This window comes from Danio aesculapii, chromosome 2 (genome assembly GCF_903798145.1).
Source record: "Danio aesculapii chromosome 2, fDanAes4.1, whole genome shotgun sequence".
In the NCBI taxonomy this organism is placed as follows: Eukaryota; Metazoa; Chordata; class Actinopteri; order Cypriniformes; family Danionidae; genus Danio; species Danio aesculapii.
The window spans coordinates 29,672,749-29,811,030 of record NC_079436.1 but is presented as its reverse complement, the minus strand read 5'-3'; the positions used below and the strand labels follow the sequence as shown (position 1 = coordinate 29,811,030).

Sequence of the window (138,282 nt, the reverse complement as noted above, 5' to 3'; positions counted from 1 at the left end):
GGTATAGTATAAGTATGTGAATTGGGATGCAGCAATTGTGAATGGAATGAATACAGTCTTTAAACAAGAAGCCATTTTTCCAAAGCCATTTTTTCATGTTCATAAACACAACAACTTATTAAATTTGACTGATAGATAGTTGACTAAAAAATGAAAATTTACCAACTTTAAACAGCTTTTTACTACTCTTTGTTGAACACAAAAAAGGTATTTTGAGTAATTCTGGTAACCAATCATCTGGTAACCAAACTTAGTTGTGCATGTCGGTGATGTCCATCAACTTTTTGGTTACCAATTTTCTTCAAAATATCTTTTTTTGTGTTCAGTGGTACATAGAAACTCAAATAGATAATCTTTAGGATGATCTCTTTAATATCACATCAAAAGCTTTTTGACAATAATCATTCACATGAAGATGACAGTTTATTCACAACCAATTGCAAAATCTGAATATTAACAATTTAATTACCCCACCAAGAAAAAAATGTTTGGATTGTATTTCTGAACTCCTGATGTTGCTAGTTAACACACTTAATGCATTTTTTTTCAACACATCCCATAATTTCTAAAATATCTACCTTTACCAAATGGCTGATATGTCGGTTTATGGTAAAAGTACCACAATTAATGCATATACTATAAAAAAAAATCAGAAAATATGAAGTGTAAGACCAATTTATTTTAAAAATATATTCAAAATAAAATATTTCTGAATACTAAATCACCTTTATTTTTTGAAGTATGCCATAAAATTCAGAATTATCATTTAACATTTTGTTGTTGTTGTTTTTTTTACATTAAAACCAAAATCAAGTGTAGTAGTACAACAGGATGTTTGTTTGATTTTTTTTTTTTGTAAACCAACAATGCTGTGTGTGTAAACCGTTATTTAAAACAGTCATTCTTTAAATGATTTTATCAGTCATTATTTAAAACAGTAAAAACATGGTCAACCGTTTGGTAGAGGGGCAGTCAAAGGGTTAATGCAGCTCAACCTCCCTTTTGTAATACAGTAGGCAAAGTGGTGATTTTTAGGGAAGTATGCCATAGACTCCCTAATTACCCCTGTACTCTTACCCCTCTCTGCCATTAGATCTAGATTGATCGTCCCCCAGGGTCAAAGCTGCGAGGTCAGCCTGTCCTGAGACACCTGCTCCTCGCTTGTCAGGCCTGCAACAGCCACAATCCCACTGTGAATATGCCAATTCACAAGAGCTGAGTTTCAGCACAGACTGTATATATAACACCCTCAAATACTGCATGTGTCTGCTATGTGCTGCTCACTGGAGATTTCACTTGTCTTGTGTTATACGAGTACAGTAAGTCAACTTTGAAATTGTTTTTCAAAGAAATACTTTTTTTCAGCAAGGACCAATTGAACACAAAATACAGCAAAGATTATAGATTATAAATATTTAGATTTAGATTATAAATAAAAATCTGCCCTGTTCATCATTTCATGGAAAAAAAATAAATAAAAATAAATAAATATATATATATATATATATATATATATATATATATATATATATATATATATATATATATATATATATATATATATATATATATATATATATTTATATATATTTATATATATATAACATGAATATATATAATATAAATATATATTTATATTCATTCATTTTCAGCTTAGTCTATATTTCAGAGGTTGCCACAGAGAAATGAACCAGCAACTATTGTAATGTAATGGAAATACATATGTTTCACATGGCGGATGCCCTTCCGGCTGCAACCCAGTACTGGGAAACACTTAGTACTGGGATACTCATTCACACACACATACACTACGGACAATTTAGTTTCTTCAATTTACCTATACCACATGTTTTCGGATTGGGGGGAAACATGAGCACCCAGAGGAAACCCAGGGTGAACATGCAAACTCCTCACAGCAATGCCAACTGACCCAGAAGGGACTCAAACCAGCAACCTTCTTGCTGTGGGGTGACTGTGCTAACTGCAGAGCCACCATGCCACCGTTAAAATATTATTTTCTATATATTTCTATTTGCATGCAATACTAAGGCAATGACACTGTGAATGAAGTTTTCAGGGCTCTTTTTATAACCTCCTTTAACTATTTCAGTCCAATCCTCAACCGCTCTGAATGAATAATGAAACTCAGCAGCTAAAAATGCAGAAATCCTGGAAGAACAATCATCTTTCTAATTGTCAAATTGATGAAGGGGGGCTTTGTCTTGTTTGGAGGATAATAAATATGCTTAAAAATACCAACTGGTATCAAAATGCACTACAAACTGCAACAGTGTGCAGTTTTTAAGTAATTAAGGACAGAAAACGTATTTTGTCCTACAGTCCTCCTATCTGTGGGGAAAATATGTTTTTATTAACACCATTTTTTACTTCTATGGTCATGTTGAAATGCATAGTCTCTTTCATTTCAAGGTCATCAGTGATGATTATGGCCAGGTGAATCTGGTACTCTCCCTGCAAAGTAAAGGAGCAAAATATAAAAAATTATAGCTTTTTATTATTATTATTTATGCACTTATATATTATTGAATATATGAGTTTATTCTATTCAATTACTGGAGCAGATAAAGCGTGTTAATTGCTCACCTCGGGGCCATCAATCTTCCTTACAATAAATGGAAAAGTCTCACGCAGTGTTTCTGAAGCAATGAAGCAAAATCAGCATTAGCTGCATGACCACAATTAAAGAAAACACATGAAACATATTCAAACACGTGGTACCTCCTTTGATGATGTGACATATTTTGTAATCCTCACAAAGAACATTTGGCACTTCATGTTCCAACCACATCTGACCTTTGTAGTACACAACACCATGATATCCAAAACGAGTGATTGTGAACACTGAATGGGGACACATCAAAGTTTCCAATAACAATTACTGTTAGATAAAACATGTAATCTTATAGTGACATTTGCTTTTAAAAAACTAAATTGCAACCTTTTCTACAAGCATAGAAGAATTATTTTTGGTTTCCCAAAGAACTTTTCAATGAACAGCATGTACAAGAACATTTGACCAATTTAAAGTATTTTTTTCATTGAAAAGAAGGTTTTGTGGAATGGAAAGATAGTACCGATAGTAAAGGGTTAAGGAGATTCATAAATTCCTGACTTGCTTGTTTGGTGGCATTGTATAGGAAATTGAATTAAGGATGAATTAAGTTATTTACCCTTATTGCAATCTTTTTATCTGTTGAATAATTTGCAAATTTTCTAATAGTGAATGCAACATTTTTATTCATAAATAAACATTAAGTCTACTTTATATTTTCCCATGTTTCTTGCTGAATTCGACTCTTTTGTTTCCTGTTTTAGACTTACAAACAACAAGAAAAGTGTAGATGTACATGGTAGCCAGCTGTATCCTTCCATCTATAGACTACAGGCCTACCTATATATTTCTTCTTCTCGATTTTTTGTTCTGCCTGTACACAAATAAGGCTGTTTGATCCCCTGATAGTTTATTACACAATAGATGCAATAAAAAAGGAATGTTGAAACTAAAACAATAAAATAAGTAAATGTATTATGACCAAATAATTAGGATATCAAGTTGAAGAGAAAAAATTTGACAGGGAAAACTTTCTAAAATACAATGTGTTCATTTTTGATACAGTCCAGCACAAAACTCTTCTGTTTGATTTGTAATGAGTTGTGAGGTATAAAGCCCTCTATTAAACAAAAAAGTAGGCAGCTGATGTATTACAAACAGTGGCATTTCTCATATTGGACTGCTCTGTATTTTACACCTTGTTACGTATGTATGACCTACATCTGGTTGTGCTATTTTGTTGTTGCAGACACTTAAATCAAGTCAATTATTTAAAAACTGGTTGATTTATATACTGTGTGTGCATGTTTATTATAATCAAGTTTTTTTATAATAACATTTTCTGGACCTTAGACATCGATAGCCTCTGTTATAGATTGTCAGGTGGGTAAAACAGTTTTTGTGTGTCTCTCTTTAAATGCAAATGAGCTGCTGCCTTGCAGAAGAGGGTGGAGCCTTTTCATGCTATCCTGACACCCAAAAAACAACAAAACAACTTTTACATGTAAAGGGGAATATATTTGAACATGGGGTGTGGACCTACATTCTCAAAAGCCTTATTAAAGTGAATTTTTCACTATGATCCCCTTGAAAAATGTTTTCCTTTTAAAGCAAGAAAGAGAATCATACAAGGTTGCTTTATTTGAGTGTTAGATTATGGTGATGTGATCTGTATGCATGCAAATTTATTGGATTTTATGTGTCATGTTGGCTTATGTTTTCATGCACTTATCATTGTACACTGCATGAAATGGTGCTTTCACACCCCCCCCCCCCCCCCCCCCCCCCCCCCCCCCCCCCCCCTTAAATTTTGTTGTAGAAGGATCTTATGGTCTACACTAAAGGAAACATATACTTGTTGCTTGTTGTGATTGATTGCATATTTTTTCTTTTTTCTTTCTTTCTTATTTTTTTTTTCTTTTAAACGTGTTTTAAGAGAACAGCAACTTTTTGTGCTGGCATTTTGGACTGGACTCCCTGGAAGAAAAAAATAATGTATCTATCCTGGTACAATAAAGATTAAATAAAATATTTTTTTATGGAACCATCAATAATAAATTATACATCAGCATAAATCAGCATAAAATAATTCATGGACTTACTTGGGATTAGAGTCAAATTGAGAAAATACAAAGACACTCCCAGAGAGCAGGGTAAAACAGTCATTGACAGGTAATGCAATGGCCCTGATAAAAGAGAAAATATTGGCTGTTATTTGTGAAAATAATGTGAAGACCTGTGAAATATATATATATATATATATATATATATATATATATATATATATATATATATATATATATATATATATATATATATATATATATATATATATATATATACAGTTGAAGTCAATTATTCGCCCCCCTGTTTATTTTCCCCCCAATTTCTGTTTAACGGAGAGAAGATTTTTTTCAACACATTTGTAAACATAATAGTTTTAATAACTCATTTCTAATAACTGATTTATTTTATCTTTGCCATGATGACAGTAAATAATATTTGACTAGATATTTTTCAATACACTTTTATACAGCTTAAAGTGACATTTAAAGGCTTAACTAGGTTAATTAGGTTAACTAGGCAGGTTAAGGTAATTAGGCAAGTTATTGTATAACGATGGTTTGTTCTGTAGACTATCGAAAAAATATAAAGCTTAAAGGGGCTTATAATTTTTACCTTAAAATGTTTTTTTAAAAATGAAAAAGGACATATTCTAGCCAAAATAAAACAAATAAGATTTTCTTCAGAAGATAAAAATATTATCAGACATATTGTGAAAATCTCCTTGCTCTGTTAAACATCATTTGGGAAATACTTAAAAAAAAAAAAAAAATCAAAGGGGGGCTAAGAATTCAGACTTCAACTGTATATATATATATATATATAGAATAATATCATCTTCTGTGGGTTGATTTTCCCCATTATATTTTATTTATTTAGATTTTTGTAGATTTTATGCATATTCTATCTATAGACCTAATTACAATACAGACAAACTATGCACTACCAACAACAGCAAAATAACAACACCAAAAAATACAAAAAGATTAACCAAACAGATAAATATAACAAACAAAAGGATTAAAAAAAAAACTATATTAATTACATATTTAAACCATTTCCCTCCCCAACCTGCATACATTTAATATTATAATGTTAGCACTATACTAACTCCTTATTTGTAAAACTAATATATTGTGCACATTAGTGTATTTTTATTTTAGAAAGGTAGTTTTATTTAGAAAGGATACATCAAATCAGATCATAAGTGTCATTAAATGTTGCAATTACCATACAGATTTAAAATAAATACTTTTTTTTTTACCTTTCCATTTATATAGACACAAGATAAAATAAAGTGGTACAATTGTTTCGAACATTGATAATCCTTCACTGTAAAAACCAAAAAGTTAAGGGAACTCAAACAATTTGAGGAAACCGATTCCAACAAACCATTTAAGTAAAAAAACAATCCTAATGAGTACTGTGAACTTACTCCATTTAAGATGAAGAAATGAGGTATTTATTTAACTTAAAGAGTTCAAAACTCTTTTCAAATGAGTTAACTACACTCATTTCTTTTGATAAAGTTGACTGTTGGGTTTTACAGTGTTCTTGAGAACCAAAATCAGCATATCGAAAGATTCTGGAGGATTATGTCTCACTGAATTACTTTTTACTAACTAATTTATTAACATGAACAAGCAATGGGTAATTAATTTATTACAGTATTTATTGCTCTTTGCTAATGTTAGTTCATAAAAATAAAGGTTTTCATAGTTGATGTTAACTCAGTGTATTAACTAATGTTAACAGGACACAACTTTAGATTTTAGTAATGTATTAGTAAATATAGAGCTATAAAATTTGTACAGGATTGTTCATACTTAACATAGTTTATGTTAGTACTGAACACTAAATACATTAACTAATATTAGCTACAGGACCAATATTTTATTGTGTTATTCAAATATATATGTGACCCTGGACCACTAAACCAGTCATATGTTGCACTGTTTAGGATCCAAATTATTATTATTTTTTTATGCCATAAATCAATAGAATAAAAAGCTAAGATCATGTTCAATGTAGATATTTGTTAAATTCCCCTACCGCAAATGTATCAAAACTCAATTTCTGAACAGTGTACATTGCTTAGAACTTAATTTAGTCAACTTTAAATGCAATTTTCTAAGTATTTTGATTTACTTGAAACCTCAATTTATTCAGCTTTCATATATCTCAATTTCCAAAAAAATAACACGTATGACTGGTTTTGTGCTCCAGGGTCACATAATTTGGTTTGTATGCATGTGCGTTTGTTTGTTTTAATGAAATATCTGATATTCCACTTACCATCAAAGGTGTACCAAAAATTAACATGTTCTGATGAGCATAATGATTTTCTTTCTGCAGTCCCAGATGCCATACAAGATAATGCAATAAAACAAAGAAAACCTGATGGGCACCAAAGCGCCATATCTGGTACCCGTCTTGAACAATACAGTGAAAAATAACTCTAAAAAAGTGATTTCTTTGAACAAATCCAGAGCTTTGTTGTAAATCCCATTTGGTTTAAAACTGGCCACAGACTTTTTTCCATGAGGTTATGAGAACAGAGAACTGTTTACAAAAAGGAAGTTTAGTCATGAGTTGTGTACAACTTTGTTTTCGTATGTTTTACGCATAAACATATGCTGAGATGTGATTTTCAGCTTTTATTATTAAAATAGTCCTCTGAAATGACAATTAAATATGCTTTTCTCTTGTTCACTATAATCTCTGTTTTAAAGGGGATGTATTCATTTATAGTACTGGAGAAAATACAGATTTTAATCAGATTATTTTATATATCGAAGAAGAAATCAAAAACCATCATCAATAATGATAATCTGGCAATTTATGTGGTCAGATCAAGAACAGTGTAGGACAACAAAATGAAATAAAAATAAGTAAATAAAAACATGGCTTTGCTTCTTGAGATTAAAACTCCTCCAAATGGAAACCTATTCATAACACTGGGTTTTGTCGCAGTGACTTTAAAATGAATGATTTTAACAAATCATCAACAAATGTGACATATACTGTATATGACATTTAAATAGACGTGTTTGTTTTGTGTTTTTTTTTTTCTTTTTATGTCTGATCATGACAAATGAATAAGTCAATGAATGCATGAATAACATTGATTATAATAACTAAGCAATTCATAATTCCTATGATCACTTCCATAAATACATTATATTATTTTATTGTCATTTTCAGAAACTCACGTGGGATTATTTCATATGTTCATTCATGGGGATCCAGTCATTGACAGGTTATACCCAGAGAAAACCGATTATTTTTTAATGATATATTGAATAATAAAATAGTTTCAAAGCTCACCAGAGCTGTTTTGTGATATTGGGATACATGAACACCATATGTAAAATTAAATGCAATTATTATATAAAATGAAAGGCTTGTTTAGGGCAAAATATAAGCATCACTTATCTTTTGCTTGTACCTAACATTCTAAATCAATGAATCAAACTGAATGATTAAGCAAGCAGCCAGAAAATATCTTACAATTGTTGCTGTACCAAACAGTAACACTTTCTGGGGCACATAGCAAGTGTACATGACAGTGTCATAGTATGAGAAAAACTGAAATGTATAAAAGCAGCATTTCTGTTGAGCTCTAATGAAACAAACCTGTGACAAAATCTCTTCTGTTTTGCACCGTATGTGTATCAGTCTTCCAACTGACCGCAGGAACATGAATAAATCTTAAAACAATTCACTTCACTATTGCAAAACGTCCCTATTGGAGTGAATCATGACTTTTTTATTTATTACATTTTTTATGTAAATGCTGTTATGATGGGACAGAGATTTGGGCTCTTGGACACAAGGTAAAAAAAAATCTTTAAGTAGTGCATTCAGAAGTTTTGTGCATTAAAAAGTTATTTATTTACACTTTCACAGAAGTTTGGTACTGATTATCAGTCGGCACCATTAACTCTTTAGGAAAAGGCTTTTATATCGAGTTCTGTGGAGTATAACATCAAATTGTGTGCATAAAGACTTAATAGGTTTACTCCATGTAGTTCTGAGAGCTGAGGTGTTTAGATTTTCTCAGACATATTAAGGTAAGGGCGCAAAGGTTTCTCTCACATGTCGGTAAAATGGATGTGAATGGGGCAAAAACTGTCACAAACATAATGAATGGGTAGTACATTTGAGTTAGTTTGTTTTTATTTTCAAAGCATTTTTCCAAAACATGTCAAAATAAGATCTGACTCCTCAAGAATTATTCCATTTGCTGAAACACAGTGAAAGTTGTGGCCACGTTAAGACTCAACAGCACCCCTTAGTGGATGAAAACGTCCCCAAGATAACGTAAGGCTGTGTTTTCCAACCCTCTTCCTGAAGGCACACCAACAGTACACATTTTCAACCTCTCCCTAATCAAACACACCTGAATCAACTTATCATAACATCAGAAGAGACTCCAACACCTGAAGTTAATGGGTCAGAAAAGGGAGACATCCAAAATATGTACTGTTGGTGTGCCTCCAGAAACAGGGTTGGGAAACACTGACGTAAGGGTTTATGTGATTAGCTGAATGGTTGAATTTGCATCTGTGCCAAACTGAATAATTGTCAGCTCATGCTCCTCCCAAACTTTGTTAGTAAACAACATAAAATGTAAAACAAGTTTATTAAAACAGTTCAACAGAAGGACAGAAATGCTGTTTAGATTAAGCCAGAAAATACAGTAAAAGAAAAGAAGCTGTATCTCTGTACTACAGCCCTCCAATTTGAGGAAAAAAATAGTTGTTGTTATTGCCATCACTTTTTATTTCTAATGTGATGTTGAATTTTAAAGACATTTTGTTGTCAAGGTCATCAGTGATATACATTGTAATGAAAAACTGATAATCACCCTGCAAAGAAAAGGAGCATTACTGTTAGAGCTTTTAATCTTATTTGACCCATTATCAATAATTAATTCTACATTACAAATATGATATAATACATTCAATTTCTGGTGCAGATAATGTTTATTTCTCACCACAGGGCCATCAAATTTTGTTACATAAAGTGGAAAGGTCTCATTCAGTGTTTCTAAAACAAAAAAAGCAAAGTCATCAGTAGCTGCATGACTACAATTAAAGAAAAGACATGAAATATAATCAAGCATGTAGTACCTCCTTTAATGATGTAACATATTTTGTAATCCTCACAAAGAACTTCTGGCTGGTCATGCTCCAACCACATCTGACCTTTGTAGTAGACGATACCATGATATCCAAAGTGAGTGATTGTGAACACTGAAAAAGAACACAAAGCAAATGTCACATTGAATTAGAGTTTATTATTTAGTTAAGCTATGTCAGTTTAGTTGCTATTTAAACTTACTTGGGATTAGTGTATAATTTACAGTGTACAAATCCACGCCTAGAGAGCAGGGCGAAATGCTCATTGACAAGTAATACAATGGACCTGATTAAACAGAGAAAAAATTGCTGTTAATAATAATAAAAAAGACATTTGATATTAAAACATTGTTGTGGTATATTTTTAATCACTTTATTTAAGATCATAATAATTTCAAAGCACTTGTGCACCTCTTTTTACATTGAGATTGCAATTAGGTTAAGTTTATGGCAAGAAATAGTTTTATACTGAAACACTGGTATCAAACAAATTAATATTTTTCAATTTATCTTCTTACAGAAAATATGCAGATGTAACCTTATTATCATGTTTTACATATAACTACATCTTAATAATACATTTTTCCTCAGTAACTGCTGAATTAGATTTATACTTATTTTGTAATTAAATTACAACACACCATTACAGACACTGAAAAAGAATGTCAGCAGTGGATGACAGAACTTTATAGTTAAATCTACAGCAGAAACCTTCAAACAAATTTTACTGTAAACTACCATATATTATTCATTTGTAGTGTTTGTTAATACGTAATAATAAGTACTAATACGTAATAATAAGTACTAACATCACCTAACTATACCTTTGTTACAGAGACAAAAACCATGTGATGATGAGACAGTCATATGATGAACCAGTGCTCATAACAAACAGCTTTTCCCACAAGCAGAGAAACACTAATATACAGGTGCTCAGTGTCATTCACACAACTAAACAGGGAGTTCTTAAGGCAATTTACGGTTATTTACAGTAGGATAGTTCACCTAAAAATGAAAATTGTCACTTTGATGGTGATTACAGGCGCTTGTTTGCTGCAGTTTGAGTTTGGCAATAGTCTCCAGGAGCTATACTTAATATGGTCTTGTTTGTATGTGTTTATTTCTAATCTAAAAGAAACTGTAAACCATTGACTGTCGTTAATATAATAATCACCAAGGAAAACCAATTCAGTTAAAAAAAATCTTCTTTAATATTGTACTGAAGAAAGAAGCACACCTACATATTAGATAACCTCGGGGTGAGTAAATTAACAAGAATTTATCATTTTGGGTGAAAAATCACTTTAAGGATCCAGAGTTTTACTGTAGAATTTTACATTTTTGATTACAATTAATATTAGGGCAATTTGTTTACTTCCCAACATTGATTGAGAACCAAAATGAAATGTTTCTTGAACTCCAAATCAGCATATTTGAAATTCATACATGTGCATATCTTATGTGTTAAAGGATCGTACAACACTCAAGACTTTCTAACATGTAAACTGTAATATGTCCAATATCACTTCCAGTGCAGTCCGTGAGATCATTGCACAGTTTAACTATAATCTAACACCTTAACCTACATATTAACATAATCTTAAATCTTAACCATCGTATAATTAAATGTACCTTCGAAATAGAAAACTGTTACATTATCAATTCAACTAGTGAAAAAGTAGGTGTGATTTCTGCTCCCGCTTTATATTAGGTGGCCTTTGTACTTAACTGGAAATTAATCATTTGTACAATGTAAATATTGTGCAAATACTTGCTTTTACATTGTATTAATGATTGATTAATACCTACAAGTAATTACATCTGTTACTAATTTCTGCAATTAATTTTTAATTACACTGTTAACCCACCCTTAAACCACCAAACATGTCCCTAACTTTACCCATATGCCACCTCAGGAAAGCTAAAAGTGTTCTCCAATGCATTATGAACACAGTAAGTACATTGTATGTATTTTTGTTTTGATGCAAGTACATAGTAGTTAAGGTCACCTGATATAAAGTAAGATATAAGGATTTGATATTCTACTTACCATCAAAGGTGTACCAAATACGAATATGATTTGATGAGCATAATAATCTTCTCTCTGCAATAACAAATGACATACAAGATAATGCAATAAAACAAAGAAAAGGCGATGGGCACCAAAGCGCCATATCTGTTACCCATCAACACCAAAGAAAAAATAACTCCCCTTCTGAACGGTAATGCACAAACTGGGAAGAATTAAACAGAACAAAATTCAAAGTAACCGTTCTCTAAAACAGTTCTTCCCTTTAACAATACACAGCATTGTTTTAAGACAGATTCGATTTGAGACCCACACTTTTGTCATGGTAAATGCTACCTGTGAGAACAGGAAACTGGAACAAAGGACGTTTATTTGCAATTTCATCTGCTTACATATCATTCAAACATATGCTGACATATAAATATACAGATATTTACTACATTAAAACATATAATCTCTTCTTGCTGTTCACTCCAGCGTTGGCATTGATGGGGATTTATAGATTCAAACTTCTGGAATAGAAGAAAAACACAGGGATTATTTACAAATCAAACACAAATCATTAAAAAAACTATCAACAATTAGACTAATCTGTCAGTTTATGTGGTCATTTTATAAATCAGTCTGCATGTGGATCAGGGGTACCCAAACTCTGTTGTGGAGTGTCGGTGTCCTCCAAAGTTTAGTTCCAAATTCACACAGCTAGGCTAGCTAATCAAGCTCTTACATGGTATTCTAGAAAGATCCATGTAGGTGCGTTGAGGCAAGCTGGAGCCAAAATCTGCAGGACACTGGCCCTCCAGGACCAAGTTTGGGCACCCCTGATGTAGATCAATCTTTCTACTATCAAAATGGCTAAAACAGGATTATACAGATAATATTTTTGGATGATTTTGCTTTAATGAGACTAAATCTGCTTCAAAAAGTAAAACAAACCTACTGCGTGTGTCCTGTCCTACGTCTTCCGAAGCCAATGATACCATTTTTACCACTAGTTTTTATTGCTTGCGCAGTGAAATTTAAATGAACTGTTTGGATTTTTTCAAGCTCATCAACAAATGTGCAATTCACATTTATCTGATATTCACCCTATGAACAAAACAAATAAACACAAATATAAATCCACAATCTCCAGAGAAGGAAAAAGGTTTCAGAAGGACTTTTCACACTTGAAACAGTAAACATTTAGTTAACAGCACAAAATAGGGCTACACCTCTTCTTCATAGCATTCATAGTTTGAAATTCAAGGTTAAAAATAGGGATTTGTTTACAATAAGCTTGAGCTCAGTGTGAAAAGCCCTTTTACAGTTAAAAAATGCTTTCTTTTTAAAGCATTATTTAGGACATTATTATTTAAGGATAATCTTAGTCATTCATATTGGCATCGCTGTCAATCCCTCACCTCAGGACCATAAAATTTTCGTATATTAAATAGAACCGTTTGATGAAGTGTTTCTAAAACAAGAAAGAGGTCTGGTTAGTGAGAGATAGTGGAAAAGTGCAATTAAACAGACTAATGTGTACAGTAGTACCGCCTTTGATGATGTCACATATTTTTAAATTTTTACAAGCGACGTCTGGCTGCAGGTGATCGAACCACAGCTGACCTTCATAGTAAACCATAGCATGAAATCCCATACGTCTGACTGTAAACACTAAAGGAAAAAACTTACTTTTATAAAAAACACTAGAGTATAATAATATTAACAACAACAATAATAATAATAAAAATAATATATTCTTATTATAAATGGTACTAAATACGTAAATGGCAAAGTTGAGATCCTAATTATGGACATAAACTTACTTGGAATTACTGTATACATTAAATTGTAGATGGTCAATCCCATAAAGCAGGGGGAGGCAGTCAATGACAGCTGATACAATGGCCCTGGTTGAAGGAAGAAAAAAAACTCTATTTTAAATTACATAACAATGACTTCAAACATAGTTGAATTGCAGTGCTCAGCATACATGAGTACACCCCTCACAAATCTATCGTTTAAATGTATATTTTTAATAGGAAGCTATACAATCTTATATTTGTGCATATTAGATTAGTCTGTACTGAAGCCTAATCTGGAGCTTGTCTAACAAAATAACTTATGATAACGGTCCAAAAACGAGTACACCCAAATTTATATGTTATAGAAAAGTATTAAATACAAATTTAGAAAAAGACGAAAAATCAAGAGAAGCAAAACATTGAAATAGTTGAGATTTTGTAGGTTGTAATTTTTTGGCAATATTTTGCTTGAATTTAATTGTATTATCTTTCAATTTCTAAATATGTTTGGTGACTGAAATATTATTTTTATAAATATATCTGTTTAATAAATCTGTTTTGTTGATATGCACCAAAATACATTGCTGATATTCACTGAGAAATGGATACAAATATTCATTTTCAAAATGGGGTGTTCTCAATTGCACTGTATGAGAATACCCCTTACAAATCTCTCTTTTAAATTAATTTGTCTATAGGATGCTTTACAATATTATATTTGTGCATAAACATGTAGATTAGTAAGTGCTGAAGCCAAATCTGGAACGCATTCATGGAATGTGGTGCCATTTCTACCTAATTGAAAATAAAAATGTTGTCATTTAGAGCATGCAATTTCAAGTTGTCAAAATAACAATAGATCAGAATTCATTTCTAAAGGCAACAAAATACCTTTTCCCCTGCAATATTTGGTAGAATAATTCAGATTTTTAATCACAATGAATGAAAACATTTATCTGTTTGTTTGTTTTACCAATTGTATCTTTCTGTAAAAATGCTCTAAATAAGCGAATGCTCTAATTAAGACTCTGAAAAAACTGATCAAGTTGAATAAATGAATAAAGTGTTTTAAAAATGTCTTACCATTGTAGCTGTACCAAATGCTACCACTTTCTGAGGCACAAAGCAAGTGTCTTTCTGCCGAAAATGTACAAGACAGTGCCACAATATGACAACAAAAGCTGAAATGTACAAAAGCAGCATTTCTGTTCACCTCTAATGAAACAAACGAGTGATAAAATCTTTCTGGTTTTGTAATATAAATGTATCAGTCTTCCTACTGAAAGCAGGAACATGAACAAATCTAAAACCAGTTCACTTCACTATTATTAAACTTCCCTTTTGGAGTGAACCATGTTTTTTTTTTTCATTATAGTTTTTTATGCAAATGCTGAAAGTGAACAAAACTGGAAAACGGTTTTTGCTTCAAAGTTCAGATGTGCCACGCAGTCTCAAAATTCCTAAATGGTTTCTCTACAAAAATAGTGAGCTTAGCTAACCAGAGACATGAGGTCGAGATTTTGTGAACCATCAAGGACAGATGTGACTTTAGATGTGTTTTTAGATTCCCTGATTGAAAAAAAAATGAACAAATGTGAAAGGTGTAACATTTTATATGTCCCTTTTAAAATATTTGAACAAGATTTTCTGTGTATAAAAGTTCAGTTGTGCTATATCAATAGTGTAAATTCCATTTATTTCCCTTAATACTAAAATGTGTTTTTAAGTGAAGTTTATTTATAAACTAATACCGAAAGGATGACATGCTTATAATTGACCACAGCTGGTCCCGCATTTGACAATTCATGATTCACCAAACTGATGATTCCTAAGTCACTATAAATACCCTAAGTTCCATATCACAGCCATCTTTGTTTTGAAGAATTTCCCCTTTCACCCCTACTCCTTTCCTAGATGGGTGACAGGGTGGCTCAGTGGTTAGCACTGTTGCCTCACAGCAAGAACACTCACTGGTTCTAGTCCTTACCAAGCCAGCCAATGTTTCTGTGTGGAGTTTACAGGTTCTCCCCGTGCTCACGTTGGTTTACCCCAGTTTCCTTCCACCATCCAAAAACATGCAACTTAAGTTAATTGACTATTCCAAATCAGCACCATAGACATGCTCCTAGTAAATAGTTATCTCTTAAGAGCAATCACTATCTGTTCATTAGCTACTACGGTAGGGGTGTTTCGAGATCTACCTGAGCTCAAACTCCCCTCTCGCCCTGCAATGGAAGGGAGCTCGGGGCTCTCACCCGGGACAGCATGCCAAACAAGCTTCATAATCAATCATCAGCTAAGTGTGAACTCTTGAAATACTTAAATTAGACAACTTTAATTTTCTCAGTATTTAGATTTAGTTTTTGCTCCCTCAGATTTCAGACATTCAGATTTTAAGCATATCTCAGTCAAAAATTGGCCTATCCTAATAACTTTACATCACTGGAAAGCTTATTTATTGTGCCTTTGGGTGATGTAAATTTCAATTAAAAAAAACATACACTCACGACTGGTTGTGTGGTCCAGGGTGACTTTTATTTTATTTTTTTATTTGAAGAAAAACAAAAACTTGTAACATCATAAATTCTTCAATATATCTTTGCTGAATGAAAACATTTTGCTGGATTACTGACTAAAAACTGGATGTTCTTGTCCTATAGCCCACCCAAATGTTGCAGTATTGCATTCTTACTACCACTGCTTTTTATGTCTGCAGTAGCGTTGACATGTAACGTCAGCATTCTTTCAGCATCATCAATAATGTTGATGTCCATGTAAATCTGATATTCTCCCTGTGAGGGAGGAAAAACAAAATCAATTAAATTAGTTTCATATATATATTTTCATTTGCAATTTATTTACATCCAGCAAAAATACATTTACACTGCCGGACAAAAGTCTTGTCATCAATTCCAGTTGTAAGAGCAACAAATAATAACTTCACTTCTAGTGAATCAGTTGGAAAAGTGGCGGAAAGTAGATTTTTCTGATGAATCATCTGTTGAACTGAATCCCAATCAACACAGAAGACCTATCGGAACCCACATGGACCCAAGATTCTCATAGAAATCAGTCAAGTTTGGTGACGGAAAAATAATGGTTTGGAGTTACATTTAGAAGGGGGTGTGCAAGAGATCTGCAGTTTAAATAGCAACATCAACAGCCTGAGGTAACAAGATATTTCTGCTGCCCATTACAAACCATAGAAGAGTGTAAATTCTTCAGCAGGATATCACTCCTTCTTTTACTTCAGCCTCCACATCAAAGTTCCTGAAAGCAAAGGTCAAAGTGCTCCGGGTTTGGCCAGTCCAGTCACCAGATATGAACATTATTGAGCATGTCTGGGGCAAGATGAAGGAGGAGGCAGTGAAGATATATCCAAAGAATCTTGAACTCTGGGAGTCCTGGAAGAACGCTTTCTTTGCCATTCCAGATGACTTTATTAATGAGTTATTTGAGTCATTGTAGAGATGTATGGATGCAGTCCTCCAAGCTCATGAGAGTCATACACAATATTAATTATTTTTCCATCTGCACCATGACTTTATATTCTATACTGTACATTATTTCTGTTAAGTGACGACTTTTGTCTAAGCAAAGTCAGACCTTACTTAATTAAATAATTAAAAATCAAGGCATATTTAATTTTGGTAAAATAAGCATAATCTACAGGTCTTTGCACTTCATATAAGCCACTTCTGATACCAAATTATCAACTAGAAGCCAAGTTATTATTTGTTGATCCTAAAACTTGGATAGGTGACAAGATTTTGTCAGGTAATTTACAAGCCGTAAGAGCCATGGATTTGTTATGCAACACTAATCCACAGGAACAACTTCTAAAAGCTCAATCATATTATATAATATATAGGTACAGAAAGAAAATGGCCTTGAAATCTCACCTGAATAGTAAAAAAAAATTTTTTCTTCCAATAAACTGAACAGGTTTCATGCAATGTTTCTGAAACAAAGAAGTGTACAATATCAATAGTCCTGCATCACTGCAACAAAAAAGATAAAGTGTAGTGTAGTAAATCTACTCTAAAATGTACCTCCTTTAATGATGTAACAGATTTTGACATCCTCACAAAGAACATATGGCTGTTTGTATTCCAGCAAGAGCTGATTTTTGAAGTAAACACGGGCATGAAATCCAGCGCTAGCAGCTGTGAACACTAAATGACATATTATTAATATTATTAATTATTATTATTATGATAAGTTCTATGTTAGAAAGGAAACTTTTAGGAACGAGAGCTTAAACACGATTACAACTGCAAGAAAAAATATATACACAAAGTAAATATTCAGGAGCATTCAGATATTATAAGCTTACTTGGGATTATTGTGTACGTGAGAGAAAATGTGTCTTTTCTGTAAGAGCAGGGGTAAGGTGTTACTGACAGGTAATACAGCGGCCCTGATTAATAAACAGAGAGTTTATTTTTAATGACACACAGAACATAAAAACATAAAAAGACATAAGAACACACAGTTTAAACAGAATCATGTTAAAACATTTATTATGCAAAGCAGGTGTAGCCTAAAATAACCCACATGGAAAAAAATTACTATATTAATTTATCATAAATACTTTTAATAAAAAAGAAATATATGAAAAGTTCCTCTAAGTGCCATCAGAAATTTTCTTCTAAAATGAACAATTATTCTCAGGCTCCTTTGTATCGTTTCACTTTTATGGCAAGAATGTGCTCTTGGCATTGCCTTTAGAGTGAAAAAACTAAAAACAAACATAGGATTTTGAGAAAAATTATCATTTTAGAAGAATATTTCAGACGGTACAGAGGATTTTGCATCTGAAATCCTCATATAATAAATACTATTTTTTTTTTGTTTACTGTTTATGTATTATAGTTGACACATCATTTTGTTACTGAGCGCAATACTATTATATATATGTGTGTGTGTTCATGAGTTTCCTTTGCCTGAGATGGTTCTCTGTGTGCCTGTTCCCGTTCTGTAATTGTGATTAATCCTCATGGTGTGTCAACAAAAAACAACTGTTGTCTCTTGTCCAGTGTTTCTCAATGACGATCCTGGAGGACCACCAGCTCTGCACATTTTCTACGTCTCCATAACCAAGCACACTTGATTCAGATCATTAGCAGATACTGAAAGATCTGTAATGGGTGTGACAAACAAAGGAGACATCCAAAACATGCAGTGTTGGTGGTCCTCTAGAAACGTGGTTGAGAAACACTGCTCCAGTCTATAGTGTGTACATGCCTGTACTAGACAACTTCTTGTTGTATTTAAACTAAGGCTGCACAATATATCATTTCAGCATCAATATTGCAACGTGCGAATATGCAATAGTCGCATCATAGAATATGCAATGTTGAGTTGTGATTATAATTAACCAGTAAATTAAGTTTAACCCTACAACAGTAAACAAATGTATTTTAAGAAATGTGACTGTGTAAAATTTCAAGTTAATTCGCGTGCACAAAAAATGATAGAATATGTGGCTTTAACAAAGATTAATTGTATTTTTATTACATTTGTTATTTTACATTTGATTGCATTACGTCACCTCGATACTGTTAGAATATCCAGAAAACCACAAATGACTGTCGATTTAAAAATATCTTAAATTAAAAAAAATGTAAATGTTTGCTGTTTGTTCAAACTACTAATTCATAATGAGCTGAATAAACACAATTCTAAGGTTTTGGAGGGATAACAATTGTTTTATGTTCAATCAACTTAAATTTGTAAAAACGATTAAGTTAACTTGCATAAATTTGTGTTGGGACAACATGAAGGAATTGTGTGGAACCCCACATTTTTTTACAGTGTTCATTTAGTTTATATAATAATTTTAAAACTTTACATATTAATAAACACACTCCCTACAAAATTATCAAAATGTAAAATTATGAACTTTCTTCAAATACACTTAAAACTTACTCATTGGAAGAAAACCAATAAATGCATCCAATAAATTTGTTTAGCACCAACTAAAGCAATGTTTACACAATTAAATGCAATTGACTTGGTGCGACATGATTTTATTAAATTAAAGTTAATACAGTTGTATTGTTATTTAACTTAAACTCAAAGGTCTGATAATATCATGAATGTCTTTTATGTCTCGTACATTTCAAAGTCTCTTAGTTTTATTTGAAGCTATCCTAAATTAACTAAATAAGCCATTTTAAGCATTTTTATGAGTTACCAACACAATCTCACGGCAATTCGTAACTTTTTGATTTAGTGGCTAATTAATATGAATTCGTACGATCTAATTCGTACAATTTAGTACGATTTGCTCATCCGCCAATGACGGTTGGGTTTAGGGGTGGGGTTAGGTGCCACGCCTCCTTTTTAAAATCGTACAATTTCGTACGACTGAACTCGTACGAATTAGCCACTAAACTGTCAAAACGTAAAATACTTACGTTTTCTCGTGAGATCAGGCTGGAGTTACATATACAGTTGGTTAAGACTGGTCTCAGAACTAATTTTAGAACAGTTATTGCTCACAGAGCAAGGCAATAAACTGCATTTTTGCTAATTAAGCTGCCAACACCCAAAGCATGGATGCTTTGTACATTGCCACGTTATTACAAGCACATTGTTTAAGAAAACAAAGTAGAACTCACCTTCGTAGCTGTACCAAAGACTAAAATCCTCTGAAGAACACAATAATCTTCTCTCAGAAAAGGCAGAGGACACACAAGGCACTGCTACAATATAAAAAATAAAAACTGAAGTGTACCAATACATATTAACTCTGAGGGAAAAGCTAGTATAAGATATCTGAAGAGAGTCTTAATTCTTAGTCAAAATTATAACCTGCTTCACAGTAAAAAGTCCTTTTTAAAAGAAAAGGTCTAGTGGTTTTTCAATGTATAAACAGCACTGGGTCATGGGAATAAGGAACTATCTGAAAACAGAAATTAAGCTATCAGATAAAACCATAAAAAAATCAGGAAATACACAGAGTGTGTGTGAAGATAGTACTGTAAATACGGCTTTACATTTATTTACACTTTTATACATCACAAATATGCCAGACGACAACTGATGCCTGCCAATATTCAATACATTACAATGCTGCACTGAAAGGATTTTAAAAATACTACTAGACTTGGTTGTTCACCAGTATTATACATACACAAGTTAACTTTTATCTGGTTTGCTGAAGTCATCCATGTCAAATGAAAACGGCCGGTCGTAACCCATGAGGTGGTTGTAATCATGTGGTAGAGAAAAATGCATGGGGTTGACCAGCATCGAGCGTTTCTTGGCATAAAAACTAGTGAACATTCGGCTCACGTCAGGGATCGTGACGTCACTCTGATGAAACACAGTCCGTTTCTCCATTAGGACAGCGCTGTAAGTGATGGCCGTGTACATGTCTGTCTCCTTGTTGTGGTACAGCCGTATTACATAGCCTTTGGTGATGAAGTGGAGGAGAACAGGAGTGAAAAATGTGAAGAAACCTATAACGCCACAAAAAGCCACTTGCAGTGCCAAGCTGTTTACACCCATGCCTGTTTTCATGAGGACAAATGGCATCACACAGAGACTAAACATACTGCTGGAGTAGGAGAAAAACTTCACACCTACAACAAAAGAGCACATTAGCATAATTAGGTTGGAGATTTGACAATAACCTGTCATTGGTTGTATTTGTTTGTATTTTACAAGTATAAATATCATAGGTGGTTTATTTACCGCGGACAGCTTTTCCTAGGTTGCCCGAGTAGATCAGATCTCCATCTTTAGACTGGACTGGTGAGGAAGTGTACCATCTTACAGCACAACATGACTGCAGCTATGAAAAAACAATGAGAAAAGCACTTTTAAACATTGAGATACAGAAAATTCTTCTTAGTATTGATGAACATGAACGTTTTTTATTAGTTCACTATAATAGTGCAATCTCATAATCGCTTTAGAATTACTTCTTGGTAGAGGTCAATACAAACACTGCAGTTCAAGATCTGTAAGAGTCTTTTGCAGACTTTTAAGGTTTTTGTCTGCATTTATTTGATCTATAAAACAATACAAACAGTACAGTTGTGAAATAATACTTAAATATTAATGAATGTTTTTATGTAAATGCTGTGTATTTTAAAATATCATTTATTCCTGTGATTCAAAAAAGATCCTTTTTACATTTGCAGGTTTCTCAGTAGCAGAAGGTGTCCTAGTTGGATAAACTTAGAGCGCAATGAATGAGAAAGTACAAATAATTTTTTTTGCAATCTTATTTGCTGAAATAATAAAAGAAAAACTCCATGATGGTGTTATCAAAACTTTCAGAAAAAGGAAAATAAAAGTGTGAGACTGATGACGGCAGCCAGAGGAGAGAATAATGTCACATTTACTCTCGGCACCACAGACCCTGTATTAGAAACACCTTGCATAAGCAGTAATTCGTTTTTTTGTAATTCAACACAAAGATGATATAATACATTCATAAATGCATATAAATGTTCATACTTAAAAAAAAAATCTAAATATTGAAAACTTTCAAGGATTTAAGATTATGATGACCGTTAAACGCCTTATAACAGTCCTCTGAAAAGGGTCCATTGAATTTTCAGCATCATTACTTAAGTCTTCAGTGACAAATGATCCTTCAAAAATTATTATAATATGCTGCTAATTTTTTTATCATAATCAATGTCGCAAACTGTTGTGCTACTGCATTTTTTGGGAAATGTATTAAACATTTCTTTTCTTATACATTTATACAACTTTAAATTTGACAGAACAGACATTTACAATGTTAGAAAAGATTGTATTTAAACTAAATGTTGTTATTCTTAATGTTTTATCAAAAAATCATGGAAAGTAAAAATCTACATTAAATATTTATAATAATAAAAGCAACAAATCTGCATATTGGAATAATTTATGATGCGTCACTGAAGCCTGAAGTAATGATGCAGAAAAATCAGCTTTGAACTACAGGAATAAATGACATTTTACATATATAACCAATTAAGAAACACTACAGTTAAATAATAAATGATATACTATTTCACAACATTACTGTTATTATTATATTCTTGATCAAATAAGCACAGCTTTGGTGGTAGGCATGGGACAATAACCGTTTTCTAGGTGTACTGCAGTTCGAAAAAGACAAGGTTTTAAAACCGCAAACTTTCCTATGATTATAAGTAAGATTTTTTCATGTACATTTTTCTATTTTTTTATTTATTGTTGTTGTTGTTGTTGTTTTAGGACAACAGTCTCTCCAGCAGAAAAGATTTCCAGTTTTCTCATGTCTCAAAATAAAATATATTGTGTTCAAAGGGGAAAAAAGGTTTTGTTTTTCACCCAGACAATTAAAAAGAACATATTTTAGAGCAGTAATCTCAATAACGTGAAACGGATATTTTTATCCAAGGTTACCATACATACCGTCATATTCTTAAACCGGCCCGTGCTTACTTGGTGGACAGGCGAGACTTAATAATATTTCAAATATATTAGAGATCCTAAACTTTTGAATGGCAGACCATTTTAAATATATTTATACATTATCTACAATGTGAAAATTATAGCTCTCCACATTTTAAAATGAAAATGGAAAATAAAATGATATCTGTATATTAAAAGTACTTGAAATTTCTACAAATATTTACAGAGCGAAATTTTTCCTTTCTTAGTCAACTGAAATAAAATACAGTCTGCTGACCATAAATATCTGCATAAAGGTTAAACAAACAGCATTTTTAATTTCATCTATTATGTACCTTATTTGCATGTGCTTTTAAAAATGACCTTCGGATCACATGCAGCAAATGATCCTCCTTTGTCAAAAGTACAGCCCGAGAGCTGCAAACATTCCCATTGCTGAGGGATGCTGGACGAACCCCGATCTGGACATTTCTGATGATGTGTTGCTGTATTTTTGACAAGCGCCGCATCCCATGTAAAATCCCAACCTGGTACATTTTATCATGTGGAGTTTTCCCACTTCCTTACACGGTAACACGACTAAACACACCGGAAGCGATTTGATTAGCGAACGTATACGTGTGGTTTAAATTGCGGTGTGTCACTAGATTATGTCCTCCACAGAATCTCACAGTTGTCAGAAAATATATATACAAAAATGTACATTTTATGGCAATTCAAACAAAGAATAAAATGTCGTGTTATTAATCTGTAAAGCGCAAAGAGAAGGACTCTTAGTTTTTAATATCCGCCTGACAATTGCTTCCTGTTGACGCCACTGACAACAGAAGGAGCAGCTGCCAGAAGAACAGAAGCTCACCGGAGAAAAAAAAACCCTGACAAAAATCTGCTTTGACCTGTTCAACTGTATTAAGGTGAAATATTATATCGTCTATTTAATAACGAGTATTTAATCTCAATTCCAGTGAATGCTAATGAGGTTATTTAGTGAAAAAATACAGTAATTTGTTCAGAGCGATTAGGCTAACAGCAAAGGTAACTCATTGCTTTACATTGATTTACTTTAACGTTACTACGTCCAGTTGTAATGTCTCCAAAACGATCCCCTTTTTAATAGAAATCAGCTTATGTTTTTTTTTCATGAACATACAATGTACATGTGCTGTTTTAATGTTAACACATGTTTTAGTACGTTAACTATTTCTTTGCTATTCCACAGAGAGACGAGGAAAGGCAGTATAATGGGTAAGAAATTAAAGTTCTGTGAATGTTGGCATTAAAGAGGGACATTCTAAAACGCTTAACGTGTAAAAAGTGACTTAATGTGCCTAAGTTAAACATCAATCAGAGAAATCCAAATGTTTGTCAAATTTTACTTGTAGTTAACCCTAACTTCTATATCTATTAAAAAAAAGAACGAGCCCCAATTCCACAGTTAAAGTGAAAAACGTCACGTTAGGCGTTTTCTCCCCCATTGAAATCCATTTTGAGGAAAAAGCTTAATGTACCTTAACAACAAGTGGGGAAACTCAAATTTCTATCAAATTTTACTTGTTATTAGCACTAACTACTAGCAAAAGAATGAGCTCTGTTTCCACAGCTAAAGTGAACAATATTGTGTTATGCGTTTTCCCCTATGTCATTGACATGCACAAGCGCATTCTTTTGACAGCAAGAGTTAATATGTTATAATTAAAATAAGATTTTATGAACAGCCTTTTTAACATTTGGTTTCCCTCGGTTGTTGTAAAGTTATGTTAAGCCTTTACTTATAATGGACTTTAAAGGGGGAGAAAACGCTTAAAGTGATGTTTTTACACTATATCTCTGGACTCTTTTTACAGTAGTTGGGGTTAATTACAAGAAAAGTTGGACAGAAATTTGGGTTTCACTGGTTGATTTTTAGGTACAATAAACCATATTAAGCTTTTTTCATGCTAAGCATTTTAGAATGTCCCCTTTAAATACCTTTCCTAAAATACTTCATTAACTTGATTCTCGTATATGGTCACTGTTTGACTCTGATGATACAATATACCAGTAGTTACGCCTTTAAATGTCTTTAAATTGTTGTTGCTCAAGACCCTAACAATCTAATAAGAGTAGAACGTTGTGGTATTCAAAAGGTGTGGTATTAAATGTTATATTCTTGTTTCATTATAAAAGCATCTTCAAAATAAATAAAACATCTTAAAATACATTTACTTCATGCACATCTATTACATTAAATCTTTTCTGAAGAGCTGACTTTAAGTAAATTTAAGTGAGTTTACACTCAAAATTACTTTTCTGTTTGAGACAAGATTATTTCTTTTTGGGTTCATTGGCAGATATTTCTTTTTGCTTGAATAATAAACTAAATAAATGGATCAGTTTCACAGAAAACAAGTTTACTATTATATTATTATTACACAAGACCTCACCTTGTGGAATTTTGCTTCTCATCTTGTGTAAATGTAACTGGATTTAGAAACCTCTAAACAGTATATGAGTTAAACCTTTATTTGTAAAATGCAATAAAATGTTATAATATCGGTACAAAGTTATCCACGCTCTGAATGATGCCAATACAGCACAAACTCATTGGCTGCTTAACATTTAAAGGCACAATATGTAATATTTTTCAACTCAGACATTGTTATATATTTTGTTGACTTATATACTTACAATATGCCAAGTGTTTCTTAGAATAGTGCTTCCTAACCCTGTTCCTGGAGGTACACCAACAGTTCATGTTTTGGATGTCTCTCTCCTCTGACCCATTAACTTCAGGTTTTGGAGTCTCTTCTAATGCAGAGTTTCCCAACCCTGTTCCTGAAGGCACGCCAACAGTACACATTTTCATCCTCTCCCTAATCAAACACACCTGAAACAACTATTCAGAACATTAGAAGAGACTCCAAAACCTGAAGTTAATGGGTCAGATGAGGGAGACATCCAAAACATGAACTGTTGGTGTGCCTCCAGGAACAGGGTTGGGAAACTCTGTCTTAGAGTATTCAAATCCAGAGAAGTTAATAATTATAACTAGTGATATAGATCGTGACCTGTGTAACCATGCTAATGACATCACACACCTTCAATTTCTGGTTTGATTTACAGGGAAAAACCAAAGAAGGTTTAATATGTTGTGTTTTATTAGACTGTACAGAACAGCATTATAACAGAACCTTAAAATGTGATCAGTTTGATAAAACAGTGCTGTAACTTCCTGACATCATCACAACCAGCAGAATTGTTGGCTAGGACTGCACGATATTGCAAAGATTTGACATTGTGATATTCTTTTCTCTGTGATATAAATACAATTTGACCAGAGGACTTAAATAGCTCTATTTGCAAAGTCATTACTTTAGATTGATTATGGTGATTCTCTAGGGCAGTGAAATATAAATATATCTTTATGTCGTTTATTGTATACATATAATAAACAAAGTACAGTCAAAAACACAACTGAGCAAATGTTAAAGAGAAATAAATCGTGCTTCATGGTTTTCTGGAGAGAGTGTAACAATATTCAGGTACAAAAACTAAATAATTAAATGTAAAATAACATCGCCTAGCCATCATATAAATAATTTAATAAAATAAATCTTTATTAAACTTCATGTACTACTAAAATGCTTTATTGTCTTTTAAAATGCTGACATAGTCACAGGCCTTTAAAACATATGCAGATGGTAAGCTTTTCACTCTATTATAGTTCAATTCTGCAGTGTCTCTACAAATCTCCCGTGTTTTGACCTGTGGTTTCTGCTCAATAGAGGTGCAACGGTTCGATATGTATCAGGGTTATAGGGTCACGGTTTGTGCTATGCTTAGAAAAAAATGCCTACAGAACAATTCAAAGACCAATAAACGTATTTATTGGTTAACAAACACCTGACAATACAACAGCTTCACACATATGACTGTAGATTTACATGATCTCTCATTAATTAAGTAAAAGTACGACCACTTGTATGTTCAAATAAATTGCTTAAGAAAATAAAGAGAAGGCGACGCAGTGGCGCAGTAGGTAGTGCTGTCGCCTCACAGCAAGAAGGTCACTGGTTCGAGCCCCGACTGGGTCAGTTGGCGTTTCTGTGTGGAGTTTGCATGTTCTCCCTGCGTTCGCGTGAATTTCCTCCGGGTGCCCCGGTTTCCCCCATGTAATGAAGACAACAACTCCCATGATTCCACACTCATCAAACTATGCCTCTATTGTGAATACGTGCCCTCTGGTGGCCAAAATGACATACAAAACCTATTAAGAACATATTGACTAAAATATTCATTACATAATCTTAAAGTCTTACATTTAGATTAATATAACATGCAGAAACCCTTTGATTATTGTGTATAATCACATTCATTTATTTTAGACGGAGAAGAAAAGACCTATGGTGGCTGTGAAGGGCCAGATGCCATGTATGTGAAACTGATCTCCTCTGATGGCCATGAGTTTATCGTGAAGAGAGAACATGCTCTGACATCTGGAACAATTAAAGCTATGCTTAGTGGTCCGGGTGAGTATTTGCTACGAAAGCAGTTTGAATCACTATGGAACGACAATTTAAGTGATATCTGTAGTATGATATAATAATCCAGCAGTTGTAATTCAATGTACTCTGTATTTATTTTTCATTTGTGTAGTGATTTTAGTTTCTTTGCATTTATCTTAAAGCACAAGGTGATCGTAACATTGGTTTGTCTTTGTTTTTCAGGCCAGTTTGCTGAGAATGAAACAAATGAAGTCAACTTTCGAGAGATCCCATCTCACGTTCTCTCCAAAGTGTGCATGTACTTTACTTACAAAGTCCGCTATACTAATAGTTCAACAGAAATTCCAGAATTTCCTATTGCCCCTGAGATTGCGCTGGAGCTTTTGATGGCTGCAAACTTCTTAGATTGTTAAACATAAAAAAGCACACATATATACACATCTGGCTGCAGAATAAATATGAAAAGCAAAATATTATTGTTTTTTTATTGCTTTTAAATACTATTAGGTTTGAAAACCAATTAGTTCTATTTAATCTGCATTTCTTTCCCCGTTCTTTAAAATTAGTGGATATCTTAAGTTATTTTTGTCTTTTTTTGTCTTTGTGTCTTTTTAAGCTCTGACCCAGTATTAACTTGCATAAATTTAGCTGTACGGAGTGATGTTTTCCGATTTCAATGTTTTCATGACCAGAGTCAACAGGGCAGCAATGTTATTTTATGATGTAACAGTTTCAGCCAAAATAGATTTGTCATGCCTTTTCTGCATGTGGATTGATCAGACAGAAGTCTTGTAATTGTCCACAAGAGTCATTCATCAGTTGTTTAATGAATAAAATTAGCTGTTCTTGAAAAAAGTTTGTTCATTCATTCCAGTCTGCTTTGTGCATTTGTTATGTGTAGTTAAAGCATTATCTAACATTAAGATTCCTCATGTACCTCTTACGTTAAGCAAAAATAAAAAGTCCTCCCATTTGTCATTGATGATAGGATATTTCGGAAGTTGAATAACATAAGTATATGTTTAGGTAGATTTACTATAATAAGAGGAGATCCTGCAGTTATATATTATGTATGGTCCAATTTTCAGTAAATCCTCATTTATTTATAAAATTGTAAATGCATATACAAGTACACTCCTCACAAATCTCTCAATACTGAAGCCAAATCTGGAGCTTATCTAACAAAATAACTTACGATAACAGTCCAAACACGTGTACACCCAAATGTATATGTTATAGAAACATAACCCCCCCCCCCCCCCCCCCCCCCCCCCCCCCATCAGCTCTTTTGTCATTACTTTAGAAATTAGGCTATAGAGAGTCATTCAAACATTAACCACCCACCCAAATTTTAAAAACAAATACTATGGAGGTCAATGGTTGCATTCCAGCTTTCTTCAAAATATCTTCAAAACCGGTTTGGAACAAGTAAAGGTTGAGTAATGATGACAATTTTCATGACAACTAACCATTTAAAAAAGGAAAAATATTTCAACAAATTTGTTCATTTTAAAGTGAGATGTTAATAGTCTGATGCTATTTAATGATTTATGCTTAACTAATAGTGCCCCAGCAGATGCGAAGATTAGCTGAGTATATTAAGCTGTGGTAAAACCCAACTGTTTAACTCGTATGCATATGTATATTTAAACATGTACATATGTTTAACACATGATACACTCCATACATATACACACACTACACTCTGTGCATATATACATGATACATTCCACACATATGCACACATGATACACATCTTTACATATACAAACAGGATACACTACATACATATACACACACCATACAAACATACACACATGCACTCATGATACATACACACACTATACATATACTTACATGATACACTCCATACATATACACGCATTACACTCCATACATATGCATTCTCTACATATACTCACATGGCACACGCTATACATATACTCACATGATACACTATACATATACAGCATACTCATGAAACATTCTATACATATGCAAACATGATACACTCTTTACATATACAAACAAGATACACTTCAGTCAGGGTCTGGGAAAGAACCATACATATGCACACATGATACATTCTATACATATGCACAGATGATACACTCCATACATATACACACACACGATACACTCCATACATATGCACACATTATACACTCCATACATATGCACACATGATACATTCTATACATTTGCACAGATGATACACTCCAGACATATGCAAACATGATACACTCCATACATATGCACACATTATACACTCCATACATATACACACATGACATATTCTATACATATGCACACACGATACACTCCATACATGATAAACTATACACACATGACACCCTGCATACATTTACACACATACACTCTATACATATAATACGTTCATGAATATACACACAAGATACACTCCATACATGATACCTGCTATACATATACACAGTCTACACATATACTACACACATGATTCACTCTATACATATGCACACAAGATACTTTCTATACATATAAGATAGCACTTGGGTCTCTGGCATGAGAGGTGAGTCACGTAACCACTGAGCTACTGGAAGTTGATGAATTCGAACAATGAAAGGAAATAAGAGACAAAGTCAGACAAGGCAACAAAACGAAACATTCTATACAGATACACACATGATACTCTATACATATACTTACATGGCACATTATACATATACACACGATACACTCCATTTATATGCACACAAGACACACTCTATATATATACACACACACACACACACACACGATACACTCCATACATATGCACACATGATACACTCCATACATATGCGCACATGATACACTCTATACATATGCACACATGATACACTCCATACATACGCACACACGATACACTACTCATATACAATACACCTGGGTCTCTGGCGTGAGACGTGTCACATAACCACTGAGCTACTGGAAGTTGATGAATTTGAAGAAATGAAAGGCAATAAGAGACAAAGTCAGGCAAGGCAAAAAAACTAAACCGAAACACTATACATATACACACATGATACTCTCCACATATACTCACATGGTACACTATACACATCCGTATACACTCTATGCATATACTCCATACATATACACACGATACACTCCGTATACACTTTATACATATACAAACATGATACACTCCATACATATACGCACATGATACACCCTTAACATATACACTCTATATATATATATATATACACACACATGATATACTCCATACATATGCACACATGTTACATATACACACAATACACTCCCGTCAGTGTCTGGGATAGAACCTGGGTCTCTGGTGTGAAAGGTGTATATATATATATATACACACACACACACACACACATAATACACTCCATACACATGATACACATGCACACATGATACACTACATATACAATATACTCATGATACATTCTATCCATATACTCACATGATACACTCCATACATATGCACACGATACATACAGTATACAGTATACTCATGATACATTCTACACATATACACACACATTATACTCCATAAATATGCACACGATACACTCCATACATATACACTCGCATGATACACTCTATACATATGCACACATGATACATATACATACTACACATACAATACACTTTATACATATACACACTCTATACATATACACACATGATACACTCCATGAATATGCACACACGATACACTCTATATGTATACACACATGATACATATGCACATTTAATAAACTCCATTCATATACACACACACACGACACACGATACCCTCCATACATATGCACACATGATACACTATACATTTACACACATGATACACTTTATAAATATGCACACTCTATAAATATACACACACAAACACAATACACTCCATACTTATGCACACATGATATACCCTATACATGTACACACCCCATACATATGCACATATGATACACTCCATTCATATACACACACACAATACATATACACACACGATACCCTCCATACATATGCACACATGATACACTCTATACATATACACACGATACACTTTATACATATGCACACTCTATACATATACACACAAACACGATCCACTCCATACTTATGCACACATGATACGATTGATACACATAATGCATTCCTATACATAGGGCGAAGGTGATGTCGAGGTTCTGGAGGGCCGAGGGGGAGCGGACGGCTCACCCGACCGAATCAACGACAGAGGTCCGGAAGCTTGCGGCGGAGCCAGAGAGACAGAGGACCGAGGCGTAGCTGGAGGGAAGGAGCGCAACGGAGCTGGCAGGATGGAGGGACGAGGCGCAGCTGGAGCAGCGGAGTCCAGAGGTGGAGGCAGGGTGACGATTGACCAAGGCGGAGACGGAGGGACGAGGGAGCCTGGTGGAGCTGGTGGGCTGACGGTCCACGGAGGAGATGAGGGAGGAGAAAGCCAGGGTCGGAGGGCCGGGGCGGAGGCAGTAGCTCGGAGGGTGGAGGAGATGATGTCGGGTGACAACCTCTGGTCAAGGAAGCAGGTAGGCAGGCCCTCGGTGAGACCTCCATGCCTGAAGCTGGAGAGTGAGCTGAGGGACTGGCTGACTGTCGTAGCGCTGGAATAAGCTGAATGGCTGTAGGTGATGACATCAGCGGAGGTGACGAGGGTGGGTCAGGTGGAATGCTGCTCTTGACCCTGGAGCTATCGTCTTCGGGGATCAACAGGGCTGAAAGGCTGTCTGGCAAAAGCTCCTTGGAACTCGGAATCAAACATTTGCTGTCTGGGAACTGCGGAAGGGGTATGACTTCCCTCCAGAAGTCGATGAGCAGTGGGGTTTGGTCCAGAAACTGCTCACCCTCTGCTGTGGGTGGCTGGGCGGGACTCTCGCTCAGTCCCTCGACGTCCACCAGGACTCCCGCTTTTAGCGTTGTTGCCGGCTCACATATCTGGTCAGATGGTTGGTTGAGCTCCTCCTGCTCAGTGATGTTCCGCTCTGTCGCTATCGATGGTGATGGCTCACATACCGTGGGTGGCTCTCCATCTGCGATGGGCTCTAGTGCACGCTCTCTGCAGACGGTAGTTGGGCTGGTCGCTGGTCTGGAGTGGCACTGATGAGTTCTTCTTCCGTATGGGCGGTAAATGATGGTTTGTTCCTCGCCAGTGTCCACTCCACAAAAGCAGTGAGATTGCCCCGAGGACCATCTTCGGACGACAGTGCTCTGCAAGTGGCATTCAATAGGGTATATGCCGAGCTAGTGTTTTTCCTATACTGATAATTTTCCGGTGACCTGTCATTGTGAATTTTTTTTCCATTTTATACGGTTCATTTTACAGCATTGATGTTGTAATCAGAATCGGCAGGCTAGCGCAGAAGCTCCATTGAATATAATAGGGTAAAATAAATGCTCATATTATAAAGACATGGTGGGGGAAATGTAATTTAATGCAGTGCTTCTTGTACAATCTGAGACCCACTTTATATCAGATATCACTCAGCCAGTGGAGATCGCTGATTTTTACAGAAAACTGACCTTAAATGCGCCGATTTTTGCATTGGCATACAGTTGACCGGAAGCGCTTAACCCAGGTTACTGGCAAATTCAAAGTCCTATTAGCAAGCTTCGCCATATACCCTATTTGGAGTTGTAGAACCCGCAGAGCACATCGTCTGGCGAGAGGAAGGGAAAAGAAGACACTGGGGCAAAAAGACTATAAAAATAAAATGAGGGGAAAACATGCAACAAACTTTCTCTTTGGGACCTGTATTATGTAATGCATTGACTCACTCAGGAAGGCAAAAAGATCGCAGGATTTATCAAACAGGTACATTTACTTACAAACACTCACTTGGAAGGACAAGCCACAGGGACAACATGGGTTGACCACAAAGAATTGCAAAGACTAACCTGTCACGATCACCAGCAATCTAAACACCACAGATCGCTGGAAAACATTCACATTCACACAAACTACAAATCTGCCGGTTTATGGACTACAGATCCCAGTCGTGCAACACACACACTCACCTGCTCCAAGTCACCATTCCATTGATTAGACCTCACAGCTGAAGCTGCTTTTGGACTGATTACTGGACTAAATACAGTACATTAACACACAGTTGTGGCTGAGTCTTGTTAGGTGTATAGTGACATCACAACGCGTTTCCTTTGTCTTGCTTTGCCTTGTTTTGATCCTCGCCTGGTTTATCTGTTTATCCCTGTCTACTGCCTGCCTTCTGACCATCTTCCTGTTATTTTGACTACGACTCTGGATTGCCTTTATACATCTGTTTGCTCCTGTGTTGATCATTTCTTGCCTGACCATCTCTTTAATAAAACCTGCGTTTGGATCCTCACCTCCGTTGTCAGTGTCACATCCCTGTTACAAAACCAAACTAAGGGGTATAAATACACACGGACATAATTACACTGATGATACGCAGGGTGATAAACACAGGTAGAACAGATGAACATTAACTAATGGCGGGAACAAGAACAAAGGACCACATGGGGAAAATCACATGATGAAAACACAGGATCCGACATTACTATAATAATCTATTTGCTATCATACTTTAAACGATAATGAGTTTGAATGCTCAGACTAAAAATAGTCTATGAGGTTGCTACTGTTTTGAAGCCGTTACTGTAATCTTTTAAATGAACGAAGCAGTTATTTATTTCTGCAACATTTGAAATGCTGAGTTCTTTATTTTGGTAATGTATGTTTAAAGTGATGAGGAAATAACTGGTCCACTGCTGAATCTCTTTTTCAGCCACCTGATGATGAGAAAGACTTTTTCATAGTGGGCATCTTAATGGTAAGCCAGGCCTTCCTAGAGGATGTTATGAACATGGCTGCAATACTGGTGGAGGGGACTATGATTTTTGGATCTCAAAGGTTTCCCATATTCTTTGCAACATATTTTGAACTTTATGCTTTGACCATAAACTATTCCAAAGGACTTAGATACACCTTTGATCCAGCAAATTTTTATGAAGATTTAGGTAAGCTGCAAAAATACTTTTATTGTTCAGGAGTGATGTTTCTTGTCATGTGACCTTCTTTATCGTTTCACAACAGAGCAAACCATAACTGTGTTTTGAATATTGTAATTGCATATTTAAATATTGTAATACATTAGATTGTTCAGAGAAGAAACAAAAAGTAAGCTAAATTTGAACAAACCTTTCAAATAGCAAAAAGATGTTTGGAACGTTTGGCAAAACATTGTTATAAAGTTGTAAATTTTTCTGTGAATTATTTAGAGTTTTATTTTTTTACAAAAGTTCAACTAACAATTTTTTAAAGCTGCATTCAATCAATTCAGCTTTCTTCCAAAACTTCACTGTTTTTCTTTACAAGTTTGCTAAACTTATTGGTTTAGTTTGCTGAACTTTTCTAAATACTGTAGGTAGAACAAACCCAAAAAAATAACTACAAAATTAAGTTTTATATATCAAGTTAAAAAACGTTTTTGCAATGTAGAGTTATATACTTTAGTTTCTCTTTTTTCAGCCCAGTGGTCTCTGATTGAAAGGAGGCAACTTTCATTGGTATAAAATCATACTGTACTGAAAGCAGGACTGAACTGATGTTGTTTCAGTGGTTTTTCCCATGTAAATATTGTTTAATTTTAGTTATGCTTTTACAAAATTTGCTTATTAAAATGTGCTTATTAAAATGCTTATTTTGTGACCGCTTTAATCTGTTTAGCATCATTGTAATAACATTATTTCAGGGTGCAAAACTGGCTAAAAGTCAACTTCAAAGTTCAACGTTAATTGTATGATAGTTGGTTGATGTTTTAACATTTATTCAATGTTGGTTTCAGTGAAAATAGTGATTTAATTTTGGTTGAGTAAATGCTGATTTTGTAACCACTTTGATCTGTTTATCATCACTGAATTAACATTCTTTCGGGGTGCAAATCTGGCTAAAAATCAACTTTAACGTAATTTGATAATAGTTTGGATGATGTTTAAACATTTATTCATAGATCTAATTTATGCAGCGGATGCCCTTCCAGTCGCAACCAATCTCTGGGAAACCTCATCATATATATATATATATATATATATATATATATATATATATATATATATATATATATATATATATATATATATATATATATATATCCTTCTTTTAAGTTTTTTTGCTGTTGTTGTATTGTTTTTTTAATCTTAAATTTCTTTTACATTTAGCTGAAAACTTGTTTAACGCATTGACGCATGACGCATATGGGGCGGGGCATGTTGTCATAAGATAAGTGCGTGTTCAAGAACTATTTTTTTAAAGTGCAATTATTTGAAGGTATATGTATAAGAAACAGTCCTGCAATAACAATCTCGCTTGAGTCTTCTCATTTAAATAACCAATGCCTAATATGCGTAGATTGCACAAAACAATATAATATTTTCTATTTAAAAAATTAATTCGAGATGATTTTAGAATTTTAAAACAGATTTTTAGCATATTCGTCACCTGTAATGTCCACTCTTGAATGTTGTTGCATTGCGGTTCCGTGAAAAAAAAAACTGATCATACGTCATTCGGCCAATCGCCTCACTGCAGGGGCTTTCCATCATGGCGTCTATGCAGGTGAGTAGCTATCTATATAAACAAGCAACACTTTTCAAATAGCACTATCAACAATTTTTCCCATATTGCAGTGACAGGTCCAGGCTGTGTCCTGTGTCTGTCCGTGGTGATCTGAAAACAGGAAGTCCGCATTTTGATCCGAACGCACATTTGTTTACTTTGTACGCTAACGCTCAGTCAGTCTGACAGCCTAACAAAACTCCGTTTCGTCTCTTCGGTTACTATTTATAACGCTTAAAAGCGGTACCTTAAAACTGGATTTATGTATCAGAATGTAGCAGGGTTGTAAAAGTTACATTGTTGTGATAGCATCGCCAGCACTGCAACTCGTTTGTTTGACTAGCTCGACGTTAGCAGTCAGCTTGCTAGTTGTGTTTGTCAGTACTTCTCAGACATCAGAGTTTATTTGAGGTGGAGGTTTCATATTTCGTATTTATTCGGTTTAAAATTGTATACTTTGTATTAGTTGTTTACGCCGATTTAAAGGGCGCTGTCCTGTGTTTACACTTAGCTCTGTGCATTAACCCAAGTTATTTTCACTTTCCAGAAGCGACTACAAAAGGAGTTGCTGGCATTACAAAATGATCCGCCTGCTGGAATGACTCTCAATGAGAGAAGTGTGCAGAACACAATCACTGAGTAAGTTGAGAGATGATGTGTAAAGAGACACTATCAATCAGACAGTTCACTTGAGGATATATAATGTTTCACTGAGTTTTCTAAATCAATATTATATGTCTTACTGTAAATATTTCAACTGTACAAACTTTTTATTTTCTTTTTCTTGTTGTTCTAAGTTTGCCTCATAATGCTTTATTAAAATATCATAAGATATTACTGACTTCTTTCTGATGACATTTGCTGGACCTCTCTTATTATTTTGAGTGTGATGCCCACATCTCAGAATATGTCATCCCTGTGGAACAAACTGATTATGGATGTGCATCACAATGTACAAAAAATATCAGTGCTTACTTGTTAAATAATAGTTCTCCCAGAAATGTTGCCCTTAATAGCATGCCTATGGAATCCCATAAGACATTCTGTATGTATTTCAAACACAAATTACTTAAATTTTTGATGAAAACTGAAATTTGTCTTTCAAGATTTAATGCAAACAAACATGTAACTCTTCTATAAGTCCATAAAGAGATCATAAAAGTCATCATATAAACTAATTAGTTTGCAATCTGTTAAAAAGACATGAAGGCTTTAAAAGGTGGATCGAGTTAATTCAGACACTTGTTCACATACTCAGAAGGGAACTGTCAGTCCTCCTATTGTGAAAGTAGTTCAACCACTAGTTAACTTTTTATTGTAAATGTTTAAACTACAAACTTGTCTCTAAAAATAAAAACTATTAAAAAAATATTTTACTGAAGTTTAGGTCCTCTGTGAGGGTCTATAGAGGAGTCTATATACTTATTGGTTGACGCATTTATTGAGCCAAAAATATTAAACAGCCATTCAGATGTGCTTTAATCAAAGCAATGAATGAATTATTTGAATCTCATAAATGTGTCCTTGTGTTTGTCCAGGTGGTTTATAGATATGGAAGGTGCTCAAGGGACTGTTTATGAGGGGGAGAAGTTTCAGCTGCTCTTTAAATTCAGTAGTCGATATCCTTTTGAATCACCTCAGGTAAATTCAACACATCATTCTTCTTTCATGTATTTTAAAGGGGACCTGTTCTGCAAAATTGCCTCTTATGTGGTAGTGAAGTGTGTGTAAACAACAGACTTGCCAAAAAAACTCGAGCTCTTTTTTTTTTTTATCCCCAAATATCATAAGTAGTGTCTGAAAATATGCTGTTCTAGATTTCCTTATTCCGATGATCAGTTCTGTTAGCATAAATGACTAGGAATAGCTGCATTCAAGTAAGATATTTAGTATAATTACTTTTCAGTGTTTTCTCTGTAGTTTGATTCCCAATAACAGCATTTTAACACAGATCCCTGATATTTCTATCCCACCTGTTAATGTTCATGGAAGTAACTATTATTTGAGCCTTGTGCAATTTTGGTATCTTCTGTGTATTTGACAAATTAAACCCAATAAATTGCTAAACACAACTTTCTTTACACCAATTTACACCAATTGAGCTGTCTAGAAGTGTGTTTTACTGTGTGTCAAGAAAATAGTATTTTATGACTTTAAATTGACAAAACTTTGAATCATGGAGAAATAAAGTTTTAGAAATACACAGGCATAATAGTGTAAAAAAGTGTAACAGGCATAATAAAACCAGATAGGTGTTTTTGTTGTGAGCTGAAACAAGAGACACATTGTGCAGACAAATAAGTGTTATATTTAATCTTGTAAAAACTATATAAAAAGAGAGAGGGGGACATAATAAGTCACCTTTAAAATGTATGTTCTTTAATTTTCACTTCAATTTCCCTTTATGTATTACAAATCTCCTAAAGTTTGTACATTTGTGCAATGGATTGCTTGATCTTAATTGATTGTTTCTGTAGGTTATGTTCACCGGAGAGAATATACCCGTCCATCCGCACGTCTATAGCAACGGTCACATCTGTTTATCTATTTTAACGGAGGACTGGTCTCCAGCTCTGTCTGTGCAGTCCGTTTGTTTAAGCATTATTAGCATGCTGTCAAGCTGCAAAGAAAAGGTAAAGTTCACCTTTGATTTAACCAAGCTCACAAAGCTAAAAAAAAATGTATGGTTTGTCTAATGAGCTGTCTAATGAATGTTTTCTTTTCAGAGACGTCCTCCAGATAATTCTTTTTATGTAAAGACGTGTAATAAGAATCCAAAGAAAACTAAGTGGTGGTATCATGGTGAGTGTATCCCAGTTTCTCTGTGTATGTTTAAATTGATGCAATTATTTTAATATTTAGTATCTTGTTTACTCTTGACAATAAGGTGCATTTTTGTCAATCTGATCTCAAGTGGACAATGTTAATGTAAGTGTAAACAGGTGGGAGCTTGTTCAGAGCCTTGTTGCATAAATCTGGTTTGGGTTTTTACCCAGGTAAGTTTGCGTTTAGTTTGAACAAACCTGAATTTTTCAGGCTCAAGAAGGTTGTTTGGTAATATATTTTTAAACAAAGTTAGAGAACATTTTTTTCAGAAATTATTTTAAGGGGATTGTCTAAAAAGATGACTCCTGGGAGAATTTTCAAATATCTTATATTCCGACATAAAAAAAGAAAGCTATACTATAACTTATAGTAAATTCTATAGTGTTTTAGAGCAATACTATAGAGAAGTACTTGAATTCACCTCTTATTCTATAGTTGCTATGGTAACACAGTAGCTTTAATATTTTAAACATATTTTAATATTTTATGATTTTAAACCAATACTGTAGTTTTCTAAAACGCTATGGGGTATGTTATACTACTGTGGTAAAAACTAAAGTATTCTACAGGATTTATTTGGTTTAATTATTGACAGAATGTTGTGCTACATTCATTAAAAAGTTGTAAATACTAGAATGCAGACAGTATAATTCACTTTACAAACACTATAGTATTTATTGTAAATTACTAGTGTTGTTTTTCATGTGGGTGACATTTTATCTGTATTGTTATTTGCATGTTCTCTGCATGTTTTTAATGATGTATTGATTGAATATATACATGTAGGCATGAATTATAGCCAATGCTGCTGATATAGCATTAAAACAAACAAATAAATAAATATAGAAAAAAACAGTTACTTATCTAACATAAAAAAAGTACAATCTGCTGGTTTTTAACTTCAAAAATAACATTTGAATATAGTAATGAAAACAACCAGAACATCACCCTTTTTCCCTACCTTACTACTCCCCCTACTAGGTTGGTGAGTTTTGATTGGATTTCTTAGTCTTGGTAACTAGAACTATACAGCTAAGCTGCTCTGGAGTAGATTTTAGTTAGAGATGGCAAACAAAAAACAGGGCCAGTCAGATGTGAGAAAAGTGACATATCGGATCCAATGAAGTTCCTGTTCGTCTTTTTACTCCAAATTAAAGCCTTGTATGCTAAAAGTCAAAACTGTTTTTTCCTCATATTTATATTACATTTATTTATATTTCATATTATATATTCACCAGCCACTTTATTAGGTACACCAACTGCTCGTTAATGCAAATCACATGGCAGCAACTCAATGACGATCTGCTGCAGTTCAAACGGAGCATCCGAATGGAAAAGAATGGTGATTTAAGTAGTTTTGAATGTGGCATGGTTGATGGTGCCAGATGGGCTGGTCTGAGAATTTCAGAAACTGCTGATCTACTGGGATTTTCACGCACAACCATCTCTAGGGTTTACAAAGAATCATCAGAAAATAAGAAAATATCCAGTGAGCAGCAGTTCTGTGGGTGCAAATGCCTTGTTAATGCCAGAGGTCAGAGAAGAATGGGCAGACTGGTTCCAGCTGATAGAAAATCAACAGTAACTCAAATAACCACTCGTTACAATCAAGGTATGCAGAAGAGCATCTCTGAACGCACAACATGTCGAACCTTGAGGCGGATGGGCTACAGTAGCAGAAGACCACATCGGGTGCCACTCCTGTCAGCTAAGAACAGGAAACTGAGGTTGCAATTCACACAGACTCCCCAAAATTAGACAGTAGAAGATTGGAAAAAAGTTGCCTGCTCTGATGAGTGTCGATTTCTGCTGCGACATTAGCATAGTAGTGTCAGAATTTGGCGTCAACACCTTGGATCCATCCTGCCTTGTATCAACGGTTCAGGCCGGTGGTGGTGGTGTAATGGTGTGGGGGATATTTTCTTGGTACACTTTGCGCCTATTAGTACCACTTGAGCATTGTGTCAACGCCACAGCCTACCTGAGTAGTGCTGACCATGTCCGTCCCTTTATTTTGACCACAGTGTACCCATCTTCTGATGGCTACTTCCAGTAGGATAATGCGCCATGTCATAAAGCGCGAATCATCTCAGACTGGTTTCTTACACATGAGTTCACTGTACTCAAATGGCCTCCACAGTCAGTGGATCTCAATCCAATAGAGCACCTTTGGGATGTGGTGGAACAGGAGATTCGCATAATGGATGTGCAGATGACAAATCTGCAGCAACTGCTTGATGCTATCCTGTCAATGTGGACCAAAATCTTTGAGGAATATTTCCAGTACCTTGTTAAATCTGTGCCACAAAGATTAAGACAGTTCTGAAGGCAAAAGGGGGTCCAACCAGGTACTAGTAAGGTGAACGTAATTAAGTGGCCAGTGAGTGTATTTTTATTAGAATGTGACATTTTAAAGGCTATTACACAAAATATTTATACTAAGAGCACTTTGAAGGATGTTTTTAAAAATGGATACCCAAGAAGCGTTTTGTTTATCTCAAATAAATTTTTTTAGCATCTGTTATGAAAGTGTAATTATTATGTAACATGTTTTTGAGTATGTTGACTAGATATATTGTCATGAAACGAATGCCTTTTATACTAAACGTCAAAACTTGAAGTATAAAAGTCATAAGTTGCTATGGTAATAAATGAAATATAAACTCACCGGAGTTGAAAACCTAAACTGGCTTTGTGCAACAAGACTCTGAACAAGCTCCCACCTGTTTACACCTATATTAACATAGCCATAAGTTGCTGATGTAGCAATACATAAACAAGCAAACATATACGTTTTGTGCAGCAGGCATCCAAAGTATTCAAATGCACTTTCAACCATATTGCATTTGTCATGTAAACACACGATCTTCTGATAGAAACACTCTCTCCTGAAAGAAAAAAAAACTTTGTATGCTAATTTCTCATTTACTTCTTCTGTTTTGCAGATGATACATGCTAGTATCCACAGCTTTTTGATATACAAACAGACTTTTCCAAGTGCATCAAGTACTTTATGATACAGTCTTTGGGTTAAGACTGAACCAGCAGACTCTGGGATGGTGGTTTATGTGTGGATTAGGCGTACACGTTTGCTGACTGGAAAAAGTGCATAAAAACTGCAGGAATGTAACCCACCCGGCAATCATGTTATGATGGAAGCAAGATGTGGAGGTTTTTTTTCATTTGGTTATGTTTGTTTTATAGTTCGTTTATTTTTTCATAAGCCTCTAAGGGTTTTCATTGTTTGTGCAATAATAATAATGTCAGTGTGGGTGTGGAATATAAGGAAAGTCAGAAAAGCAACTATTGTAATGGATCAGTAATCATAAGCCTTTCTATTCCTGCTTGGTTATGCACTGTGAATCTCGAACAGGGCAAATTTGTTCATGCATATTTTAGCCATTTTATGTTGAATTTCGTAGCTGGGTGTGGTGTATAATAATGTTCTGATAAATGTTGCAGATATGTACAGATTAGATAAGAGGTGCTGATCATGTTATGTGATCTTGAATTACACAACGGTTCTGGGTTAAAATTGAAGCACTGGTTTTATAGGTAGACCAACGTTTTGTGTAGTAAAAGTAAGAGATAACTTTAGGCATAATCACTTTATCTTTTATGTGAAGCTCTGTCTAGTTATATTAAATTATCAGTTTGATTTAATGGTTGTATCCTGCTGTGCTGGGAATGGTTCATTATTTTTTCCATGCCGTTAGCTTTAGGAAACATCCAGTTTGTCTTCATTGTTTTTGTTCTATCTTTATTTAATAACTTTATTTAAGAGAAAAAGTTCTTATTAAAGTAATATATTTTGAAATGCTGTCATGTATTTCAATTAGACTGCATTATAAATGTACATTGGTTGACTTCAATAATGGGTTGGTATTAGGGAAGCATGTAAATTGCACACTGCACCATTAAAGGGATAGTTCACCCAAAAGTGAAAGTTCTGTCATCATTTATTCACTCTTGACTTGTTCCAAATCAATTTGCGGGTCTGTCTCATGTTGACCACAAAAGAAGATTTATTGAATGTTGGGTGAACTCTCCCTTTAATGTTTGAGGAAATTCATATCTGTCCACTAGAGGGGAGTACGGTTACACGTTAAGCGAATATTTTCTGTTCATCTATAGCAGGCGCTGTTTCAGCAAGACGGCTACCTGCTGTTCAAGGGTTTAGGGCAGGGGTGTTCAAACTCAGTCCTTGAGGGCCAGTGTCCTGCTGTTTAGATCCAGCTTGCTTTAACACACCTGCGTGGACGTTTCTAATATATCTAGTAAAAGCTTGATTAGCTGGTTCAGGTGTGTTTGAGTAGGGTTGGAGCTAAACTCTCCAGCACACCAGCCCTCCCGGACCGAGTTTGGACACCACTGGTTTTGGGTCAGTAAAGTTTTTAATCAAAGGCCGCATTTATTTAGTTTTTTCGAACTTATTAAACAACTGTATTTGACCAAATATAAGTATTTTTATAATATTTTATCATAGTGCTGAATATGTTTTATTCATATGTTGAATTTTCAGCATCTTTACTCTAGCCTTCAGTGTTATGATCTTCCAGAAATTATTCTAAAATGCTGATTTGCTGCTACGGAAACATTTATTATCAGTTTCTAAAACAGCCGTTTATGTGTAAAGAAATACACTTTTTAAAATGATGCTTTGATAAAGTTTGACGCAAGCAGTTGATTGAATTCAATTTAGTGTGTAATTACTGAATATAAGGGTTATTCTGCGGGTATCTTGAATCTCTGAGATAAACCTTATATTGTTTTTCAAAATCAAAGTTTAATGAAAAAGTTTTGAATGACACAAATTACATCAAGTTGTCTTTAAATATGTTTGCAGATGTAGAAAAATTTTGCTTGAAAATATTAACTTAACTCCCACTATAGCTGACTGCCTACTCCTGCTGAATCGTCTTAAATTGAGCTTCATAAATCATGAAATAGTCCTAATAGATTTAATTTTCATGTGTACTCTATTAAGTTAAGCATGAAACGTCTATTTTCTGTATTGTTTGTAGTTCCAGTTATAAAAAAAAAACATTTTGGTTTAACTTGCTTTTGGATCTGGTCAACTCTTTTACATAAGTTATAATAAAATAAGCATATCAATCTGCAAAAAATAAAAATAGAATAGCATGTGGATTACTCCAAGAGACGTGACTTTCTCTGGTGGGAAACTGGTATTGTGGCATATCATTTATTCTTCTAATGTGTGAAAAATGTTTAGGATACATCATTATTAATTACTTGTCAATTTGATATTGTGAATTTTCACTGAATTTCTCACTTTATAAACAACAACGTGGTGAAAAAGCATTAAAGTCTGTTTTAGACATGCCATGTAACTGGTTTGAGTTTGCACAAACTGGTGGAAGATGTCAACTCTTAATGGTTTAAAAAGATCACCAATAATATAAACAATTAATTGGCTAACAATCAAATGTTCCTTAAATTACATTGTCATTTTACATTGATAATGGATTCAGTTTAGTGTTTACTATTATTCATTTGCTTTATGAATGATGGAAACATGTACCTGCAATTCTCGAATGGGTCATAAGTAATAATCTTATAGATGCCACAAGTCTTGATTCTGTAAAAAGAACAATTAATGTGCCAAACAACAAGCATGGCATTAAAAGAGAGCCAAATCGCGCATTACTATCCCTTAAAAACAGCTTAAACCCGCCTAAGTTGGTTTTAGAGTTTTGGCCATTTCAGGCTGGTTTCCAGCCATTTCTAGCCTGATCTTAGGTGGCCAGACAGGAAATTTCAGCCTGGTTTAAGCTGGACATAGCTGGTTTTGGCTGGTCAATATGGTTTTAGCTGGTCATCAATGGCTAAACCAGCCTGGAAATGTCTAAAACCAGGCTAGGTTGCCAACCAACTAGGCTGGTTAAAGCAGTTTTTTCAGGAGGGATGTTTGTGTGTTACATTGCGTTGAATGAGAAATAGTGGTTATTGCGATTGAAATTGAGTCTGCATGTCTGACTAAGAAGACTGCTGTTTTTTCAGAGTTATTGTCCTGTTTTTTTTTCCTGTCTTGCTGAATCAAGCTACAGTAACTAACAGTAAGCTACAAGGAATTTTGGTAGCTTTGAGATTCATGTTGATTCCTAAGTGAATCATTCAAAGAAAAATATTAGGCCACATCATTTAATAAAGTGGTCTGGAATGTTTCTGAGTCCTGGTATGTAGGTATCTTGGTCCTCTATCTGATGAATAACACACTGATCGGAATTTTCTTTGTGTCTGACGGAGTATGAGGAGCTTCCTCATGGGAAATCCTATCTGTGCGTATGAAATCTGCCTGTGTGTGTAATGGCATCATCCAAATGAGTAGGCTGGAGTGGGTGTTATTTCCCTGTAATGTGAACGTGATTATTTGTGTATCAGATCTATCATGCTGCTTTCTCTTTTAGGGAGTTAGCAGGGCAGGTCAGGCCTGTTAGTCAGAGTCTGCCCTTATCCCTTGTAAAGGGGAGTTTTCTGTCTTCCTTTGCGTCATTATAACTGAGTTACCAAACCAACATTACTGACATAATCAGTTCAGTGATGTAGCAATACAGTGTCTGCACCGGACTAAAGACACCAGAAGCATCGATTCGGTGTTTTAAAATAGGCTAATTTTAATTAAAATCAATTTCTGTTCAATTATACTTGTATTGCACATTTAAAAGCTCGATCACTGGTTCTTTGTTAACGTGATAACATTTTTCGCGAATGATTTTTATCGTCACTTGCTATCCCAATAGCAACTGACCAACTTCCAGACTTTCAAAATTATCCATCACCAAAATATTATATTAATTTCGGCTAATATTAAAGATCTTTTCTACATATTTTCACTTTGAGATTTAAAATCATAGCAATAAATAGTTGAGCTGTTTTTGAAGTCATTTCTTTGCATGGAAAACACTCTCATCAACAAAAAATTGGTCACACTTTATAAATAAGGGTCAATTAGTTAATATTAAGGTAAATGAACGACCAATACTTGTACAGCAGTTATTAATAGTATAATATTAATAATAATAATTAATAGTATATTATTAATATGCTATAACTGGACTGACACAGTTTCAATAATTGTACATTCTAATTTTAAGCTGCTTTGACACATTCTACATGGTAAAAGCACTATAGAAATAAAGATGAATTGAATAATAATAATTCACTTTTCATTTGTGGAGAAAGTTGTGGCAAATGAGGAAAAAATGATCCATAATTATATTAATATTGGTAAAAGTATTACACTGTTGTAGAAATGTGGTGCTTCTAGTTCGCTTTGTGTTTTTGGTTTCTGTAAGTTTGTCAATTTTGTTTAGACTTGTTTTTCCAGTAGTATTTTAAAATAACTACTGGAGATTTTAACCACGTCTGGGTGGGTATTCACTGTAAATAAGTCTTTTATTTTTGGGAGTATGGTCCATCCAGCGTTGAAGATTATCATTTTTGTTTAAAGTAAAGGAGTAAAGTTGAGACCAAACAACTACATCGGAAACATTAATGCAGATATGTGATGTAATTGGTGCACAGAGGAATTATTTGAGGTATTGGGGATGATTGGAATGCAGGGGGAATGAAATATAGCAGATTTACTCCATTGGATTAAATATTCAGAAATATTTGAGAATGTGTGAATGAGTTTGGTTGTTTCCTGTAATGATGATTGGCGATCTTGTAAACGCACTGAAAAAAGATGTTTGCGGTTTGTTTAAACTACTTATTTAAAAAGAGCTGAAGCAACACTATTCTTGAGTTTTTTGATGGGACAAATTAATTGTTTTATCTTCAATCAACTTCAAATTGTAAAAAATAATAAGTTAACTTCATGTTGTCTCAACACAAATTCGATTGTGTGGAATTCAGCATTTTTACAGTGTAACATCAGTGAAGAGAATTGACATATTTAGTGTTTGAACTGATTTCATTTTGATGGATGGCTGCATGCGAGAAGAGAAGAGACTGGGCAACCTTGTTTAGTTCCTTGGTTTGGTCTGGATTGATTATCAATAATGTAATTTTTGTCTATTCTATGGGCTAGCGCTTTAGCGATGATTCTAGTGTCTTCATTGATTAGGGATATTGGTCAATGGGCTTGGTTGGGATTGAGATGAGTGGGCTTTCCTGCTGAATCCTTAATGATATTGTTTTTGTTTTTTACTTATTGTGTTGTATTTGATTAGCCAAATGTTTTCCAGCATTGTTACTGTAATGGAAGTGTCCTTATCTAATGAATCAGGAATTGACTATGCTTATTGATTAATTCATTGACATTTATATTTCCTTAATGTGTCCTGTTTTTTGTTATCCTAGTTCTTTGATTTTCTGTTCTAGCGAGGAGGTTTTAGCTGGTAACACTAGCTACTAGTAACTAATCTATTAAGCATTAGCAAATGGTTAAATATTTGTTAAGCATTAAATCTACATTATCAGACATTAGTTTGTAACTAAAGCTAAAAAAAAGACTTATAAGCACATGTAAGAGGTGCTGAATTATTATATTTTCATACTTTGATTAGTAATGAATAATGAATCATTAACAAAGTATTGCATTACTTACGAACCAGTTATGTGAGAATAGTGTTTTAAGATCAGTCGGAATGCATGTGTAAGTAAATGATTAATAAACTATTTGATTAAACATTTATATATCTTATTATTCAAGTGATGACAATTTATGCTTTGTAAATCCCTTATAATGACAATTAAAGACTCAGTGTCAAATGAACAATAAATGTCTGCAATCTTATCTAAAAATGTATTACTATAAACTCTCATTTACTTTAAACTTGCTGAATAACAGGAGTGTCAAAATACAACATAAAATTGAATAAAACAACAACAATATAATAAATTACTTTAATATTATATTTCTCTTTTGACTCTAAAGCAACACAGAGCAAAACATAATGCAACAACAACTATAAAGACAGAAAAAAGGCACAAAAAAAAAAAAAAAAGACAGAGCAAAAAATATTTTAAAACCACTGATACATCAGTTCCTCCAGTTTTATACACAGGATAACAATGTTGCACATACAGTTGAAGTCAGAATTATTAAACCCCCTGAATTATTCACCCTTCTGTTTATTTTTTCCTAATTTCTGTTTAACAGTTTTTTTCAACACATTTCTAAACGTAATGGTTTTAATAACTCATTTCTAATAACTGTTTAATTTTATCTTTGCCATGATGACAGTAAATAATATTTGATTAGATATTTTTCAAAATACTTCTATACAGCTTAAAGTGACATTTAAAGGCTTAACTGGGTAAATTAGGTTAATTAGGCAGGTTAGGGTAATTAGGCAAGTTATTGTATAACCATAGTTTGTTATGTAGACTATCAAAAAAAAGCTTAAAGGGGCTAATCATTTTGACCTTAAAATGGTGTTAAAAAATATATAAACTGCTTTTATTCTAGCCAAAATAAAACAAATAAGACTTTCTCCAAAAGAAAAAATATTATCAGACATGCTGTGAAAATTTCCTTGCTCTGTTAAAAATCATTTGTGAAATATTTTTTAAAAAGAAAAAAAAAATCTAAGGGGGGCTAATAATTCTGACTTCAACAATTGGACATGGGCACAGGCAATATGGTGATCTTGCAAACAATGACAGGATCATACTTTTAAACTGTTATTCTTGACATTTGACAGATAATTAAAAAAGGGTTTCCAGGTGGCTTCGAAGCCAGCAAAGCTGTCAGAAAGATTGTGTCTAAGTCTCTCTAAATGCAAAGTGCTAGAGAATTCAGAAGACCAGGATTTAAAAAGTGGTTTTGATCTCTTTTTCTATAGAGAAAGAATATTTTGGCTACCACCATACCATATTGGACAGCTTTTTAAATTTGATAACTGAACCCACAAAGTGAACCAGACGAACCAAAAACAGCAATTGCTGCAGGACAAGGTCACAAACAATATAAGAATTTAATATATATTTAAAATATAATATGATACAACACTTCAATGTTATTTAGTGATGTTTAAACTGTAGAGTAATTTTAATTTTAGATAAGGTTGCAAAGATTTGTTTTTCACTTGCTACATTTTCATTTGTGTCTTTAAATGAATAGAAATGAATAAAGTCGTTTATTTTCTTTTTTCTGTGTATAACATTACAAATAGTAACATGAATGAATGGATGAATAAATGAATGGATGAAATTTTTGTATCTTTGTTTCATAATTGTCAGTGACATATGTTGTATTTATTTATTTATTTTTAAAATTTAGTCTAAAATAATAAATACCGTATATGTGAAATTGTGTTTCTTAATAATAAACAATCCCAACAAATCCACAATCCTGTATTAGCATCTTCTATTGTTATCTGTCTTCAGGTGATTTTGAATATGTGATGTAAATTTTACATTGGTCAGAGGTGTCATCTTGCAAGATACATAGTTACAAACATTGGCGAATTCAGTGTTTGAATTCATCATTTCTAATTGTATTAAAGGGATTGTTCATCCATAAAGGAAAATCATTTACTCACTCGTCACTTGTTTAAGCATGTTTGAGTTTCTGCTTTAACATGAATTAAGAAATGTTGAAACCAGTAGCCATTGACTTACATAGTATTTGTTTTCCTTATGAATATCAATGACTAGCGCTTTCCTACAGTCTTCAGAAAAATGAAACTTATGAAGCTTTGGAACCTCTTGTAGGTGAGTAGAGTGCATTTTTATTTTTGGGTGAACTATCCCTTTAAATAGATTGTATATCGCTGTAATAGAATGCTTCACTTGCTATATTTAGATTTTCTGTTTATGCATGAAGGTGTGAACTAAAGAAATCCTATTTTGCCTCTAGCCAAGAACAAGTGGGCGTATTTGTAATCAGATTGATGACATTTGAATGTGATTCCCTACTTCTCTCATTCATTCCATTGATAAGGACGGCTGATATTTCCGATAGTCACTGGCATTTCCGCAAATGAATGAGAAGGGAAAAAGACTCTGCATATCAGGCTTTCATCACCCTCCACTTCATTCAGAGATTTTCATTCATTGTGATGACAGGAATAATTGGGAGCAGAGGAGAATACAATTCTATACAATTCAATTATAATTGTAATTTATAATACAAATTTATTATATTTTCTGCAAATAATTTTTATGTTGCATGATATATGTGGTACCAATTCCTCATTGGACTTTCATTTTTTTTATTCAGTATTTGAAAATAAATGTATAAATAAATAAATCTGGGATGGACCATCACACAGTAGAAACGTGTACTGTGGTCAGATGACTCCCTATTTCACATATTTTTAGGGAGAAATGGATGCTGCATGCTCTGGACTAAAGAAGAAAAGGATCATCCAGACTGTTACATGCAACAAGTCCAAACGTCAGGGTCTGTCACAGTATGGGGTTGTGCCATTGGCAAAGGTAACTTGCACTTTTGTGATCCATTAATGCTAATAGAGATTTTGGAGCACAATATGCAGACATCTTTTCTTGGGATGCCCTTGCATATTTCAACAAGACAATGCAAAACCACATTCTGCACACATTACAAAGTCCTGTACGTATAGGAAAGGGATAGAGGTACTTGACTGGCCTGCCTGCAGTCCCGACCTGTCTCCAATAGAGTGTGTGACAAAATTACACCAGAAGCACTTCATCACTTGGTGTTTTCAGTCCCTCAATGTCTTTTATGTATTGTGAAAAGCAATGGCAACATGGCAAATGCTTTTTTTTTGTTCCAACTTTTTTTTTGAAATGTGTAGAACTAAGATGCAAGAACCAAAATTGAAATATTTGTTTAATTTGAAGAAATAAAAATCACGAGGAACACATTAAATGTTTGTTGTATTGTCTGCAATGAAATACAAGTCAAAGCAAATTTAGAAATCGCTTTTTTTAATTTGCGTTTTTTATACTGTCTAAACCTTTTCTGATTTTTGGGGTTGTAGATTAAGTACATGGTTACAGATATTGCAGTTTATTAACTGTTAATGTTTTAAAACATTTCCCCCAATGATGGGTAAATTATATACTAATGTATTGAATTACTAATAACATCATTTACATTGTAATTAAATTACTTTGTATGAAAAGTAACTTAATTACTTAGAATGAATTTAAATCTTTAAAAATAAATAAAAAAATTTTAGTTGCAAGACTTCAGACTAACAATCTGTACACATGGACCTAAGCTTTGCATTCCCAAAAACATTTTCTGTTAACTTTTACTGAGAAACTGATAAAATTATAAAGGAATAGCAAGTAACATCAATTAAAATTAAATTGTTAAATTATAAAAAGTATAATCTTCAATTAAGGAAAAGCTGACATCTATAAAGGAATAGCAAGTAACATCATCAATTAAACTTAAATTGTTAAATTATAAAAGTATAATCTTCAATTAAGGAAAAGCTGACATCATTTAAAGTGAACGTAATAATGCTTAGACCACTTTTCTTCAGTAAATAAGAACACAGCACATTATTCATTTGAACATTATTTATTGAACAATATGCACTTATGGCATGTTTTGTTGATCTCATGTCAATCATTGGCATCATCCAAATCATCAACATATCAAGACCACAAAAGGCAACAAGAAATACTTTCAATATTGCACTTCACTATTGGGAGGATCAAACCTCTAAAGTGACAAAGTCATGGAATGTTGAAAGGAAAGCAACAACACACAACAAATAAAAGGTGAACACATAAATAGGTGACAGGCCTTCTTATATAATCTTACAGTAACACATCATTTCATAATTAAAGCTAAATCTCTCAGTCATTATTGCATTCTCAAAAGACGACAGTAAAATGTCATCAGAAAGGACTTGTAATGTACAGCTTTCATCGTTCCAGAGGAACTACACACAATTCATCAATCAGAACCAATTAGATTCCAGTCTTTGATTCGTTGTTGTTCGTCGACTCCTTGCGTTGAGCCAGAAAAGGGTACATGCACTTATCAGCTCCGATAAATTTGTACATGCACACAATGGCATCAAACGGCAAAACACTGCAGGACAGACAACAGAACAGTTTCACAAACCAAGAATATAATAATCATTTAAAATTAAGTGACGTTCAATCAATGGAGGGATGAGCAGATTTATTTTAATACAATAGTTTTAATAACCAATTTATAATAGCTCATTTCTTTTGTCTTTACCATGACGACAGTACATAATATTTTACATTGAGCAATTTTAATTGTCAACTACGCAAATTAAAGTTAATTAGGAAAGTCACTGGACACAGGGGTCTGTTCTGTAACCAATCAACAACAATAAGTATTAACAGGACTAATAATATTGAAAATAAAATTGAAAACTGCTTTAATTCCATAAATAAATTGATTGATTAATATATATATACACATACATATATATACATACACATATACATACATACACATATACATACATATATATATATATATATATATATATATATATATATATATATATATATATATATATATATACACATACACATACACATATACATATATATATATATACATATATATATATATATACACATACACATACACATATACATATATACATATATATATATATACATATATATATATATATATATATATATATATATATATATATATATATATATATATATATATATATATATATATATATATATATATATATATATATATATATACACATATATACATATATACATATATATATATATATATATATATATATATATATATATATATATACACATACATATACATACATATATATATATATATATATATATATATATATATATATATATATATATATATATATATATATATATATATATATATATATATATATATATATATATATATATATATATATATATATATATATATATATATATATATTTATTTATTTATTTATCATCTGTTTAATGTTTAATGTTCATCATTTTTTTATTATTATTATTTTATTTTTTCAGATTATTTTGTGTTGTCACATGTCACTTTATGTACACTGGAAGCTTCTGTAGCCAAAACAAATTCCTTGTGTGTGTGAAGCACACTTGGCAATAAAACTGATTCTGATTTATTTATTTATTATTATTTTTTTTTATAAATAAATAAAATGTCCATACTCTGTTAAAACATCACTTAAGACTAATTTCTCAGAAGGGTTAAAATTCCTTTTAACTGCATTTATAATGCTTTATACTTACGTCTTCATGAAGGTGACCATGTACATGACCCGAGGGGTGCAGATCATTGGCTGGTCTGTTAGTATAGCTCTCATAGCCTGTTTTACACAGTATTCTGGCTTCAGTGGAGGGAAAAATGGAGCCATTTCTTTCCTGTTTAAAAAAAACGTATAAGAAAAAAACCCATTTAATAAATCAAATCAGAGTGTAAATTCTAAATCAAAAGTAAATTCTGGGCATGTGGTAAAAAGCACAAACCTAATTTTGCAGCCTTCGAACATGCCAGTGTCAACTAAAAAAGGACAGACGAGAGTCATCTTTATTCCATCCTTATCAGCCGCTTTCAGCTCATGGCTCAAAGACTCATGAAAGCCTATGGCTCCAAACTTGCTCGCACAATAATCCTACAATAAAGAGGAGAAAAATACATTCAAGAGAAAAGCAACTTTGGAAACATGATAGAAACATCAGTTATCAAGATCAAAAGATCCAGGATCTGCCCAATCATCTTCAATCTTTCAAGAGAGGTACAAAGAACGAACTCATGGGTAGTAGCGGATTACAGGTCATCTTGATTATGTGATCAGATTGCAAGAATTTGTCATTAAATTAGATTAAATTTTCAGTTCCTTTTACAATTCATGCAATTTAAAGTAAACTGACAAAATAAACACCTTTTACAAACAGTATATGAGGGTCAAGCAGCATTCAGGTAAACAAATACATTTTTTAGGGTTTTCATTTGACTTTGACTTCCTGTTTTATTTCACAATAAAATCTAGTATTTAATTCACTAATTTGTCAGTTATTAACACACATTTTCTCGATCTTGTATTTTAAATAACTCCTTATTGTACAAAATATCTATATGGTCAAGTTTGGTCAAAAGTAATCTGCAATGTACTGAGTAAACAAAGTAATCAAAAATGTCTAGATTACATTGCAAAATATATCTGCAACAGAAACCGTAGTCCAATACGCACTACATTTCCCAGAGCTGTGTATATTCTACCAGATACAAGATGAAGAGAGATTTCTCACCTCCACACCAGCTGTGGTAAACAAGCCCAAGGAGCTCGCTACAGTTACAATGTGTCCGTGATTCAGCTCCAGCATTTTTGGAAGGAAGGCCTTTGTAGTCTGTAAATGAGAATATTCGTATAAACAGAATCAACATCTGTGTTTAGTGAAAATACACTTTATAATGAAACTATATCAGGCTTTCATAAATCCATTTAATATGTCAAATTAAATTATGTAAATTTAAATATGATAGAGTTTTAAAAAAAAAAGAGAGAGAGAGGTTTCCCACTGGGCTAAAACCAGCACAATCTAATAAAGTAATGTCCATGTAGGGTTTTGACAAACAGAACTTCAGTGAATCTTCTTCTAGTATCCTGGAGCAGCCAATTCATCAATTTTAAAACTATTATAAAACTACCCCTGAAATTAGGACTCAAATCTCATTCAGGATCAAAAGATGAATGTCAAGCATGAAGACTGGACAAGAACGGTGCTGATTTACTGACCCAGAAGTGAGCGTGGCAGTTGACCATCATTGTCCTTTCGATAAGCTCATCTGGGCAGTCGAGAAGATGTCGTCCTGACACGACTCCAGCATTGTTGATCAACAGGTCAATGTCTCCCACCTCGCTGCGAACCTTCTCTGCCGTCAAATACACACTCTCACGCTTACTGACATCACACATATACGTGTAAACTTTCGGCTGGAGAAGAGGCAACTGTTGAACACTATCTGAAGACCCTGTAACACAAACATACAGACATAAGGCAAAAATATTTTAGGGGGGAAAAAAAAGAACTGCACACATTATACCTGGTCTTAAGCTTACTTTAAGTAAGTGTTGTGTTATTTATTTTAATGGTTTCATGAAACATTTCTACAATTAGCTAACAAACTTGCATTGCCCAATGTAGAGGATTCAAAACAAAAAATTATCTAAATCATAAAAATGTGGTTGCAAAATAATACAGAATAAGCCAATAATATAAATACTCGCTTAAAATAACTAATAAAAATTAATTAATTAACTAAGACTCAATTGAATTGTCTAAAATGTGATAAAACTGATTGAAACACTAAATTACAAAATAAGACAAATAATAAATGAAGACTAATTCAAAACAAAATAAGATAAAAAAGTAACACAAACCAAACACTACCGTACATTTAACAAACATTTAACGTTGGACCCGAGACTTTAAGGTCCGTAGCTCAAAGGTTAAGACCTCATTATCTTGTATTTTTATTGCACAAAAACATACAACAACAAAGACACGTTCAAAATACTGAACACATTGTTAGTTTACACTAAACTCACCAGTGGAGGGGTTCATTTCTCGGTAGATTTCTCGCGCCATCTCTGCGGTTTCTTCGTTACTCTGTCGGTTGATGTCCCACAGCACAAGGGTCGCTCGTCTGCGGGCAAACTCGAGCGCAAACAGCCGCCCGAGACCGCTTCCAGCTCCGGTAATAACGCACACTTGGCCCTCCACACTCTTCTCCCGTGGACGAATAAACCATTTAGCACCGGCCAGGACGAACGACCAGATTATTTTAAAAGTGACCACGAACAACTCGGTGGCGAAGTTCATAGTGTTTCAACTCGACAGACTAAACAAACTAAATCGACAAGAAATTAAACTAGATAAGAAATCAAACCGCAAACGTGCTCAAAGAAATACCCCGTGGAACCAAAATCTGCACCCCTCGACCTTTGCGAAATCTGCCCATAACAATGTGTTTTTGAGGAGCTCCAGCTCTTTAAATATGGTCCAACTCACTGGGCTTCACAACTTTCCACGCGCGAATGTCCGCCTGTTATGCAAAGTAAGCATAACTTGTGCGTCAAATGCGTGCACACCGCTACAAGGCCGACTATATATTGACAGGGTGTGTTTTAAGTATAAAATATTAACGCGTGCAGAAAATGCTTAAAAGCAAAATAACTAGAATATTAATTTTTAAAATGCAGGCATATACTTGAAGACCTCGTATTTTACCGGAAGTATGAAGGACCTGCCTTATAAGACCTTACCGCGCATGCGTAGAAGCCTCTTTTACTGTAGGGATAATGGCGGGTGAAACGTAAGTTGATAACCGTGCGGTTAAATCTTCTTCCATCCGTTTAGTTATTGCACATATTATAGTTATAAGAAACAAAATGAACGACGTATATACGCTTAAGTCTTAGAATGTAAAAATTGGCAAGATTGCGGTGTGATGAATCAATAAATTTCATGTGAACGTCCGCGTAGTCTCAGCTGAATCGGTCAGCAACGTGTGAAACAGCAGTTCATAAAATAACATAAAAATGGGCCCTTATCGGTATTTCGATACGAAAAAACACCCAAGAGTGGCGTGTAGTTTCAAAAGATTCCAGTATTTTCAATATTTATCAGTTGTCATTAGCTAATAGCTAACTTGAAGGCATGATGCTACTGCGCTAGCATACTTTAATAAATAAACTCTTAATAAAATCCATGTAGATTATACAGAAACCATATCTATGCCGGTTTACCTTGGTCAAGGTTATTTAAATACTGGTTTTCTGTCGCAAAATTCAATTGGTCGTGCAGTTTACACGCAGCGTCTGTCTTATGCTGTTTCAATTTGATTGTAATTATATTCTGTTTATATATTGATTAAACTATTTGTTTTTTGTATGTTTGTCACAGCTGTTATTATATCCTTGTAGGTCAAATGTGCTTAGTAGTGAAATGACATGTGCTGTAATTTCTGTTTAGGAAGAAGAAGGTTCCCTCAGTCCCAGAAAGCCTCTTGAAGAGGCGACAGCGATTCGCTGCCATCAGGGCCGTACGTCTGAAGAAAGCGAAGGCTGACAAAAAGGTTGGTGGCTTAGTTCCCTGTTATTTTTTTTATATTTATGCCTAGAAGATTTGTTCAAAAGCATTAATGTGAAGCATGAATCTCCTGTCACTCTCAGGCCAGCAAAGTCACCAGGAAGCTCATCTTCAAGAGAGCTGAAGCTTACCACAAGGAGTACAAGCAGCTGTACAGGCGTGAAATCCGCATGAGCAGGATGGCTCGCAAGGCTGGCAACTACTATGTCCCAGCTGAGCCCAAACTGGCTTTTGTCGTCAGGATCAGAGGGTAAACATTTGACTTTCCAATACTGCTGCTGTTAATCCGTCACATATTGTGGTTAATGATGTTGCTCTTTTTTCCCCGTCTTATCGGCCATGCTGATTCCTCTTGAAAATAAGCCAAATCCTCTGAAACCACCACAAATATCAATTTGAATGAACTGTCATTTGGAAGTTGCTTGATCGGGATGCTTTGTCTGTCCTCAGTATCAATGGTGTCAGCCCTAAAGTGCGCAAGGTGCTTCAGCTGCTCCGTCTCCGCCAGATCTTCAACGGTGTCTTTGTCAAACTGAACAAGGCCTCCATCAACATGCTCCGAATTGCAGAACCCTACATTGCCTGGGGGTACGTAAAGTTGATATTTAGGTTGATGACGTTTGAAATGTGATTGTCATTGGTGTGTGTTCTGCTGTCTTATGGTTGAGTATACTACCATTTGTCAGTAAGATTAGTTGAAAATAAATTCAGTACACAAATTAAGATGTTTTAGACAAAGCTTCCTCATCTTGCCAGCACAACAATGATTGAGAGACAGAAGAGGTACCAAAAACAAATCAAATCCATGTCACTTCAGTGGTACAACTGTAATCATATGAAGCTCCAAGAACACTTGATTGTGTTTGCCCTCTTTTCAGCCATGTCAGGTCCCAGCATGCATGCTGTTGCTCATAGTAAACTCACACATTGATGAGGAAGAGAAAACATTCACAAACAAAGTTGTTTAGATTGTTTTGGTTATGTTCTTTGTGTTATTACAGTTGTACCACTGGAGTCAGATTGAATGTTGACTGGACTTTGAATGCCTCAACACTTTGCAGTCTATGGAGGTTTTAAATTTGATCTGTAATTATTATTTGGGTTCAGAAGATGAAGATCTCAGGTGTGACATGATGGTGAATTATTAACAGAATTAGATTTTCGGTTTAACCCTTCAATACTTTTTGTTGTTGTTGCAAGAATGCATTAAATTGTAACCGTAAAGACGGTTTGAAAAGTTTTTGTAACATTTTTAAGAGAAAAACAGTCACGTTTCAACTAGATATCCTAATAAGTGGCACAAAATAAACCAAACATTTTAAACTTCAATGTATTTTTCTAAAAAGCTTGTCAGGGACAGCGGTCTACATATCCATTTTGTGGGAGTCTTGTGGATAATTTTAAGCACTTGTAACCCACACAAACATGAGTATCTTAACCACTGAACCAGCATTCACCTATCAAATGTTGCCCCAGTTGCACTGAGTTTTTCCCGGTCTCAGGTTAGACAAGCAGTCAAAACTAGCAGAGAACTGAAGCTCTGGACCTGTTGATAGCCATGCATTCAGCAAAAATAGTTTAATTAGTGGATTATTAAACTAATCTGCAAAATCAAATAGTGAATGTGTTTGTTTTATTTAATTAGTCATCAAATTATGACTAGTAATTAGGGCTGCACGATTCTGGATAAAATGAGAATTACAATTTTTTTTGCAGAAAATCAAGATCATGATTTTCTCACGATTCTGTAGATGTAAAATAAAGGTTAATTTGAATAGGCTATTGTTGTCGTTTCTGGTAAAAATAATAATTTTAGTTCTACTTATAGATCTATTGTTGGTTAAGATGCTAAATTTTGTATAGACTTGGGATGGTGGACTTAAACAGACTTTAAATGTGACCAGAATACAGCTATTCATAATTCTGAAGTTGAACTATGTTTGAGATGTATGCGTTTCCAACATTATTTGAGTTTTTTCACTGGTAAGCTGAGACATTTGTCATGATCAGATTCCCTCTTGGATTATATTCAATGCTGTATAGGTTATAGAAGCTATACTGAAAATGATAAACGTTTATTCTCATGCACAACACTGTTTGAACAGCGCTTTAACTTGGAGAGAAAAAACAAAACAAAAGGAAATCATAATTTAGACCCAGATGGTCCCTGACTAAAGAGCCAAATCATGTCAAAATGATATTTACATTTTTATTACCTGTTATTCACAGCCTGTGCTGGTTCTGTTCACTGAAGTAAGCTTAATTTGGTGCGTGCATCCTCTCTGTGGTAAACAAACAGTGCGTCAGCTCGCATATGATTTCACGGCCACATATACGTCAATACATGAAGACAGAAATCAGATTTTTGGGTGAATTTAACCTTATAAATACAGTATGCTGACTCCTAACACATTTTGTAGTCTGTCAATGTTGAACGATATATATATAAAGCAATGAAAAGTCTTATGTGACCACCTTTATGCTTCTCTTCTGACTTAAAGAAAATAAATAATTGGCTAAATCGTAGAGTCGGAATGGAATGGCGTTGAATTGAGATCTTTTAGTGATTAATCATGCAGCCCTACTTGGCATTTTTACAGATATTACATAATAACAGCTGGTAGCTCTCCAGTAATCACATCACAGCCCACAGGTTAAAAAGCAATGCAATGTGATTTGGGGGATGGATTACATTTTTGGATGACTGTTTCTTAAAGTAGTGGCATGTCTTGAGTAATCACCTGTCATAATGTTTTTTAAAATTATTTTATAGCTACCCCAACCTTAAATCAGTGCGGGAGCTCATCTACAAGCGTGGATTCGGCAAGATCAAGAAGCAGCGCATTGCTCTGACAGACAACTCCCTCATTGAGAAGACCCTCGGTAAGGACGAGCTGCCTGAACACTAGCTGTTACTTTAGCACCGTTTATATGGGCTCAGTCTCATGATTTCCATCTCTCCAGGTCAGTGTGGAATCATCTGCATTGAGGATCTCATTCACGAGATCTACACCGTTGGGAAGAACTTCAAGGCTGCCAATAACTTCCTCTGGCCATTCAAACTGTCCTCTCCTCGTGGTGGCATGAACAAGAAGACCACCCACTTTGTGGAGGGAGGCGATGCAGGAAACAGGGAGGACCAGATCAACAGACTCGTCAGGAGGATGAACTAGGAACACGTGGTGAGCAGCAGATGCTTTGTTCAGTAGTTTGACAGTTCTGCATTTACTTCTGTAGACCAGGTGATGAGAGAAATGTTTTAGTATAATGAGTGATGGTAATTTGCATATTGTGTGCTGTATTGCTTTTCTATTAGTCTCAGAAACATGACCTTTAGGCAGTACATTTGTATTACTGGCTAACCACACTAGAATTTTCTGGAGGATTTAAAGCATCAGCCAACAACCTGTTGCAAAAGTCTGATTTTTAAAATAATTGTCAGGGGTGTTAACTCTGCTTTTGTAAAAACAACTTCTATTGATTTCCCCCTCTTTTTTTCCCGTTCAGGTTTTTGGAACATTTTCTGCTGTTGGTCTGTGAAGAAAATAAAATCATTTACACAAACACTGCTTTTGAGATTTATTTCTTGGCATCTGTTTATTGTGACACTTCAGTTTCTACTGATATGCACTGTGAAGCACGTGTCTCTGAAGTCAAAACGCATCAAAGATGCTACATCTTGCCACATCTAATGAAGCGACTTGCTATTAAACCACTTTGAGATGAGGATGATGCCTTAAAGAACATGCCCGTAGTGTCTTGTACAAACATTTATTTGTTTAATGGTGGTTCTAGGTTTCTGGAACAATGCAGTCACTATTTCAAAGAAAAGATGTACAGCTATAAACAATGTCACATTAATATACAAACTAGGATCCGAACTTAATGAAAAACAAATTTGATATATGCAGAAATAAGTCTGTTTTTTCTGAACGTAGATACAATAGTCAAGTTGTATTGATGAAATTTGCTCAACGCTTGTGCAAGAAGATGAACGTGCAGTGCTTTACCTGTTCAGCGTTGTTCCCTCACCTTGTGTTTTGACTGACAGACAATGGTTTTCACATACTTCAACATTAGGGTTTTCGAGATTATATTAAAAAACCTGAGAACTTAATTATATTTGCATATTTGTCTCTATAAAAAGTAGGACTTTCTGTACAGACTTGTCTGAACCAAACCAAAGATCTTAACGCCTTCTCATAAATGACTGTTTATGAAAAGGCACCGATTTGAATACTTATAGCAGGATTTGTATTCCCGCCTAGTTTGTTTTAAAAACCACTTAAGTACAATTGACATCACACAACCTGTGTTTCTACACTAAATTGATGTAGCGGATAATGTCTTGAATGTACAATTAATATACAAATCATACAGTCACTCAAGCTTCTCCACTTTGTTGACGTCCATTTGACCTCCCTGTTACCTGGGCAAACCGTATTGCACATCAGGAGAGGAACACATTAGAAAAAAAAAAAACATTCTTAAAATGTACAATATTCCCATCCAGTCGAGCTGACATCTCATAGAAATAAAGTGCCATTTCCTTCATCCAGCAGAGGGCATAGTTGATTTACTATGGCCATCATAGGTTTCCCTCGGCTGATTCTGAATTGAAGGCAACATATAAACAGTGATCTTTCCATACAGATTCACTGATGTGGAGAGTTGCCCACAGCAGTAAACATGCTAACTATTCAAATAATTTATGTATTTCTAAAAATGCTATGGCTCATCTATACAGAGTGATGCAAACTGAAACACACATGCTCATGTAGATATTTAGTACTGATGTGTTGTGTTCTTGGAAGTTTAACTTCTATTAATTACTCAGGGACAGTTAAAAGTTCAATATGGAATTTGATTTGATCTCTATTTGTGAAGAGACTTGAAAACCTGCTTCTGTAACCACTGAGGAATCTTGCTCAGCAGAAAAATGTCAAATGAAGGCATATTTTGGTCAAAAAAAATATTCTTTCAAGTCTAACTGCCAATTTCCACTGGTAGCACTTTGGTCAGAACTATTAAACCAACCCAACACGAATTAGACAGTGATTAGTCTTTAAACTGCTCAGTGGGCTGCAAATCTACAATGAACAGTTGCGGTGTCTTATCGCATTTGCCTGAATCAATCAATGGTTAAAAAGATATATGATTTAGCTAGCTAGTCCTTCACATGGAGGGTAATACTGTTACAAAATAACAATGTTAGAACGATTAAAGTATGTTTTGTTCTTTAACGTCCGCCCTCTGAATGAATATCACTAAGCTCTTGGAGTCGAGAGCAGACCTTGTCTCTCAGGATCATAATTCAATCTCTGCGGCTCTGCAGTTCAATAGTGTTGAAGAAAGACAAGAAAATCCCCTTCACTACATCAGTATGCCTCTTTCTGTCCACATACTCGGATGCTTTTGTTCTGTGAATAACGCAGCTCACATGCTAGTTTCACATGGAGGTGAGCGACCTCCATCCCCTGAAGATTTGAAGATATCAGGGGAAAGGAGGTGGTTGTCTACCTTCTGTCCACTTTGAATGTTGTCTTCTGCTCCGACGGCACCAGCCGTGGTAGAAGCACAGTTTTGTGCACTTTTAGGGGACGTGGGAGTAACAGCGGCTCTATCGACGTGGTTTCTCCCTCTTTGGCTTTCAGAAGACGACAGGCTGAACCCTGGAGAGCTTGTGGCTCCGTCCCCTTCAGGAGCCCTGGGGCTTTGGCGTGGAGAACCCGCCAGCAGTAATGGGTCAGATACTGGGACCTTTGGTGTCAAAGTGGCTACATCATCCGTCACCACTAAGTGCAAGTTAGACGCCCCTTCCTCTGCAGATTCAGTGAAGTTCACTTTGAGTCCTTTAAGTTTGACTTGGTTACCTTGAGGAGGGCTTCTCACATTTTCGTCACTTTGATCGAAGCTTTGGTTCTCCTCGCCCTGCGACATGGTGCTGCTGCCATCTGACTTGCATGGGACAAACTCATAGAGGCCTTCTTTGATGATGGTGGGCTGCTTTGCTCGTTTCTCCAGGGAGGTGATCTGGCTGAGGTCGAGCGGTGGAGGAGCACGTGGATGCCTTCCTGCAAAATTAGGAAGAAGTGCGCTTCTTTCGACTTCACTGATGTCTGTGGCACAGCTCGCAAAGCTGTCCACGCTGGACAGGCTTCTGATCTCAGTGACCGGTTTCTCTTTGAGCCGTGGTTCACACTGTACGACCTTCATCTCCATCTCTTCTTCTCTACCAACAACGGTGCTCACTTTGGAAGCTGAAGGTCCACTGCTGCTCATGGACGAGGCGGCCGTCATCTGGTTGTACATTTGCTCAAGGGATTTCGCATTCAACCGTTGGGGGCTTGGAGTAGATCTGAACACTCGTTCTGGAGAAGCCAACTGGCCAACTTCTTGATATTTGGAGTCGTAGCCTTTTGAACCCAATTCTGAGTTGGGGTTCTTCTGATAGTTCCAGCGACTGGGTGAAAGGTGATTGTCTGCGGCCTTGTCCTCGTTCTTTTCTATTACAACATCCAGCAGTTCCATATTGCGAGCGAAGGCATCTTTTAAGTTCATCGATACAATGCTCCCGTTCCTCTTGGCCCTTTCAAGAGCTTCTCTTCGCTTGATTGCCTTTTCTTGACGCTTCTGTTCTTTGTAGAACTCGGAGAAGTTGTTGACAATAATAGGAATGGGCAAAGCGATCACTAATACGCCAGCAATACAACAGAGACCACCCACTATTTTGCCTAGAAGAGTTTGGGGATAGATATCTCCATAACCCACAGTTGTCATGGTGATTGTTGCCCACCAGAACGAAGCGGGAATACTGGTGAATTTTGTGGCATCTTCATCTTTTTCAGCAAAGAACACCAGACTGGAGAAGATCATGATGCCCATGGCTAAAAACAAAATCAACAGTCCGAGTTCATTGTAGCTTCTTCTCAGCGTGAAGCCAAGAGACTGGAGACCAGTTGAGTGTCTGGCGAGTTTCAGGATTCTCAGGATTCTCATGATCCGGAAGATCTGAACCACTCTGCGCACATTCTGGAACTGGAGGACGCTCTTGTTGGATTCGGTAAGAAATATTGTGACGTAGTAGGGGAGGATGGCCAGGAGATCAATGACATTTAGTGGTCCTTTGAAGAACTTCCACTTGTTGGGAGAAGAAAGAAAGCGGAGAAGGTACTCCATCGTGAACCAGGCGATGCAAACGGCTTCGACGTGGGCCAGGTTTGGGTTGTCATTGGACTGTCCAAATTCATCAATCACTTGTAACTCTGGCAGTGTATTTAGTGACAGTGCAATGGTTGAGAGGATGATGAACAGAATTGATATTATGGCCAAAACCTGGGGGGAAAAACAAACAACACATAGTTTAGTGATATGACATTAAAACATTTATGTACATTTGTAAGTACAGTCGCCAACAAAACAAACAATTCTGACATATAAGGCTTTGCATTACGAAAGAATCAAATGAACAAAAATCTAAGAATTTGTACGCAATTATAAATATGAATATATTAAAATTAAAATGAACATGAATATTATTATACATTTTTAAACAATTATGTTACTAACTCACTTCTGTATCAGGGGCTGCCACAAAAATGTATATTGTATAATTATATTTATTGTACATTTATTATAATAACAAATATTGCTATTTACAATGTATGAATAATAATATACTTATTCTGTATATTATTCTATAATTAATATATTAATTAATTAAGTTAATATATACATTTTCTGTCTTAAGACAGTATTTGTATTAATAAAGTAACTGTAATACAGTATTATTAGGTATCTATTTAGCTATTTTCCCTGTTTTGGCATTTAACTTTGTCGTAAGTCTCCAAATTGAGATCACTATATATACTCATAAACAACCTATTTATACTTGTTGTAAAACAAAATTTACAGTTACTCAAATTGAGTGTATTTGTATTGAACCAAAATAGACTGAAATCACCTCAAATATTTTCTCCAATGGTAAAACACAATTATAGATAAGTGACATTTGTTGGATTTTGAATTGTAATGCGACTCAGTAAAAAAATCTGTTATTTTACGTTTGTTTCCAGCCGCTGGGGTGAAATGTAAAAAACGTGAAATAACAGATGCTAAATTACAGAAATTTATCATAAAAATAAAGGACATTAAATTACAGAAATATCCTTAAATTTCCGCAAAATTTCTGTAATTTTACATATGTTATTTTACGGTAAATTTCTGTAATTTAACATATGTTATTTTACGGTAAATTTCTGTAATTTAACATATGTTATTTTACGGTAAATTTCTGTAATTTAACATATGTTATTTTACGGTAAATTTCTGTAATTTAACATATGTTATTTTACGGTAAATTTCTGTAATTTAACATATGTTATTTTACGGTAAATTTCTGTAATTTAACATATGTTATTTTACGGTAAATTTCTGTAATTTAACATATGTTATTTTACGGTAAATTTCTGTAATTTAACATATGTTATTTTACGGTAAATTTCTGTAATTTAACATATGTTATTTTACGATAAATTTCTGTAATTTAACATATGTTATTTTACGGTAAATTTCTGTAATTTAACGGCAGTTATTTTACTTTTTTCTTCACCCCAGCTGCTTTTTTCAGTGCAATGTAGAAGGGATTGTGCCCTCTTCCATAATGTGATCCACATCGCCTGTCCTCTCATTCTCCTACTGCACATCAATTCACAAATGGCTTTGACAAGCCCTTATTGATCAGCTGCTTTGTTATGGAGATTTTCCCGTGAGGTTTTTCTAACTCATCCTGCAAGGTAATCAAATAACCCTGATCAGACTGAGTTACTTGTCTGGATATTATATTGCATTTCATCGGATTAGTTACCCTTTTTGCTGCACTACAGGTATAGGAGACATCACATACTTATAAAATATATATCTATGTATCACAATATCAGTATGTGAAAACGGGTAGGTGTGAAGTCTAAAGCCATTTCTGCTGAACTAATGTATTAAAAAAACAAAAAAAACTGCATATCAATGTCAATAAATATGTTATTCAGGAAAATCACACATCCCAGCAAGATTTTTTTGTTTTTAAAAAACTGTCTAATAGATGTCTAAACAGTTATCTTGGCTAAAACAAGGCTAAATTTGGGCTGTCAATGAAAATCTAACAGACGTCAAAGAATAGACCAAAATTAGACTAGTCATCAAATAAGCCGTCGTTTAGATGTCTATTAGACGTCTATTAAACACAAAATTGTTTGTTGGGTTGAGTTAGAAAAGGTGCATCTTGTGCTTCTAAATTGGAAAAAAAAAGAATTCAACACCATCAGATACCCTTTTATTAGACTATGATTTAGTCTTATGACTGGAATAATTGTCATAAGAAAATTGGCAAATAAGGTAAAGATTATTTGAGTGTTTTACAAAAAAATTAAGCAGCTCTACTTAAAAAATTATAATTAATTCAATCTGTTACCTTCAAATTAATAATCTGTTTATTAATTTAAACTAATAATCTGTCAAGATGTATCTAAATGTATGCACTTTCTGAATGAAAACTTTCTACAACAGATGTTTTCATGTCCATTCATTTTCCATTATGTACTATATCTTCTCTTTTATGAATGAAAACTTGTTGAAAATTGTTGTATGAATTTCCCACCTCTTCAGTCTTTTCCCAATTCCATCCATTTACAACATTCTAATCTACTTATCGTACTTCTATCTTCCATGTTTCAATAATAGATAGATAGAGAAGATTGGTCAAATATTTTAAATGAGTATTTGGAACATATGTTACATATGGACAACTGTACTGCCACTGTGCCCTTATAGATGATAATCTCATCCTCAAAGACAAAACAAACCATGACGTGCTACGAAAGACACTGAGCAATAAATTGAGGAACAGTTACTCATTCACCGGTCCTGCATTAAGAGGGGATTAATAATGATCCTGCGTGGAGAATAAAACGCTGACCTTCACAATGTCCTGTCATTGTGTATCACGCAAATACCCTTATGAAAGAGATGGCATAACAGACTTTCGACATACTCAGCACATTTTTATATCAACTTCCTCACCATATTATCCCAAAAATTATATCTGACAACTATGAAGTCTTACCAAGTCATCAGAACAGTTCTTAAAATATATACAATCCACAGAGGAATGGAGGAATTAGCTGATTTCACACAATCGGCAGCCATGATGCAATTTGCCAACCCACCATTTCCTTACAAGTGTGCCTAATATTACAATGTTTAAGGAAGACTAAAGAGATTAGGGGTTGATTCTTCCCTTGTGGGGGTAGGGGAAAGACTGAGTAACTGCTCCTAACCTTTCTATATCCTTACTATAGATAGAAACTCAATCCTATTACAATTATCCTGAAATGTCCTCCCACACAGATGACAATGTGAACACCTTTCGCAAGGTCCACACAAGAGTGAAAAATGTCACCATGTTCTGATTACAAAGGGCGAACTTGGGTTAAGTTAAAAATCTATGAAGGCTTAACCAACAAATGACCTTTCAACCATTAAGAAAGCCTTATAGAGGTGCATCTGAACGGTGCAACCTGCTACACCGATGTCATTTGTGTAGTAAAACAAAGTGCTTTGTTGTAATCGATTACCCAAGTATTGAGTGTTGCTCGTGTGTGTTAAACTACTGGTGAGGCAGACTAAATAATGCTGAGGTCAAACGGGAGGCATGCAGTGATTGATATTGTGTAATGCCGTATAAATTTCAGCAAAGGGCTCTGAATAGCCTCTTTCTATAGGCTGTGATTGGCATGGCATGACGCAGGGATTGTTCTGCCAGGTTGACTGGCGTCTGGCTGTGACCAAGAGACCTTAAGTCCAGTCAGAGGTTGATGTACCCATAAAGATGAGAGTTTAAAAAGAGCTGATTTTTAATCTGTGGTGAAAGGGACATTGAAGAAGCACTACAAGACATTGCAATAGTCCATCCAAATGAGATCTGGTCCAATTCAACCGGAAAACACTTAAAATTATTGTGGAAATGAGTCACATTGAATTTCTCTGAACTCTGCATCTGTTCTGAACCAAATTCCTAATAATCACATAATGAACACGCTGAAATCTTGTCTGTCAGAGGTCTGCAAATATTTTTTGGGGAGAAAAAACAAGCACATCAAAATAATCCCATGAACATTGACCAATACATGAAATGCAATCTGAGTTGCTAATGATGATGGCTAGTGCAGAGAATTCAATAACTTTTACAATAACATCTCAATTGTTAATATGCAGTAAATAATAAACAAAAAGCGATTTTTTAAAGCATAATTTTTTCAACAACATTTATTAACCTTTGCTAATGTTACAGTTGAAGTCAGAATTATTAGCCCCCCTGATTTATTAGCCCCCCTGTTTATTTTTTCCCCAATTTCAGTTTAACGGAGAGAAGATTTTTTTAGCACATTTCTAAACATAATAGTTTTAATAACTAATTTCTAATGAATGATTTATTTTATCTTTGCCATGAGCTTAAAATGGTTTTTAAAACATAAAAATTGCTTTATTCTAGCCGAAATAAAACAAATAAGACTTTTTTCAGAAGAAAAAATATTACCAGACATACTGTAAAAATGTCCTTGCTCTGTTAAACATCATTTGAGAAATATTGAAAAAATACAAATAATAATAATAATTCTGATTTTAACTGTAGTTGATGAAAACATTCATACACATGTTTGTTCATAGTGCATTCCTGATCCTAAAATTAATTGAATATTTTTTAAATAACATTAAATGATGTCAATTTATATTAACAGATAACATTTTTTACCCTAAAATATGTTAGTAAATTAATTTAAGATGAAGTCAAGTCAAGTGGAGCATTATTGTCATTCCGCTACATGCGTGGACATACAGAGGAACGAAATGTAGTGTCTCGCAGGACAACAGTGCTGCATAAATTAATCCTAAATACAAACACAACACTAGACATAATAGATATTTAAAAAAAAAAACTTTGTATAACTAATATATACTATAAGATACTATACGCATAAGACAGGCTATACAAGTAATTTTTCATGAGACTGAACAATGATGTGCAGGATATTGTGTAAGAGAGGTATTAAAGGTGAATACTGTGCGAAAGAGTTATTTTAGGTTGAAGTGCAACATGATTGTGGTACATCTATAGTAAACATCGTTTTCCTTATTGAGTTCTTGTAAGATGGAGTTTAGATAAAGTGTAAGGTGAATAAGAGAGAAGAGTGTTTCTACAGGTGGTTTGTCAACCCCACTCACCTGTGCGAAGCACAATGTTTCCGGACACGTGGAGGGATTAAAAATGCTTATTTATTTATGCTTGTTTATTTTAACAAATGATGTTAGCTAATGTTAACAAAATCAACTTTACTGTAAAATATTACCTTACTTTTAAATTCCACAATATTTATTTATACAATGTTTGTATTATTGTTTTTATTTCTACACCATTTTGGAGTAAATTTGCATTGTGTGGCCTTTTAATAATACTTTCCCCATTAATACATTAACAATTGACAGGTTTTTATTGTGTTTATTTGTTTTTACACTGTATTTATATTATTTTATATTTTAAACACGTTACCAAAACAGCGCTACTTATTTACTTCTTAAAAACGCTCTGAAAACATAATCACACTGCTGTCACAGCTACAGTTCTATGATGAAACAGCACTAAAATCGGAGCTGTGTTCTGACTTTATAGTGACTTTAAGTTTGAAGGACACGAATTCCCTGCCCAATGTGTCGCTGTGGTCAACTCATTAATCACTGTTTCATGGAGGAGAAAAAAAAAACATGTATATGAAGGTACGTCACAGAGGCCTTAGTTTAATGCCTCTGCTGACACATGCAGTAGGGCTGTATTTGACAGGAGCGATAAGTACTGAAGGAGAAAGGCAGGAGGATTAGTTGACTGTCCTCATCTGTGGATCTGTATAAACGTGATTACATGGGCAGTGATCTCAACAACGCAGGGAGATTTCTGGCATTAGACCAGGGCTTACGCATATAGGGAAGCACAGGAAGCACCAAGAGATCCTTCAAGTCACCTAACTCTAACTTAACTCTGTCTTAAAGGAAAGGTACTGCCCTGCTGATATCACAAACACTTTTGTTTACATTTTTCTGATAATAAGGAGGTGCGTTCATGAAGGTACTGCTGAAATTGTACAATGGCAATTAGAGCCAGGATTAAATGAACAGAGATGAGGAATGGATGTGAAATGGATCAATAAATTTGTGAATGTGTAAAATTCTGACCTTATATCTTTCAGTTCTGAATTTGCATCTTGCATTTCTTACTAGGATTGTCAAAAATACAGACTTCAGTACTTTTCAGTACTCAAATGTGGAAATTGTGTTGATACCAGCATTTCCCACTTGCGTTTCAAGCATTAAAAGCCAAATATAGAAGCTAAAAAGGACCCTTGGATAGATGCGGCTGTCAAATGCTCTAGTGCTCCATGAACACAATGGCCAATCAGTAGTGTTTAAGAACCTGCTCCAAAGCGCTCAAATGTTAAAGCAAAATTGAGCTTTCTGAATTTGTATCTTGCAATTCTTACTTTACATGCTGTTTAACTGCTAGTGGCTGCTTGTGACTTGATTGTCTCGCAATTGTTACTTGACGTCTCACAATTCTGACTTTACATCTCACAACTGACATTACATGTCACAAATATGTCTTTAAATCTCATATTTTTGATTATATCTCTTAGATCTGACTTTACATCTTGCTTTTCTTACTTTACATCTCATTAAACTTGCAAATTTGGACTTCACATCTCACAACTTTGACTTAATATCTCTCAGTTCTAAATTTACATTTTGCAATGCTTTCTTGACGTCTTGCAATTCTGACTTTACATCTCACAACTGACATGACGTCACTTATATAATACATATAATATGTTGTTAAAAATCTCCTAATTCTGATTTATATCTCTTGATTCTGACTTTACATCTTGCAATTCTCACTTTACGTCTCACAATTCTGACTTTACATCTTGTTAAACAGCTTCTCACAAAATCTGACTTTACATCTCGCTATTTTGACTTAATATCTCTCAGTTCTGAATTTACATTTTGCGATTCTTAATATCTCACAACAGACGTGTCACAAATTTGTCTTTACATCTCATAATTCTGATTATAACTCTTAGTTCTGACTTTACATTCTGCAATTCTTACTTCACGTCTCACAATTCTGACTACATCTTGCAATACTGACCTCTCAATTCTGACTATACATTTTGCAATACTGACTTCTCGTGATACTAATTTCATTTCATTTTTTTTTTCAGCTCAGTCTCTTTATTAATCCTGGGTCGCCATAGTGAAATAATCGTCAACTTATCCAGCATTTGTTTTACACAGCGGATGTCCTTCTAGCTGCAACCCATTACTGGGAAACATCCATACACACTCAGTCACACTCACACACAAACTACAGACAATTTAGCCTACCCAATTCACCTATACCACATCTTTGGACTTGTCGGGGAAACCCACACAAACACGGGGAGAACATGCAAACTCCACACAGAAACGGCAACTGACCCAGCCGAGGCTCGAACCAGCAACCTTCTTGGTGTGAGGCGAACGTGCTATGCACTGCACCACCGTGCAGCCCCTATACTAATTTCACATCTCAGTAAATTTGACTTCACATTTCGCAAATTTGACTTTACATTCCGCAGTTGGCACAATTATGACTTTGTATCTTGGAATTTGGATTGCAATATAGTTTACATTTCTCAAGTTTATGACTGAGCAATAATAGCACTAGATGGCGCTATTGGTCAAAACCGAGAATTCTGGCGTAATAAACAAATGTCAATACATAAAATATGCATTCATATCATTTACATTATCATTAATCACCTCTCATGAAGTTGCAATACATAGGCATAATTTCAAGAGCCTGTTGCAGCAGAATAACTATTTAACAATAAGAATAACTGCATTTTTTCTTCCTATTTTTATTAATATTCAAGTGAAATAGCTTCTTGAACCAGAATAATAACGAGTTTGGAATTGATTGGATTGTTGTGATTTAATATGAGAGACAGGATATCCTATCATCATGTTAGCAAACATATCATTAGAGAGAGAGGAAGTTATTGTGATTAAAGATTACAAGGGATGATGAACAACAAAAAATGATTTGCACAGATAAATCCTTTAGGAAATATTGCATTATATATTTACAGATAATAGAAAAGCTGTTTATTTTGTTTTCATAGTGACTGGTTGCTTCGGTCCTTCCTTTCTGGCCTTTATCGCCAACTTCTACAAATAATAAATCTGGATAACTGTTTTTTTATTTATAATTTAACTTTACTGTCCACAGAATTATCATCTTGGCACTGAAGTGAGGATCTAAAAACAATCACAAGTAACATAAATGTGGAAAAACTGTTTATAGAAGGCAATCTGGCTGAACATGAGGATTTGTCTTTTAATCTGCATGGTGAGGTGGATTTACCTGCGTTGCAAAAAGTAGAAGGTTCACATTCAATTCAAAACAGAAAAATAACAAATTTTTATTTGAAAGAGAGAGAGAGAGAGAGAGAGAGAGAGAGAGAGAGAGAGAGAGAGAGAGAGAGAGAGAGAGAGAGAGAGAGAGAGTGTGAGAGAGATGAAAACAACTAAAACAAATGAGTGATTTCATCTGTATGCTGATTCATGATACCAGCACCATGGACAGCTCCTTTGCAAACCACTAACCCAGCAAACACCTTGGCTTCTGTAGGACCTAAAGAGTTAAATCCATCTTCTTGCATCTGCAAACCTTCCTCGGATGCTCAAATGACTCAGTAATGTGTTCTTTCAGAAACAATTACAGGGCAAGCTTTCAGCTCATCCCTCAGAGTAGGGCGAAGAGTGCTGTTTCCACAAACAATATGATCTACACATTGCTCAACCGCCTCTCTTTCCCCCTGTTTCTATCAGCTGAACTAATTGGGAAACATATTACTGACATAATCAAGCCAACAGTTATGCTCACTAACAATGCTCACTTTTGTCACACAAATTAGAATGACAACTATTTATTTCCATCATCATTTGCTTTTCAAAGCCAGTGTAAATCTCTGAATGCAGCATTCCAGACTGAGACGAAGTGAAGGTTAAATTATTTCTGGAGAACACCGTTATCATTACAGCCGTGAGAGGAAGAAGAAACTCTGTCTGGAAACCCAAGAATGTCTTGATCGATACTGAGGGGTTATTTATAAACGCGCGTCATGGGATCTGTTTGATTGTGTGTTTTTTATAGGACAGGTTAATTTGGAGCTTAACTCCCACATTCGTCGAGTAGCTTTTGCTGAGTAAGAGACACACTATATCCAGTTCCTGTGTTGAAACAAGCGGCACTTCCAACATGCACGAAAGCAGCCAAGCCATGAGATAGTAAGATGACTACTCTGTGTTTGACAGCGTCTTTGCGTGCGCGCGGGTGGAAGGAAGCAGGGGGTCGTGATTATAGTGATTAGTCAATAATGTGGCCCTGATGACTGCTTGTGATTTACAGGCTAGCCCTCAGCCTACCACTTACTCGCATGCAAAATATTCAGCAACCTCTACTTAAACACAGTGTACAAGCCTGCTATTCAGTCTGTCCAACAGCTACGGCCTATTTTTAACACAATCTAAGATATCGGCCCTCATAGCAGATCCACCAAGAGTTTGTTCGACATTTGTCCATACTCCCTCCCCAAAAAAGCATTTAACACAACGGAAATCACAACTGGGTTCAAGGTGAGGTTGAGTTTAGAGGATAAAACTCTAAGACTTATCCTGCAAGACTGGCAGTGCTCCTGGCTGTGGCAGGGTTTTAGCTCCTGTGGGTTGGGAAGGTGGAGCTAATAGCATGTATTTTGTTGTCACACTGTGAATAGCACACAGATTGTCTAAGAAAGAGCATCATTAGCACAGCAGCGTGAGATCTGATCTGCTTATACAAAACCTGGCTTTCTGCTCTCAGCATTGCATCTTTATATATATATATATATATATATATATATATATATATATATATATATATATATATATATATATATATATATATATATATGTGTGTGTGTGTGTGTGTGTATTTATACTTGAAAACCCAAGTCAACTTCAACAAATGAAATGAGTATAGTTAACTCAAAATTGACTGAATGTTAATTCTACTCATTTGAAAAGAGTTTTGAACTCAGTGTTGAAGGTAATGAGTTAATTAAATACCTCATTACTTTAACTCAAATGGAGTAAGTTCACAGTACTCATATAGATTAGTTTTTAACTCAAATGGTTTGTTGCAATCGGTTTCCTAAAATGGTTTGAGTTACCTTAACTTATTGGGTTTTACAGTGTATACTAATGTAGAATCATTATCCCATCATAATTTTACACAATGTGATACAGCGATAAATTTTATTCAAGTGGTCTCTTAATTCCTGAAACCACTGGATTTAAGCTTTACCGTTATGTGTTTGAGTAAAAAGTCAATTTTGTTTTATTTTGCTACTAATAAAAATGACACTAATTACATTTTTTCCAAGCTTACAATATTTTATTTTAATATCTATATTAATAAATTTATATTTTGATATATAAAAATGCCATGTGTTACAAAATATTCATTAATTTAATATTGTTTTTTAGTTTATATATATATATATATATATATATATATATATATATATATATATATATATATATATATTAACATTTTTTAAGTAGAATAACCCTGATTTCTTTGATAACAATTTTTATTTTAAGTTTCTGAAAGAAAATACATATATTACTAACATAATCTCTCACACAGAAAGAGACTTACAGATCTTGCTTGTACTTTCTTCCCTTTAACAACAACAACTATAAACAGTAAAACATGGGGAGCTACAAATACTTTAGAAGATTCCCTTATAGAAGAAAAGATATATATTTAGACATAATATTACATTAAAAAGTTACAATTCAAGAAAAATCCACATATTGGTAAAATATACTCAGTCCATTTAAATCAAATTAGAAAAAAGTATTCAGTCTGTGTTCTTAATGAAAAAGATCGTTTTTCCATGACATATATAGTGTGCACTGTAGGTCACTCTAATTTGAACCTTTTTTTGTAATTACTTTTTTACTAGCTGACAGAAGAATAAATAATTTCCTCTCTCTATTAATCCATCCATCTAAATTTATATTACCTAAGTATAAAGATTCACAAGTGAAAGCTATCTCTACTTCAAAAATGGCGTCTAAATGTATATTAACCTCTTTCCAGTATAGGGTTCATTTCTGACAATCCCAAAAAACATGATAGTGATTAGCTACTTTTCCCCATAATTTCTCCAGCAGCTAGTGCCCTTTCCTCTGTGTATTTTCACAATAACCCTGGTTTTTAATGAAAAAAATATACATTTGAAACTTTTTATATCACATACATATTTTATGCCATTATTTGCCAGCTTGTAAAGTGTCAATGAATTAAGCAATGCATATTTAATATTTAATAATTGCATATTTATCTATTTAATGTTTGTTTTGTCTTATTTTATATATTTGAATCTTAAATTCTGTGTCATCTTTTTGTAATTTAGCTTCACAGCTGGACCCCAGAATGTCCAATGCATGCATCAGTGTTCATAAACAACATTCTCAATACTGATCCAAAAATATTTGATCTGGAAACGTTCTGTTTTGTCCAGCAAATTAAAAAATAAGAATCATTTTGCCAGCGATGCTTTAACAGCTCACAACTGAGACTGACTGGCAGATTCGTCCTCCCCTTGTGCACCTCTGACTTTGGCATTGCATGTGGCCAAATACCACAAAGAGAGCTTTGTTTCACCCCAGCAGATAAATGGTCTTTGAGTCACCCTTTAAAAGTTTTCCAAATGCGTATCTGTGTGCAGCACAAAACTACTTATAAACTAAATGAGTGGCTCACAGAGATATGCTGTTCAAAATGATCTCCAATAAACATCCATCTGTATCTGACTTTAAAGAGCAAACATCAAGAAAGATCAATCAAACTTCCTGACTGTATAGCAAGTGATTGTTCACTATTAACTATAACTCAAACTTGGGTAAAATAGACAACCCCAAATATTGTATTACATTTTGCTTTTTAACCCAGCATTCAGATTTGTCCAGAGTTTGTCCAACAACCTATAGCGTTATTTCAGAGTGTGGGTCAAGCTACATCCTTAATTGACTTAATTGACTAATTCAGATCAGGTCTATAACATGTAGGCGTCCGCTAAGTGGGATTTTATGCATTGGAAAGGCATGAAAGATGTGACTGTAGCTCTTCTGTTTGTTCATTACTCAGGTTAAAGAGAAATCCCTTTAGGTTTTCAAGCTTAACTACATAATTGTGTGTCATTGTGGGGGATGGAGGAGAGGCTAAAGGACTCGTTCCACTGTGGGACGCCCACACCAGGTCTATGAACAGCAGTGTGCTCCCTCCGGGTCACCGGCTCAGCCCTTCCTTTTCAAAGCTCCACGTTACATAACGTGACAATTACTTCCAATTCAGAGATGCCTATTCTCATCGGAGGAGATATCAACTTTGAAATTCATAGTTTTAACCTACGGCTGAACCCTGAATGTGGGTATGATGATTGAAGCGGAAAGAATTTTGCTCTTTTTTTCTCATCGAAATGTATCAAAGATGATAAATATGCAGCAGAAAAACTTTGTGTAATAGTCTATTTGGAGAAAGAAATCAGGTGTAATTGTATTCAGTTTGTTTAAAATTAATTAAATTGAATGCATATTTAGTTAAATGCCACACTAAACATTAATCTGTATCCTAACCAGAGTTATTTTCATTCGTTAGTCCCTTTATTGATTAATTGGGTTTACTACATTTTTAAAGGTAAGTGGTTGTAAATTTATATGGGCTATATTTGATCAAACAAATTTAATTTTGTAATGATCAGCTTCATTTATTTGTTTAAATTCAGCTAGTATAAATTGTTTGCAACAACTTGCAATAAATCATTTCATTTCATTGTACTTACATTTTTAAATTAATTTAACTTTAATTTTACTGTTTATAAATTAGTGTATAATATATTTTTTGCTTTTATATTTTATGTTTACATTAATTTGTCATTTTAAAGTTTTAATAATTTTGTTTTGTAATTATGTCTGTAGATTTAAGATTTTTTAATTATTTGTGTTTTTTTGGTTTATTTTAGTTATTTTATGTTTTTAATAAAACATTTTTAGCTGGCAAATAACTGAAATAATTACAGTTTTTTTTATTATTTATTTATGTAAAATGTTGGATTATGCAGATTTTTAGTGCATTTTATAGAAAGACTGAAAATACATTATCAGGGTTTCTGCAGGTTTCAGCAAGTCAAATTTAAGACATTTTAAGACCCTTTTAAGACCATTATGGATGAAATTTTAGACTTATACAGGGCTAAACACCAATGATTATTTCTAATGGCCCGATTGGGCCAATGTTTTTTTTTTTTTTTTTTTGCTTGCCACAAAAAAAATCTAATGTAATTATTTCTTAGCAGCATACTTCAATGCGTCAAAACAAGAAAACTCCTGTTAAAAAATATATTTGTTGGCTTTTGGTCCAAATTGATTGAGTGTAACTTCTATTCAACCTAATGCATTTCTGTTATTATAATGAGGAACTGTGTAATTGTTTTTAGTTTTCCCTGATTTTATTAAGATAGATTGTTGGTGATTGGATGGATGTAGGCCCAGTTGGGTAGCTTTACTTGAACAGAGGAATATTAAAACCTGTTTAAAATTATTTAAGACATACAACACAATATTTACGTGAATTTAAGACCTTTTTTAAAGCCTAAAATGTTGTTTTTGAAATTTAAGGCATTTTAAGATTTTTTAAGACCCTGGGACACCCTGATTATATACACACATTCAGCAAAATGCATAGAGTACATTTGATCTTGATGCTAAAAATAAAAATTCAATCTTCATATCAGAGGTAGGTTTATTTATTTACATCTGCATTTTGTCAATTTATATAAATGCCAAATAGCTATATGAATCATGCTTGCTATAGAGATCCATCTTATCACATGGTGATAATCTGTAAAGAGGTGTTCACTGCAGATTGTTTTGATGAGATCACTGCTCCTCTGAAATGTCTGTGCTGTGAATAATTTATGTGTATTTACAGTAATTGATCATGACATGATACTCTATGCTGTTGGCTCTTGTGGACAGAGCGGAAGTTCTCTATGCACGGATGGGAAAGGGAGAGAAAAAGAAAATGAAGGAAAAGCTCTTGGTCTGTGGAGCTTGTGTTACTAAATAGAGAAGCCTGGTTTCTGGGTGAAGGAGACACCCAGTGAATCCCCTCTCAGCCACCGCTTCAGCAGACATAGAGAGGTGAACAGAGTCAATGTGAAGATGAGCACAAGTTACATCCAGTGCTCTTTTTAGAGTCTCTTATCCTATTAACGACAGTGAGAGTGCATTCATCATTTTAAAACTGTTCACTACAGTGTTATTCTCAACGTACTTTCAGATGAAGGCTGGAAAATTGATCTGCTCTTATGATGATTATGGTCTGAGGGAAACAATATGAATTGTGTGGTGTGAGAAGCAGGGTTATTATAGTTAACTTAAACCAAATGTAAAAAAGATTATATAAAAATAATAATAATAAAACAATAGATACAGTCAGGCTTGACTGCATATGGTGAAGGAAAAATTATTTCCCAAGTGTGTTTATTGGAGCAAGAAAATTGTCATAATACTTCCATCTTGATCTTATGAGGAAACGTAAGTGTTTTATGTTTTGTGAGTTTAATGGCTAATTCGTATGAATTTGTATGAATTTGTACGAGTTCAGCCATATGAAAATGTACGATTTAAAAAAGGAGGCGTGGCACCATACCCCGCCCCTAAACCTAACCACCATTGGGGGATAAGCATTCATTCATTCATTCATTCATTCATTTTCTTTTTGGCTTAGTCCCTTTTTTATTAATCCGGGGTCGTCACAGCGGAATGAACCGCCAACCCATCCAGCACATGTTCTGTGCAGCGGATGCCCTTCCAGATGGATGAGCAAATGATAAGCAAATCGTACTAATTTGTACGAATGAAATTCTACGATTTCTACAAATTAGCCAGTAAATCAAAAACTTATGAATTGCTGTGAGATAGTGTTGGTATTTCCTATTATGTTTTTTTCCTCTTGAGAAAGTCTTATTTCTCTTACTTGCTTTTATATATTTTCAAAAAAAAATTTAAATGTCAAATTTTATTAGACCCCTTAAGAATTTCTTCCCCAAATTCCCTGCTGATCAAACCACTGATGTCCAATGGCTTGCATAATTAACCTAATTAACCAAGTTAATCCTTTAAACTGCATTTTAAGCTGAATACTAGTAACTTGTAAGATGACTAGTAAAAACGATATGTTCGTGCATCACGACAAAGACAAAGTAATTAATAATAAGGAATTAGTTAATAAAACAATTAGATTAAAAATGGGCTGACAAGAATCTTTTCTCTGTTGGGAAATTAAAATTTCACAAGAGGACTAAAATATTGCTTTCAACAGTGTATGCATATTATACAGTTACTTAATTAAATATATCTATGATGTGCTTTTTTTTGTAAAATATGTATTTTGACTCACATGCTTAAAATACATTTGCAATCAACCTATAAATAGGATTCTCCATGATCTAACATTTCAAAACATATTTAAAAGAAAAAATTAGAATAAACTTAAGATATAAGTTTGACTAATTGTTTTCTTTCTCTCTCTCTTCTCCCCCGCTCCCCCTCCTTTACCGCATGCAGATTTCAAAGCAACTGAAATGAACTTGAAAGGAAGACACTACAAGCTCAACCAAAAAGCTCTCCAGAGGAACACATTACCTCTACACATCCACTCTTATACTTTATGTTACACGTCTGTATGTTGCTCACAAAAGACTGGATGTTCTTTTCATGCAACACAAATGCAGGTGATGTGACACAAGCTGTTTAAAGTCGCTCTGCCTGAACATGTGATGGAAAAAGCTGAAGTCCTCTGACCTTCTGAGAGGACAAACACCACATTGAAACTCTTTCAGAAAAAAGCAGAGAATCAATTACAAAGAAAACCCCCAAAACACCTCACCCGGCACATCAAACCATGCACACACCACACAATTTTTGTACTTTAAGTACAAAACAAAAAGGCTTGATTTATTGTTTCACCTTCTTCTACATTCACAGTGTCGTTCTGCAAATTCTGAAACAGTGGAATCAATGGAAAATTCGACGTCCACTGGAGCTCCTAATAACTTCCGCAGGATGGAAAACTGCCTTTGCTAATTGATTAACTGCTCTGGCGAAACACGTGAGCACATTACACACAGTGTACCATAAGCCAGACAAGCCAGGGCCCTCAGCAGGCTATTTGTAGGAGCAGACTAGGTAAATCACCAAAGGAGATTAAGTGTCCATTGCCTCACAGAGAGCAGTGAACTGACTGAGAAACTCAGAACTGTTCCCTCAACCAACCAGCAACCGGCCGGTGGAAAATTTGTGACGCTTTGTAGAGTTTAGGGAACATTTAACAGATTAAATGTCAGGTTAAACAAAGTAATCTCAAGAAGTATCCCAAACTTCATATATATATTTCCAAAATAGGGCAACGCGGTGGCGCAGTAGGTAGTGCTGTCGCCTCACAGCAAGAAGGTCGCTGGTTCGACCCTCGGCTGGGTCAGTTGGCGTTTCTGTGTGGAGTTTGCATGTTCTCCCTGCGTTTGCATGTGTTTCCTCGAGGTGCTCCAGTTTCCCCCACAGTCCAAAGACATGCGGTACAGTTGAATTGGGTAGGCTAAACTGTCTGTAGTGTATGAGTGGGAATGAGTGTGTATGGATGTTTCCCAGAGATGGGTTGCAGCTGGAAGGGCATTCGCTTCGTAAAACATGTGCTGGATAAGTTGGCGGTTAATTTTTACACATTTTTACAATTTATTTATTATATTATAATTTAATATTATATTATATTATATTATATTATATTATATTGTATTATATTGTATTATATTATATTGTATTATATTGTATTATATTGTATTATATTATATTGTATTATATTATATTATATTATATTGTATTATATTAAATTATATTATATTATATTATATTATATTATATTATATTATATTATATTATATTATATTATATTATATTATATTATATTATATTATATTATGATTTATTCATTAAATTATTTTTTTTATTTTATATATTTTTTAATTAATATTTTAAATATCTATACGGTTTTAATGAAATTAAAATGAATATTAAATTGCTTCAATGAAATGAGATTAAATTCAACTTATAAGATTTTTAATGTTTAATAAATTTCAAGTAACAAAAAGAAAAATGTTTTGTTTTTGCTTTTTTATATATATAATTGGACATTTTATAATATATAATTTCTAACAAACTTACTGAAAAAAAAAACAGCTACTGTTATATTTTTTTATTGTTATTTTCTTATTTTCTTACTATAATTTTATACTTAATAATAAAACATATACTTTTTTGCTTGTAGCATAATATTATTAGTTGGTTTTAAGCCAGTGCACTGAAACTGATCATGTATCAATATTCTGCTGCAATATGCGACCAATATGCATTGGGAAAATACCTCCTCAGTTACGCAGTCATTTCCTGCTCAGTGTCCAATAACCAAACCACTGAACCCACATAAGTGAAGGTGGAAGTCAAGGTTAGGAGCAATTTGCCATTAATGCACATCACATGCAATTAATTATAACACTAAAGCTCATATAATGTAAAGAGTCCAAAAATCAAGATTGTACGCCGAAATTCTGAGTTACAATTTTATCCAGAGCGTAAAATGAGGGAATGCTTTGCAATTAAATCAATACCTATATACTTATATTTACCAATACCTACATATATATATATTGTGAGCACATGTTTGCCCTCTGTCTAAAAGTCTTTGTTTATTGTATCTATATGTTTGTCCACTATTCCTTTATTTATACATTTATTTATTCATGTCTGTTTATTTAGTTATGTTTATTTGTTTGTATGTACAGTTGAAGTCAGAATTATTAGCCCCCCTCTGATTTTTTTTTCTTTTTTAAATATTTCCCGAATGATGTTTAACAGAGCAAGGAAATTTTCACAGTATGTCTGATAATATTTTTTTCTTCTGCAGAAAGTCTTATTTGTTGGATTTCGGCTAGAATAAAAGCAGTTTTTAATTTTTCAAACACCCTTTTATAGACAAAATTATTAGCCTCTTTAAGCTAGTTTTTTTTCGATAGTCTACAGAACAAACCATCGTTATACAATAACTTGCCTAATTACCCTAACCTGCCTAGTTAACCTAATTAACCTAGTTAAGCCTTGAAATGTCACTTTAAGCTGTATAGAAGTGTCTTGAAAAATATCTAGTCAAATATTATTTACTGTCATCATGGCAAAGATAAAATAAATCAATTATTAGAAATGAGTTATTAAAACTATTATGTTTCGAAATGTGTTGAACAAATCTTCTCTCCGTTAAACAGAAATTGGGGGGAAAATAAACAGGGGGGCTACTAATTCAGCGGGGCTAATGATTCTGACTTCAACTGTATATATTTATTTTTTTCTATTTTTATTTATTTATTTTTTGGAAAATAATATTTTGTAATAACATAACAAATAATTTTCATTTTAATCTGGCATAAAAACAGTATTTCTCCAATAACAGTTCAATTTAGCAGGACAAAATGAATAAATAATTAAATAAACAAATAAATAAATTGATACAATAATTAACTAATTAATAAGTGAATGAATAAAAATGCCTTTCAGTTTTTCGCCCCAGCTCCATCCAGTGCACACATTGATGGTGATATGATAAAGTGAAGTAAGCTGAAGGTGATTTGGGTCAATACGGCGCTGCTCGGGGCCTGACGAAGAGCACATCATAGGCGATAGGTGTGGGCTGAATGCTGTGTGTTTGTGCTGACTCACTCAAACCATTGACTGGCAACAAATCATAGTGGCAGTGACTCAACCTTCATCTTCCTCTCAGAGAGCAGAACGTGCCGCTTCACTCCAGAACATAACGATGAAGTAAATCTGACAGGTGCTGTGAATCATGTTCACTGTCCTTTCTGCACAGGTAACAGTTGTTGACAAATATACCCAGGCAAACATGTGGATGAAGTTTAATTTCACACTTAGGATTTACTGAGGCGGCAAGTGGGAATGTTTATGAGGATTACCATCTGTCATTTCAGTCCTCACTTTTCCCCTGAATACCCTTTATTTCTTTACGCAGTGTTATTTAGAGCTACTGTTTAATATAATATAATATAATATAATATAATATAATATAATATAATATAATATAATATAATATAACATAATATAATATAATATAATATAATATAATATAATATAATATAATATAATATAATGCACACTCTCCAGCCAATCACAATTAAGAATATTATTATGATGATGCAGAATGCATTTTTATAGCATTCCTGCTAGTTTTATTCAATGCATTCACATTTCATTTCTTTAAAGTGTTTTTATTTACCCCTTGGAAATTCTCTTCAGCCAAGAGCCAAAGGGCAAGGGAAAAAAAAACATTAAAGTATTTCACTAATGGCTCTTCTGACTGCTTTGCCTGTCTGTATTCTGGGAAGCAGGCGATGTGTGTATTGGGACCGGGCAGTGAGTGGAGAGACAAAGCTCCTGAGCAGCTGTGCATTTCAATATGCTCAACAACTTTCTGTCAGGACAATCAACTAATGTGTAAGACAATATAATAAATCAAACCTTATATTTTGAGCACCATCTTTTCCTTTTACACCAAAAATGGATAGAGTGTTGCTATCATCTTACTGATCGTAATAATTCTTACTTAAGATGATCATTATCCATCCTGCATGCCGCATCTCACCACTCTGGCACAATAAAGAGCAACACTAAACAACTCAGATGGAAAATGCAGCCAAAATAGTTTCACACTGACACGTGGGACCATAAATCTTCTCTCTAGCAAGCTATAGACCACAAACAATATGTCTCTTCTCTTTGAGGCATAAAAGCCTAGGCTAATACGTCAATCACGACAGCTGGGGAAAATGTATACAGGATGTGTGTATTTATACATTCATCTTTTATTTCACCACATTACTGTTGGTATCAGTGTCTGAAATTTGCATTCAAACTTCATCCTTGGATTTACCACAGTCATCGTAAGGCTAATTAATAATTCAGTTTGTATGGAATATTTGGACAATCATTTCTTGAGTATTGATCTCTTAGCTGCTCAGAAAGAGCATCCTAAGTGCAAATGTCCATCAGTTATGGGCTTTTCACACTGCGCTTAAGACCAGGTAAATAAACGTTTCACACCTGCAATTTGAAAGTGATGTTAGTACACCTTTATATCTGTTGCAATGAAGCCCTGCTCCAGAACAGGGTTAGCACCAGCATTTGTGGTTGGATTTCTCAAATTCTGGTGCTATGTTTGTTCAGTGTGAAATAGTACGGTTGCATGTGGCTGCAGGAGACTTGGCAACAGAGGGCCAATCAGAAATTGAGCAGCAAGGCTCATATCACTAGGCACATGTAACCGAAAACCTGCATTGTGTAAACAGCAGTCGGAGAGAAATATTTACATACTTTGCTCCTTGTTTTCATCCTTCAGCACTTTTGTCTTTGCTTTCTTGCATTTGTGTGATGGCTAAATACTATGTTGAGGCAATGTTTTTACAACTGGCGAGACTGCTGCGTAAATACAATACCTGCTGATCTTTCAATCAGTGTCACCACAAATATGCAAATAAGAATGTTAACCAAGAGCTTGTGAATGTAAAGTGTAAAACATTTTAAACACTGCAAAAAAAGCTTTCCTTCCATTACACTTTTGTCTTGTTTCTGGTCTGAATACAGTGCCCAGCATAATTGAGTACACCCCATTTTGAAAATAAATATTTTATCCATTTGTCAGTGATTATAGGCAATGTACTTTGGTGGAGTTAAACAATACAGATTTATTAAACAGATAAAAATTATTTTTTTCTTTTTCTTTTTTGCTTCTCTTGATTTTTCCTCTTATTTAAATTTGTATTTAATATTTTTCCCTAACATATAAATTAGGGTTTGCTTGTATTTGGACCCTTTATCGTTATTTTGTTAGATAAGCTCCAGGTTTGTCTTCAGTACTGACTAATCTAATGAATATGCCCAAATATAATATTGTATGGCTTCCTATTAAAAATATGAATTTAAAAGAGAGATTTGTAAGGGGTGTACTTATATATGTTGAGCACTGTTTATAAAAAAATCTTAAGCACAGAGAAGCAAAAAATATTGTATTGTTTTTTACAAATAATAATTTGTATATAAGTGAATTTCTTCTTAAAACAAGCAAAATAATCTGCCAATGGGTAAGTAAAATATTCCTGAAACATGAGAAATATATATATATATATTTTAAATAAAAGTAAACATTTTAAACGAGATTATCTTTTTTATCCCATTAGAAGCTTTTTTGAATGTAAAAAAAATTATTGGAAAAAACTCACTTAATTTTGACATTTCTGAAAATGTTTTACTTGTCTAAAAAATTCTTCTTGATTTAAGAATTTTTAGATATTTGGACTAGAAAAAAGACAAGAACTCTAAGTAAACAAAGCATTTTTTTGCAGTGAAAGGACAGTTCCCACAAAACTGAAAAATTTGTGATAATTTACTTCATTTACTAGTGCTGTACGATTTGGCCTAAAATCTAAATTTATTAAATTGATTAATTGAACATTTTAACTAGATGCAGAAGTATAAATCAGCCTTAACCGAGCGAGATCACGTGACTCCACATGCAGTGGAGAAAATTAACCTAAAAAAATTTAAACAATTATAGGTTGTGAGTGTTGATTTTGAATGTCTAATTTTGATTACTTTTCGATTTATTGCCCAGCCCTACCATTTACCCCTTTACTTGATTCCAAGTATCTTCTTTAGTGTTCAACAGATAAAGGTTTGTAACCAGTTAAGGCGAACTATTCCTTTAACAAATACCCAGGATTCACAGTTAATCCTTAGTATGACCAGTGTGAAACATGATTCCAGATAACCCATGTTCCATATATCTAGGTTTCGAATGAATCAGTGGTAACAAGTGTAAAAAGCCTTGTGATGTTTTGTATGGTGCTTGTGTGGCCATGTGCTCATCCTACCTTGGCAGCCACTGAAGAGCTTGGTTTCTCCAGCAAATCCCAGAGCTTCTGCCTTTTGTCCGGACAGCAGCCTGTGTCCACCTGATCTCCTTCCTTCTCCCTCAGCGTTTCGGCTTCTCTCCTCAGTTCTTCATTCATCTGCTCCTTCTTCTGATGGTACCGGGCCTGGCAACACGATTCCAGATAGATCTCATCGATGCCCCAATAGTCAAGCTCCTGGCCAAAGGATAGAGCACACATCTCTTCCATCATGTGCAGCTTTCCAGTCCGGTAAAAGTTTAAAATGGAGGAAAAGGCACCCGGGTGCCTGTCAAAAAAATATTCATTGTCATTCAGACTGTAGTCATCACAGATCTCCATTAAGGTTTCATGGGTGTTGCAGTCTCTGAGTTTGCCCAGGCGGGTTCGCGGCAGTCGGTCCAAGGTTCTCCATAGCACCTCGTGGACCAGGCCGCCCACATTGATCCGGACTCTTCTGGATCTGGCTTTGGTCCGGATGATGTCAATGGGTTCTGGAGGGAGTGAGCCCTGTGGCCTGGAGACCCTCTGAGCTCCAAAGTTTGCCCTCTCAGCCATGATTGATGCTGCTCAAGTGTTATGCTAATTAAAATGTCAATTAGGAGTATGGTGAGGAATCCAGATTAAACAAGGCCCTCCATGGTTGCACCTAAAAAAATAAATCATTTTAGAAAGTCTTCTCATATATTCTAATAACATTTTGAAATATTCATAGGTAATGGAAAAATTGATCTGGAAAAATTAGAACGATTATAGCTTCTGAATGTCGATTTTTGATTACTTTTCGATTAATTGCCCAGCCCTACCATTTACCCCTTTACTTGATTCCAAGTATCTTCTTTAGTGTTCAACAGATAAAGGTTTGGAACCAATTAAGGTTGAGTAAATTTGAATTTTTCGTTGAACTATTCCTTTAACAAATTACCAGGATTCATAGTTAATCCATAGTATGACCAGTGTGAAACATGATTCCAGATAACCCATGTTCCTTGTTCCATATAAAATGCTTGTTTCAACTCAAACTTGTGTAAATTATGAACAAACTCAACCATTGGATTTAAACTTTTATTAAAAAAAATATTTCCCAGTGGTTGAGTTTGTCCATATTTTGGCCAGTCTTAAAAAAACATTTCTTCAGTGATACCATTAGAGCAGGGCTGTCAAACTCAGTTCCTGGAAGGCCGAAACCCAGCACAGTTTAGTTCCAACCCAACTCCAACATATTTACCTGTAGATTTCAAAGAAGCCTGCAGGAATCAAATAGTTTGATCAGGTATGTTTTATTAGGGTTGGAACTAAACTGTGCGAAGCTGTGGCCCTGCAGTTTGAAACCTCTGCATTAGAGGAACCATTTTTGGTCCCCCAAAGAACAAAAGTTCTCAGTCAACAGTTCTTTAAATACCCCTTTAAGTAACATTTGAATGAACTAAATACAATTTTCTACTCACAAAAGAATTTTGTGGAACAGAAAGTTAAAAGAAGAGTCTTTACATGGAATCATTTATTTATTGTATGAACTTTTATTTGACTGCTTTGAAACAACTCAATTCAGAGTGTCTAAGAACAGAATAAAAAAGTGAAAAAATAAAGTCACTAATGCTTAAAAAATATAATTTTGATTCAATGCACTCAGAACTCCAACACTATAATGACCCTACTTCATGATCTAAAAAATTAATGAACCAACAAACTTGCAAAGCTAAAACAAATCTCCAAAGCACAGAGTTAGAAGAAGAGGACCATGAAAAGATAAATATCAGCAAATAAAGACTCTGCACTTCCACATGATTTTTGCCATATTTTTAAAACATTAAAATACAATTTATAAAGAGAATGACTAACAGAACTGCTAAACATGTTTTCAACTTCTGAATCAAAACTGGATAGTATTTGTGGAGCCACAAGGAAAAAATAATGGTGGTTGGATAGGCGGTAGTAATGTTTGGAGACTGTAATAAATAAATAATAATTTTTTAAAAACATTTTATCCAATAAATCAAGGTTCACGAAGTAGAACCAACATACAGGAGGCCATTTTGTTGTCATGTGACAAGAAAACATGCGTGTCAAGGTCATTAATTATTATTCTTTATATATATAAATAGTACATTTTACATTTATATGTATAGGTATGTTTATATGTATGTTCTGTAAATATTTATTAACTTTAAGATTTTCAAAAGACATATTTGTATAATGTTTATAACATTAACAATTATAAACCAATAAAATCAAAAACAATATGCTATATAATAATTAATATGCCACTGAACTTTATCATTATTTCCAGAGTCACTACAGATCCCTTTAATGAATAAACGTGTTAAATATACGCAACAAAAACAGACACAGCAAACATTCTCAACTTCTCAAACATTTGTTTTTCATTTCTATCCTCCCGAACAGGTCGTTAAATTCAACATGATGACAATTGCAATGTTCTTCTGTAGCATTTGGATGTCAATCAGGCTATACTTTTGGCTCTGAGGACAGACGGTAATGCGATTGAGTATTTAAGAATGTCTTGATGATAAATCCCGGTAGGACTATTTAGCGGGCTTCTACTTCCTGCTCTTAAAAGACTTCGTAACAAGCGGCTATTTAAAACTCCCAACCAGAGGGGAAACTATATAGGCCAACATTTCATAATGCTGCAACACTGCGATGCATCAAAACTATAATGTCCCGTTGGATAGTTTGCATCGCGTTAACACCCTGCCACATAATATATCCGCAGCTTTATGCTTTATCCCCCCACAAGGTTAAGATGATGTGCCCTGATATTACCAACTCGCTCTGTATACTCCTATTACTGAGGGGGAAATCAATTCTGTCAAGACAGAAACAATAATACTGACGCGAGATGTTTATACAGTCATTGGCCAAAAAAAAGATGCCAAGTAAATCAGACACCATTGACACCACTTAGTACTTAAAATATGTGTTTAGAAGCAAGCTGTTCGGACTATAGTATCATCACAAGACTAATCCTTAATCAGGAAAGTAGAGGCTGTACTTTCCAGTGCACCTGCTTCAGGACAGCTCAAAAGCTATAGGCTACTTCTGCAATGGGTTTAGCTGTAAAACACTCTCGGCTTGAGACTTTGATATGAAAAGTTTCTCACAAAAGCAACTGCATTAAGTTGCTGAGCATTTCTTTTGCAATTCCTTCAAGAAACCCTTACATGTTGGTAGTAAAGAGAGCTGCAGAAAGTGTTCTGGCATGGAGTTTACAGATATTGCCGGATAAAACTATCTAAAAGGCTACTTAAAAGCGAATAAAGACAACAAAGCCTTACCTTCCCGCCGTTCACCTCGTCTTCCTTTACCTCTGCAAGCAAAACGAAGCCGGTCAGCCCGTAGTTTCCCCGTCCATCAGCTCAGTGAAGAGAGGCGTCAGTGGAACCCCTGCTAGAAGGGCAGCCGGTACTCTTCATTCTGTGGTGACCAAACCTCACAAACAACTCGTGCCGAATTGACAAAAAGATGAAGTTGGGAAGAAACCGAAACTGCTGCTTATTCTCGCCACGAAGCCATGATAGAGTGTTTATAAAAGCGGAAAGCGTCGCGTGTGGAGCCTGTCACTCGCAGCGCAAAGACTGAGGCAGGAGAGCTGGCCGCGCGCGCTGCATCACCGCCAGGAGGTGAAGCCTAATTGGATTGAGCGGTACATCACTAAGGATAGCAGCAGCGTCCCGTACAGGAGCTGCTGTCACTGATCTCTAGCTCTATGTCATAGCAAGTTCAAGCGAGGTGGGGACATGACACAATGGAACACGATGATCTACATTTGGGGAAAGCCTTAAATTAGAGGACACATAGGAACTTGGCGTTATTTGCGTGATATTTAAGATACTCATGAGCAGGGATCACTTAATTGAAAAGATTAAAAGATTTAGATTGTGAGGGACATTGTGTTGTCATTGTCTTGGATATGACATAGACCGCATTCTTTGTACTGCATTGATAAATAAAGACCATGGCTAGAGTTGACTTCAATCAAAGGACGGACAGACAGACAGACAGACAGACAGACAGACAAATAGATAGATAGATAGATAGATAGATAGATAGATAGATAGATAGATAGATAGATAGATAGATAGATAGATAGATAGATAGATAGATAGATAGATAGATAGATAGATAGATAGATATGGGGTGTTGCCATAATTTTAGATTATAATAATGGGAATAATGGGAATGAAAGTCAATTTTTTTTATTGGATTGTATTGTATTCTGTACTGTTCTGACCTCTTTTTGCTATCTGAATGATTTGTACAACAAAACACTCAAGTTAGAAGTTGAAATGATAGCTTAAACTGTGTTAATATATCTTTTTTGTTTAACATTTCTGTGAAAATAGGATTCAAACAGAGTTGAATCTTATTATAGAATCAAATTCTATTATATTCATAGTTGAATCAAATTATACATTGATGATCAGGAGGTCAACTTTTCAGCAGTAGTTTGGTAATACATGGTTCAGTGAATAAAATTTATGAATGTATTTAAATTACATCTAATTTATTAATAAAATGTATACATTTTCAATGTTTTGAGGGATATTTAGTGACTATTTTAGAGGTTACTGTAGGTCAAACTACACAAATGATGTGTCTAATTTTTTTTTCAGCCTACATGCAGATATAAACACCTATTTTACACTAAATGTGTTTTGTGAATATTTAAGATGTCTATTGGTGCTCTAGATCTGCAGTTTCAGACTGTTGAGTGATATTTTTCTTAGCATTGATTGGCACGATTATGCATTCACAACGGTATGAACCGTTACAGGGGGGTCAAATGTATATTTATATTATACATTTTTAATTATTAATATTTAAGATATAGATCAGAGAAAGCTATTTCTGACTATTTTTTATTTACTTTAAAAGTCTTTATTTTATATGCAGCATTAATTTTAGAGAAATTGGGCGGCACAGTGGCTCAGTGGTTGGCACTGTCGCCTCACAGCAGAACGGTCACAGGTTCAAGTCCCAGCGATGCCAGTTGGCATTTCTGTGTGGAGTTTGCATGTTCTCCCCGTGTTCGTGTGGGTTTCCTCCGGGAGCTCCAGTTTCCCCTACAATCAAAAGACATGCGCTATAGGTGAATTGAATAAACTAGATTGTCCATACTGTATGAGTGTGTGTGTGTGTGTGTGTGTGTGTGCGTGTGTGTGTGTGTGTGTGTGTGTGTGTGTGTGTAACATATGCTGGAATAGTTGGCAGTTCATTCCGCTGTGGTGACCGAAGGAAAATGTATGAAATGAATTTTATTGTAATATAAAATGTATAATTTGCGATAATTGTATAAGTTTACATAGAAATAAATACTGTATAATTTAAAGATAAAAATAGGCAGAGTTTAAAAATTAAATATGCAGCAAAATATTCAATAAACAGGCCCATAGCAAGCCTATTAAAAGGGGTGTTTTTTTTTTAATTATTGGACCCTTTATTAGCTATTTGATGTTCAAATACTGCATTTTAGGGACATTTTAAGTATTAATTTGTGCTGGATTAGCTTGTCAGGTGGTTATTGTTACCACACTTTTGATGCAACGATAATTCATTCATTCATTTTCTTTTCAGCTTAGTCGTTTTATTAATCTGGGGTCGCCACACTTTTTATTTATAAAAATGTATGTTTATTTACAAATGTGCATTTAAACTGTAAGTTATTACAGTTTTATATATAATGTAACGACATTAGAATTTTACAAATATGAAAAAATGCTTATTTTTAAATGCAAATTTATTATTATAAAAAGACAACAATAAAAAAAATGGGAATCTGTTTTAAATTAAACACTGTAGCCTATAGGCAAATAACCAACTGGCCAGCTCATTTCCTCAGTCAGAATTTGTCCACCTAACTAATAAAAGCCTTCTTTTATTGGTTAACTTATTGGTTATTCTTCTTAAAGCCTTCTTCTATTGGCTATTTTCATAATTTATGATGGCATACTGTCACAAATTGAACAAATGAGCTCAAATAGGGGCCAAATTCTGGACTTTGTCAGAAGGGGGTGGGTCTTTCGAACCACCCGAACCTCCCCTGGCTACGGGCCTGATATATATCTCTGTCTGTCTGTCTGTCTATCCATCCATGAATCCATGTGACCCAACTACCATGTCAAACTACTGACATCAGGAACATTACAACTTTCTTTCAGATATTGTGTGATGCTAAACACAATACTGCACCTCTCTTATGGCCATTAGCTGTAATAATAAGACAGCACGTGCAAAGTGCTGTATTTCAAGCCACCACTGGATGGGGATACGATACTTCCTCTTTCTCTCATCTCTGCCACTCTCCCTCACTACATTACTGAACTCTCTGTCAGCACTCTTCTCGACAGCTTTAACTGAGTGGGACAATTGTTCCTGTGGGATCCTCGCCTGTGTCCATGTCAACAGAGAAACCTGCTCTTTCTCACCCCCCTCCTCCTGCAACCCCTTAGATCCTGAACCTAAAACACCTAAGTGTGGTCAATTTACAATTTAAAAAATACAGATCAGCAAACCAAACACTGATAGCTAAACAAAGGTCAACTGCACTTTTGCTCAGAGAGAAGCAGATAGTCTAAAGTAATTCTAAATGTTAATCAAATTTACACAAATAATATTTTTTCTTTCATTTCTTATTACTTTTGTTTTAGTAGTAGCATTTTGCAACCCATCCATTAGTTAAACATTCTAATTTCAGCTAATTTAACATTTAAAAATACATGATTTAAAAAGTTGATGATCAATCATGAACTAAACATGAAAAGTAAAATTTTTATTAAATCTAACTTGATCTTTAACTAAACTGAAAGATTTGCATTAACAAATAGTGTACTGAAAAAAGTGTATAGCACAATGTTTGTTCATGTTAGTGGTGCTAAATGTAAAGTTTGACCAAATTCCCTGAATATATATTTTTCCATTATGTAATAATTATTTGTAAATTACATGATATTTAACTGTAATATGACCTGTATTTGGCAACACAGTGGCTCAGTGGTTAGCACTGTCACTTCACAGCAAGAAGGTCACTGGTTTGAGTCTCGACTGGGTCAGTTGGATTTTCTGTGTGGAGTTTACATGTTCGTGTGGGTTTCCTCCAAAAGTCCAAAGACATGCGCTATAGGTGAACTGAATAAACTAAATTGTCCGTAGTGTATGTGTGTGCAATGTGAGTGTGTGTGGGTGTTTCCCAGTACTGGGTTACAGATAGAAGGGCATCCGTTGTCTAAAACATATGCTAAATAAGTTGGCGGTTCATTTCGCTGTGGCGACCCCTGATGAATAGAGACTAAGCCGAAGGAAAATGAATGAAAAATGAATGAACTGTATCTTACTGTAGGACAGTTATGCAGTATGTTACCATATATTAAAGTTGCATTGTGAATATCACTGTATATTTTACAGTAAGGAAATACATACAATTCTGTAAATACATAAATGTAAATACAGTATTTGTACTGTAATTGATTTACAGTAAGCTACTAGGGAACTGCTGCCAGTAAGTTACTGCAGATTCTACAGGAAATTGTTAACAGTGCACATGAAATGATAGCTTTTTGTTTGTTTCTCACTCTTACAGAGCAGTGTAAAACAAATATATAATATTGGGGTAATTTTCAGCTTGAAGTTTATGGTCACTATTATATATTAAAAATAAAGTTTTGTTGGTCATTCTTTCGTTTCAAACAACAAAGCTGTTAAGACCTAGACTAATGTCACTGGAACACAAGCTTTAGGCAGATGGTCACCGTCTGTCTGCTCTGAGTTCTCAGTCACTCCCACTCTCACATGGCACATCAGTGATGCACCAGTGGAATAAAAGCATGCAAGCACACTGTAACATGTTGAGTGTTGACACTGACAAAAATGGTGACAAACCTATAGCACTTGTATCAACAGTATTACCTGAGATCCCAAAGCTCTCACATTGCTGAAACCAGGCTAAAAAATTGAAAATTATTTAAAGTCGATATAATCCAGTCTGTGAAGAGGGAAAGAGTCTGTAATTAGTTGAGCATGATGGTTTGCCATGAAAAACACATGCTTAAAAATAAATATTATATTATAACTGATAACTTAATTGCTGAATGAGTAAGTCATTTGAACTAATCAATTGAATAAAAGACTTGCTTGTTAGATATCTACCGCCACCTCCTGGCAGCTTTAGATACCTAATTAGAGGAGTTTTTTTTGTAAAAACAACAAATTTTATGTTATATATTAATCGAGAAAGATTTAAAGGGATAATTTATCCAAACATTAACGGTCTGTCTGCATTTTTTCTCACATCTGTGTTCTTGCAAAAGTGTATCATTGTTTCTTTTGCAGAACATGAAACGTATTTTAAAGAATGTTGATTTTGAAGCTGTAAAAATGGTCTGTAAATATATCTAATTTTAATAATAAAAAAATAATAATAATAAAATAAAATTAAATAATAAAAATGTGTAAATATACCAATTTTGATGCAAATTCTGAAAAAAGCATGGTTGGTGTCACCTAAATGTATATTTATATATAATACGTTTGCTAATACTTTACAATAGTTTTCATTAGTTAATGCATTTAACCAACATGAACAAATAATGAATGCATTTATTGCAGTATGTATTTTAACGTTTGTTAATGAGAATATATTTATGTTACAGTGCAATAAACAATGTTACCAAGCACAGATTTATGTATTAATAAAGCATTAGTAAATGTTTAACTACGATTAATAAATGATTATTGTTCATTCTTAGTTCATCTTAGTAAATACATTAACTAACATTACTTAATCAAACCTTACTGTAAAGGGTATTAAAATTTCTTTCTAGTAAAATTTTTTAAAAAATGTCTACTTGACACATTTAACATTTATCAATTAATGATTGACAACCCTGTGTGTGAATAAAAAACAAAATTGTAATAGAATTTAACTTATAATATTACAATCAGTGTATTGTAACTTCATAATGTAAATTGGGTTTTGGGATGCTTCTATGTAAAATCCAGCAATGCCAGAAGCTGTGCTGCTCTGTCTGCTTCATGCATCCTGCTATTTGGTGCAGTATTGTCTCAGGAGGACTATCCCTATTGATTTAGAGCTGAGTGCTTGTTCTTGTCCTGCTATGATTAGAGCTTCTGCGCTCTCCATCACTCTTGCTATTTTAAACCAATTTCCCAAAGTCAGCCATACCAGCTACAGTATCTGGTGGTGGTTTATCCCATTGAGAGGTTTGTCTTCCGGGGAACTTCCTCAGCTGTTCTCCAAATCTGTTGGATTGTGGGATCGTTTTTTTAGGGCCATGTGTCTTTCTGCATACATGGAGTCTGTAAAATATAACACAATCATTATTAAATTAATTAATTATTATTGTTATTATTAATAATAATAATAATAATTCCTTATATTTATATAGCTTTTTTGGACACTCAAAGGGCTTTACACAGTTTTGGGGGATCTGTGCAGCATCCATCTGGATGATGCGATGGCAGCCATATTGCGCCAGACTGCACACCAAACACAACCTGATTGTGGAGAGGAGACATAAGTGATGATTATGATTTGGGGATGGTTAGGAGGCTAGTGGACAAATTGAGCCATAATGCCAGGGTTAAACCCCTACTATTTTTCTAAGGACATCCTAATGACCATACAGAGTCAGGACCTTGGTTTAACATCTCATCCTAAAGACAGTGCTCATATAGAGTCCACATCAATATACTGGGGCATTAGAACCCACACAGACCGCAAGATGAGCACCCCCTGCTGACCTAACTGACACCACTTCGGCAGCAACCAAGCTTTCCCATGTGGTCTCCCATCCAGGTACTGCCCTGCTTAGCTTCAGTGGACGACTATGTAAGAGTTGCAGAGAGCTAGCTGCCGATTCTTTAGAATAAACATGTTGTTGATGTTATTTTGCAATCATGCTCTAAAATTAGAAAAGGAAAGTAAGATGATGCCTTTTAAGAAGTGTCTGGACCATCTCATTAGCAAAGGCTGTTTCCACTAGCTAGTTAGAGTGCAGCAGGGATGGCATTTATGGGTCGGAAAACAGTTGCCATTGAATTCCACAGTATTCGTTTTTCGTACTATAGATGTCAATGGTAACTGATTTTCAATGTTTTTCATACTATCTTATTTCCCACAGAAAAATGAAACTCATAAATATTTGGAATCACTTAAGGTTAAGTAAAGGATGAGTACATTTTCATTTTGAGGTAAAACAACACTTTAAGTCATAGACAAATATCAACATAAGTTTACTGTTACCTCTATTGTTTGCATGAATCATAATTCCTTTCATAAGGTAATGTGTACGGCAGTATTCAAGAGCATCATTACAAACTGTAGTATTGCCATATACGACTAAAGAAAAGTTACCAGTATGATGTAAAACTGATGTTTTACACCACGTGTTTACACATGTGGTATAAAACTGAACATTTCTAGTCAAAAACCACCTTCTGCAATCTTATACCAATGGCATAAATAAGAGCATTTAGAATAACTAAATATGTGGAGAGCGCTGCTATTATGTGAACATATTACTGTTATCTTGCAATATGGAGTGTTAATGGCAAATTAAATGTAATTCCCAGAATACTTGAAATTAAATGAAATTATTTAATGACAATATTTTAAGGTTACAACTGAATTAGTTACAAAATAATTGTATGAAATGATAAAAAATATAATATTCATTTTACTCAGTATAAATGTAAAAAGTTACCTCAGAGACTGAGGGAGAGCGAGACCTTTTCTTTTTCTCTGTGATAGTTACAAATTCAGGATTAATCTACCAAAAACTATTTTAATGCCATAATTACACCCTTTATGTACAATGTTTATAAAAAACGATTAAGCATTAATCTCAAATTATTATAGTTAATTATAGATATTTTAGTGTAAAAACATAAATGTTAAGATCAAATAACTGCAGCTGGGGTTGCCAGAATTTTACCTTTGCAAATATAGTAGAAATTGTACAATAAAATACCATATTTGATTAATTTAATGTTAGTAAATGTTTTAAAGTACTAACATCTACACATTGTACCTTTGTTTCATAGACAAAAACACCCCCATAAGTAGGCCAATTATAAGGTCATATAATGAACCAATGATCATCAATCATTGACAAGCAGAAAAACATACTAATATATAGAAGGTGCTCTCTGTCACTCTGTCTCTCATCTCTGTCGACTGAATACAATCTTTAAGTAATGCAATAAACATTATATTTCAACATATGACATTATAATACCTAGAAAACCTCTAAAAGTAAAGAATCATGCAGGGAATTCTAGGAAAGTTAATTACGGTTATTCACCTTTATTAAGTAAACTGTTAACAAGATTCTTATTGTAGCATTTCTATAATTAAAATAATATAATATTATAATTAAACACATATTTTTTATTATTTAACAGCCATTTTTACAGGCTTAGTATCTCAAAGTAGAGCAACTTACTAAACATCACAGGTTCATAATTAGATTAGACATGCGATGAGCTGTTAACTTTATCATCATCAAAAATCATCTTTATTTGTTGGCTCTGCTTTCCCAGTCATGGGTTGCAGCTGGAAGGGCATCCGCTGTGTAAAACATATGCTAGATAAGTTGGCGGTTCATTCCGCTGTGGCAACCCCAGATTAATAAAGGGACTAGGCCGAAAAGAAAATGAATGAATGTTGGTTCTGTGCCGGATAAAATGACTTGAGGATGGAAAGTGCTGAAAGGATGTAACCATAACCAGCACAGTCTTTAAAAAAGAGCATCAGTCTTACGTTACAACTCGCATATGATTCTCTTCATGAGCAATAATGGCCCATGAACAAAACACAGGGTGTTTATGTCTCGCCAGTACCCAAAGGAAATGATCTTAGACCAGAAATGGGCCACTCTAATGGTAACATGTAGCCTTTTTACTTTTAAATCCTTGATTGATATTTACAAATTGCGCAAGTAATGCTTTATTTATTGAGTTAACTGAAAATAAGAAGGATGATGTAAATAAAATACAATTATCATGAATTATATACAATCCCAATTATATCATTTCATACATAAAACTTCATAATGTAATACATGTAGTGGAACTTGATTCTCAGCCCCCATAACCATAACGCGTAAGTCTCATTAGGAAGCATCTGGTTGCATCAGAAAAACACATCTGACCGCGCTATAAAACCCCTCACTGACAGCAAAGCCACACACAAGCCGATAAAGAAGTGCTCCCAAATGGGTAAGAATGAGCTTTATAAAAAGCTTCCTCTAATTCTCTTTTTTTAATGTGTGCTGTTTATATGCAATTCTCTTTTATAAAATGAAGATTGTGTATGAAAGGGCATTTTAATTTAGCATTTTTAAATTTGTGTTGGAAAGTGCGTCATTTTTTCATGGCCCACTTGCAGGATGACTAAAAAAATGACACACATCTCCAAAAGCGAAAAATCCAGACAGCAGTCCTACGACAGTGTGATGGATGGAGACGAGAGCAACCAGATATCTGCAAATGTGTTTGAGGTATATTGCTTACCTAAATTTATCCATTTAATATTTTGCTGTCACTGAGATATTAAAGTTTTGCATTACTTGCATTATTTTTTAAAGTTGCTTTCATTCTAATTTGAAAGTTTTTAGTCATTTTGCCTTATGTTTTAGCAAGTGTTATTAGTTTGTTTAGGAAGATGTTTCTTATGTATTTATTTGCTCTGTAATACAGCAGAGTAGAAACATTAATATGATGAAATATAATCATTTTAAATATCTGGTGTCTTTTTATGTTTTATTAATATACAATTGTAGCAATTATGTAGCTTAAAATAAATGTGAAAAACGTGATGCATTTTTTAAAGGTTCTTTTTCAGTTTAATGTGTTCTTGCTGAATAAAAATAGTCATAAATAAAAATCAAGCTTTGGAATTTTGCATAAAAATACTTTAGAACTTTTCTGAAAGAGAAAATGCATGTCATGTTGAGCGAGATGACAGCTTGTGCATGTGGTCTGATGTTCCTCATGAGTGGGTTTTAAACTCTGCTGCTTTCAGTGGACTAAGCAAGGAAACGCAGCGGCTCTGGAGAAGAACTCCAGGTTTCTGGACACACGCGACAACATTGGTGCCAGTCCACTGCACTACGCTTCAGCCAATGGGCACTTCCGCATCATTAGACATATCGTGCAGATCGTTGGACACCAAGGTAACTGAGCCACGTCTTTAGCTTCAAAGGACTTTAGCTGCGGTCCATAATTTTTTTTTATTAAAAATGTAAGGAATCATTAGGGCAATATATACTTGCAAAATAAAATAAAGTTTTGCAAACAAAAAATAAACTATTGAGCAAAAATTAAATAAATAATAAAATGATAAAATAATGATTTAATAAAATTAAATAATAGCGCAAATTTCCAAAAATCGCAAAGCGATTAAATAAATAAAAATAAATTCTCCTGATAAAAATAAAGAACTGCAAAGGGAAAATTAAGTTTTGAGAAATAAAAATGAAATTTGCAAACAAAAAAGAACTGCAAATAAAAATCAAGCAGAGCAAAAAACTAACCTATCTGCAATTAATAAAAACAACATAATTGCTAAACATTTTTTTTCAAGTACAGTATCCAACACTAGTGCTGTCACACAAACTCCATGCCAAGGAGCCACACGCCACGTAGATATGATCATTCCACAAAGATGGTAATAAACAGGCTAAACTTATGGACAGCAGTTTTGAGTCAACACTTCTGTTACTGTAATTATTATAATGGTCATCATTTTTGACACTTCAGAGCTCAATGTGAAAGATGAGGAGGGAAACACACCTCTTCACTGGGCCGTGCAGAAGGATCAGCCCGGGAGCTGCTCTGTGCTTCTGTCTCTGGGAGCGGATCCAAACGTCCTCAACAACAGCCACCAGGCACCTATTCATATGGCAGTCAGTCTGGGCAAAAACTTTGTCTTAGAGGTGGGTCAGTCTCCTCATTGTATCTGTAAACACAGTAATGTTTTTAGGTAGAAAAAAACATTGTATTTATGTCTTCTTGTAGTTGACATGAGTCTTTTGAGTTTACAGCAACTTGTGTCACATAAACAAACTGATGTGAACCTGGAGGGAGATTTGGGAAACACTCCTGTTATTTTATCTGCTGCTTTGGACAACCATGAGGCTCTGGGTATATTGGTAGGTTGAATTTTTGGTTGGTTTTAGTTTACTTTAGTTTACTCAACCTCAGGTCATCCGAGATGTATGGAAAATGTTTTCGTCAGTAGAACATTGAAGAGGAATTTTAGCTAAAACTTTAACTGTGTTTCTTGGAAATACATAATATACAAGTCAGAATCAACAAAAACATACAGGCAAAACTAAATAACATTCATGGCCCCCAATCTTACTTTTTTATACAGATTGCAAAATACAGATTGCAAAAAATACCATTTTGATAGTACAACACATAGTCCTAGTCTGTTGTAAACAATTTTTTTAGACTTTAATATATTATTAGGAGCCGTGGTTATTAATTGTGTTTTGCCTGTATATGCTTTTGTTAACTCTCAAAGTGCTGGCAGACATTGACTGACATTTTATGAATCCACCAAAAGTCTTCTTTAATATTCTACTTGGAAAAAAAAGTCACCAACAGCACTAATGCAGTGTGTGAACTATCCCTATAAGATGTCTATTATTAAACTAAACTAAACTAAACTTGATTTAATTATGTTCAAATGAACAAACATAGACGACAAATCTCATTTCCCCAATGACCAACAACAATCTCGCAATCTTGCGAATTAAAAGTAATGTTGCTTGGTAATGGATATGTTTAGATAACATCTTCTGCAAATTACTGGCTAATTTAATTATGATCTTAATTAGTTTGTTTTTTGTACCACCTGCTCATAACGGTGATGTTTAAAGGGCGGGACTTTGAACATACTGTTTTCTTTAAAACAATACAATTGAGATCGTACTCATTTATACAGATTAGCTACTAATTCGCTGAAATTTAAATAATTCAGTTTTTCTGTGATTATCTAGCCGTGTTTGTAGTACTAATTACCTTGTTTCATGATTTGATTAAATACTCTTCTCCAACATGTTTTGAGTTTAATTTTCCTACTAAAATATATTTTTAATGATTAATTGCAAATTTGCCACTTTATGTTTTAAGTTAATACTAACAAATATTTTTATTGCCAAAATAGATTTCATTTCAATCATTTCATTTAAAAAAAAATCTTTTTTATAATTGTAATTAATTTATTGACTAATGACATTGAATTTTAATAATATGAATATTTCCTGATGAAAACAACCATACAACCTTGGTGACCTCTCTCCTCCAGTACAAACATGGTGCAAAGTTTTGTCGTCAAAACAACCTTGGACATTTTCCAATTCATGCGGCTGCTTTTTCTGGAGCGAAGAAATCCATGGAGGTCATTCTCCTGAAAGGTGAGATTTTGCATCACTGAACAAGCAGTGGATTCTGAGCCTGAAACATTATATTAATACTATGAGGCTCATCATTACTATAGTACTTTGAGTGTCTCATATTACTGAATGCTTCACAGGAGAAGAAGCTGGTTTGTCCATTGACGCCCATATAAACTATGTGGATAAATCTTGCAGCAGTCCACTTCACCTGGCTGTACGTGGAGGAAATCTGGACATTATTAAACTCTGCATTGGATACGGAGCCAAAATTGATCAACAGCAGGTAAAAAATGTATATAATATAAAAATACCAACACACAATCCATTTTTAATCCCATTTTTTTGTATTTGTAATGTATTTTTGCTCTTTACAGTGTGATAAATCCACTGCTCTCCACTTTGCATGTAGTCAAGGTGCCACTGAGGTTGTTAAAGTCATGCTTTCGTCTTACCCTAAAGTGTGTAATCTTATCAACATCACAGATGGGGCCAACCAGACGCCACTACACAAGTACTTCTGCTTTACATTATATTGATGTAGAAATAATGAGAGTGTGCCTAAACAAATCAACATATCTGAGATCTCTGTATTTATTTTCCATTTTTCAGAGCAGTGATTTTTGACCATTTCGAACTTTCAGAGTATCTTATGTCACAGGTATGGCAACTGGAGTTGTTTATAAGTTATAAGTCTATGTTTCTACAGTTTGTAGCCTATAAATCTTTTGTTAATTATGGGAAACTTTGATTGTTTCAGGGTGCCAACATTGACTTTGTTGACTGCAAAGGCCATTCTCCACTCCTTCTGGCAACAAGTTGCGGAGCATGGAGAACAGTCAATCTGCTTCTGTCCCATGGTAACTATAATAGATTAATATCAATAATTTAATAATAATAATAACATAAATAAAAATATTTATTTGAAAATAAATATTGTACTGTTATAATATTTGTTATATTTTATCTGAATTATTTATATTATTATTTATAACGATGATAATAACGAAATTAATTAAAAATACATTAGTAATTTTTTTAATAAAAATATTTTATTATGTATAATGTATAATGTATTATTATTATGTATACACTTTCTTCGTATTTATCATTTTTCTTACCATTGATAAATTCAAATTTGATAATTAAATAACCAAACTTTTTGGTATTAGTTATACTTTAACAAAAGTATTAATGCAGTTATTATTGATAATAGTGACATATATACTACAATAATGATAATAAATAATTTATTATTTTTTAAATGTTTAAGTTTTAGAACAATTACATTTTATATATTTATATTTATAATAAATGAGTTTATTATTTATAATGGTTATTAATAAATAGGTTTTTTTATATATATAAGCTGCATTACTATTATCATTGTGATTCATTCATTCATTTACTTTTTGGCTTAGTACTTTTATTAATCAAAGGTTGCCACAGTGGAATGAACCACAAACTTTTCCAGTATTTGTTTTACGCAGAAGATGACCTTCCAGCTGCAACCCATCACTGGGAAACATACAATCACTCATTCACACTCATACACTAAGGACAATTTAGCTTACCCAATTCACATGTCTTTGGACTTGTGGGGGAAATCGGAGCACCCAGAGGAAACCCACGCGAACAGGGGGGAAACATACAAACGTGCTACCCAATGCACCACCGTGACGCCCCATTGTTGTTATTTTGTATTATTATGTAATTTTATTATTTACAGTTATAAATAATAATAATAAATAATCATCAAACATTATAATGATACATTATAATTTATTATAATAATTCAAATAAGAATACAATTTCCAAACTAATAAACATGTTTGTTTTGTAGGGGCTGATCTGACGAAAAAAGACAAATCTGGATGCAACTTCTTGCACCTGGCCATCCTGCAGCCCAGGGGTCTAAAAAACCTGCCCACAGAGGTACTGCAGGTAAAACGTACAAAACCCTAAAACAACGTGGTCCTCTTTCATTGTAGTTCTCCATCCCCCAGTTTCCCTAATTATCCCAAAATTAAGTGACTGCTGCCCTCTACTGGTAGAGCCACTAAAGAGACGAGTGAGAGCCTGTGCTGTTCACTGACTGACCTGTTGTTTTGTCTCCAGCATGAGAGTGTGCGAGAGCTGCTCAATGATGAGGATATTGAGGGTTGTACACCTCTCCATTACGCCTGCAGACTGGGAATACCAGACTCTGTCAAGAACATGTTGGGACTGGAGGTGTCGCTGGACCAAAAGTCCAAAGAGAAGAAATCTGCACTTCATTTTGCAGCTGAGTAAGTCAGATGTCACCGAGGCTGTCCAGAAGTGGAGATAACAGTTAAAGAGCTTTTATAACCCCATCAACACACTTAGAGGATGTTAAATCACAGCAAATTAACAAATCACAGAAATGACACAAAACTGATTTTAATAATCAAACACTGGTTATATTATACAAGTAAACCAAAACAAGTAGCTAAATTACTTTTTTAACAGAAAAAAAGTTTTCGACATCATGGGTTGTGGCCAAGTGGGCCTGATCTCTCTCAAAGTTTTCTTTTCTTCACTTTTGTCAATTGGTGAAGTTTTGTTCCTCCCCACTGTCGCTACTGGCTTGATTGATTTTTACTTTGGAGCTGCACATCGTTGGATTTGCTCTTCAGTGTTTGGACTTTCAGCAGTGATTTTAAACCACACTGAACTGAACTTCAACTATGAAAACTGGACTGACACAGTTTTAGTTTACTAGAACTTCTGTTAAGCTGCTTTGACACAATCTACATTATTAAAGCGTTATAGAAGTAAAGATGAATTGAACTGAATCAAGTTGAAGCTAAGCGTTGAAGAAAAACACTTATCAACAATACTAATAATTTGTTACTAATATATTTTAAAATATTTTGATTGATTTGACTGACAGCTGTGCTGCTGGGGTCAAATTTCCTTTCAAAATTAAGCAACAGCCTGTCAGGACTCTCTTTAAATTCTGACTAATTAGTATTTTCAGATGGAACATGTTTTGGAAATGCAAATTACAAGCTGATTGCATCACTCAACCATCTCCTCATCGTTAAATGATTCCGTATTTTCGCCTTTATCTTAGAAACATTAATAACAAAACTTGAATTCATTGTGTTTGAGTTACTATGTATCACATAGGCTAACCAGAGTCTTTAGTTACTAAACAAAAATATGCTTTTTTAGTGTAGTGTAATTTATGTGATTTGTTCAGCTGCTATAAAGTAAAACATCTGTGAACATCTTCTGCTATTCCATATTTTTGCCAGAGGTTAATACTCTCAACAAAATCAAGAAAATCTGTAATAATTACATTTACTCACGCTTGCGTGCCTCCTGTTCTGTATGTGTGGAGGTTTGGGAGGATCAACACGTGCCACAGACTCCTGGAGATGGTGACGGACACCAGACTGCTGAATGAGGGGGATGAGAAGGGTCTGACGCCGCTTCATCTGGCCTCTCGCGAGGGACACGTTAAAGTTGTCGAGTTGCTGCTGCGCAAGGGGGCGCTGTTTCACAGGTACAAGTCACTGAACAATTCATTCTTTTCCCAGGTCCAAACCACCCAGCACGTGGGTGTAGGTACACACGTAACGTTATAATCGAGTTTCTGTTCTGTTTTCTGCTGCACAAGTGGAACTACTCTGTGCGGATTAACACAATTTCAAAAGTTTTCACACAAAAGTGGACCATATTGTTTATGCTACTGATGTTACGAATTTGTTAAAAACAGCGAAGAACTCAAGAGTCAGCTGCTCGACCCAATGTGTCTTCAATGATGAACTGTAACAAACTATTTAATGCGTTTCGTCTGCGCATAACGTAAGGTTGAATTCTTACCTGTAAATGTTACAAATTCACTCGTTTCCCCCCCCCCCCTTTAGTATATAAAGTTTCCTGACATCGATTTCAGCAGCAGACGCATGCGTGTCAGTAGACAGGAAAAAAGAGCGCGAAAATCTGTTTGCACTTAGTTTAAGAATGTTTTTGGTAGTAAAACTGTGGTCTGGTCATACAAGTGGTAATCAATCTACCTGGATATCGTTTTTACTTTACTATAATAAAACAATTTTCACAAGGGATAGCTAACTTAAAACAGGTGACCGAACCACTTAACATCTGAGGTATCAAACTACTATTTGTGTCGTTACGCATTGGAATGTAAAACATCATAGCTACCATAGGCTATAGCTCAAGGATGTATTTTAATTTTTACTTTTTTACTAATTTTTATTTCTGTAATTTGTTTAGTGATTACAGAGGTTGGTCAGGTCTGCATCATGCTGCATCTGAAGGATACACCCAGACCATGGACACTTTGCTGACATCTAACATCAAACTTCTAAACAAAAGCGATGGAGATGGGGTAATTTGTCTAATTCACTAAAACACAACTCTGTGACACAACTTGGTCACAAACTACTGATTACTAGCTTTAATTTGAACGTTTTTGTTTTTGAGAATTAAAATATAAGACTATAAACAATTTAGAGTAATCAGACTTGTCTTAACATTGAAATAATTTTCTTTCTTCAGAAAAAAATACTTTTATTCAGCACATATGCATTAAATTGATCAAAAGACACAGCACAGATGTTTACAATGTTGCAAAAGATTTCAGCTTCAAATATATAAAAGCTTTTGTAAATTTTCCACAAAATAATTATAAAATTCTATCTCTTTCAGAACACAGCTCTACATTTGGCTGCTAGAGCTGGTCATGTAGCAGCAGTGCGATTGCTGTTATACAGAGGTGCCAAGATAATCCTCAACAAAAACGATGCCTCTTTCCTGCATGAGGCCGTACATAATGCGAGGAGGGAGGTCACCAACATGGTGATCGAGAGCGACAGGTCAGCACAGCCATTTTGCACAAATATTTAACAGGTTTTCCAAATTTGAAAATTGGCCACTACCTTTTTTAACACAGATGTGAAGAAGCGATGACAACATACAAACCAAACTCAACGAAACGCTGCATTGTAATGGACATGATTGAGTTTCTTCCAGAGTCCTTTAAAGTGAGAGTTTTATTTGTTGCTGAAGCCTGACACTTCAATTCAAAGTTAAACATTTTAACCAGCAGAGCATGGCAATTTTTGTTCTCCTCAGCATCTTCTTGACACTTGCATAAGGGAATCCGAGGAAGATGTTAACTGCACAAATTACTATGTAAGCTTCCTTTCATACTGGACGCATAAAGTGAGAGATCACCTGAACATCATTTACTCACCCTATATGTTCCAAATCATTTTGTGTTTCCTTCATCTGTTCAACACAAAAGAAAATATTTGAAAGAATGTTGGAAACCATTTACTTTCATAGTATTTTTGTCAGTGACTACCTTTTTTTCAATGTTGGAGGTAATGCATTACAACTAAGGCAAGTTACGTAACAATATTACTTTTGTAAGTAACGAGTAACACACTTTAAAAAATTAAGTAATAATATTTGAGCTACTTTAAAAAAAATGTAAATGTAAAAAATGTAAGTTACTTTTTAGATTAATTAATTTGCTTTTAAAAATTATTTGCTGAATTAAAATGAGTGTAATCATGTTGAATCACACTCCATGAGAGAATGAGCTCCCCATGGGAACAGAGAAAAACAAACATGGCAGATCCTTACATTTCTGTGATGGAAGTATTCTCATTATTCTGAACGCATGGAAGAAAAGGGGATTGTCTCAATGGACAGTGATTTTACTGGACTAATAAGACAATAATACAAAAGTAGCAAACACATTGCTTTAAACTTTCATTATCTGTATATATGGCATGTATAGCGTCAGGAAGTTCTCAGAAGGTAACATTATTCAATTTTTTTAGGTGAAATTAAGGTGTAGCCGTGTAGGTTATACAGTGTGTCATTAAATGCAGAGCTTCTCGTTAAAAAAAAGAAAAATACTCTGCAAGCCTCAGGCAGGTATGAAAAAGTAACTCAAAAGTAACATTACACATCTCTTTCTTTAAAAAGTAACTAAGTAACGCAACTAAGTAACTCAAGGGAAGTCAGTATTGTAATGCATTACTTTCAAAACTAACTTTCCCAAACACTAATTATACAAATGTCAAGTGTTGTAACCATACAAAAGAAAAGGGTTCTTAATTTTGGAACTCTTGGAGGGTCAGTAAATTTCCATTCCTGGGTCAGTTGTTATCTTTAATATGAGTTGTGAGTCTTTAATATATGAACTTCTTTAAGCAATATCTTGTACGTTCTCCAGATTGAGTACAATTTCAGGTGGCTTCAGCATCCACTACAAAACCTTAAAAAAACAGGCATGGAAAAAGACATGGCATACAAACCTCTCAGCGCACTAAATGTAAGTACTACTTTAAAAATAAAAACTTAGAGAAAAAATATATATTTATTTGAATGAGTTTATTGTGAATGGTCATGTTCAGAAAACGTCTCCTCCACAGGCTATGGTGAATTTTAACCGTGTCAATTTGCTCACCCATCCAGTGTGCAAGAAATATTTGGAGATGAAATGGTGAGTCACTGAAAGCATTCATGTCTCAATATGCTGAAATAAAGAACATATTTTTTTTCTATAGGAGTGCCTATGGGATCAAAGCACACCTGCTCAATATGACTGTTTATGCGCTTGGGGTCTTTCCTTTAACATACCTCATTGTGAATCTGAAGCCCACACTGGTCACGTCAAGAAATGTCACATCCGTCAACATGGTCTGCACATCCCTCTACAAGGTACAATCAAGGCAATTCATGCAAAATTGCAGCTTTAGTAATAGTATGTTGTATTGTATACCTCAAGAAAAGCTTCTCTTCGATTTACACAGCAATCCTACCTGACAACATCAAGCATGCTGCTGGTTCTTGCTATGAATATGTATGCAGTGGGGAAAGAGATCCTGCAAATGTTTCAACAGGTTTGTTTACGCTGAACTTAATATTCCCAAGCTTTTCTTTATATAGTGTAATACATGCATATAAATCTCATTTTTCTTATGTGTATTAGGGCTGTGTGATTAATCGAAATCGAATTGCAATTTGAAACATTGCGATAAGTTAATCGCAAGAGGCTGCAATATGAAATATATATGTATTATTTAATTTCCCCCACCCAGAGCAAATGCGTGACTGCCAGGTGTCCTGACATTTTATCCTACCCATCAGATTATGCTACCAACACTGTATTTGAATGGTTCTGAGGTTGGGGTTGGGGATTAGGTAGGTTAAGGTGATATTTGTAATATGGGAATATTTTGGTTTCAAAGTCACAGACAACGAACAAAAACAGGTCATTCTTAAGAGCGGTCACAGAATTGTTGCCACGGCTTACAGATTATTGAGCTGAAGCATGACTACAAAATTAAATCGTAAATCAAATCACAATTGCAAATCAATTTACACCCAAATGTGTATAAACTATAAACAGTCTGTCAACAAATCTGTGCACAAATGTGATAACACTGCATTATAATCTTGCAGATTACTAGCACATATCCTTGATACTGTAAAACAGTTCACATCTGGCAGAGTTTCATTAATATACAGATTAAAGACAGTGGTAAACATTTGTATTTATATATGTATGCAGAGTTCCATTTAATGAGGACATTTTTCTAATGTTAGTTATGAAAACATTTTTAATGTACACAAATGGTCAAAACATCCCTCTCTCTCTACAGTATATACAGTTTAAGGCTAAATTATTTGCCTTCCTGTGAAATTTTCAGTCTTTTCAAATATTGTACTGTTTAAAGTGAGGGACTAAGCTGAAGGAAAATGAATAAATGAATGTTTAACGAGAGATGAAAGACTTTTTTCAGCACATTATTAAAACATAATAATTTAATAACTCATTAACAACAACTAATTTTTTTGTCTTTGCCATGATCATAGTGGATAATATTTTACTAGTTATTTTGCAAGATACTAATATTCAACGCAATTTAAAACAATTACTTAAGGGGGCTAATAATATTGACCTTAAAAAATATTTTCAAAAATGTAAAAGCTGTTTTTATTCTAGTCAAACTACAAGAAATAAGACTTTCTCCAGAAGAAAAAAAATCTAATAGGAGATACTGTGAAAATGTCCTTGCACTGTTGAACACGTTCTGAAAAAGAAAGAAAATGAGGGCTAATCTTGGGCTAATTTTGCTCTTCGTTCCCAATCCGTTCTGACAGACTGCTGCTGTCTCACAATTTCATCAGCTCTTTGAAACGGTTTTGAATGCTAACTTAAAATATGTCGAATGATTGAAACTGTTGTCTTGCCTTCGGAAGCGGCTGAATTATTTGCGGGATTTGTCGAACTACATGGACTGGGCGGCTGCGATCTGTGCTCTGCTGTTCGTGGTGCCCCTGCTGATGAACGTGAAGAGCTCATGGCACTGGCAGGCTGGAGCGCTGGCAGCTCTGACCTCCTGGCTCAATCTGCTCCTCTATCTCCAGCGGTACTTAACTGCTAGAATCACAAGTAACATGTCCACTGAAGAATTTGTAAAGATTTATCTGCAATCTCTCATGTCTGCAGGTTTGAACGGATTGGTATTTATGTGGTGATGTTTCGAGAGATTTCACGGACACTGCTGAGCATTATCGTTTTGTTCTTCTACCTGATATTGGGATTTGCTTTGTCCTTCTATGCCTTGATGATCGAACAGGTGAGTATAGTGATCGTAAAACACTGAGTGTACATATTTAATTTGCAAATGTGCAATACTAGCTGAATGCTGCAAAGCAGGGGTACCTAAGCTCTGTTCTGGAGGGCTGGTGTCCAGACTTTAGTAGCTTCAAATATAATTAAACACACCTAAATCACCTAATCAAACTCTATCTAGGTATACTAGAAACTACCAGACAGGTGTTTAGGCAAGTTGGAGCTAAACTCTGCAGTACATCGGCCCTCCAGGACCAAGTTTGGGCACTTCTGCTGTAAAGGGTCTGTGTGCAGAATTCAGAAACGCTTGTTATTAGTGAAACCAGTGGCCCACAAGTGACCTGCAGCAAGCAACTTTTTTTTGCTTCATGTTTGCTACCATCCAGGCCAGGGGTAACCACCCCTGTTCCTGGAGATCTACCTTCTTGCAAATTTTAGTTGCAGCCTATATCAAACACACTTGCCTGTAATTATCAAGTGCTGTTCAGGTCCAAATTAATTGGTTGAGATGTTTGATTAGGGTTGGAAATGAGCTCTGCAGGAAGGTAGATACCCAGAAACAGTTTTGTGTCATGTAGAAGAGTGGTTTTCCGGAGTGTGTCGGTTTATGACACATCCTTTTAATTAACCGGGATTAAACATCCCAAAAATTATACAGACCTTGATGACAAGAAAAACCTTTTGTTACAACATGTACACACATAGGAAGTGAATTAAAATGATAAAAATCTGTTTTATGGCCAATTGTAAAATATGAATTTATTTTACAGCAGCATTTTGGAAGGATGTTCCTGTCACTGCTGCAGACCTTTGTCATGATGGTAGGAGAAATGAACTACCAGGACAACTTCATGAAGCCCTACCTACAAGGAGATCTTCCTTTCCCTGATTTGACTTTGGCGATATTTGTGTGGTTTGTCTTACTTGTGCCTATCCTTCTCATGAACCTTCTGGTAAGTCCTGAAGCAAACATGGTAAGATCTAAACATAATAGAGGTAAAACAATCCATTATCTCATGTTTCATATATAACTCATGTTTAGATTGGTTTGGCTGTTGGTGACATAGCAGAGGTTCAGACAAACGCCTGCTTAAAGAGGATTGCGATGCAGGTAATTCCACAGTAGCACTCTACTGGGTAAAACACAATACTGGGTCCTCATAATAAATGATCTCTCATTAAAATCTGTATGAACCGGAAGTTGCTGACACTTTTATTTTAGTATGCTGATGCCCTTACAACTGAAATAAAATACTGAGTTGGGGTGGTACTTTCTTTTGGCATATCATTCCCTCATAGCAAACTAACGGAAGGAGGGGCATGGTTAAGAATATTCTGGCTTAAGCCATTAAACAAAAGTGAAAGCAAATGATCAGACTTTGATTGACGATTACCAAAACAAACTTTTTTCAGTGGATAAACTTGCATACAATTGTTCACCAAAAGAATTACATTGTGTGCTAGCAAAATAAAGTGAAGTATTTGATTTCACATGGACTTCAACAATGGGTTATTGTCGATCTACTCCACAGATTGAGCTCCACACTAACCTGGAGGAGAGGCTTCCTTATTGGTTCATGAAGCGGGTGGACCAGGTCACTATCAGAGAATACCCAAACAGATGCTTCAGCGGAAAGGTCTGACAACCAGATTTCTTATTGATAAGACTATATGGTGATGTGCCAAAGAGTAAAACAACACTGATGGTTATGCGGTAGATGATCAAACATTGAATGCTTTGATAAGGCAGTAAACTGATCTTGTTTGCAAACTCAAAGCAGTAGACTTTAATTATGTCTGGTAATCCATATCATTTGCAAATGTTGGATAAATGTATTTAGAAGACAGCCTGCATCTTTGTGTTCCCTCTTGACTTCAATTGTTTGCTTATAGTTTTTGACTTTCACTATCCAAACTGTAGCTGACAAGCCAATCAGGGTGCTCTAGCAGACTGCCCTGACACAGATTTTACATACTGAAATAAGGCAATGTGAGGTGACACGGAACACACCAAACAAAATAGCCTAACAAACTCTCAATGACGGCCTGATGTTGCCCAATGGTTGAGCATTGGCTTTGTGTGTCTCAGCCCTTAGGCAGTGTAGCACCAGATTAAGTGATTAAAAGACATGAAAATGAAGTTGAGAGGAAAAATAATACTTATTCAGTTCAGCCTTTCACTATCATTTACTCAGCTTCAACTTGTCCAGTTTTATTTGTTCTGTTGAGGTTTTTAAAGAATAGGAATGATATAGTCAGTAGTAGCCATTGATTTCCATAATTTTTTGGTCCTACTATGGAAGTCTGTTGGAAGTGTTGACCTATCACAAAAAGGCCTATATTTGGCAATTATAAACTTCAACACACAATAGAGTTTTGCGAATAGTACAAAAAAACATTTACAGAATTTAGAGTAAAGAACAATGGTTTTAGTGTAGTCAAGGCTCATTGTTAAATCTGATTTAATGTGTTTGGGAACAGAAAAGATGGTTTTTCGGAGGGAATGAGGTGAAGTCCAGGACGCGTCTCGGTCCTACCTTCCACCAGTTAACTCCACTGGAAAGAGAGCTAACCAAACAGAAATACAGGTAAAAGCAATCGAACAACTAACAGACCAAAATTTGACAAATCAAGTCACATGCAAAAAAAATGTCCTCTTAATGGCTACACTACCTGACAAAAGTCTTGCCGTCAATTCAAGTTGTAAGAGCAACAAATAATAACTTGACTTCTAGTTAATCATTTGGAAATGTCAAACATTGATTTTTCCAACGAATCATCTGTTGAACTGCATCCCAATCATCACAAATACTGCAGACCTATTGGAACCCGCATGGATGCAAGATTCTCAGAGAAATCAGTCACGTTTGGTGAAGGAAAAATCACGGTTTGGGGTTACATTCAGTTTGGGGTTGTACGAGAGATTTGCAGAGTGGATGGCAACATCAACAGCCTGAGATGAAGATATTTGTGCTGCCCATTACATTACAAACCACAGGAGAGGGCAAAATCTCCAGTAGGATAGTGCTCCTCATACTTCAGCCTCCACATCAAGGTTCCTGAAAGCAAATAAGTTAGAGGTGCTCCAGGATTGGGCAGCCCTGTCACCAGACATGAACATTATTGAGCATGACTGGAGTAAGATGGAGAAGGCATTGAAGGCACCAAAGAATTTTGATGAACTCTGGGAGTCCTGCAAGAACGCTTTCTTTGCGATTCGAGATGACTTTATTAATAAGTTATTTGAGTCATTGCAGATATGTATGGATACAGTCCTTCAAGTCATACACAATATTCATTCTTTTTCCACTGCACCATGACTTTATATTCTATACTGTACATTGTTTCTGTTAAGTGACAAGACTTTTGTCTCAGCAAGTTCAGATCTTACTGTCCTAATTAAATAATTTAAAATCAAGGCATGAACATATTTTATTCTGGTAAAATAAGCGTAATCTAGAGGCCTTGCCTTTAATACAAGCCAATTCTGATACCAAATGATCAACTAAAAGTCAAGTTATTATTTGTTGTTCCTAAAACTTGGATAGGCAACTAGACTTTTGTCAGGTAGTGTAGATCACACCTATTGATGCTCCTGACTGAATGGATAAAACAGCAGCTTACTGTGACTTTTGTGTGTTTGTTGCTGTTGTTACTTTACTTTCTCACTAATTAAGGATTCATTTGCATGTGTGCTCTAGACAGTTGTACTGAAACTTATTAGTTTAAGCAAATTTTAATTGGACATTTTACTTCATCTTTGTTCCAGGTTAAATGATTAATTTTGAGTGGCCTTACAAAAACAAACAATGCTGCTTTTCAAGAACCGCTTGTAATAACTCATCATACATTGTGATGGTTTGTTAGTGGGGTGCAAAGTAATTAATGATTTACCAGAAGGACATTAAAAGATGTGAGGAGTTCTGCCATTTAAATTGTGGTCAATGATTTGTACGGATCTGTATCTTAAATTATAATAATAATACATTAATAAATGGTTCATACCACTGTCACTGTACGATCACCCCAGCAGGGATGTGGAAAGCTATTCAGTCTAAAACTGCTGGTTTAGCCTATGGATAAACACCATAAGTGTTCATAAGCCTTTTTTTTCCCTTGAAAAACACTTGATGTGCATTTCAATAGACTAATAGATAATGAGATGCCGTTGAATTATATAGATATTTTTTCTTTCCATGAGGCACATTTAATACTGAAAAAAGGCAACCCTTAATAGTCAATGTATAATTGGTAAACTGTCCATTGGGACCCATTGTTTTGTCACAACAAGTAAATATAGTTTCAGTTAATATAATACAAATATAATAATATCAGCACAGAGGAATAATATCATCAGAATCACTTTCAGAACACTTTATTTCCAATTGATGAATGATAAAACATTGACAGCCTATCAAAATTGATCCTGCTTTAACGTGCTTTAGCATTATCTGAACACAAAATAATAACCACATGCTTATAATAAACAAAGCCTTATCGTGCATTGTGATGGATAAGATAAGCTACGTTCACAACATGCCGAAATGACATTGATTTCGAGATTACCACACATAAGACGGAGCTCTTCATATCCACAAACTCAGAGTTGAGCATTTTAGGGCAACAGTATCCATGCCTAAACATAGTGCCTTAATAAAAGTGGTTCAACAGTCACATGGCAGACAAGAAGTTAATGTTGTAAGTACAAGTTCTAGAAAAGCATAACTGGCTTTGTACCAGTTAGAATCTTGTGATGTTGACATGGCATGAATGCAGCTAAAGTTATAATTCTTGGTGTGACGTTCACTCTAAAATGGAAATTCTGTCATCACTTATTGACCCTTTACTCGTTTCAAACTTGCTTTTTCCTTCTGTTCACAACAAAAGAAGATAATCTGAAGAATGTTGGAAACCACTGATTTCTGTTCTACTATGGATGTTTCCAAAATTCTTCAAATTATCTTCTATTATCCCTTTAGGTCAATAAAGTCTATATAAGTCTTATAAAGCCCTCTGTACCCAGACAACCTTTGATTTTTCTTCAGGCTGAAGGAGATTTCCGAGACCATGGAAAGCAACACAACCTGCTAAAGCTGATAGTGCAGAAGATGGAGATCAGCTCAGAGGCCGATGAACACGACGGCCCCCCAGTGTTTCAGGAGCTGAAGAGAAACTCCTCACCAAAGCAAATGGGGTCCACTGCTCAGAGCGGTGACCGCCAGAAAGAAGGGAATCTGCAGTTTCGTCAAAACCTAATAAACACAGCACTGCTTGAACAGCTGCGCTATTTACTCAAACAGTAGCTACGTTTCCATCCACCCATTTTTATGCGCATTAAAACGTAAGCCCATAACTGAGCAGGATAAACTTTTATTCAATAAGAAGAAATGCGCACAAACTACAATGGAAACATTTTAACCGAATAAATTCCAGTATGCGTATTAAAAAAGGTCATGTGATTTTGTTATAAGAGAGCATGTGATGATAAAAAGGTGTGTGAATGGATAACCAGCCGGCTGAGCAGATTGTAAAACATCTGAAATGTTGTTTTTGGTCATTCTAAACCGCATCAGTATTAGTGTTATTATATTATTAATTACCTAAAAAAATTAATAAATTTTAAAAATCAAGAGGCGTCTTTGCTCCACGTCTGATGCCTTCAAACACCACCGCGCGCTCACTGCATGTCAGGATTGTCTTCTGAGGAGCAAGTCATTTATTAAATGAAAAGATTCACACAGCTTCTCTTATCGCAGCAAATTCCGTTTTTACTGTTGATATTTTGCCGCCAGAATTATCAGCAAGTGAACAATTTTGTTGCTTTGACTCGTTGGATGGAAACGCAGCTTTATTCGCATGTCTTTTATGCGATAATCCAGTTTTGCGCATACATTTATTTAGCATTTTTGGGTGGAAACCATAGCTAGTGATGACATGGCTAATTTCTCAGAACGACCTACGAAGCTTAAACCAAATACCAATATCACGTCAACATGTCGTGTCTTCAATGTTATATAATCAGAATGACTAAAAATTCAACCAAAGACGGAAAAAGCTATGTAAACCGGTTGTGTGCATGGATTAATAAACAGATCATGCAAACGAGAAATGCTCAGATTTGCATTGAAACTACTCATCTTTTTTATTAAGTATCAGTCACAGTTCTTCAAGCAGGTGATTGTTTACTATTTGTAATAATTGATTAGTAGAGGCAAAAAGAAACTTAAAAACTTTAAAACTTTGCATTCCAAAAAATAACACAAAAATAAACGTACACACAAAAGAAGAAGAAGAAAATGCTAGAGTGTTTTTCCAACCTCAACACAGAATATCCACAGCTACAGTATGTCGAACTAGGAGTATCGGTACTAACGACTCAGTCAAATTTAGGACTCTTTGGGCTTTTTGGTCTCTCCGTTGACCGTCATTCTCTTCCTCTTCACTCCAGATTGCCTCTGTTGGGATACATAACTTTTGAGTATCATGCTCGGGCTACAGCAATCTCACACCAAATATGAAAACGGGCTTCTGACCTTTGCCTGGGGTTCTATTTTGCTCCTCTCTCTGAGCTGAATGCCTTGCAGAGTGTGAGGAAGAGGAAGAGGAGGAGGAGGAGGAGGAGTCAGGGAGCTCCTTCCTCTGTCTCTGACAATCCAGCATGCCTATGTCCTGGCCTTTTCCTAGAGAGAGGGGTGCGGTTCAGTTTAGACTAGTTTAATAATTGTGTTGTTATTACTGGCGTTTAATTGGTTGGAAAAAAAAGAGGTGTCGCATACTGAATACTAGTGCTTAAATGATGATGGTAATTGAGCATTATGCATACTATACCTCTGGCAACCAGAGGGAAAGATGCATTTAGAAAGCATCAAACAAAAATCATCAAGCTTGTTAGTCGTGTTAGCCATGCATTCTGCAGCCAGACACATTTGGCATTTAGCACTGATCAGAGATTAAAAGGCAGGTGAATGTGAGAAACAGGATTAAAATATATACAGTTGAAGACAGAATTTTTAGCCCCCCTAAATTAATAGCCCCCTGTTTATTTTTCCCCCAATTTTTGTTCAACATATTTCTAAACATAATAGTTTTAAGAACTCATCTCTAATAACTGATTTATTTTATCTTCGCCATGATGACAGTGAAAAATATTTCACTAGATATACAGCTTCAAGTAACATTTAAAGGCTTAACTAGGTTAATTAGGTTAACTACAGTTTATTATATAATGAAGGTGTGTTTTGTAGAAAAATATAGCTTAATAGGGGCTAATAATTTTGACCTTAAAATGATTTTTAAATTAAATTAATAACTGTTTTTATTCTATCTGAAAAAAAAGAAATAAGACTTTCTCCAGAAGAAAAATTTTTTATCAGACATACTGTGAAAATGTCCTTGCTCTGTTAAACATCATTTAGGAAATATTTAAAAAGGAAAAATTCAAAGGGGGGCTAATAATTCTGACTTCAACTGTTTATCTTTAATTTTAGCTATCCGGGGTCTTCATTTGAATATTTTTAAAGGCATAGTTTACCAAACCAGAAGATTTTACTCATTTACTCTCCCTCAAGTGATTTCTCTTTAAGACATTTTGTAGAATGTTGGAAACTGGTAGCCAGAGGCTTTCATAATAGTTTTATTTCCCTACAATGGAAGTCAATGGCTACCGGTTTACAACATTCTTCAAAATATCTTTTTTTTGTGTGTGTGTGTCAAACAGAAAAAAATAAACTAGTGTAGGAGTAAACGAGGGATGACAAGTTTTGTTTTGGGGTGGATTATCCTTTTAAAGCAGTTTTTTTTACATCTAATAACTTTTTTTAATTACTGATGTAGCGTCATCTCACAGCTTATTGAATTTACACTCAAATATTGTGGTAAACATTTCATAAATAAATACATACATATAATTTATAATTATCACAATCTTTATTAATGGCTTATCAGAGCAATAATTTATCCAAAGAAAAAAAATCCTGAGTTGTAATTTAGTAGAACATTAAAGATTTGTAGCTACTTTGTGATTAAAAACAAAAACAAAACACATACAGACTAAACTTAATATGTCGCTCCTGATGATAGATGACCTCTTACATTTATATAGCGCTTTTCTGGACACTCAAAGTGCTTTTACACGTTTTTGGGGGGAAATCTCCTCATCCACCACCACTGTGCAGCATCCACCGGGATGATGCGACGGCAGCCATATTGCACCAGACTGAACACACCAGCTGATTGGTGGAGAGGAGACAGAGTGATAAAGCCAATCATGATATGGGGATGGTTAGGAGGCCATGATGCACAGAGGCCCATGGGCAAATTTGACCAGGATGCCAGGTTAAACCCCTACTCTTTTTCGAAGGACATCCTAGGATGACCACAGAGAGTCAGGACTTTGGTTTAACGTCTCATCTGAAAGACTGCTCTCACTGAGCACTATAGAGTCCCCATCGATATACTGGGGCGTTAGGACCAACACAGAGCGCAGATTGAGCGCCCCCTTCTGGTCTCACTAACACCACTTCTGGCAGCAACCTAGCTTTCCCATGTGGTCTCTCACCCAGGTACAGACCGTGCTTAGCTTTAGTGGGCGACCATGCGAGTTGCAGGCAGCTAGCTGCCAAAAGCACTATTCCAAAAAGGATGAAACTCATTTATCGAGGCCTTATGAAATGAAAATATGACTAATTGCACTTTATATATAAAAATAATATTGGCAAAGGGTCAGAATTTCAGCTAAAATCTTCTTTGCTGTTTACCCACATTCTGGATGCCCAGAGGATGAAGAAATTCACAGGAAATTAGTATATGATAATATTACTATCTCTTTAAGGAAGATATATACAGCTTTCCACTTGAATCGCCTTAAATCATCATAAATTGAAGTCTCATATTGGAGTTGATGCAAGATTACTGACGCTAAATGTATGGCAGAAGAAGCCGAACACGTCATGTTTTAAAAAAGTGTAGAGCAATGTTAGTTAAAGGAAACAAGCCGTAACACGCTTGCTTAATGATTGGATTTAGAAGAAAATAAAAATAAAATAAAAATCACTCACAGTTAAAGCAAAACTACATAGACCGCAGAGCTGCCACATCCCCAAAAAGGATGAAACTCATTTATTTAGGTTCAAATTATTTTACAAAGTACACAAAGTTCCTTGAATGGTCATAAATCAGTTATATTATTATTAACTTCTGACTCTCGTCAGGTTATTTAGTAATAACATTACAACTATAAACAACAGCTGTTGTTTTACATGCAACAATGAAGGGGAAAATAAGAGAACATTTTTTTTTCATGAATAAAAATAATAAAAGTTGCATATCAGTACAATGGATCTAGCACTCTACCAGCATTTACAAGTATGTTTAACAAACAAATTAGACAAGTTGCCATTAGGTTTGAACAGTAAGTTACGTACTCCAATTCCACACTCAGTTGGTAATATCATGCACAAAGCACAGTTCTCTTGTTCCTTTCAGCCCAAAGCACTATACCAAAGGCAATGTGCATTCATGAGGAAACTGCAACACAACAAAGTGCTCGCAAAAAGAAAAAGCTAATCTCACATTATGGTCCCAAATACAAGGAAAATGACACGCATCCTGCGCAAAAATACCGACAGTCCCCATGTATAAATATACAAACAGAAATTTGTTCAGAAACTAATCTAAAAATGATATAAAGGGGGAACACGACAAACAAGCAGAAAAAAAATGAAATGTACAGACATCTGAACGACAGTACTAACATTGTTTAAGCTCAAGTTTGTGCTGAAAGCGCTCCGTTATCTTACTTGTGTTCCAATCGCAGGAGCTGTTCCTTACCATTTACGGTTAGAGATTTCAACTGTCCGTCTTCTTCCACTTCTACGCGCTCCTGTCCATTCTCAAAGATTCTAGAGGAATCAATAAAGAGCGCATTATGAATAACAGGAGGAATTCTTCGAAATATCTTAGGCTATGTACTGTATTTTCAGGAAAATAAGTCACATTTGAGTATAACGGGTGCAAACTTTCAAGATCAAAACGGTGGTTCATGTGACTGGTGCAGATCTGTGAAAGTAGCAAGGGCTGCAATATAAATATAGAAACATATTTAGACACATCTCCATCTAAGAGCAAATGCATTACAGTCCTCCTTGTGTGACAGGCTTAACCAATAGAGTGAGAGCAACTTCATTTTCACCCAATCAGTATTGCTCAAACCAGTTGCAGGTCACATCCGCATCCTGTTTGGGGAAAATGTCAGATAGTCGTGTTTTACTGTATTTATTTGAACAGATCCGGCATAAACGTTTGAGTGGTAAATACCTGCATGTGTGTGTTGTGAGAAAGAGAGAATGTGAATGAGTCCCAGTGAAAAACAGCAAGAAAAGCTGTGTGGAGTGTGAGATCTTACATTTACAATCACTCATTGGTTGGTGATTATAGTTGCGTGCGCAGTGAACAGCGAAAATAATAATGGCATAGTGACCTACTTAAATAATATTTGTATTTTCAAAATACCAGAGGCAGTCAAACACATATATTTTTTTAAACCATGACTAAATGTGATAATAAGCCTGATCAAAAGAGATCTTGGTGAGGGGAGTTCCATTTACACCAAGAATTAAAACTAGAGCTGCATTCATGCCATGTTAGCATTTCTGAAACTGCACCCCTGGATCAGGATAGCGGAAGACAGAAGTAAAACGATCTGAAATCAGTCAGAAAACATGACGGAGAGTGGGCTCTTTCAGAAGATTAGACTGAGTGAATCATTTTCACTTGGCACATAATAGTGAAGTAAACTGAATGTCAGTAGAGTTAGTAAACTGAATAGTGTTGTTTCATACGATTGATGTTTGTAGCTACATGTTTGTTTGTTTTTACCCATGGTTGACCCATAATGTTATATTACACAGAATAATTAAAGACCGTTCAGAAATGTTATGGTTTTTCACTATAACTGCTTAGTTCCTGGTTTTGTTCCTGGAATTATCCATTTACGAATTAAGCACTGCACCTACCTAAATAAAACAGGAGAGCGTAGGCTTTGAGCAGGGGAAGAGAGGCATCGTGGCGTCTCAAACAAGCAAGAAAACAAACTTCAATTTTATTTGAGTTTAGACAAAGACTATATGGGACTTTGGTTTAGAATAGATTTGATGGAAATACATTAAACCCTTTTTTAACTCTGTGACTTAAACATGGGTGCAAACTCTCCAGTGTCAACATTTCAACACACGCAAGTTATTATTTATTTATCATTTCATTAAATGAAAAAAAAATAAATAAAATAAATAAATAAATAAATAAATAAATAAATAAATATATATATATATATATATATATATAAAAGAACAAAACTATAACACACACATTTTAGTTCCCCTCAATTCAAAACTCCTTAGTATTTAGCACAACTGAAACTCCAGTTATGTGACAAACGCACAATACAAACACCAAAATCATTCAACATCTCCAATCATGTGCATGGTTTTTTATGAGATAATGATTTTATACATTACTTTTCAATACAATACTGTTTGTTTTTGGCTAAAGAAATTAGTTTCAAACCGCCAGTGGTGTAGTGGTTAGTGCGTCGACACATGCACTACGGTGCTCACGGCGACCCGAGTTGGATTCTGGCCTCGCGATCCTATGCCGATCCTTCCCCTCTCTCTGCTCCCTATGCTTTCCTGTCAATACTCTATACTGTCCTATACAATAAAGGTTAAAACCCCTAAAAAATTATTATAAAAAATTAATTAATAAAATCATTCTGTTTTGACCTGTGAAGCAATGATTAACTGATCTATTTATTAAGAAAGTAGCTGCATCAGAAAAGACACACTCTCTTGAACAATTACTAATTTTGAAAAACATATTTACTTTGTGAATATTAAAAAAAAAAAAAAAAAAGGATTTAAGGTATGTTACTGTACTGTATCAATGTAATCTTTGCCATTATCACATGATCTACCAGTGTCAATTACCATGAAAAAAACCCTTTGCTGTGGCTTAATTTCTATATGAATCAGCCATTTTGAACAAATCATTCGAATCACCACTCTGGAAGACAGGAACGGGAACCTGCTGCCACCTATTGGCAATTTTAGTGTCATTTATTTTTCAAAATTGTCCTGAACCTGCAAAATTATCTGTACCAAGACACACAGAAGAAAATATGATCAAATTATCATTAGTCCTTTTCACACAGTGACACCGGTAATTTGCTGTAAAGTTACTGGATCGATTTGAAGGTACATTTAAAAACGCACTGTTCATAAAGGCAAAATAGTTCCAGATTTCTTTCCGAAAAAGCCCCATTCACACACCCACTCCAAAACACTGGTCAAGTATTTACATTTGACTCGCAGCAGATTAACGACCCTTCATTTCAATGGAGAGTGAGCGACTTTCCGACCTCCTTCTGCACAAGCCACAACAATTGTTGGCGACCAGGTGAGCATGTCGAGCGTTGCAACAAAGTTGAGAATCTTTCAACTTTATGCAAATGAAGAGTGAATTTGAGTGACAGACAATATAAGCACCAGTAGAGCTCACGTGATTCTCTCTCAGCTCGCTCAGAGGCTGGTTGCATTCGGGCTGTATATACCTACACATAAGTTGCCACCCAGAGGGACAGGCAGCTACAAAGTCGCTGCTAGTGTGAATAAGACATAAATTCTGTGATGTCATTACCCAGAAATAACCTCTAAAGATCTGCACTTGTGTTTGTAAATATTTAGGGGGTCATGTCTTTTTGTTGATGGTTACATTTTAGTTTCACACTTTCCCATTCATACAGTTGCTTCAGCCCCAGAGACAAACCAAAATACTCAACTATAAGAAAAGAATGCTGTCGCTAACATCTGAAGGCAAGAGCGCTACCTGCAGTTCCATGTTTATGCATATGGCTACACAGAGGTCTGTGCAATGGACATGGACAATTTCAAGTGTACAAGCAAAAGTGTTTTGAACAACCCCGATGAAGAGATGCGAACAAATTACTCTTGTATGTCGAGAGATACGTCCCAGTTTGTGCTGCAGCTTATGAGAACCTCTTTGGAACCAAAGACTACCGGTACCAGTTTTGTCCTGAAATAGTACTCCTCAGTTGGCAAATCACATCCCCTGTGCATGCACGCACGTCACATGGGAAACTCACTGTAGTTTATCATAAGCATTTTATAATCATTTTCCCCCCAGTAGACACTAATTAGGAACAGAAGTTATCCAATTAGCAAGCAGCAACTAAATGTCTCTGGACAACTGAATTTTCCTTTAACAGTTGAAGTAAAAGCATCATCGCCATAATGTTCTGACTGGCCCTGAATAGACGTTTCATGTCGGCAAATTTTAAAATTGTATGTGCTCATGCTGGCAATTTATTGATAATGTTTGAACCTCTTAATCTGGAAAATTGGCAGAACAATTTTCCCAATATTTTGAAAAAGGGCCCGTTCACACATGGTCTCTTTATGGCATATTAGGGGTGGGCGATATGACCTAAAATTGATATCACGGTATTTTTCATCTTTTGAACGGTGACGGTATAATATCACGGTATTACTTTCAATAGCAAAATAATATACATCTCAAGGAAGAACGGACAAAAGAAAGTCTCACTTCTATCGCTCTTTAAAAGTTTTGGTTTGGGTCATTTTAAATGCTCAGTCTCGTTATGAGCTGATCTTCATTTCTCTGTGTCGGTGGAATAAAGCAGGCGAGTCAGCCGCACCAATTTGAGCAGACAGAGCAGGATTCTCATGATGACCACCGGCGCAATTCCGCTCTTTGTTATGAGCCGTAGTTTCAGTGTAAACTTAGTAAAGGTGAGTTTCTTTGGCGATGATGTCTACAGTATTAGACTTTATATTTAGCGGACATTTGCGCTGAACACGCGGTGAATGCAACTCATCGAGATTCGGGCACCTTCTCCGAAAACACTCGATTGATCTCAGCTGGTGGATCAACATTTACCTCATGTTATGATCGCTGTCATCAGCGCCATTATTATTATTATTATAACTTTAGGTGAGGTTTCAGGATTGTATAGAAAAACAGAATAAACTAAATAAAAGGAATAAAAGGCCTGAGTATTTTCCACTTAAATTACAAATTTAGATTACAAAACGAAAACACTGAATCCTTTTTATAACCAGCATAGGCTGTTATTATTTTAAGCTTATTTTAATAAAGCAGACCTACTAACTCAAATCAATCGCTCCACAGAAAATAAGCATTTTTAACGCACCGCTGTAATTTCTATATATCCCAGTCCCTTTATCAACATTTTTTAATACAAGTCATTATTTTACAGATTATGACTTGAGAATATGATTTTACCTCAGCGCTGCACTTTTCTCCTTCGCCCTCGCGCTGAGCTCAGGTGACGGTGTGTTGTGAAGTAGTTAAACTCTCCTCAGTTTAATTTACAATGTCAAACTGGCACAGGAATATCAGTATGTTAATATAGGCTTTGCTAAAAGGCTGGTCAAATGTGGGTCTTTTTTTACAGAAGCTATAAACAGACGCGCATGCTGCAACCGGTGATGAGTCAACAACATAGACTGTAAAATATATGGACGGAGTATCCGTGACGTCACCCATAGGTTTCTGAAGAGCGCAAAAGAAGCCACAAGTAGGCGCGGCCAACCGTCGCCATTTTGTTCGCGCGTCATCGCACCCACGGCGGGATACCAAACAAGGGCAAAGAGGCGGAGAGTGGGCGGAGCTACAGACACCTGCTGGAACTTTGCTTAGACCTGGCAGACAGACTTTACTGTGGGAGAAACACTTAATACTTTATTAACTGCGACTCGTTTGTGTTCTGACCACATGTGCTTGGCTGTACACTATATCAATAAAGTGATTAGACTTTCAAAAACACTGTAGTAATACATTGAGCCACTAAACATTGCTCTTATGACGTTTTTCTACAGGAGGAAAACGCGAATTGCTTCCAAACACTTCAGATATAGTGTGTGTTAGTAAATGCAAGACTATTGATAAAATCCAGCACAACACTGTATGACAACGCTTCAGATGACTGTTCTAGAGCCTACAGCTAATCAATCTGTCACATTCTGGAGTGCTTTACGGGTCTAAAGAGAAATATTAATGATAAATGATCTTAAATAAAACACACACATTTATAGAGATGGTGTAAAAGTATATAACTTTACTCACATGGGAAACGGAGGCCACGTGAATGGTTTGTGAGCACAATTAAATGCACACAGCATCCCATATCATCTGATTATTGTAAGAAATAAGTCCAAAAGGCAGCTGACTGTGTAAAGCCACATAAAACAACACAAAAATACGATGAATATGCCGAGATCAGTGGCTAATCTGCCGGATTCAGCTGAGGTGAAGTGACGGCGACCAGCGAGACCTAGCTGTCACTCAAGTGGCCACGCCCTTAATTATGCAAACTTAAAATAACCTAATATAAAGGAAATGGATGAGTTAAAAAAATTCACCCCCCTCACAGTTGTCATGGAGGGTAATAATAGCTATATGAACCAAAATCGTTCTTTGTACCAGGCTGTAAACACCTTTTTTTCTGCTGTAAATTTGGCCATTCTAACAGTGGGCTCAATTGCAACTTGCTCTATTATGGAGCCAGGACTAGCGGAATTTTGATGAATTGCAGTTTCTGTTACTTCCGTATTGGCCTCCCGAGGGAGAGCGGGAGGTTGCCGCTTGGTCAACAATCGCAAATATTTTGACTTATTTAAAGTAGGCTATAGGCTATAGCATATAATAATTTTGTGTAAAGACATTTATAAAAAAATGTAGCCAATATATCACAGGGGTTTGTATAGCAATTACAGTGGAGCATTAATTAAATCCTTTTTTTCCCGTGGAGCGAAACAAACACTACACAGTTGTGTAGCGGATGGGGACGCACAAAAATATACAATTCAGATATTTTCGTCGGAAGAAAAATATTCTTTGAACAAATTTAGTTTTGTACAATTTGTATCTTAGTTTTTGTCGGTCAGTTATTTACAAAATAAACAAGAATAACTAATAAACTTTGAAGTGAAGCGATGTGCCTCATGGTCCGCTATATGCCGCGGCCAAAACACAAACTGGTCTGTTAAATACAATCGTAATATAAATAAAATAAAAGTGAAATATTCAGTTTCGAATATGGAATCTTTGTTAACTGTATGATCAAAATTAAAAGAGCAGCCTATTCGAAATATTCAAAACTGAATATTTCACTTTTATTTTATTTATTTTACGATTGTATTTAGTTTGTGTTTTGGCCGCGGCATATAGCGGACCCTGAGGCACATCGCTTCACCTCAAAGTTTATTAGTTATTCTTGTTATTTTGTAAATAACTGACCGACAAAAACTAAGATACAAATTGTACAAAACTAAATTCGTTCAAAGAATATTTTTCTGCCGACGAAAATATCTGTATTGTATATTTTTGTGCGTCTCCATCCGCTACACAACTGCAGTGTTTGTTTCGCTCCACGGAAAAAAAAAGGATTTAATTAATGCTCCACTGTAATTGCTATACAAACCCCTGTGATATATTAGCTACATTTTTTTATAAATGTCTTTACACACAATTATTATATGCTATAGCCTATAGCCTACTTTAAATAAGTCAAATATTTGCGATTGTTGACTCATCACCGGTTGCAGCATGCGCGTCTGTTAATAGCTTCTGTAAAAAAATACCTACATTTGACCAGCATTTTAGTAAAGCCTATATTAACATACTGATATTCCTGTGCCAGTTTGACACTGTAAATTAAACTGAGGAGAGTTTAACTACTTCACAACACTCCGTCACCTGAACTCAGTGGGAGGAGAAGGAGAAAGTGCAGCGCTGAGGTAAAATCATATTCTCAAGTCATAATCTTTAAAATAATGACTTGTATTAAAAAATGTTGATAAAGGGACTGGGATATATAGAAATTACAGCGGTGCATTAAAAATGCTTATTTTTATATATCTGCGAGGTTAACCGACATACCGCATGATTTCTTCCATTACCGTCACAGCCCTAATTCAGACACACAAATGCTCCCAAATATATTATGAGGGCGCATAGATTAAATTTCGGGCGCTCATGCGACCAAAAAGGTTGCAATTTCGAGCCCTGTAGTATAAGGACATGTATTCAGACCACAACTGAATGTTTGAAGAAAATTGAATGCCTTATTATTTAGAATTAGCTATTATTGATGTAAATGCAGCCGTTCAAGGTGCATAATTGATTTATACCGGTATTGACGGTATTAGAAAATCCATGTCGTGGCGCAATGTCACACCGGTGATGACTATGACACCGGTATACCGCCCACCCCTATGGCATATTACCAATAATCTTCCAGAAAGGTCTGTGAGTGTGAAAGAGGCAATTACTGACAATTACAAATAAAATATGTATAACAAATAACTCACTCCTACTTTAGATGAAAAAAGAGACTTATTCCAAAAAACACTGTAGTTGGTTTGACATTGTTCTTATACCTCAAAACACGCAACTCTGGAAAGATTCCTTACCTTTTTGTGGTAATTTTCCTGCCATTGATAAATTTAGTGGAGGTTGACACAGAGCGGAAGTTGCCCATACCTCCACCGCCACCTCCGCCACCCCCTCCACCCCCACCTCCGCCAAATGAAGATGTAGAGAATGAAGTGAAGCCTCCTCCCATATGCCCAAAGGGAGTGAAACCTACATGGAAAAAAAAGAATTACACAAATATTTTTCATACTATTTTGGTCAACAACAAAATCCTATTGAAATATAATGGCATTATATTTACATCTGTAAAGACTTCATACACTGAGATGTTTTACTTTTAGTATGTTTTAGAAATTTTAGACTGATATTAAATATTAGTCTAGTATTAATCTTAAGTTAATATCTAAATTAGAATTGTGGCCTTTAGGGTTTTCATTTGTGTTTGCACTTTTGCATCAAATGCACTATATGTTATTTTTGACCCTAGAGGGGTGTATTTACAACACACAAAGACATAATTTGATGACGCCATGACGGAGTATGGAATCATGGGAGTTGTAATCATTATCTTCTGCAGAAACGTATCATGTTCATCGTTGAGCTAAAGTATTTAAAAATGTATTATCGTGGTAGTATGAAGCACAGTAAAGCTGACAGCTGTCAAAGTGAAATGACGGCGCAGACGCAACAGCTGACGGGAGATGAGTGCAAAGTGACATTAAAGCAGCTAAGCTTTTATTATGCCATACTCCACTGCTTCCCGTTCTTCCAGTCATGAACACATGGGGAAGACAGTACTGTTTTATCATAATAATTACATTTAAGGGTTCTGTTATAATGCTGATCTGTGCAGTCAAATAAAATGCACAACATATTACAGCACTTGGTGTCTCCATGTTTTCTATTAAAACAAACTGGAAATTTGATTTATTTATTTTCAAACAAAAATCTCCTACATGAAATATCACTAACAAAAAATACATTTCAACATGGTTAAAAATGGAGAGGGATGAAGCACAAGCTTATTATTTTCCCACCCCATTACCACATACATCATTCATCTATAACTTACATTTATTTTTTATCCTTTTGGCATCTTTGACAAATTATATGTTTGATTCCATTTGTACCTTTACATTTTGAAACATATATACATTTTGAAAAAAATACACAGTACTGCAAATAGCAATTATTGAAAATTTCACCATAGCTTTCTCATTTTATCATTTTTCAATCGCCTTCATCATTATATTCCTTTAATAATACATATTTATACAACTTTTTAAATCGGTTAATATCCTGACATTGTTTGCGAGTCTATTCTAGACTGTTACATAATTTCACACCACAGACAGACAAACACAAACTTTTTAAAGTGGTCCTTGTTTTCAACCTCCAAAAATGTTGTTCTTCTCTCAGATTATCTCCCTTGTCTTTCTTCAAAAAACTTGTGTATGCATTTCAGAAGTAATTTATTCCTAGCTTTAAACATAAATTGTGCTGTTTTAAATTCAACCAAATCGTTGAACTTGAGTATCTTTAATTTAAAAAATAAAGGATTTGTATGCTCCAAATAGCCCACATGTTCTATCAGTCTAATTACTTTTTTCTGCATTGTACATAAGGACCGCAAATTAGATTTATATGTATTCCCCCAAATTTCAACACAATAACTCCTATATGGCAACATAAGTGTGTTATATAATATTTACATTGATTTATTGTCCAGGATAAATCTTGCTTTATACACTATTGCTACAGTTTTGACTAATTTTGATTAGAATTTTGAAATCAAGGGTGTATGATGTCATTAGCATGAAGACACTAGACAAGGTCCATGACACTAGATAAAATAGCTTATTTCTCTGGATTTGAACATTCTTTGAAACATCTGAAACATAAAGGCTGACTTATACTTCTGCATCAAGTCCACGCAGAAGGTCTGATGCAGCCTTCACACAGTTGCATACCCTACATCATGGCTGACAACGGGCCCTTTAGAGTGAGTGTTTAACAAGTGTCGAGTACTGTTGAGGAGCTTCAAATGGATACTTTTGTTTTGTGTTTACTTCATGATTAAAGTTGTTGCATGTCCACCGGTTCAGGCTTCTGAATGAGAGAATTTGAGCTACTTGTACAATAAGGTAGCATTACAGGTATTTCTGGTGTAAACAAAACACTGCAGCCGTGGATCATGGAGATCACTCAATGCAGAAGCAAAGCAAAGTTATAGATCGCGCTTTCAATAGATTTTAAAATGGATCACAAACACATTAACATAAACTGACCTGCATCAAAAGATGTAAATCCCGCCCCAAAAGGAGGAAAACCTCCAAAGCCCCCAAAGAAGGACCCTCCTGTCCGGCTCCGGCTCATGCCCCGCTGATGGTGGTGGTGGTGGTGGTGGTGGTGCCGTCGACCGCCAAAGAAGTCATCAGCAAATGGATCTGCACCTAGAAGTAAAAAAATACAGATTGAAAATTTTAAATTACTCACAAAACAAAAAAACTGAAGGAAAACCCAAACTCACCAAAGAAGTCTGCAAACGGATCTTGTCCGCCAAAGAATTCCCTGAAAACATCCTCTGGATTGCGGAATGTGAATTCTCCTCCTCCAAAGTGGTGCTCTCTTCCTCCTCCTCCTCCTCCTGTCCAAACGTTGAAGAAAAGTGACAAGGTTCAAACACGCTAAACTAATTCATATTGCCACATTATTAATACATTTAATCTGTCGTCACAAATTGACTAAAAAGATTCAAAAGTACTGGAAGATGTAATTTACCTCCTCCTGGTGTTAAGCCTTCTTTACCATATCGATCATACAAGTTCCTTTTGTTTGCTGAAAGTAAACCAACAGTTACATCCATTAGACCTTGTTAAAGTGAAAAATATTCACATAAAAATGTTAGGTCTATTGTACAGCAGCGGTCCGTAATGTAGTAATTACAACACTCAAGCAAACAGCACTGAATCACACCTGGAGAGAGATAAACACACAAAGTGGGTTCAGCACGGAGCGTCATAATTCTTTTTTTTGTAATGTTAGAAGATTCCACCATGAAGAGGGGCAGTTGTAATCTCTGAATACAAGCCCTCCTTCTAAAGGAGTATGTTAAAAGTGCAGAGTCTGTATGAGGCTGATAAGACTGGGAGATTCCTAATGACAAAGGAATGTTTTAGATGTGTTTGTTTAGCATGCAGTTTGGACAATGCAGTGAGTTTGTTTGATCAGCTGTTTCACATTAAACATAATAGGGGAAAAAAGCTTGTCTGCTGTTTATTGGGAACCTAAATCTTCTTTAAATGTTCTCAGTGTATTAGCACAACACAAGGATAACATAAGGATGACAAAAGGTTTGCTCATTTATTCTTTTATTTAAGGCTGAAATGTAAGGATTTTCTGTTGGTGCCCCTGCTGTTTACAGGCGGAGATGAAAAATAAAACCTTTATTAAAAAGCACTGCATTTTTTTTTTTTTTTATAAAATGGCATAAGTATTTTTTTTTTGTTTGGATTATTTTGTTAACATGAAACAAACTAAATCATAAAACTACTTGTAAAGACCTTATTAATTTTAGGTGAATGTTAAATTTCTTATACGTTTAACATCTCAAATATAAATATACAATGGGGGATAAAGGCATTCAACACATCATGTTTTTTTTCTGGGAAAAATTATCTCAAAGGAGCTGTTAACCTGGAATTGAACCAATTTTGGTAAAAAATAAATAAATAATACAAACATAAAATATAACAAAGCAAATAATCTAAAATAATTGTTGTGCAATAACAATGGAATCACACAAGGAGAATCTCATATGGAGAACGAAGTCACGTGAATTGCACAGGTAAGTTTTTCACAGACAGAGTGTAAAAAGTGGTTCTGTGGGTCTCGTCAATCAAATCTGATCTTTATTTAGTATTATCTATTGGAATTCAAGTCAGATGATTGGCTGAGCCACTCTACAGCTTGATTTTCTTTCTCTGAAAGCATTTGAGAGTCTCCTTATCTGTTTTTTTTGGATCATTGTCTCGCTGAAATCTCCACTCTGGTTTCATCTTCATCATCCTGATAATATAGATGCTGGTCTGAAGCAGCTAATATTAATTTACAATGACGAAGGACAGAGGATTGCTGAATAACTACTAATAGATTTCAGTTGCTGTCTGGGCTTTCACTGTCTTTCTAAACCTCCATTTCTGCATGTGTTCAATACTTATTTGCTGTGTCATTTCATTTTAATACATACTTCATTATGTAAACAAATTAATATTGTTTTCTCTGCATATGTGGATTTATTTAGTTGTTGCCAACATCATGTGAAGGCTTCAAGCCAACAGCACCTTTAGAAACACGTTTTCTGAGAAAAAAGGTGACTTGCTGAATACTTATTTCCCCCACTGTATATTTAATATAAATATTAAATCAATAAATATATATAAGTTTTGGTCTACGGCAGACATCATAAACTGTCTTTGATCACTGTATCAAATCTCTCTGTTTTTCAGCCTCTCACACTATTAATCAATTTATAGTCATCGACTGGCCTTGACCTCTCTTACATGAGCCCCAGACTCCCAATTGTTGAGCTGTATTTTCAGTCTGGTGAATGTTATGACTTACCATCTGACAGGACTTCATAAGCCTCTGAAAGCTCCTTAAACTTCTTATCTGCGTCTTCCTTATTATCCGGGTTCTTATCTGGATGCCATCTGAGAGCTAGTTTTCTGTAACTGTAAGGCAAATAGAGATTGAGGCTGATAAATGAGCCAGGACCACATATTTTACAGACGTTACATTTAACGAAAATTAAATCAAAATTACGTAGTGCTACAATTTTACACTGGTGAGTTAAATGTAAGTTATAAAAAACACAAAATAAATAAATAAAGATAATAAAACAAACTTACGCTTTCTTAATGTCATCTGGAGATGCTGTTTTTTGCACTCCTAGAACCTGGTAATAGTCAGCCATGGCCACCAACTTCTATGGCTTCCTGCCAAATGGGGAATGAACAACAAAAAGATTTATATATATATTTTGGTATGCAAACCTACCGGTCTATGTTTGTGATGTATGAATTTCAAAGGCCTTCACATCAACAAAGATCAAAGATCCTGAAAACCCTGTTGTGCACAATTTAGGTTGTGGTATGTGTGTGAGTGTGTATTTTGCTGTGAATAATCACTGATATAATTCTGCATTGATTTTTGGATTCAACATAACAATTTCACCGGGTTAAAATGTGTTTGTTACATTCATATTAACATGTTTATTTATAAGACTTTATTCTCACAGTAATTTAATTAAATACATCATTTGGAGGTATTAGGTGACATTTTACAGTACAAGCTATACAAGTTTGGTTTTCCTTAATACTTTCTGCAGATATTTACGCATGTTTATTTCTCAGTCCGGGTCTTTTATTAGAATGAGTGTTTCATTGTAATATTCTCAATATATCTCAGCATGTAAAACATATAAGTAAATTCTATTTTGAAGGTTAATATCATTAAATAAGCACATCTCACATGTTTTACATTACAATAAATGTGACCATCATGCCGCTGCTACATTAAAACAGGACAATAAAGTAAATACTTAAAATGCAGATGTAATGAATTTGTTGTAGTTATATTTTAAATTTTATTCATAAGAAAAAAAAAAGAACAAAGTTTTCTTCAGAACAAATCTGAGATCTTATTTTTTTCTCCAAGAGTTGCACTAACAAACGTTTCAGAATTTATCTTAAAGAGATAGTTCCCACCAAACCCAAGATTCTGACATCATTTAGTTCAGGGATGCCCAAACTTTTTTGTATGAAGGGCAAAAAGCAAATATCAAGAGCTGTGGGACGAAATAACTTATACATTATAATTTTTTTAATTATAACTTATTACAATAAAAACAAAAACAGTCACATTTATAACAGTGGAATCAATGCTGAATACACTAGTCAAGCAGAATCTGCCTTTGCCTTCATTCGTTCACTGATGTCTCTGCATTGTCTTTTATCCGTCGGGTGACAGTAAGCTTATTTAAGAAAGAAAATCTTAAAACATTTAATTTCAGTTTTTGTAGCTTAGCAATAAAACAAAATGTTACATTAAATTAGAAATGACAGTCTCTTAACCATCCTCATCATTCTCCTCCTCCTCTCAGATAGGATGGTGGGCCAAATCAAAGGTTACCATGGGCCAACTTTGGCCTGCCGTGCCTAGTTTGCCCATCTCTGATTTAGTCAATCTTTGACTAACACAAAATTTGAAAACATGTTGGAATCCTGTAACCATTGACGTTCATAGTATTTGTTTGAATTTTGTGTGCTTTAACAGAATAAGGAAACTCATCAAGGTTTGGAACCACTTGAGGGAGAGTAAATATTATTTTTGGGTGAACTACCCTTTAAGATGTTTCTTAATCTGTTTTTTAAAATTATATTTGTGAATCAGGCCCATAATGTGTCATATCTGATACAAAACACATGAAACAGATACTGTAGGATCATGATCTTTTAGGGTTTGTCTAAAGGTTTAATAAACATTAAAATAAAATTAATGCAACAAGACACATATAAGTAATGTATATAACTTCAAATGTCAGACATTTTAAAGTAGTATGTGAAAGAGCTTAATTGAAAAAGATTCAGTAGAATCAATGAACCAATAAAGAAATCAATGTACAAATACCATGAGGGAACATTTTAATCTATATTTTTTATATTAATAAATTAAGTCAAGTCCAGAGCAGAATAAAAATTATTTAATAGTACAGCTGAAACAGGTGTTTGAGAAATATTAATTTGTCATCACTATTCTACCATTGTTGACCACTTGTAATCACTATTAACATAAAAAATAATAATAATAATCTGACAACCTGCCTGTTTAAGAAAACATTCCTCTCATTCTTTTATAAGTGTAAAAATATTACGAAAGATTTTATGCAAATAATATATTAGCCTAATACTTATTTGTTGTAATGTGGGATTAAAATCCGCCTGCAGGCCCATCACATATGCTGACTGCACTGCCTGATACTGCCAGGCTGTTTTCATTTCAGCGGCAGCATGTGATGCCTCTATTTTGTCCCTCACTGACCCAGAATCGAGCACAGCATACACTCATGTGTGGTCAACAACTGGGGGCATTAACTCTATGTTAGATGGGTTTGTTTTCTCACAAATAAACTACCAGGGAAACTTTAAACTGTTGGTAAGGGTGCATGCACAAGATTAGACGCGTAACATACCTGTTACACCAATCAAATTTATTCATTTTAAGAAATTTAACGAGATGTTAAAATATAAATTGATAAATTTAATAAATAATTTTACATGTGGGGATATGCAAACAGACGCAAAAACAAAACATACACAGAGATAGTTCACCTAAAATATAGATATTCTGTCTTAATTATACCGTTTCAAACTTGTATGACTTAAATGAAACGAAATATTTTTTCTGAATTACAGCATCGATCTCCGTTCATTTTCATTTCGCGGACGTTAATGATATTTAAGATGTTCATTCTGTTAAGTATATATAAATATATATATTTGTTAAACTCAACAAAAGGAAATCAAAAATAGATGTTTCGCACACTGAAGGAGAATTAATGTATGCGTCTTCATGTTTGGATGGACTATTTCTTTAAAGCTACGCTGTCAACAAGCTAAACAGCCACGAACACTACCATCAGTACACAATATAATCCTCTCTTTGTGACTAATTAAAAGCTTATCCTGTTTTTTACACACACTTTCAATAGACTAAAATATCAGAATAGCGAAATAATTTGCTGTTATTTGTATGTCGACCTGGCAACCTTGGCATCTTTTAGATGAGCTAGCCAGCTAGCATCAATGCTAGGAAATGGTGGTCAGGAATTTTTATTATTTATCTCGTTAAGTAAAGCTATCGCGTTGGCCTGGAGTCATATTGAACGCGTGACCTACCTTATGTTTGGACTGCCAGAGGCAGCTGTGCTGTTTTTGGTCCACTAACCTCAGACTGTGGGACGCTGGATCGAGCTGATGTGACAAGCAACGAAGCGTCCGGAAATAACACGAATCTTCTAGTTTTTTTGCGAGGATTTGACGTCACGTCCTGTTTGAGGAATTCGAGGTATTCGCGCCTTCGGACAACTGTTTTTAGAGAAATAATTCATTTAGTGAAAGAGTTTATTAGATGTCGTAAAAACAGTCGGCTCTGTACGTTTTCGTCGGCTGTATGGACACTATTATTATTATATTCTGCATTTGACTACACTGCAGTGCACAAAGTGCTTCTAAACATTAAGAATACTGTGGCGTCCAAGAGAAAAAATAGTAAATCAAAATATCACTCTTGTTAGGAGATCACGGTTAATAATATATTACAAAAATATACTGTATGCATTCTTATCCTGCAATTTTCTCTTTTTCTAATTTTTTTCAATTTTCTCAAAGTTTTCCAGACTGACAATAGGAGGCTTAATGTATTTCATATTGATGTTTACATTATTGCCTTAAACTGGTTAGCCTTCATAAAAAGCGAATTAAACACGCTAATTTCCCCAAAACAACTTTTCTGAGGGTCTACAGAGTGTTAAGTTGTCCCACATCCATATGAATAATAGCTGATACTGCTGATTACAATGAAAAAACAAACTAATAAGTCATTTTTGTTTGTTTCTTTTTGTTATTTGTTTAGTGATTTCTTGGCAGCCTGCTGAGTCCCTCTGCTGGCTTATTTCTGCAATACGCTCTGCAGGTGCACAGAGTTCAAAACTGATGTTCACTGAAGACATTCAGATGTTGATAAGTATGCAAACATTTTCTGGAACTTTATAAGGTACACATGACAAACATGGGTATGCTTTGGTCAAAAAGGATATGATCAGCACAAATACTTAGGCTGTGGCATATAAACAATGCTAACATGGTTTCAAATTCAGAAAAAAATCTAATTTAGCTGTTGGTAAGGCAGGATAGACCCAAGCTTTCATGTTGTTTACACCAAAGTCTGACCTTTTTTATCTTAATGCTGAAATAAAGGCGGAAAAGGGAAATATTTTTCCAATCTTCTATCATTTTAATTTTGGTGACAGGAGTGTCACAGATGGGCTTTTCTGTTTCTGTTTTGTGTTCAAAGGTGCTCTTCTACACATCTTGGTTGTATATTATTTGGGTTATCTTTGTATATTATTTCAGCTTGAACAAATCATCACGTCCGGCACCCATAGAACTGAAACTCACTTGATGTTTTCTCTTTTCTGTCCATTGTGTGTGAATCTGTGAAAATAGGCTGAAATACTCAGATTAGCCACCCTCCTGAAACAATACAGCATATAGTGTAAAACTATCCATTAATTAACAGTTTCTCTGCATGTGATTCACAGGTGTTTTCAGTTTATTTATGGCAATAACTGTATACAATTTTTGGATTTATGGTTGTGAATTGCATTGTGTGACCTTGGTTTCTGCTCTGTCGAATTTGATGTTGAAAAGTCAGCTTATAACAAATGGACTTTTATAGACATTTTAGTAGTTTGAAACAATAGTTGTATAAGAAATAATATATAAAGAATTAAATCTGGAAAAAAAAAACTAAAATGTACTGGCAGTTAATTACCAGGCTTTTACCATAATATAACACTAATCTAGACAATTGATCAATTCTAACAATTAAAAATGTCAATAAATGTCCTTTTCCCAAATATTTCTACATCAGATGTTTGAGGAAAGATCAAGCTTCCTTAAAGCAATTTAAAAAATACAGAAAACTGTTTACATATTTGTTTTACAGGTGTATGCTGCAAGATTTTTGTTTTGATGCTGGTTTAAGCTGGTTCTTGTTGATCACAATCTGGTTTAATCTGTTTTTTGCTGATCAGTACCAGCACATGACCAGCCGAGACTGATGCTCTGTTTGAACTTCACTGGATTGTCTTAACCACATAAATCGACACACACAGAGAGAGTAAAAGTTAATTGATAATAAATACAGTTGAACATAACTGATAATGTGTGCCAGGTACCGCTGATATAAACAGGTGCTGGTCTTAAGTCTGACAACATTCATCTGTTTCTCATTAAGTTAAAGCTCCCGTGAAGAGCTTTGAAATGTGCAGTTTTGTTCATTGACATAATTTCAACTGAAATATGAAGACAGGGGGAAACACAGAGTAGCTCCTCCCATTTAAAAAACAGCCAATAGCATTTTGTTCTCATCACAGCACTGCCAATGAGAGTGGCTGAGCTCAAGCGCACCAATTGAAAAGCAATGGGAGAATTAGGATGATTTTTAGTGACTCTGATAAACTGGTGCGGCGATCACAGCTGATCCATGATAGCGAATAAACTTGCTCTGCAGAGAAGCGTTTGTGTCTGTATCCACAAGTATCGCTATAACAGCAGAGAGGAGAGGAGTGGAGAGGAGAGGAGAGGAAATGTCATGCCAGCAGGTCAAGGGCCCA

The 138,282-nt window shown here is 34.7% G+C and overlaps 8 protein-coding genes and 1 non-coding gene across 17 annotated transcripts; 5 read left to right on the top strand and 4 right to left on the bottom strand.

Annotated features, from left to right (window-relative positions):
• Positions 1-20,567: 20,567 nt before the first annotated feature.
• On the bottom strand, positions 20,568-23,641 carry tmem70 (transmembrane protein 70). The gene is made up of 3 exons (XM_056476866.1): positions 23,337-23,641; positions 21,301-21,400; positions 20,568-21,188 (listed from the first exon to the last, which is right to left on the bottom strand). The coding sequence occupies exons 1-3, from the start codon at positions 23,535-23,537 to the stop codon at positions 20,743-20,745; spliced, it is 747 nt and encodes a 248-aa protein (XP_056332841.1). The 5' UTR covers positions 23,538-23,641; the 3' UTR covers positions 20,568-20,742.
• Positions 23,642-23,796: 155 nt separating this feature from the next.
• Positions 23,797-28,340, top strand: elocb (elongin C paralog b). The gene is made up of 4 exons (XM_056476879.1): positions 23,797-23,915; positions 24,221-24,246; positions 27,366-27,509; positions 27,708-28,340. The coding sequence occupies exons 2-4, from the start codon at positions 24,243-24,245 to the stop codon at positions 27,896-27,898; spliced, it is 339 nt and encodes a 112-aa protein (XP_056332854.1). The 5' UTR covers positions 23,797-23,915; positions 24,221-24,242; the 3' UTR covers positions 27,899-28,340.
• A 7,710-nt stretch (positions 28,341-36,050) lies between these two features.
• Positions 36,051-42,733, top strand: ube2wa (ubiquitin conjugating enzyme E2 Wa). The gene is made up of 6 exons (XM_056466813.1): positions 36,051-36,090; positions 36,638-36,729; positions 37,629-37,731; positions 38,568-38,723; positions 38,817-38,892; positions 41,862-42,733. Exons 1-6 carry the CDS (start codon positions 36,076-36,078, stop codon positions 41,873-41,875), a joined length of 456 nt encoding a protein of 151 aa, XP_056322788.1. The 5' UTR covers positions 36,051-36,075; the 3' UTR covers positions 41,876-42,733.
• Positions 42,734-51,384: 8,651 nt separating this feature from the next.
• Positions 51,385-55,998, bottom strand: rdh10b (retinol dehydrogenase 10b). The gene is made up of 6 exons (XM_056476842.1): positions 55,440-55,998; positions 54,627-54,862; positions 54,139-54,237; positions 53,356-53,501; positions 53,119-53,250; positions 51,385-51,922 (listed from the first exon to the last, which is right to left on the bottom strand). Exons 1-6 carry the CDS (start codon positions 55,711-55,713, stop codon positions 51,799-51,801), a joined length of 1,011 nt encoding a protein of 336 aa, XP_056332817.1. The 5' UTR covers positions 55,714-55,998; the 3' UTR covers positions 51,385-51,798.
• A 154-nt stretch (positions 55,999-56,152) lies between these two features.
• rpl7 (ribosomal protein L7) lies at positions 56,153-60,546 on the top strand. The gene is made up of 7 exons (XM_056476855.1): positions 56,153-56,206; positions 56,866-56,968; positions 57,066-57,232; positions 57,433-57,570; positions 59,756-59,865; positions 59,947-60,164; positions 60,490-60,546. Exons 1-6 carry the CDS (start codon positions 56,193-56,195, stop codon positions 60,153-60,155), a joined length of 741 nt encoding a protein of 246 aa, XP_056332830.1. The 5' UTR covers positions 56,153-56,192; the 3' UTR covers positions 60,156-60,164; positions 60,490-60,546.
• LOC130215127 (small nucleolar SNORD12/SNORD106) lies at positions 57,278-57,367 on the top strand. Its single transcript, XR_008835665.1, has one exon. It is a non-coding gene; the product is annotated as a small nucleolar SNORD12/SNORD106 (small nucleolar RNA).
• A 9-nt stretch (positions 60,547-60,555) lies between the features above and the next one.
• On the bottom strand, positions 60,556-86,888 carry kcnb2a (potassium voltage-gated channel subfamily B member 2a). The gene is made up of 2 exons (XM_056476830.1): positions 86,226-86,888; positions 60,556-64,317 (listed from the first exon to the last, which is right to left on the bottom strand). Exons 1-2 carry the CDS (start codon positions 86,799-86,801, stop codon positions 62,419-62,421), a joined length of 2,475 nt encoding a protein of 824 aa, XP_056332805.1. The 5' UTR covers positions 86,802-86,888; the 3' UTR covers positions 60,556-62,418.
• Positions 86,889-98,671: 11,783 nt separating this feature from the next.
• trpa1a (transient receptor potential cation channel, subfamily A, member 1a) lies at positions 98,672-116,113 on the top strand. Its single transcript, XM_056476817.1, is given in 29 exon segments — positions 98,672-98,782; positions 99,307-99,457; positions 100,044-100,219; positions 100,328-100,435; positions 101,599-101,707; positions 101,827-101,972; positions 102,064-102,200; positions 102,299-102,347; positions 102,447-102,546; positions 103,530-103,630; positions 103,805-103,974; positions 105,054-105,218; positions 105,950-106,064; positions 106,385-106,551; positions 106,629-106,719; positions 106,811-106,870; positions 107,925-108,023; positions 108,124-108,194; positions 108,259-108,412; positions 108,505-108,594; positions 109,958-110,127; positions 110,208-110,337; positions 111,104-111,286; positions 111,376-111,444; positions 111,866-111,970; positions 112,815-112,921; positions 115,379-115,401; positions 115,404-115,509; positions 115,511-116,113. Coding segments are annotated over 29 exon segments (3,342 nt in total). The 3' UTR covers positions 115,590-116,113.
• Positions 116,114-116,810: 697 nt separating this feature from the next.
• dnajb6a (DnaJ heat shock protein family (Hsp40) member B6a) lies at positions 116,811-135,911 on the bottom strand. 9 transcript variants are annotated; one of them, XM_056476748.1, is made up of 9 exons: positions 135,831-135,911; positions 132,734-132,820; positions 132,447-132,556; positions 130,605-130,661; positions 130,354-130,470; positions 130,112-130,276; positions 127,862-128,033; positions 120,162-120,232; positions 116,811-117,013 (listed from the first exon to the last, which is right to left on the bottom strand). In XM_056476748.1, the coding sequence occupies exons 2-9, from the start codon at positions 132,796-132,798 to the stop codon at positions 116,826-116,828; spliced, it is 945 nt and encodes a 314-aa protein (XP_056332723.1). In that variant the 5' UTR covers positions 132,799-132,820; positions 135,831-135,911; the 3' UTR covers positions 116,811-116,825. The 9 variants fall into 9 exon arrangements, with proteins under 9 accessions (XP_056332723.1, XP_056332715.1, XP_056332743.1 ...); XM_056476740.1 differs by having other exon boundaries at positions 135,782-135,898; XM_056476768.1 differs by having other exon boundaries at positions 130,112-130,270; positions 135,782-135,898.
• Between the last annotated feature and the right edge of the window lie 2,371 nt (positions 135,912-138,282).

Coding starts and splice junctions, on each gene's coding strand:
- tmem70 (XM_056476866.1), bottom strand. CDS start 23,537: ATGTACCAGGTTGGGATTTTACATGGGATGCGGCGCTTGTCAAAAATA. Junction 21,401..23,336: donor TAAAAGCACATGCAAATAAG/GTACATAATAGA, acceptor GTTTTTTCATAG/CTGCAGTCATGTTGTGCTGT. Junction 21,189..21,300: donor CCTAGGAAAAGCTGTCCGCG/GTAAATAAACCA, acceptor CTTTTGTTGTAG/GTGTGAAGTTTTTCTCCTAC.
- rpl7 (XM_056476855.1), top strand. Junction 57,571..59,755: donor GAACCCTACATTGCCTGGGG/GTACGTAAAGTT, acceptor ATTATTTTATAG/CTACCCCAACCTTAAATCAG. Junction 59,866..59,946: donor CCTCATTGAGAAGACCCTCG/GTAAGGACGAGC, acceptor CCATCTCTCCAG/GTCAGTGTGGAATCATCTGC.
- ube2wa (XM_056466813.1), top strand. Junction 36,730..37,628: donor GTGCAGAACACAATCACTGA/GTAAGTTGAGAG, acceptor GTGTTTGTCCAG/GTGGTTTATAGATATGGAAG. Junction 38,724..38,816: donor TGTCAAGCTGCAAAGAAAAG/GTAAAGTTCACC, acceptor TTTTCTTTTCAG/AGACGTCCTCCAGATAATTC.
- elocb (XM_056476879.1), top strand. Junction 27,510..27,707: donor AGCTATGCTTAGTGGTCCGG/GTGAGTATTTGC, acceptor TTTGTTTTTCAG/GCCAGTTTGCTGAGAATGAA.
- rdh10b (XM_056476842.1), bottom strand. CDS start 55,713: ATGAACTTCGCCACCGAGTTGTTCGTGGTCACTTTTAAAATAATCTGG. Junction 53,502..54,138: donor TTACCACAGCTGGTGTGGAG/GTGAGAAATCTC, acceptor TCTTTATTGTAG/GATTATTGTGCGAGCAAGTT. Junction 53,251..53,355: donor TTCGAAGGCTGCAAAATTAG/GTTTGTGCTTTT, acceptor TTTTTTAAACAG/GAAAGAAATGGCTCCATTTT.
- dnajb6a (XM_056476748.1), bottom strand. CDS start 132,798: ATGGCTGACTATTACCAGGTTCTAGGAGTGCAAAAAACAGCATCTCCA. Junction 130,277..130,353: donor TCCGTTTGCAGACTTCTTTG/GTGAGTTTGGGT, acceptor TTTTACTTCTAG/GTGCAGATCCATTTGCTGAT. Junction 117,014..120,161: donor GAAATCTCTAACCGTAAATG/GTAAGGAACAGC, acceptor CCCTCTCTCTAG/GAAAAGGCCAGGACATAGGC.
- kcnb2a (XM_056476830.1), bottom strand. CDS start 86,801: ATGGCTGAGAGGGCAAACTTTGGAGCTCAGAGGGTCTCCAGGCCACAG. Junction 64,318..86,225: donor GCTCTTCAGTGGCTGCCAAG/GTAGGATGAGCA, acceptor TTTTCCCCCCAG/GTTTTGGCCATAATATCAAT.